This window comes from Apodemus sylvaticus, chromosome 12, assembly GCF_947179515.1.
Source record: "Apodemus sylvaticus chromosome 12, mApoSyl1.1, whole genome shotgun sequence".
NCBI lineage: Eukaryota > Metazoa > Chordata > Mammalia > Rodentia > Muridae > Apodemus > Apodemus sylvaticus.
The window spans coordinates 66,506,372-66,650,550 of NC_067483.1; the positions used below are offsets into that span (position 1 = coordinate 66,506,372).

Here is a 144,179-nt window from a genome sequence, read left to right on the forward strand (position 1 = left end):
TAGCCCACCCTGTTCTAGTTCCAAAGTTTAACTATACAGTGCCCCAAGGACGTTTGCTCCAGATAATCTCTAATCTTCCTTACTTCTTTATTCTGTACTTCCCCATTCCATGCATGTTTTGTCCTCCACCCCTTGCCTTGTGAATTGTGTCCTCCAACCCTTGTCTTGTGATTTTTTCCCCTTTAAATACCCCTGACTTCAGTTGCATGGGGTCCTCAGTCCTCTAGCCCTGCGCGGTGTACGGCTGTGGAACCCAGAATTCTGGAATAAAGAAATCCTCATGCTATTGCATCGAGACCGTTTCTTGTGAGTGATTTGGGTGTCACCTTCCGAGGCGTGGGGTGCTGGGGCACCCTCGGTTTTTGGGGTCTTACACTACTGGTGAAGCCTAGTTGCAGTGGAAGACTCGAGTGTATTGGAGATGCCAGTACCATTGGATGATTACTAAGAACACCATCAGCAGTGGAGTGGATCAACCTGAGCTTAGAGTGCTACAGAGGGCAGAGCTGGAGAAGTGATGCCAGCCCTTTGGAGGAGCCCAGAAGAACCTATATTGATCCCAGACATTGAAACAAGAAGTTGTAACATTGAAGTTGCTTTGGAGACCCTCAGTTGTTTGAGGTGTCAGAACCATGGGCTATCTGTTGAGGAAAGCTGCTAACAGGGAGTAGAACCAACCTAGAAGAAAGACGTTTGTTGTAGTCAACAAAGATGAAAAGGAGTTGGAGATCTGGAACCCGCTTCTACATCAGATATGGAGATGAGGAGTTTGGAGTGTGCCCATCTGGTTTCCTGTCTTGCTTTGGGGATTATAATTAAGGGATTGGATGAATCTCAAAAGAAACTTTGAACTTTAACATTGTTGAGACTTCTATAGACTATGAGGACATGAATTTGGACCAAATGTATTTTGCATTATGGTATGTTTAGGTATGGCCCCCATAGACTGAAATGTTTGAACAAGCTTATGGGAGCTAGGGAGAGGAATGTATATATTTGGAGTGTATATATGTATATATATATATATATATATATATATATATGGAGAGGTTTATGTATATATATAGGGAGAGGTTTGTATATATTTGGCCCAGGGAGTGGCACTATTGAAAGCCTTGGTCTTGTTGGAGTGGGTGTGTCACTGTGGGTGTGAGCTTTGAGACCCTATGCTAGCTTCCTGGAAGTCAGTTTTCTGTTAGCAGTCTTCTGATCAAAATGCTCTCAGCTCCTCCTGCACCATGCCTTCTTGGATGCTGCCATGTTCCTACCTTGATGATAATGGACGGAAACTCTCTGAACCTATCAACCAGCCCCACAAAAATGTTGTTCTTATAAGAGTTGCCTTGGTTGCAGGGTGGTGGTGACACATGACTGTAATCCCAGCACTCTGGGAGGCAGAGGCAGTCAGATTTCTGAGTTTGAGGCCAGCCTAGTCTACAGAGTGAGTCCCAGGACAGTCAGGGCTACACAGAGAAACCCTGTCTCGAAAAAAACCAAATCCAAAAATCCAAAAAGCAAACAAACAACAACAACAACAAAGAATTGCCTTGGTCGTGGTGTCTGTTCACAGCAGTAAATCCCTAAGACAGCTTCTTTGTATCAAACTATTGCCTTCTGGGTTTTTGGCCAAATTGTGACAGCATCAATTTGACCTTCACTGGAGGTGCAGCAGATATGGCTACCCAATCTTGGAATTTTAACCTCTCAAACTATAAGCAAACCTCTTTGACTCATAGTCCACATTGGATATTTACTAGAATAATATGAAGTACATTTCATCAAATATTAGGTCCTTAAGAACTACTTATGATTGGTGTATCATCCTTTTACTCATTTCCAAAAAATTTCTCTCATGTGTTGCCCTATCTCTTGTAACATAGACTGCATTTTCAATCATTTCCTGGTTATGCCTTCTTGAATATTTTCTTACCCTACATTCAACACACCCAACATTAAATTATCCATTGCGTGTCTCTAACTCTGGCATCATGACATTGTGATCTAGGAGTTATCCCTGGAGTCATTCCCTACACTTTGTGCCCCATCAGTTTTACTATGTATATTGGCTACTAAGTCGGGCCCTGGAAAAGACACACTTGGGTCTGCATACTGAATTCTATTGTGATCCTGGTTGAGGAAGATGAGCCCCATGGAGAGCCTTCTAATTGAGGAAGACAAGCCCTTTCTCACAAGTCCACATTGGAAGCCCGCTCCAGGCTTGGGAAGAAAATTCCAACAGGAAATTCTTCCCCAGTCTCCCACAATAAGTTGAGAGACTAATAGTTGAGACCCTGTATTCTGGTTCTGTCTCTCATGAGAGATGTGCTTTCTATATTGCTTGAGTGAATGGCCAGCCAAGTGTGTGAATGATTGAATGCATGAGGGGAAGTTTGGCTCAGGAAGTTAGCTGCTTTTTTGATTTTGTTGTTGATGTAATGTCTCATCTCCTTGAAGTGGGGCTGTGCTGTATTCACTCTGCTTAATTGGATGGATTAAAAATTCTGCCAGTTTCTCAGGACTCTACCAGTAGGTGACTCCTTCATATGTTGTTAGTGGTTTTTGTCTTTTTGTCTGTCAAAAACTGTCTTTCTTTCATTTTCAGTTATACCAATCCACTACTGAGGCAACACACCCTGGTCCCTTACTCAATTCCTATCCTTCCTAGGGCTCTGCAGTGAGAGGCTGTTCCTGGAAATGGTGAATTCCCAGATTGGGTTTGCTTCACATGGTAGGGTCCCTGGGACCTTACCCGGCACCCTAGGGCAGGCACTGGCTGGTCTGTTTCACCAGTGATCTCATTGACTCTGGTTTTTCTTCTGGGTCTTTCTGGGCAGGGGTAACAACTTAGTGGAATCCAATTCTTTGTGACTGGAAGACCCAGGCCCATATCTTTCTGATAAGCTCCAAGCCCTAACTGCCCTCTTGGAATGTGTCCTTTACCTGTGGATGACTGTCAGCAACTCCTTCTGACTTTTTACTTCGAATGTAAGGGAAGAACTTATGAGGACAGAGGCACGGAAGGCCTTTCTGGCCTTGATTTTAAGGCAGCTTTCCCGTCCAAGCTCCCTGATTCAGACCCCAGTATGTACACAGGTTCCCAGGCTTTGGACACCTTTCACCTCTAGCTCATGACTGGTGTCTGGGTGCACATCAAAACCCAGCCACTTGACCAAGGTGTCTTAAGACTGCTGAGGTTCTTCAGAGCCCCAAAAGTCACTTGGGTTATTTTTTTTGAGCAATTATTCTCCCCACCCTTCAAAGTTTCAGAACTAACAGCCACTTTTGATCCATTTACTCCAGAAAAAGTTAGGGCATTAAATTTGACTTTTGTCACTCAATCATCTTTGGACATTCACAAAAATACTTCAAAAGCTAGAGGGCTTTACAGGGATGAACACCTCTCAAGTTATCAAGATGGCCGAAAAGACACAACAACTGAGACACTGAAAGGCAGAGGCAAGATGCCATGGTGGCTGACTGAGCCACAGGCAAGCGGCCAGGTTGTGCTGGCTGCTTTCCCGTCAGTCCGGCTCCCCGCTGCTTACTTCTCATGTCCAATGGAGAGATCCTCAGAAATGAAGACTGGGGCTGGTTACCAATAAAAAGATGTCAGGAAAGGAGCCATTGGCATAATTAAGGACTATCACCTCACAACTAAATAACCAACCAAGCAACCAAGTAACCAAGCAAATAAGCAAAGGCTTTGGGCCAGAAATCGGTGATTCATGATTCACTCCTTCCTGGTGGTCTCCAGTTCCCCTCTCCCTCTCATCTTTAGATCTTTAGATCTTTGTAGAAATCTTTGAAAATTAGGCACCATCATCACCTTTCTCCTCAAGAAACTTAAATTTCCTTTATATCTCCCTATCAACTTAGCTTAACTGCCTCTTTGTCTAAAGAATATCTTCTAGCTCTACCAGACTCCACAATGCAAATAAATCCAAACACAGAGAGTGGGGAGGCGGGGCTGCTCCAGGACTTGCAACACTGTTTCCTAAGGTATAAACTGAGACCAATCCTCCTGTCTTGACAGCTGACCACCCACCAAGCAATGGAGGGTAATGGATAAGTGTCTACTGATATCCCATGGACCAAAAAGCTAGACTGGGAATTGCTCCTCATATCAAGAGGCTATTAGGAGTTAATAACATCCTCACCCCATGCCAGTTGGTTTAGAATGTGCCTTTCCTACTTATCCATGAACCAGGGACCTCAGATTATCAGCCAGTACAAGATCTCTGGATGTAAATATATGGGTTGAAATCATCCATCCTACTGTTCCAAATCTGTACACTTGGCTCAGTCTCCTCCCACCAGATCACCAGCTCTATATGTCCTGGACCTTAAAGAAATTTTCTTTTCCATTCCTCTGGTACCAGTTTGCCTGCCCGCCTGTATTTGCCGTTGAATAGACAAATCCAATGTCCAATGAGAGTAGGCAGCAAACCTGAACCTAACTACTCTAAGAGTTCAAAAATAAGTTAAATAATTGATGCTTTACCTAAAATAATTATTATGCTGTCAGAAAATAAACCTTTCAAAGTTACTTTGACGCTCATCTAACTTGGATATAAATTATGGTCTTTGTGGGTTTTTCTTTAAAACCTCTGTACTCAACTAGAGCACCAAGAGACTTTTCAAAGGTATGAGACAGCACTGGGTCTGGCCATCAATAAAATGGACTTAAAACTTTTAATATGCTTAATTGGTACGATTATCAATAACTATCTTTCGTGGATTATTTCACGAGTCCAGAGTTTCTAACAACTGTTCCAAATTTACAGCGATTTAATTCCCAACATTTGGTAATGTGTAGATTAATCCAGTTTTTTTTTAAAGATTTATTATTATATCTAATTACACTGTAGCTGTCTTCAGACACACCAGAAGAGGACATTAATCTCATTATGGGTGGTTGTTAGCCACCACTTGGGACCTTCAGAAGAGTAGTCAGTGCTCTTTATCAATGAGCCATCTCTCCAGCCCCAATAATCCAGTTTTATATACGTACTCCAAGTTTATACTTATTCAGCACCCTAAGGTGCCCATCTTCTATTCCCCATTGGGCTGCCCCTCTCTGTAGTCCAGTGGCAGAAGGAATAAGGATTGTAGCCTTGAGTACTACAGCCCTAATCAGAGGAGAAATGAGCCTACAACAGACACATCATCAGACAGAAGCAGACATTAGACACCTTGAATTCTATGTGCTCCATGTCCAGACGAAGGTTCCTAAACTGGCCAGGTTTAGACTTAGTTTTCATTTTCCAGGAAGGGCTTTGTATGAAACTAGGCGAGTACTGTGGCTTCTATGCCAACAAACAGGGAGTTATCAATGAGATTTTACAAAAGGTTGGAGATAAATTAGATAAGTGACAACAGGAACAAGAATCTAATAATTTTTGGTACTATAAAATGTTTGAAACCTAGGGCTCGAAACCCTTTACACTGCCATGGCCCCTTATAGGACTTCAGAATCTAAACAAACAAACAAACAAACAAAAAAACTAAACAAATTACATTCCTGCCACACAATTGGGAAAAACCGCGAAGCCGCAGGAGACCTAGACAAACGAGCTTAATAGTTCCCAGCCCATATCCGCATGCGCGCTGGCTCAGACGCATGCGCGATAGCACTGCTCCGCTCTGCCGCAGGTTTAGCTGGGCAGTCCGCCAGCGTCCACCCGGTTCACGCATAAGCAGTTGCTATTCGAGCGTTCCCGGTCCTCTAGACCAGATCCCTGTCCTTTCCCCTTCCATCCTTTGGTTCCATGAAAACGGACATCCCTCTACTACTTTAGGAACGAAATCAGCTTTCCACTCGGGACACCTACACGCTGAAACTCGAGGTAGCTCGGCGCCGGCGGCTGCGCGCGCAGCTGCTCCGCTGCCCCGCCCCTTCCGCCTCTCGTGCGCAAGCACGGCCGCCTCGGCGCGCCCGGGTTGGCTGCCCCGGCGGCCTCCACGGCAGTAATGGCTTCTCTGATGTGATAGTTTCCCCCGCCCCCTCGCGTAGGACGCGGCGGTGGGGCGGCGGTGGAAAGCCTAACTTTATTGTTCCCCCGGCCCACCTCCCGGCGCGTCCTCAGGATGCTCGGGAGCTGAGCGCCGGGGGGCGGCGGAGGGTCGCGGTCCGTCCGGGCCCTCGCCTCAGAGCGCAGGGCCAAGGGAGGGAGTCACGATGTCAGGTAGCCGCCAGGCCGGCTCGGGTTCTGCTGGGACGAGCCCCGGCTCCTCGGCCGCCTCCTCGGTGACTTCCGCCTCCTCGTCCTTATCCTCGTCTCCGTCGCCGCCGACCGTGGCGGCCTCGGCGGCGACGCTGGTGTCTGGCGGTGTGGCTCCGGCCGCGGGCTCCGGCGGCCTCGGCGGCCCCGGGCGGCCTGTGCTAGTGGCGGCCGCGGTGTCTGGCAGCGCGAGCACCGGCGGGGCGGTGTCCGCGGGCCAGTCCCGGCTCAGCTGCGCGGCCAGGCCCAGCGCCGGCATTGGAGGGAGCAGCTCCAGCCTCGGCAGCAGCAGCAGTAGGAAGCGACCTCTGCTCGTCCCTCTTTGCAACGGTCTCCTCAACTCCTACGAGGACAAAAGCAACGACTTCGTCTGGTGGGTTTGCATAGCAGCCCCTTCATGCTTGACCACGAGTTTCTGCTGCTGAACCTGGCGGGGTCCCGTGTAGGGAGGCCTGTTGGAGGTGCTGGGATTCGAACCTAGAGAGTTGCGTGTTTGCAGAGTTAAGGTTCCTTCCTGATTGTGGGAGATGGAGATGAACTGGGATCCTTAGGCAAAGTGGTGAGATGGACTTGCACAGAAGTGGATGCTGGTGTCCAGGCGTTTAACGGAGTACTTAAGGATAGAGACGGAGGTCCAGTAAGTGGTTATTAGAAGGGAAGTATTCGGGCTAGGAGGTTAAATCCCGACTTTTTTATTTATTTATTTATTTTGCCATCTAGTGGACGAAGTATCAGTCTGGAGTAGTTCATGATTTTCGGAGGTACAAGACCAGTGCCTGAGATTCTGAGGAGTGGGATTGCTGGCCAATATTAGATTTTAAATAGTAGATGGTACTTGAAATGGTTGGTGATGATCTTTGCCCATCTTGCGTAGGAATGTGTAAATGTCTCCCATTCGAATGGATAGGACACTTGTGATTCTGTTCATAATTTTGTAGTCAAAGTTTGTTCACAACCAATTCCAGGTTTCAACTGTTGGAAAAAAGGGAAACATTTAGTGTTTCAGTGTTGTACGTAACTATCGCAGCGCTGTGCATACACTGGAATTTCTGTCTTGAGAAACGCTTTTATAGTCATTGCATCACAGCTCCCTTCTTGGATGACAGTAGAATTCATGCATTTGGCATCTAAGAGGGACTTTAAGCAAAAGATAAGTCTGATTGTCTTGAATGTTTTGAATTTTAACTGGGTTTTGATACTAGTGGTAGGATTAGGAGAACTTAATTAAGATTTCCTGCTCAAAAACTGGTAGAATTCTGGGCCTTTCCTGAGAAGGAACTTGTTGATTGACTTGATGCTAATGAGGTAGGAAGTTGGCTTGAACAGTCATTCTTGGGGAAGTTGGTTCAGATCACAGTGGAAGATGGTCTTAGACAGTATTATTAAAGATGATAAGGTTAGAGATTGTAACCATTGAGAAAGGTATTGGCTACACTTTCTTGTTCACTAATATAATTTGTAGTTTTGCTTTTGTTTAGATTCAGAAAAAACATTTGTGTGTGTGTATGTTGAAATAGAATTATAGCTGTGGTTATTTGTAATTTAAGTAGTTTATGGTTGGGTCTAAGAGGTGCTTGCATTCCTTTTTTTTTTTTTTTTTTTTTTTTTGAGACAGGATTTCTTTGTGTAGCCCAGAACTAGCTCTATAGACCGGGCTGGCCCTGAGCACAGAGATCAGGATTAAAGGTGTGTGTCATTATTGCCTGGGTGAGGTGTTAGTATTTTTGTTGAATCTATAGTGTCACATGATAAGGTGGAAGCTAGTAAAACAGTCAGCTTTTTCTTTTTAGCCACTATTTTCAGTTCAAACAAAGATGCCAGCATCCTTAGGTCATTTAAATATTGTAAAAGGTGTGACAAATCAGTTTTAAGTTATTAAATAGAGAACTTTGGCACTGATGGTTGAACCATCTGTTTGACAGTAGTCTATAGTGTAGCCTGTATTACTGGAGGTGAGTGAGGCCCAGCTGGCATTTGGTATTATTAGGCGTGACCTATTTTCATTTCTGTTTCTGTGACCAGTGCCTTGACTATAAGCAACTTAGTGAAGAAAAAGATTTGGCTCGAAGTTTCAGTTACAGTTCATTATTGTGGGGAGATCAATGCAGGAGCTTAAAAGAGTCATATCCAAAGTCAAGCAGAGAGGAGCGCTCCATGTGCCTGCCTGCCTGTCTGCCGGCGACTCAGCTGCCTTTCTCCACTCCAGTCAAGGCTCCATAGCCTGATGGTGCTGCTCACAATGGGCTGGGTCTTCTTACTACAGTTAACAATTAAAACAATCTCCTACAGATATGCCAATAGGCCCACCTGATCTAGACGGTTCCTCGTTTGAAACTCTTTCCATGTGGTTCTAGATTGTTGTTAAGTTGACAGGTTTTAACTGTTAGTTTTTATAACTAGCTCAGGAGTAAGACTAAATTAATAGTTTGTCACCTTGTTGTTTAAAATAAATAGAGCCTAGGGCTTGTGAGAAGATTTCAGTGGATAGGAGCACTTGTTGCTCTTGCAGAAGATGAGTTTGATTCCCAGCACCCATATGGCAGCTAATAACTGTATGTAACTCCATTTCCAGGGGATTAAATCCCTCTTCCAGGCTCCATAGGCACCAGGCACACAAGTGGTACACAGACATACTTGTAGGCAAAGCACTCATATACATAAAATAAAAATAAGTAATTACTCTCTTACACTATATATTGTATAGATGTTTTATTATATTCTGTTATGAAAACATCCAGTGAATATATGTAGTTAAAATGCTGACTATTTTACTGTGTAAGAATCTCAATTCATGCCTGGAGGTGGTGGCACACGCCTTTAATCCTAGCACTTGGGAGGCTGAGGCAGGTGGATTTCTGAGTTCGAGGCCAGCCTGGTCTACAGAGTGAGTTCCAGGGCAGCCAGGGCTACACAGAGAAACCCTGTCTCGAAAAATACCCCCCCCCCCCCAAAAAAAAAAGAATCTCAATTCATCATTTCTCTGGTGAGGTTGTCTATTCAGAAGAATTAATTAGTGAGTGCATTTTTCCTTAAACTAGGTTTAATTTTGATCGAACTCTTGGAGTAGGATATGTATTAAGCAATATCTTAACAATCCTTTTTTATTCCTAATTGGCCTCAGTGTGCTTTTGTCTTTTCTGTACTTCAGTGTAGGACTGTGAGCCAATTCAAGCTACTGTAATCTTTTGTATCTAAATGAGGTTTATGTTTAAATAATGTTAATTCTTTACTCATTGATAACACCTTAAAGATACATTATCTTTCACAAGGAGTAGTTTTAAGGAGTGGTGTTATTTACTGTAGCACAAGTGTAATTATTTTCTCTATTTTAGGTAGGAGATAGCTAAGGGATAAAATGAGAAGTCAGATTTTGAGTCTCAGTTTAGCACTTTCCTTTGTGTGGTTAGAAAGCTTGAGCTCTGTGAGTTTAGCATATTACACTGGTTCTTAAATGGGCTTGATTGGAGGTAAGCAGATGCTGACTCATGTGTTTCTCCTTAGCCGTTTGTTCCCTTGGTGCCCCTAATCTGAGACAAATTGTAATGGGAGGCTGGAGTGGCAGGTAGTAAGGCCATGCCTCTTCTCCAACTCCTTGAGAACAGTTAAGTAAAGCCCATACCTAATTTCAGGAACGCTCTTAGCTTTATCATGTTTAAACATAGATTTATGTTTAACTATAGGGTTGATTGACATTTTAGATATTTATGCTTGTAGTCTTATATTTCTTACAAATCACAGTATTACGTTGTGGGTAATTTTCACAGGATAGAAAGGCAGAGAAAATTAAGGTGATATGAGAAGTCTTGTCCACCCCAGAACTAGTATGCCTTCTTTGTTGAAGAAGAGCCAAGAAACTTTTAACAATTTATAATATCAAATTGCCGACAGAGATAGTGTTTTCCTAGAGACAGCAAACAAGATTGTTAAAACAATAAATGAACTTCCTTTACTTGGAGCCTTGGGTTTTACCATATCAGCTCTCATCCCTAAATTTGAGTGATCTTATCAATCAAAAGAGAGTTCTTGCAGGGTGTGGTGGCGCATGCCTGTAATCCTGGCACCTGGGAGGCAGAGGCAGGCGGATTTCTAAGTTTGATGCTAGCCTGGTCTACAGAGTAAGTTCTAGGACAGCCAGGGCTACATAGAGAAATCCTGTCTCGAAAAACTAAAAGAGAGAGAGAGAGAGAGAGAGAGAGAGAGAGAGAGAGAGAGAGAGAGAGAGATCTTTAGAATAGGAAATATATAAACTAGTTCATAATTCTTTTCTTAAGTTTAAATCTTACCTAACCTTTTATATTTGTAAATTATATCCTTTGAAGAATGTAACTTAGAAAGCCCCGGGGACTATATATTTATCTGGAGATGCCTGCACCGTGATGTGTGATTCTATATTGTCCTTTTCCTGTATTTATGGCTCCCTAAGCAATTATTTAGTAAGCTCAATCTCTGGCTCACCTTGAAGTGTCTGGAGTATTTCTGTAGCTGCATAGCCAAGGGCCAGCTGAGTGGAATGTGAGCTTCTAGTGGCCATGGTATGCTATGGTAATTTGCTACTGGCAATTTTAGTAATACTCGTTAAGACATGCCTTTGTAATCAGCCTGTCTTCTTTATTGACTGTTTTTCCTCTTGTTCATAGGTTATATTTTCATTTGGATGCCTAACATGAGTGAGGCCATTGGTTCATTTTCTAGCATGCATGCATGCATGCATGCATATATGCATGCATATATGCATACATGCATATATATGTATATGTGTGTGTGTGTTAGACATTGTTAACTTAAGGTCTGTTTGCTCTTTCTGATTCTTTTTTTTTAATAGACTTATTTATTTTATGTATGTGAGTATGCTGTTGCTGTCTTCAGACAAACTAGAAGAGGACATTGAATCCCATTACAGATGGTTATTAGCCATCATGTGGTTGCTGGAATTGAACTCAGGACCTGTGGAAGAGCAGTCAGTGCTCTTTTTTTTTTTTTTTTTTTTTTTATGGATTTGGTTTTTCGAGACAGGGTTTCTCTGTGTAGCCCTGGCTATCCTGGAACTCACTCTGTAGACCAGGTTGGCCTCGAACTCAGAAATCCACCTGCCTCTGCCTCCCAGAGTGCTGGGATTAAAGGCGTGCACCATCGCCCCCGCCCAGCTCAGTCAGTGCTCTTAACCACTGAATCATCTCTCCAGTCCTTCTGATTATTTTTTTATTTTTAACTAAAATTAAGCAGCACATTGAAAGCAAGGTTTGGTTTCAAGAACTAAAATTCTTAGAGGCTCTTCTTCTACAAACCCTTTAAGGATCTCTGTTGGATGTGCCTTGGGTTTGAACAATAGCTCCTTCTCCATTTATCCCTGAACTTGGGGGGTTGAATGGGGGTACAGTCACAATTAGTAACAAAGAAGGGAAACTGATATGACTGTTCCAGAGCCCATCTTCCTTGTCTTCTTCCCTAACAATCTATCTCCCTTTTGTGCTTCTTCAACTGCTCAGTTAGTGATGTTTGTGATCGGCTGTGCTGTGACTGCCTACAAAATGCTTTCAGATGGAAGAGTGAGTCCACAGTAAAGTCAGTCCAATAAATATGAGAATATGTTCATTTGTTTTCCTTCCTTCAAGGATGTTAGTGTTCAGAAAGGTGTTTCCCCCCAGTTTTTCTGAGTAATACGATCAAAGGAAAGTTCTTCCCAGTTAGATGTTGATCTCAAATGCAAATGGACTATATTTCATTATATTTCTCTGAATATAAATTTAACTATTTCACTTGCTTTATCCTTTAACATTTTAAAAAATTGACTTATATGTTATAGTTGTTGGTACCATAACAGTGTTATTCATGGTTGGATGTAGCTATCATTTCATGCAAGTTTGTATATATAAAAGATACCTGCCTCCAGGCATGAATATAGTTTTTGGCAGAATGAAAGAAAATCTCTCCGAGATAAGTTTGAAATAATTGTTTTTATTCTTTATGAGCTAATTGTTGGAATGAGGGACAGATGATTCTGAGATGTAGAAAATTAGACATGTTCAGTAAAATTCTCACAGTTGAAGACAGTTGTATATAGCTAAGTTTAAAGCTGGTATAAGATCTTAGTGACAGTTTGGTTCTATTATGGAGTCTTTGTAATACATTTGCCATCACTAAAGTACTGGATATTATTGTGTGAAAAAATGTAGCGAACAATTGACAAAGTTAGGAGCCTGTGAAATGGCACAGTAGATAAAATGGCACAGTTGCTGTACAAGCCTGATAATCTGATCTCTGGTCTGGAACCTCAGCAAAGGTAGAGAACCAGCCTCAGAAGTTCTCCACCTCCACAGGCACTGCACGGCACGGCAACGACACACATAGAAGAAATGAATTTTAGCTGGGTGCATATCTTTTAATCCTAGCACTTAGGAGGTAGGGGCAGGTATCTCTGAAGTTCCATATTGAGTCCCAGGCCAGCATGTGCTACATAAAGACCCTATCATTTCCCCTCTTGCCTCCCCCTCAAAAAAGAAAGAAAAGTTCATTCAGAGTGGGGAATAGTTCAGTAGGTAAAGTGCTTGCTGCATGTGCATATGGACTTGAGTTCAGGTCCTCATAAAAAGTTGGGCTTGGCAATATGCACACCTATAACTCCAGGCCTGAGGGTTGGAGACATGAATTTGGAGAGTCACTGGGCTGCCAGTGTAGCAGAAATAGTGAACTCAAAAGTAAAGTGAGAGACCTGCTCTCCCACCCGGAAAGGTGAAGCTGTTGAAGAAGGCATCCACATTCACTTCTCACCTCCACACTCGCTCTCATGGATTAGCATATCCATGTAATCACGTGCATACATGCATATATTACATACTACCTAGAAAAAGTTAAATCAGCAAAGTTATATACTAAAATATAAGCATGTGTTAGAGCCCCTGATGTATTTTTATGTATAATTCACCTGAATGATGTAAGACTAAATTTTTATAAGTATAAAGAGAAGTATAAAATTCTGTTTTGGTGGGGGACATAGATAATGTGAGTGCCTAGTGTGTATAAGGCCACATCTAAAACCAGTTTGGGTGGACACGTGTACACAATAAAGGATGATAACAGTTGACAAAATAGTTTCCCCAGAAACCACTCTAAAGTTAGGGGGGTGTGTATGTGCACTTTGGGTGTCATCTTTAGGGTTGTTCACTTTATTTGATTCAGTCTCATTGCCTGGGAGCTCACCAATTAGACTAGACCAGCCATCCCGAGATCACCACGAGTTCTGTGTGCCCGCTTGGCACTGGATTACAAATCACACACATTTCTGTCCATCTGGATGACTCAGGTTCTCTTGCTTGTAAAGTAAATACTTTGCCAACCAAGCCCATCCTAAAGCCCTGTATTTCTTATTTTAGTTGACACGGTTAATTTTGCATAGTTAGATTGCAGCTTTTCAGTACATGTGTATAATATGTAATGATTTGATCAGGACAATCTGAAATATCTGTTATCTTGGACATTTATTATTTGTGTGTGTGTGTGTGTGTGTGTAAAGAACATGAAAATACCCTACCATAGTTATTTAAAAATGTTTAGTTTCTTTTTGTGAACTATAATTATCATACTATGATTTAGCTATTCAAGTTACTTGTTGCAGCTATAATCCCATACCCATTAATCATATTTCTTATGGCCAATCTTAGTTACAAGGAATGCGGGGATTTTGAGTATTCTTTTGATCTATAGAAAAATAAGGAAGAGAACACTTAGAATTTAAATTTTAACTCAAAATATCATAATATCATAATACTATGTATGATAGTGGTTAGGAATATAGACCTGAATTTGATTGTGGCTTTGTTATATCCTACCCATGTGACTTACAACTCAGTGTCTCAGTTTCCTCATTTATAAAATGGGTCTATGTTTAGGTCCTGCTGTGTGCCTTTTCCTGGGGAGACACAAATGTTTGTTTACCCTACAAAGGAAAGCAGTGGCAGACTTAATCGGTTCCATCCACCTCTAGCTTGGTGAACTGATGAATTTTGGGGATAGTGACTCAAAGGCAGCTGAATCACTAAAAGCCCAACCCAGCTGGGGCCTGGCCGGGCATGTGCTCAGGCTATGTGCAGGAGCTGCACACAAATTGAAGGCAGTTCCACTGAAGAAAGTCTCCTTTTCTCCAAAGTTGTTACTTGTTTTAAAAAACAATCCTTGAGGGGTCTTGTGAATTTTGTATTCTGAGCTTCTTAAGCTTCATATGCTTTCTTAGTGTCTGGAGTCTTATGGCTTCCTTTCCCCTGGACCCCAGGAAGGAATGTTTCAGTTTGGAGGAAAGAGCAGTACAACTGAACCTCTCACTGTGTTGTAGACAGGATTAAACAACTTAATACATAATATAGTTTAATATATATTATTTGGTCTATTTTATATATTAGCTTTTACTGACATTATCAGAAGCATTATTGAAACTACATTTCTAAATTTATCACTCAAAAATTTAGTTTTCTTTGGGATAAGACAAAATGAGGGCTGTTCCCTCCCTCCCTCTACCCTCCCCAGGTTGGGGATGGAGTCTAGGGCTGTCCAATACTCAACAGTTGTCTTATCATGTGTCAAGAAAAGAACACTTAATTAGCTGGTCTAGTGTTTCTGATTGTAGGAATACTGGGTAGAACTTTGTTGAGGCCTCTGCTAACAAGGTTCCACTATAAGGTTACCCATCTATGGGATGGGTAAATATTTGAGTAAGTGTATTCATTGCACTTAATTTCAAAATTCATTGCTCTTTGGATCAGCTTGAGCGTGGTACTTTTATAAACAGTCCTGTAAATTTTTGTTAAGAAAGTTAGAATTCTTAACTCTTAGCTATATATTAAATTTGGCTTGATTGACTTTGTTACAAGCCCTCTCCAATGTGTGACATTCTGCCTTAAACATTTTATTGATGGTTTCTCTCTCTCTCTCTCTCTCTCTCTCTTTTTTTTTGTAGTCCCATCTGCTTTGATATGATTGAGGAGGCATACATGACAAAATGTGGCCACAGCTTTTGGTAAGACCATTTTCATTCAGTGTAACTGTGACTAACCAGAAGTTACTCTCTATAAACTAATTTTATATTGTTTCTTCGACTGATAGGACTTTATAGGTTTGACAGTTCATGTTACAAAATGTGTTTGACACCTGACTTCTGTGAAATACTCTAGTATACCATAGGCTTTTAAGATACATTTTAAAATCTGTGTTTAGTACCTGTTAGCAGAAATGGTGTTTTAGAAAATCAAGGTGGGTAATCAACAGTCATTAAGCATGAGATACCAGTTGGGAATAAGGTGGGAGGACCCCAAAAACATAGGGAAAGAATGGAGCTGACGAAAAAAGCCTGCACTGTCTTTAACTGCACTGAGAATCATTAGATTACGGTTGTTATATTGATGTACTTAAAAATTCACATTGTAAGCCGGGCGGTGGTAGTGCACGCATGTAATCCCAGCACTCTGGGTGGCAGAGGCAGGCGGATTTCTGAGTTCGAGGCCATCTTGGTCTACAGATTGAGTTCCAGGACAGCCAGGGCTACTATACAGAGAAACCCTGTCTCAAACAAACCAAATACAAAAAAACAAAAAAACAAAACAAAAAAAATTCAAATTGTAAATTAACATAGAATTTACAGTCTTATAATATACATCTTGATGTATACAGTTATGTTGTGCTCTGTTTATTTGTTGGGCAGTCTCCAGGTCTTGTTCTTTTGGCAAAATTGAAACTGTATACCTGTAAAAACAATGCTTTACTTTCCATCTCTGCAGTCCCTGAAAGCCACCAGTCTCCTTTCTATTTGTATGGATCCGTCAGTTCTAGACAACCTCATATCTGTGTACTTAGATCGTGCCTTTCTTCCTGTGAGGACTTATTTCACATAAGGCCCTTTGCATTCTTCTGTGTTCTTTTCTGGCACAATTATCTTTTTAAGTTTGAATAGTATTCTGCTTAAGGACAGGTGATATTTTGTTTATCCATTCGGTCATCTATGAAGGTTAGGTTGATTCAACCTCCTGGCTCCTATGAATAATGCTGCCATGAATGTGTGTATTAATTACTTTCCTGTTGTTGTGATCAGACACCATGACTAGAAACAGCTTTAGAAAGAACAGTCTTGAGTTTCCCAGTCCAACAATATGGCAGTACGTTGTGGTGGTGAGGCATGGCAGCAAGCAGCAGGCATGGTGGGAAGATCAGGAACCCGGGAGCGCGCATCTTCAAAGCAGGTTCAAAGCAGAGAGAGCAAACAGCAAGTGGAGAAACACTGTAGACACTAAAAGGCTCCACCATTAATAAACTTCTCTGTCAAGGATGGACCTCTCAAAAGTTTGACAGCCTCCCCAAACAATGCCAGAAATGTGAGCCTGTGAAGTGAACTCTCATTCACACTACAGTATGCATATAGAAATACTTCTGCAGAACTCTGCTTTCAGTTCTTCTTGGTATTTATCTCTTTTTGGTCGTTGTCTCACATTTGCTGATTTACTACAAAGGAGACCTTAAAGGCCAGAAGTAAAGAACCAGGTGTAGATGTACAACACATAAGATAAGCAGGAAGGACCTGAGCTGCCGACTCTCCAGACATGCATGCCACTCTTCCAGGACCTCCACAGGTCAGCACATGCACGTCTCTGCTCCACACATCACTCTGGGTCCTTGCAGAGGCTTCATTAAGTTGCAGGGACTGATTAAATCAATGGCATTGGCCAGTAACTCACCCTTCAGTTCTCTCCCCTTTGATGAAGGTGGACTGGAAGTTACCAGAGCAGTTGTGTCCTGAGATCTGAGAAGCTCCCAGGCTGCTCACACACCTCATTTTACTTGCTAATCACTGGAAGGGCATTCTACTTGGAACTAGTCCTCAGCATGGATTATTTATATATTTTATTGGCATGTAAGATTAGTCTTAGCATTTATTTAGTATTGGAAGTTGTGCCTCTGATTTTATGTTTACAATGGTAGCCATGACATTTGGTAGGTAGATATCCTTTAGTTACCAGTGGGTGAAGCCTATGACCCGGAATCTGAATCAGGGTTAGTTAGATTTGGACTAAACCAGCATACTTAATTCATATTATTCATGTTCTCCATTAAAATAAAAATATGGCATTGTATATTTTTGGTTTAGAAGAGCAACTTTTATTGTGTAGAACCATGTACTGTGAAATGTCAGAGTCTCAGTCATCCTTTTCTCTGTTGTTAGATATTTTCACTGTTGGGATTATTACATCTTTTCAGAATTCTTTTGCCATCTTTTTTTTTTCTTTTTTTAACCTTTGAAATCTTATCCTTTCAAAATTCATGCATATATAATATCCTTTAGGCAAAATAACCTCCCCATTGTCGAACCCCCCCCCCCCCCCCCGGTCTTTTTTTCCAGACAGGGTTTCTCTGTGTATCCCTGGCTGTCCTGGAACTCACTCTGTAGACCAGGCTGGCCTCAACTCAGAAATCCACCTGCCTCAGCCTCCCAGAGTACTCCATTGTCCACTCTTACCTCCTTTGCTTCCACCATATCTCTCCCACCAAAACGTCCCCTTCCTACTCATGCTTTGTTTTTCTCTTTTGTTATTTTGGATATTTGAAAATTTCATACATGTATATATTGTGAATACACTCCTTTTTTATCCCTTCTGTCCCTGCCAACCCTCTGCTTTCCTCCTAGTCTTCCCCAGGCTCATGTCTTTGTCTGTTAGTTTGTTTTGTGGCCCCACTGCATGAACACAGGCAGCCGTTATTTACTTGAACAAGAGCTGCAATACAGGATTATGATCTGTATAATCAGTAATTGCCTATAGGACCTGAAAAAAAGTTAGGAACTTATGAGTCACTCTTCCATTTGTGATGGTTTATTGATGAACCCAGTCTTTTGAAGGTTTGTGTAGGTAGCTACTCTTACTGTATAAAAGTTAGATCATGTCTAATGCAAAGCATTTCACAGTACTCTTCCCCATCTCTGTTCTTTCTTTTTCCTTGTTCCCTAAGTTTGGAGAGGAAGGGATTAAAGATGTTCTTTTGTGGCTGACTATTCAAAACGTACTTACTTTTTTAGTGCTTCGACTAGATAAACTTTTTGTTAACATCTAAAATATTCTCCTTTTGTCTGTCAATCCCTTTACATCTTTGTATCTATCTACCAGGTTCCTCCTTCATAACTGGTTTTAGTTGATGTTTTAGTAAATACCAAACTCTTCTCATGTTTTATTTCCTGGTAACAGTCATTCATTTCCTTTTTTTCTAAGACCTTTCCACATTGATTCCTTTGTCTATTGTATTTGTATATCTCACTATGGTTCTTTCTTAGTAAAAATGAAAGTGAAAATGCTTAATATTATTTTCTATATTGATATTTCCATGTAGGAAGTATCTAGTCGGATTTGGAGCATATCTTGTGGAACTATGGTAATCATAGTCTTGCTGTTGGTGCAAGAGTAATGATAGTTTTTCTGCAGCACTGTTCACATCATTTGTTTAGATACTGGAGTCTGGGATTCATTATGGACAATTACTCCAACTTTAGGTCCCTGTGCTTTACCAAATACTATAGTTGCTGATTTTGCTTGTCTTGAAAGTAACAAATGTGAAATGAAGGTAGTAGAGAAGTAGAACAGTAAAACCTGATGGATGGATGGTAGCAAGATAAAAATCAGCATCTATTTATAAAGGTGAAGTAAATACGTAATAATCTGGAAGGAAGAAAAGGTATGTTTTCTTTTTAAAAATGATTTTTAAAAGTACCTTTCTAATTTCTTAGAAATTACTTTTTTCTGATTGTTAGAGTAATATATACACTTAATATAAAAACAAGTTAAAAATCTACAAAGAAATGTCACTTATAGACAGAAATAATGTTAACACTATAAATCTGTTTTTGAAATTATTTAAAATATACATATATATTAATGAGACAATGATTTTTTTTTTCTCATGTCAATTTGATATTTTTCTGATAAGGTTAAACAATAGTTAAGAGTATGCATTTATTTATTTAGGCAAGGTAACATACAGTTATACAAGGTCTATTATTGTAAAGAAGCTTGCTATACAAACATCAAACTGTGTTTTGATCTCTAGAAGCTATGTAAGCGCTGAAGAACCTACTTCACAAAGTTGTCCTTTGATCCATAACATGCTTCTCACTATCACACACATATAGTGCTGATGAAATAAGCAATTGTTAAAAAGTAGTACACCAGAAAAATATAAGAAAGGGCATTTCCTGTAATATATATGAAATATATATTATATGTAAACAATATTTTTATAATTTATATATAAATAATACATAATATATACACATGTAAAATGTGATTTTTATTGCCAGTATACCATTGCATTGAATTAATAATTGCAGATTTGGTCAGTTTGTATGAATAATTTAGGTTGCTTCTCTTTTTTTTTTTTTTTCTTTCTTTCTTTCTTTTTTTTCTTTTCTTTTTTGTTTTTGTTTTTGTTTTTTCGAGACAGGGTTTCTCTCTGTAGCCCTGGCTGTCCTGGAATTCACTTTGTAGACCAGGGTGACCTTGAACTCAGAAATCTGCCTGCCTCTGCCTCCCAAGTGCTGGGATTAAAGGCGTGCACTACCACTGCTCAGCAGGCTGCTTCTCTTATAGATTGCTATTGTGATGGTTAGGTAACTCTGCATTGGATAGCTTATATAATTCCTGATGATATCTTTATAAGTAAAAGTTGCTATATTAAAGGGAATATAAGAACTTAAGGTTTTATCTGCATTTACCTTTTACAAAAGTTATATTGGTTGCATTTTCTTCAGCTATGTAAGATTATGTCTTCTGGAGTTTAACACTAATTTACTTTTCTATTTTTAGTAAACATTAGCATATAATTTTGAATCACTTTTTTGTTACTAATGAAGATGGCTTTTTCATGCTTGACTAGATTGTCATCTTTGCTTGACTATCTAGATAGAATAGTATCTTTTAGCTTGTTTGAACTCTCGTGTGATCTAAGGATATCAGTACTCTAAGAATATGAGTAGCTTGCTTTTAACTATACTGTAAGCAATTGCTTTCCTCCTGGATAATATAAATTACATAACCTAAAACTTAATCCCATTCACATTTTATATTACATATACAACTTTATAAATTGTTCAGTCAAGAGATGCTTTATATATTTTCTTTGTTTTACAAAGATAAAAGTGGAAATAAATGTTACTAGTTTTGCTGCAAGTGAGAGCACTAATAGACAGTATTTTGTGACAGGTTTGTTAATTTGTCATTTTAATTAAGTTTGTGTTTTTTCCCCCCATGCTAATAGCTACAAGTGTATTCATCAGAGTTTGGAGGACAATAATAGATGTCCCAAGTGTAATTATGTTGTGGACAATATTGACCATCTCTATCCTAATTTCTTGGGTGAGTCTTTGAAATTATTTTTATTATACTCTTTCCACAAAATAGATGCTAACAATAGCTTATTCAGAAATCCCAACTCAGAAGTAAGCAAGTTTTTCTCTGTTACTCACCAGGGTGCTTTCATCTTCTTGGGCTATGGCATAGACACTATACATGGTCAGTACCATTTCTTGTTATATTTCAGTTCCATCAAAGCAAACCCAACACGCCCTTAGAATTTTGTACACATGTTTGCACAGAATGTAAGGTTTCAAGGAGTTGTCAGAGGTTTAGGTCAGGTGTATGTCTCTGCATGTAGAATTGCATGTTTCTGTGTTTCTACTGACAGTGTAACAGTGAGAGGTAACAAATGAAATGTTTAATGGGAGGGAGAACATGTTCTTGGTCAGTGTTTTCTGGTAGAAGTGGAAGATCGAGTATAGAGATCCCTAGATGAGGCTGATGTAGAGTGTATGAACTGGAAAGGCTCCCAATAGGAAGAGGAGGATATAAACACAAGATTTTGATATGGAAATGTAAAAATTGGAGTATAACTTTAAGTATAAATGGTAGAAACTTGGAACTAATGTGGTCAGGTGCTAGTTGTAAGTTTAACAATTAATGTTTTACGTTGGATCTAATGGCATGTGTTCATAACCAGCAGTGGTTAGGTTAATGCAAAAGATCCAGTGTGTGGTCCAGTCTCAAATAAGTTATTAGTTTTTATATACTGATGTCTGTCTTAACATTACAGACCCAACTTCAGTACAAATTAAGGAGTAATGAGTATTAAAGCACAACAGAAATACTAAGACTAATCTTACGTGCCAATAAAATATATAAATAATCCATGCTGAGGACTAGTTCCAAGTAGAATGCCCTTCCAGTGATTAGCAAGTAAAATGAGGTGTGTGAGCAGCCTGGGAGCTTCTCAGGTCTCAGGACACAACTGCTCTGGTAACTTCCAGTCCATCTTCATCAAAGGGGAGAGAACTGAAGGGTGAGTTACTGGCCAATGCCATTGATTTAATCAGTCCCTGCAACTTAATGAAGCCTCTGCAAGGACCCAGAGTGATGTGTGGAGCAGAGACGTGCATGTGCTGACCTGTGGAGGTCCTGGAAGAGTGGCATGCATGTCTGGAGAGTCGGCAGCTCAGGTCCTTCCTGCTTATCTTATGTGTTGTACATCTACACCTGGTTCTTTACTTCTGGCCTTTAAGGTCTCCTTTGTAGTAAATCAGCAAATGTAAGACAACGACCAAAAGAATATGAAAAAGGGAACTCAAAATACACAGATTATATACTCATTATAGTGACTGCTAGGAAAGATTGCAGAGATGTGTGTATAGTATTCGTAGCAGAAAGCAGTATGGTGTTTTCTGAAAACAAACCAAAGTTTTCATGATTCAGTAATTTCATGTAAGTAGACACCAGGAAGAACTCTGCAGAAGTATTTGTATATATACATTCCCAGTATAATTCACAGGAGCCAGGAGAGCAGCTGTGGAAGGCTAAGTGGATAAAATACACTATAGAATATTGCTCAGGCTTGAAAAGGGAGGGAATTCTGACAAAACCTAAACTTCCTCATTATACTCAGAGTTCCTTTTTTCTTCTCCAGGTCTTCTAAGACTATCTCATTTTCAGGGCCTAGTTTTTAGATTTTCCCCACTTTCCACCCCCAACCTATTTGTGTGTGTTTCATTTGTAATTCACGTTTTCTTAGGTTTGTTGTGAACCATCCTCTTATTTTCAGACTTTAGTATCTATATTTAGACCTGGCATGGCAGTGAACACCAGTAATCTGCCAGCACTTCAGAGGATGATATGGGGAGGGGGTTGTTTGGTTGGTTTGTTTCATTTTTTTCGAGACAGGGGTTCTCTGTGTAGCCCTGGCTGACCTGGAACTCACTCTGTAGACCAGGCTGGTCTCGAACTCAGAAATGCGCCTGCCTCTGCCTCCCAAGTTCTCGGATTAAAGGCATTTGCCACCACCACCCGGCCTAGGGGGATTTTTTAACTCAGTTTAGTCCTGGGCTGCTTCTGCTCTATACTCATTTTAAAGTGTAAAACCAAGTCTTTGAACTTGCAGTCTTACCATGTCAGCTTTTCAAATGTTGGGCTATAAATCTGCCTTCCTCTGCCTCCCAAGTGCTAGGATTAAAGGCCTGCGCCACCACTGCCAGGCTCTATTACTATTTTGTAATTTGCAACCTTTAAAACTTGATGTAATAGTGATGGAAAGAATCAGACAAAAACAATGGCATGTGAGACTTTAAATGTAACTTTAAATATTGTAACTATTTAAATTGCAATTCTTATTTACATGCTAATAACTTAATATAATGGAAACATTGAACTCTGTCTTACTCTTTTAAAAAGATTGGTTTATTTTTATTAGACGTATATAACTGTTGTGTTTTTATATATTTATGTGTACTAATGTGTGCCAGGTGCCTAGAAGGCTAGACAAAACCATTGGCGGGTGTGAGTTGCTGTGTGGGTGCTGGGGACTGAAGCTGGTCTTCCATCAGGGGAACAAGTCTCCTAACAACTTATCTGCCCTGGTACCCACACTGTGGTTTAGTTTTACTTATTCATTCTTCATGTGTTATTCCAAATTCTCTCTCTTTTGTAGATTATAATAATTTTGGTAGGCATTTGTTTTCTACTTTTAGAATCAGACTGATGTGTTAATCTACTCTTAACATTTAACCCTGATAATCTTCACAAAACTATCCTCTTATATTCGTGAGTTGGTCACACATATGCACAATATACACTTTATATGTATTCTTTTTCATTCATCCTTTTATTTAATAAAACATAGCTATATTTTTGTTCCATTCTTTCTTGGCCTTCATATGGCCTTTGTATTTTTGGTTTGTTTCAGTGATAGTATCGTTTATTCCATTATATTACAACTACTATATCATATATATTTCTTATGCTAATTTGAGTTATTTGAGGATGTGGATAATTTTATTAATTTTCAAAGCATCAAACCTAAGGTTTCTTTGGTATCAATCTTGATTTATGTGTAGACTAGATGATATTTGGTATTTCATCTTGAATACCATCTCTGTCTTGTTCCACTTGTCACCCAAGTAAGTTCTGTATCTTAATAGAGATTTCTAGCACATTGTATTAGCTTTTTGGTATCAGTTGGATGTAAGAAGAAACAACAAAGCAAAACATCCAAAAGCAAAAAATCCAAAAGCAAAAAATACAAGTAAAGTGCCTTAAACATTATTTAAGTTGTATTCATTTTCAGGAGAATTTCTAGAGCTAATTCAGCACTTCATTGATAATGTTAAAATTCTTTCTCTTATGAGCAATCACCTTTGTCTTTTGTATAGTTACCCTAGAACTTCAAAATGGCTTTAGGAAAGTTCAGAAATCATCTTATTCTGGAGACAGGGAGATAATTTTTTACCTACATCTGAAAGACAGCACATCTCTTTGGTTAAGATTGTTTCAGGGCTCTATATGACATTTCTATAATCTAAAGAGGCAGGAGCATCAGGAGTACAAGTCAGACTTGGCACATAGTAAGACCTTGTTGCAAACTGGAAACAAACCATGTGACTTCTTTGGCTTCACATAAATTACTAGCAAAGAACAGACTGGCTAGTTTGGCTTAGATTACTCTCACCATGTTTGAGAAGAGATTTGGCATCTCTGAAAGTTATATATGACGTCTGAGATTTGGAAAAATAATCATATTACTAAGAAGGATGAGATGGATTTGTGTAATTATCAGCATCCTTCAGGGTATTTATAGAAAAGTTACAACAAAGCAAATGTCTTCAAATCTTCTCTTTCAAAAGGCACTTAAGTGTTTTCACATGGTGAAAAATGATCTTTATTGAGTAACCTATAAAAGAGGCTTCTATATTATAAAGAATCTCCTGTAGTAATAGAAACTATCGTAGTGAATATAAAAAAATGATTCCTAACTCAAAATAGAGAAAGCTATTAATTTCTCCTGTACATTTTTTAAAATTTGGGACTCTGTAAAGTTAAGACAAAAATATCTGAGCAGAAAAATTAAATTTAAGAAAAATACAAATTTTGTGTGCTTTTTACTTTTGTTTTCAGTGAATGAACTCATACTCAAGCAGAAGCAAAGATTTGAGGAAAAGAGGTTCAAATTGGACCACTCAGTGAGTAGCACCGTATGTTTCAGCTCTTATTACTATTTCTGTTTTTGTTTGTTTGTTTTACAATGCTGTAGATTGATCCAAGGGCTTCATTTATATAGTAGAGAAGAAACCTATAAAATAAGCAATATTTTTAGCCCTTCTTATTCCTATTTCTACTAGATTAATGTTTTTATTTCAACAATAGTTAGATATTAATATCTAGTAAAGAATGGACTTTCTGTAAAGGGAGTTTATTTAAGAGTATTTTACTCAAATAAATAAATACTAACTTAAGTGCATTGTCTGTAATAGTTTATCAGACTAACCATCATTAGAGTCTGATGGTGTCACCATAGATAGTTTACTTACATCTGACATTTGAAGGGTCACATGTCAAGGTATTGTGAATAAACTGCTCAAAGTTTCTTAATTAAAAAGATTAGCCCCAAACTATTAAGACATGTGAGCTTAAATTAATATTTTACCAACTGCAAGGCTGAAAATACTGGTGTTTTTATTGATAATACTTAGAATTGTCAAGTTAATATTTATCGTCTGTATACCTTTTATACTTGTTAGCTAAATTTAGTCAAAGTAGTGATAGTATTTAAATTGTACCTCCAGTAATTGGGGAGAAATAAGTTAGAATGTGAATGCAATTTTACTTTTGGTGTATTAGAAAATATTTCTTAAATTTTTGTTTTAGAATCTAAAGCTGTCTTGTTAAGTTGCCATGTTTCTTTTTAATTTTAGAATGGACATAGGTGGCAAATATTTCAAGATCTGCTAGGAACTGATCAAGATAATCTTGATTTGGCCAATGTCAACCTCATGTTGGAATTATTAGTGCAGAAGAAGAAACAACTGGAAGCAGTAAGTGGTCCCTAAACGTAAAAGAGATTTTATTTTAAGTGATGATCTAGTTATTTTATAATGAAAAATACCTAGAAAGGTTTGGAAATAAATGGCCATTGTCAATAACCGATTATTAGACCAAATACATATGAAAAGGCATTTCTCCAGCCCTCAAGCAAATGAATAAAGGATAATAGATTTTCAAATTTGATAAAGCTGTGCACTGGGCCAACAGTGATGTAAATTTTAAGTTATGAATTTTAAGTTATGTTGTGGAGAAGAGGCTCTGGGATTGGGCGTATCGGGTGTCAAGTTTAGTGCAGGCTGGGGAAAGGATTGATAGATGTTTATGAAGTAGGTGGAGCATTGGCAAGATAACTCAGAGGGTAAAAGTCTATGTCATGCAAACCTAATGACCTTCATTCTGTCCCTGGATTCCAGTGGAAGGACATAACTGACACTAAAAACTTGTCCTCTGACTTCCACAGGAGAACACACTCACACACACACTGTGATTAAGATTAACACAGGAAAACACACACACTGTGATTAAGATTAAGAAGCAAGTGCAATCAATGCTCCCTTCCTACTTAGCTGAAACTTCCTTCTCTGCCTCAGGAGAAAATTAGATTTCACTTCTCCCTCCTGTCGCACAAACTCATTTTTTATAATCTAGTACCTTCTTTTTGTTTTTGTTTTGTTTTGGTCTTTTTAAAACAATATGTTGGGCTGGAGAGATGGCTCAGCAGGTAAGAGCACTGACTGCTCTTCCAAAGGTCATAAGTTCAAATCCCAGCACCCACATGGTGGCTTACAACTATCCCTAACTAGAGACCTGATGCCCTCTTCTGGTGTCTGAAAACAGCTCCAGTGTAAATCTTAAAAAATATGTAATTTTCTACATATATACATATATGTATAATATACTTTAATCATTTTCTACCCCAATATCCTCTTTACCTCTTTTCCCCCACCTGCCAAACCCCACCTTCCTAATAAATCCCCTCTTGCTTTAATGTCTTTGTGTGTGTGAGAGAGGGATCAACAGCATTTAAATAGCACAGAGGTGAGAGAGTATTTACTTGAGTAAGGAAATTTACTGTGCCAACAGTCTCCCTCAACAACCTCTATCTCCCTAGAGGACTGCTGAGTGCTGATTAGCTCAGTCTTTTGGGAGGTCTTATACAAGTAGCCACTGCTGATGTGAGTTTGTGGCATAGCAGCTACGTCTTGTCCAGAAGGCAGTGTTTCACAGTGAGCCTTCTTTTCTGGGAACTTTTGTAAAATAGTAATATCAAAAATTTTAGAACTGACCAAGTGTCCTTTTTAATAGTGCTTCAGATAATTCTGTTGCATAATGAGATAAATGAAAGTTTTGTTAATCTTTATTTTCCCTTTCAAATGTTTAAGATGTTAGAATTGTATTTATAAACTGTCTCATTATTCTGCTTTTGTCCTGACATGAATTTTATTCATCTGCAATTTATTCATTATATGGATTTGAGGATATCCCAAATGTCATGGTCATATTGATCATATATCAATAAAATCATTTCATGTTTAGAGACCATGTTTAGGTCTATTGTGATTTTTGTCTTGATTTTATTGAGTTTGTTTGGGGAAAAGAAGGCATTGCCTAAAATGGGTTGTTTTTTTTTTTTTTTTTTAAATATGCAGAGCACTAATTTCTTCTGTTATTCTTTATGGAAAATAAGTTAAATTTTTTTTTTTTTTGAAATTGCAACTAGCAGATGGGAAAACATATAGAAGTAGTACAATAACATAAATGAATTTATCTGTAATACAGGCTATACAGTTGTTAATGAAAAATTTGAACTTGTTAAGGAAAATTAAAATTTTCTATTCTAGGAATCACATGCAGCTCAGCTACAGATCCTTATGGAATTCCTCAAGGTTGCAAGGAGAAATAAGAGAGAGGTATGTTATGTCATGTTTATGTTCAGTTTCTGTTATTTCTTGTATCTATTGTATGTAAGCATTTCAGGCTAAAACGTGTTTAAGTATTTTAATTTAAAAGCATTTAATTTGGGTGTTGTTTTCTTAAGCTTTGTTATTTTAAAAACCTTTAATTTCTTTTGTTCTTTTGTTGTGGTTTTTTTGTTTGTTTGTTTGTTTGTTTGTTTGTTTTGGGTTTTAGGCTAAGTCTTACTGTGAAGCCCTGGCATGCCTGAAGCTGTAGCTCAGGCTGGCCTTGGCTCTATAGAGTTCTGCTTGTCTTAGTGTCCTGAGTGCTGGAATTAAGGGTGTATGCCACCATGCCCATCTCAGTTTAATATTTTCAAAATACTGTTTGGAGCTAGGTCTCAGCTTACCATAATGATTCATCTCAAAGCAATAAAAGTGGAAAATAGAACCATCGTGAATTTTTCTCAAAACCAGGAAATTTAAATAAAACTTAAGACGTTGCAGCTTTTCCTGTGGGGAGAAAATGCATATGAAAAGAATAGTTAAAACCTATTTGCCATGTCTTAAGTCATGCAGGATACCTAAAAGACAATTTTGTATTCACTAATATGTAACCAGAATGCTCCAATTTAATACACATATTTCTTCAGCTCTTTCACACACATAGATAATATGTGAAGATAATTCTGTGCTCTTGGCAACATATAGAAAGTAACACTGAAGTCTGAATTTTTCAAATCTCTTTAGGAGCTGCTTAAAAGGTGCTTTTAGTTATCAATTTTTATTTGTTTATTCAATTAAATTATTAAATATTAAAATATGTAATCTACTGTATACTATGTTCTAGACTGCTAACTTAAAAATAAAATTGAGTAATGTTTTTATAAGATTTTCTTCTTTTAGTCATCTTACTAGCCTTTTTGTCAAGATTTGGAATATGCTAGTGTGAATGCTTAAATACTCTTTGTATGGTTTGTGACTTTACTTCCCTGTCCTAATTCTTGTGAAATTTTATTTTATATGCTTATTGATAGAAACACTATCTTTATTACATACTTAGATTCACTTGTCTCTTGGTGGTTTTGGTGGGAGAGCAGATAATGGTCAGTTATTTATTTGCTTAAATTATTCTATGGAGTAGTGCTTTTTTAAAGTTAAAACTCATTTTTATTTTATGTGTATGCATGTTTGCCTGCATATATGTAAATGTACATACCACAAGTGCACCTGGTGCCAGAGGAGGTCATAGAGGGGCCTGATCTCATTGGAACTGAATGTACAGTTGGTTGTGAGCCACCATGTGGGTGCTAGAAACTAAATCCAGGTCCCCTGCAAGAGGGGCAATTCTCCCTGCTGTCTCTCCAGCCCACACAGTACTTAAGCTATGATTGAGCTCATGGATCTATGATTGACCTTAGGATCTAGCTAAAAGTAGTAGTTGTTTTTTTGTTTTTGTTTTGTTTGTTTTTATTTAAGGGAGTCTTGGACCCCAACTGTATGCATTTCTAGCAAGTCCTAGATGATGTAGAGGCCCTTGGTCCTTGGATTATATGGAGTAACAAAACTGAAAATAAATCATGCTTGGATTTTTCTTTAATTGTAGTGTGTACACTGGGAGCCTTCTGTCGCTTGTTGTAGTCATTTTACGTGTTTCTTTTTTTTTACTTAGATTTACTTATAACTTATTGTAAATGTTATTTGGTTCATTTCAAGTCCTTGATAATGAATGAGTAAATGCATCAATAAAATAAATAGGCCTGCCATATTAGGATATATGGGTGCTAAGTGAAATATCTGGTAATTTTCTACATATGGAAATAATGTACTTTTCATTAGTTACTGAGTTTTTTTCTCCCCAGTGTCCTTTAAGTATTAACAGAAGTTTTATAGTGATAAAAAACTGAAAGGGTTGATAATTTTACCTCACTCTTAGCCCCACCTTGTTTTATTGATGCTGGCCAAAGTCCTGAGTCTCCTGGGTTGAGACTAAAGACTTGATTATCATGAACTGTCTGGCTGCAACAGTTTCCTCATTGCCTGAATGTGCCTTCCAGGGCAGGGTGGAGATGGGTCCGCTTAGTCTGGGACATCCAATGGATTTGTGCTACAGTGAGGGATCTTAGGCTCCAGAGATCTAAATCTGGCTAGTCTTTGTTCTGTAGAGAGATACTGTTTTTATTAGTCAGAAAATGAGTCTGTCTTTTTCCTCTGAGCAGGTCTATTTAGTCTATGAATATTTGTGTACAAATAATTTTGAGCAAAAACTGTCTTGAAGTATAAATCTTGGAGTGGTGAGTTGAAAGGAGAATTGTCTCCCTACAGTAACACTTCCGTGTGGTTTGCTTAGGTCTTTTCTCTGGTTGCCGATATTTTGTAGTAACATTCCTGTGGTAGGCACTTCATTGACTCACAGAGCAGTGTACTGCTTTTCTCTTTTGCCATTCAGCTTCTTGGGGATTATACTGGGGCTCTTTCAGCTTGACTTTAATTGAGTCTTAATAGCCTTCTGACTGGTTTCCTCTTGTGCTATACATTTTGTGTAGATAGTTTAATTTAAAAAAAACTATTAATTTAAAGTATATCTGGATATTAGAGCCTATAGTGAGAGGTACATAAATATTTGCTAGAACGTTTGATTAGTGTGTCCATGAATGATTGAGTTTGATTATTTTAGTTTTAATTATTGCAAGTAACCAAGGAGCTAATTTATTTAAGTATAAAAAGCTAATATATTTACTTTGTGGGGTTAGGTTAGGAAGAGGTGGCATATACACAGGTCAGAAGGCAACTTGAGAAACTATGTTCTGTGCTACCATGTGTGTCCCAAAGGTCGACTCAGATCACTAGACTGGATGTCTGTCCCTTTACCTCTGGAGCTGCCTCACAGGTCTGACAGACACCTCTTCTTTACATTGAACACTTCAGCCATTACTTCTTTTTGGTTTTTTAGATTTGTTTTTTTTCGAGACTGGGTTTCTCTGTGTAGCCCTGGCTGTCCTAGAACTCACTCTGTAGACCAGGCTGGCCTCGAACTCAGAAATCCCTCTGCCTCTGCCTCCCAGAGTGCTGGGATTACAGGCGTGTGCCACCACTGCCCAGCTCCATTTACTTCTTTATGGTTTCAAAAACCATAGCCCCTTCCTAAACTTGATAAGGCATTCCACAAAGATTGGACTACTAAGCTCTTTAGTGGCTAAATTAGAGTCAATAGCATTTAATAACCGTATTTAGATGAATGTTTTAGTTTTTCTTCATAGTTAGAATGGTAGAAATTTGAGTTCTAGGTAAAAGCAGTTGTGTCCATTCAGTCTATACCAGTATTTGAATTATTGTTTAGTATTTTACTTGAATTATTTTTGAAATAGACTTTCTGGCAAACCTTGGAACTTCTTTATTAGTTTGTTTCAGTTGGAATTTGAGTGAGTTGAATTTTAGCAATTTTATGTGAAATAAAAGATGGAAGATTGTATCAGTTAAGGTTATGCTTTAAAATAGAATAACATGTGCATAACTTTTTTGATTCCCGGGCAGAATATTACTGGGATTCCAGAATTACCTGCTTACACTCTTTCAGATTTCTTTCTTACTTGCCTGCTGGCTAACATTCTGCTATTTATGGTTGTCACTTCCCTCGACGTTCTTGAATGTGTTGCTGCAAAACTATTTGTAGATCTCCAGCTTAGAGCTTTATATAATGGTACTTGTACAGTTTGTAATCAGCTCCTGCTTTCTGTGGCTCAGTGTTAAGCCTGAATGGACATACATGACTAGTTGTCTATCTTAATTAGTTTCTACTCCTGTGATTAAAAAAACACGATGACTAAAAGCAACTAGGGGAGGTAAGGGTTTATTTCATCTATCAAGTGTCGAGTTGCCTTACAGCACCCAGGAAAGTCCTGGCCGGAAGTGAAGCAGATGCCGTGGAGGAGTGTGCTTAGTGACTTGCTCCTCAGGCTTTGCTCAGACTGGCTTTTTGTTTGCTTTTTGGGGTTTTTTTTTTGTTTTTTTTGTTTGTTTTTTTTGTTTGTTTGTTTTTTGTTTTTTATTTTGTTACTACAACTCAGGAACACTTGCCCAGGGGTAGCATCATCTGCTGTGAGCTGGGCCCTGCCACGTCAATCATTAATCAAGAAAATGCCCCACAGGCCAGTCTTGTGGGGAAGTTTTCTCAGTTGAGAATCCCTCTTTCCCAATGATTCAAGCTTGTGTCAGGTTGACAAAAAACTAAGGGGGGGGGGGAGGCGGGGCTGGAGAGATGGCTAAGCGGTTAAGATCACTGACTGCTCTACCAGAGGTCATGTATTCAAATTCCAGCAACCACATTGTGTCTCACAACCATCTATAAAGAGATCTGATGCCCTCTGTTGGTTTGTCTGAAGACAGCTACAGTGTTCTATATATAATAATAATAAATCTTAAAAAAAACTAAGTAGGACATTAACTGATTCTATTTCAGTGGTTGTTGAAATAAGTGAATACTATTTCCATAAACATAGTTGTTGGTGGACATTCAAGTTGTTCTTATTTTTATGGTTTTTTTTCGAGTTTTACTGTATATAAACAATGTCGATATTGTCCATATGTGTGTATTAGAAAATGTACTTTTGTGATATATATGTGCGAATGAAATCAGCAAGTTATAGGGTATGTATATCTTCATATTACAAGCAGAATACTGTAATGTTTTACTGAGCAGTACTCCTTGGATTACACAGTCCTTCTGCAGACTTATATGAGTGTTTGTATTGTATTTTATTCTTGCCAGAAATTGTTGATGACATTGCCTAGTTGAGAAACTAGAAACATTTCCTTCAAGTATGCATTTCTGTCTCTTTGGAGTTTGACTTTGGGCATTTCCTTGATGGCTAGCGGATTGAGAGCTTTGATATTATGTACACTAGCTCTGTTGATTATCTTGTGTGTGTGTGTCTGAAGTACTGATTACATAAGACATTGGAGCATTTCCATTTTTCGTGTCTTAAGTTGTTTTGATATAAATACTTTGTCATATTAATCTGTCTTTCATAAAGATCATGTTTTCTGCTATTTGGAATACTATTTTTTGTTGGTCTTATTTGTGCTCTTTGATAGAAGTTTCTAACTTAAAGGTATTCAAATTATTTTTCTTTCAGTGTCTTTTGTGCTAGGTAAAGAATCCTTACCTGTGGTCATGAAATTTTCCCTGTACTGTCTTGTCCTTTGAAGCGTTGCTTTGTTATCTTTCACATTTGGGATTCTGCTTCAATTGGAGGTTTTTATATATGACGTGACATTTATAGATCTTCTGACATGGATCCCCAGCCATCCAAACATTCCTTATTGAAGTCCATCTTTCCCTCATTACTCTGGAGTTTTCCACTGTCATTCATTATGCATCCATTATACATCTACATGCCCCTGGGCTCTCTCTTCTGCTCACATGCTCTGTCTATCCTCTGGGAAGGACCATATTATACATTAGAACCTAGAGTGACTGCTTTACTTCAAGGAGCTTTTGGCTTTTAGTGGCTCTTTACATTTTCTTACACATGTTTGAATCAGCTAATACATTTCCATGTTAAGCCTGCTGAGATTATCATTGGGATTGCATTGACTTCAATAGAAAATTGGGAATATATCTTTATAGCATTGTGCTTTGAACTCATAAACATGGTATTTCTGCATACTTTTATATCTTACAAACTATTTTTTATAATTTTTTATGCTTTCAAAAGCTATCAGTCTTCCACATCCTGTTTAGATTTTATGATTTCAATGCTAATGTAGATGATATCTATGTCTTTAATTTTATTTTCTTATTGTTGCTGATACATTGAAATTCATCTGATTTACGTACTTTTTAATCACCAGCAACCTTGTTAGATTTTCATTAATTCTAATTTGTAGATTCTTTTTTGTTTTCAATGTACACATCATAATCTGCAATAACAATTCAATGTCTTTCTCTATGATCCTTATATCTTTTATTTATTTTTCTTGTCTTACTCTGCTGGCTAGGACATCCGGTACAGTGATGAATAGAAGTGGTGATAGCTGGGCATCCTAGTCTTGGTGCTGATCTCAAAGTGAAATCATTCGACGTGTCACCATTAGGTATGGAGTTTTCTGTAGGGTTTTGTTGTTGTTGTTTTTGTTTTTTAGGATTTTTGTTTTGTTTTTAATCATTCAAGGAAATACATTTCTGTTCCCCTTGAGTAAGTGGATTTTCTTTTCTTCAGTTATGAGTGGGATTGAGTGCTTTAGGAGTTTTGTATATCTGAGGTAGTCATAGAATTTATCCTTTTCATTCTGTTAATATGGGTAAATAACTTAGATTTAACATCAGAAAGTCAGTAGCTGTAGTGACCAGCCATCAAGATTGTCCCAGAGTTGTCTTTTCTAGAATGTTTTTTATTCTATGAGATCTCCCAGGGTAGTTTATCTCTTTACTTGAAGTCAGCCCTTTGTGTAAAGCACACCAAGTAATTGTGTGGCTTTGATTGTTAGTGCTTCATTTAAAATTTTTTTCTTTTTCTTTTTTTCTTTTTCTTTTTCTTTTTCTTTTTCTTTTTCTTTTTCTTTTTTCTATTTGAGACAGAGTTTCTCTGGCTGCCCTGGAACTTGCTTTGTAGATCAGCTGGTGTCAAACTCACAGAGATCTGCTTGGCTTTGCCTTCCAAGTGTTAGTAGTAAAGGTGTGGACCACCATGCTTGGCTTGTTAAAATATTTTTATGTCTATACTCATGGGTGAAAGTGAAGTTGTGTTTTTCTTATACAGATCTTGTGCAGTGCTGTAAAGACTGTTAACTTTGACAGATGACTTGGGAAATGTACACTCTTCTGGTTTTCTTTTGTGGGTCAGAATTCATGCATCTATGTTGCATGCCTTTTTTGAATATTTAGAAATCTAGCTAGAGAAACTGTATATTGTGATTTGTTTTCAGAAGATTTTAGATTATTGATCCTGTTAAATAGTTACACAATGGTTCAGGTTTTATAGACTGGCATACAGGGGGTTATGGTTGTACTTCTTTTTGTTTTAGCTACAGCAAATGGTTTTGAACTGTACTTTATATGGAACTGTTTTAAACAGAGGACTACTTAGGTAAAAACATTATTTGAATATGAAGATTTTCATAATGAAACACTGTGACTTTTTTCCCCCCAAGACAGGGTTTCCCTGTGTAGCCCTGGCTGTCCTGGAACTCAACTCTGTAGACCAGGCTGGCCTTGAACTCAGAAATCCTCCTGTCTCTGCCTCCCAAGTGCTGAGATTAAAGGCGTGCGCCACCACTGCCTGGCTCTAGCTTATTCTTTTAGGTCAGGATTGCATTAGCTATTTGGAATTTTAGGGGTTTTGTTTTTTATTTCTGTGGAAGTACCATTAGAATTTTGTTAGAGATTACATTGAATCTGTGAATTTTGTTTAGTGACACCATTTTTACAAAAATAATTTTGCTGATCCTTGAACGTGAGAGATGTTTATACCTCTAGTATCTCATTCAATTTTCTTCAGTGTTTCATAGCTTTTCATTATAGTTTTCTCTCTTTTTTTTTTTTTTTTTTTTTTGCCTTTTCTAGGTTATATTCCTTGAAAATGATTTAATTTCTTTACATAAATATTTACCATCTGGTAGATAGTAAGTATAGTGCAGTGTAAACTTGGAAATATGTATTTTACTTCTTTACTTAGTCTTTGTGATCCTGCTATATTGATTCCTGAAGTATTGTGTCTGAGGTGGTTTTATCACTGACTGTGTGTGTGTGTGTGTGTATCACACTGCTTTTGTGTGCATGCAGGTGCACATTTGTGCCTCTGTCTAGAAGTCGGATGACAACCGCATGTATTGCTGGCCTAGAACTTGTCAACTAGGCTAAGCAGGTTAGCTAGACTGCCTCAGCTTCCCCAGTGATGGGACAATTATAACCATGGGCCACCACAGCTAGCATGTGATTTTATAAATACACTTTGTCTCTCTTGTGCTTAGACCTAAGGTAGATCTACTAAAAATACCAGGTATATAAACCTGTTACTTGTTGTTTTGTGTTAATCCTTTTTTGATTTTTTTTGTTATTATTGATTTAAAAAACAAACAAACATTTTTTTCTATTGCACTTGTGTGTTGGAGGGTATCACCTGAGTGCTTTCATGGGTGTGAAGTTCAGAGAACGACTTCCAGAAGTGTTTCTCTCCTTCCACTGTGGGTCCAGAGATAGAGCTAAGCTCTTTTGTTATGTGTGTTTCCTGACTGAACCATCTCATTGTCCTTAATACATTTTTCTCTCTATGATTTTTTGATCAGGCTTTCAAAATTCCTCTTTTGATTTATTTGAACTTTTTTTGTGGGGAGAAATAAGTTGTTTTTAAGCTGTAGATTTTTACCTTGTTCACACTGGCCTTCAGTCAGCCAACGATGAGCATAGCCTCCTGGTTCTCTAGCTTCTATGTTCCAGGTATTGGGATTACTGGCCTGGGCTTGGCTATATGGATTTGTTTCTTTTTTTCCCCAAGTGATTGCACTAAATTTATAGTGTCTTTCTTTTTGAATATACATGTACACACTATTATGCTATTATGTGACTCTGTGTGTGTGTGTGTGTGTGTGTGGTGTGTGTGTGTTTATACATATTAGGTGTCAGATGATGGTGCCAGGTGTCTTCTTCAGTTGCTCTCAATGTTATATTTTGGGGTAGGGTCTCTGACATGAAACTGAGGTCACAAAATCAGTTTCTCTAGCCAACTTGCTCAGGGGACTCCCTGGATCTACCTCCTACATGCTGGGATTGTAAGGAACCTCCCTTGCTTGCCCTTCATTTAAGTAGGTTCTAGGAATCTGAACACATGGCAGTCAACCACTGAGTGTCCTTTCTGGCCCCTAACAATTTGTATCTTACTGTAGTGTATATTGCTATTGCCATTCATCGACATTTGCTTTTAAATAAGCTGTCTTGTTTTCCCTATTTGTTCATTTACTTCTTTATTAATTCTTGTGTTTGTTTGTTTGTTTGTTTTTTAAATAACTCCTCTGGGAATGCTGAATGATTGTCTTAATATCAAGCCTATCATTAGATACTAAGTATGGGTCTTAATTTTATGGAACAGTAAGGGTTTCCTTATACTTTGGTTAAATGTTTTGCTCTTGGTAGTTTCTCTTCTAGAATTAGTATACATTGAGCTGTGCTATTTTTTTTTGATTATCAGCTTTTTCTGAGTCCAATAGATTATTCTTTTATTTTCGATGACATGTATATTTTTATTCTAAGTGATATTGCTATAAAGTTGAATTCACATAATAAGCTTATTAGTCACATATATTCACATTATCAAACCTGTAGCAGAAATTCAAGGAAGTGAGCATAAACTATTCTCACCTGTTACAGAAACTGTCAGTGGTAGAGAAGTCTTCAATTTCAAACTCTTTGTTTTTATGATTCTGAGTCTTTAAAAAAGGATCTAAATATATTTCTTTGATTCTTTTGTTAACACTGTTCAGAAAGTGCTTGCTACTGATGTCATAGAAATATGTTCTGAAGTATCATTGTCATTTATTTAATTACTCAATTAATTTTAGTAGTTTCAAATTACACAATTGTATTCAGTCAAATTTGAATGAATTTTATCACTCAAGTTTGTCTGGCTTTTACTTGCATGATAGCAGTTCACCTTCAGGGTCTTACTTATTTCTGAAGCAGTTTTTGTACTTCCTTTGTGGTTTATGATGCCTATAGGCTAAGTTTAGCACAGTTCTTTCAAGTATTTGTTTTTTGTCATCTGTTTACTAGTACTAAACTATCTTGAAATGGAAATGCTTGAATCTAATATGCAATTTCTAATAGTTTCTTTTCTTCAGATTTCTTTTTATCTTAATTTCATGGCTGATACCCAAGATAACTTTTAATATCTTTTTTATATTCATTAGGATAGCACTTGTACCTTGGTTAATTGTTTCATTTAAAATAGATTCATAAGAAATTCTTGATTTTGTTTTCTTTTTAAAAGTTATTTGAATTCATCTTACGTGCATGGATGTTTTGATTGCATGGATGTCTGTGTGTCACATATGTGACTGGTACCTATAGAGGCTAGCTGGAAAGGGTATCAGAGCCCCTCTAAAGGGAGTTAACCGGTTGGGTGTGAGCTGCTAGAAATCAAGCCCATATTCTGAAGAACAGCCAAGCCATCATTCTATAGCCTTAAAATCTTGGTTTTTAAAGTATAAATTATTTGATATTGGCCAGGTTTTTTTTTTTTTTGTTTGTTTGTTTTTTGTTTTTTTTGTAATACATCTTAAATGCATAGCAGCCTTAGGCTGGTGAGATGACTCAGCAATTAAGAATAGTTAAGTGAGTGTGTGTGTGTGTGTGTGTGTGTGTGTATGTATCAGCCTCTTTATATTAAAATAGGTATATTGGGACAACTAGAAAGATGAGACAGAAATAAGAATTGACTGTTGTGACATTTCAGGTGACATCAGAATACCCTCTCATACTTTAAGTTCTAATATTTTATAAAAATTACTGATTTGTTCCTGGTTATATTATTGACCAAATGTGATGTGTGTTATCTATGTTGATGTAGGTTTCTATGTTGGTACAGGTTTTATTTTAACTGTTCTTAGCATTCATATTAAAGAACCCTTAGAATGAAACAGTTTTTAAATAAAATTATTTAGCAGTGATGCATTTCAGAATAATAAAAATATTTAAGAGGTGAGCATGAGAGCACTTTGTTCATTTAGAAGTCAAAACCAGTGGAATTTTAAATGTCTATGAAACAAGATTTCTTTAAGGCAGGATTGAGGACTAATAGGACGTTGTAGCTGGCTCACATGTTGTGGCGTGACACTTAGGTTTAAACTTTTTAACATTGAGCAAAGTTATCTTAAAGTAGACACAATGTTGAGTTGAAAGCATGGGTAATACTAATCACTTTTTTGTAATCATTGATTTCTCTGATAAATATGTCTTCTTCCTTGATTAGGTGGCTAAATTTGGCTTTTTTCCTCCTTCCAGTTAACACGTGTCTAACTTCTCCTGCCTCTGTAATGTTAGCTTTCTCTCATGCCCACTCTGGTTCATTGTTTCTGATTAAATTGATGTTGGGTGTTGCATCCATTACCATGGATTCCTTTCACTACTTCTTTCCTCATAGCCATAGAGTTTGTCTTTATTGTCTTTACCTATTGTAAAATTTTGTAAGCCCTTTAAGACTCCATCTTTGACTTAAGATCTGACTTCACTTAGATTCTGTGTTTGAACAAACGCTGCTTCCATTGTACTGTTCTCCATGCTTAGCAAAGTGATGAGGTGATAAATATTTGGATTAATAAGTTTGTCAGTTAGATAGCCTTCACTGTGCTTATTTTGCTGTAGTAGACAATACCATTGCTAACAAACCTTGAAATGCTCTCTTTTACCCGGCGTTAGAGGATTAAATCATAAGGTCCTATTTCTTGAGATAGTGTTGCAGTGGTTCATTGGTTGTTTTAGTGCAAGAAGGCTGCTTTGGCTCTCATTCCAGTTTTTCTGTACACCAATTGAAAGGTCTTGAACAAAATACCTAGCCTTTCTGTGCCTCATTTTCTTAATAGACACAGGATTTGCTTCAAATCTGGCAGTCAGTATTAATACAATTATTTACTACTGTTTTACATTTTAAAATTGTTTAGTATATATTTGGGTTAAAGTAAAACAGCCAGTTTATGGTTGCTCAGGGTAGTACAGAGTTTCTGGAAAGCAGCTTAGTGTATAATGAAAATTTTATAGCTATTTCTGTTGAATAATTTCTATTTTAATCTGTAAATGGTATTTTCAAATGTTATTTAATAACTCTATTAGTTGTTATGATCTGTTTAGTTCCCCAATAATCGAAGCAGAATCCTGTGGATTTTTTTAATCAGGTTTAGCACAATTACCAGTTGAGTTAATGTACTTTCTGTCTGCTAGACTGGTTAATTCCCCACCCCCCACCCCCTCAGATCCCCAAATACTTGCTGTTTGAGTCTTGCCTGGGTTATTTCTGCTCCAGCAGTTTGTCTTGGAGGGTGGGAGGCATTTCTCTCAGACAAGTGTTCTTGGTCCATTGTGTCTGTCTAATGGAGATCTCCTGTTCCGTCATTTTTCTCCTTCTCTTTTCTTATTTCCCCTTCTTCCTCTTTGTCACCTCATGGTCCCTATGGGACTCTCAGCGTGGTAGCTGAATACCTGCCTCCTTATGTTCACCTCAGTAATCGGCTTTATCCACTTTTATTTGACCAATAGCTTTAAATTGGGGTGCAAGATTTATACAACAGAGGCTGGTGTACATGAGAATCTGCAACCAGACCGTGGAACTCAGAACAGCATTTCTATACACAGCAACAGACCAATCCCCAACAGTACTCACCTCTTAATAAAGTAACCTTATAATACAAGGAAAATGATAATATTTGAGATACTTGTCCTAATCCTACACTTATGATAGTTGTTAACATCTTAAATCTCTGTTAAGAAATGTTTCAATTTATAATTGAATATTATCCTATGATTGAAATGCTTATATATTTTTTTAAGTTTCAAGCAATTTATTTAAAATAGAGAAGTAAAATAAATAAATTGTGTACATAATGGGAGTTTTAAAAGGTAAAATCATTAATTAGATTTTTGTTCTTTTTATGGTCCTGAAAACAGAACCCAAGGCATTGCATGCTAGAAAAGCACATTATTCCTGAGTTACTGCTGTCAGGATGTTCTTTTGTTTTTTTTTTAATTCTTTTTTTTTTTTAATTCAATATATTTTTTATTTACATTTCAAATGATTTCTCCTTTTCTGGTCCCCCACTCCCCGAAAGTCACATAAGCCCCTTTCCCTCCCCCTGTTCTCCCACCCACCCCTTCCCACTTCCCTGTTCTGGTTTTGCCTTATGCTGCTACACCGAGTCTTTCCAGAACCAGGGGCCACTCCTCCATTCTTCTTGTACCTCATTTGATGTGTGGATTATGTTTTGGGTATTCCGGTTTTCCAGGCTAATATCCACTTATTAGTGAGTGGAATGCTTATATTTTATTGACATGAAAATGGCTGTGATGCAATGGGAACATTATGAAAAGCAAAATACTTAAATGTTTTTAAAAATCATGATAAGTAACTATTACAGTGTCTAATTCATAGTTGCTTTGGAGTTGATTTAACCACTCTCAGACTAATGAAGTGGGTTAGATTGTGTGCCCCTTTTTTAAATTAAATGAGATGTGAAAGCTTTTTGTATATCTTATATTTTTAAGTCACTTTATTAGCATGGTTCATTATTTTTATTTCATTATAAAATCAGTCTGTTGTAATAAATATAATATTATGTTCCCATAAAAAGTATTATCTATATTTGAATGTCAACATTCGAATTCTTTGATTTTCTTTCAGTCTCCTTTTTCCCTTAATGATCAGTTTAGTAGGCCTTTTATTTTTTTCTTTAAACCAAATGTAAGGTTAATTTTTTCCATTGTGTTGACAATGTGGTTTAGATTAGAATTTTTTGTTTTCTCCCTTTCTTTAATCTACAGCAATTGGAACAGATCCAGAAGGAACTAAGTGTTTTGGAAGAGGATATTAAAAGAGTGGAAGTAAGAAATCAAGAAATTCTCACCTTTCTCATAGTTTCACTTTATTTTTAATTAACAATTCAGCTGTGCAGGGAGACAAAGTCTGAATACTTTTTTTCTAGATAAATTGTAATCTAAATTTGTATTGAGATTTATTGCAGTAATTTTTGATTAAATGGAACAAAATTTGGCCTAATTTTCTTTTTGCAATCCAGTTAATTAAATAATTTACTCCTAATCCTTCAATATTTCCTTAAAATGATTCATCATTTCATCTTTTATTGAATTTATTTTTACATTCTACTGCATCTATTAATGTATACTAATATAATTAAAAATTATATGAAGACATTGGCACTATTGTTGGAATTCATATTAAAATCCAGATTAACTATAGAAATTCATTGGGAGATTCATAGGCTATTGTGAATTAAGGTCACTGCATATGGCTAAATTTAAATTTAGTGTGCTTAGTATTTACACATGTGCTTTTCTTTTTCTGACATAAAAACAATCCAAAGGATAATAAATGGTGTTATTTAATGGGAATTCAGTATCCCTTATAATATTACTAATTTATTATCTGTTTAGCTATTTTGGGCTAAGGCAGATGTAATTTTACCTGATTATGTGTCTATCTTTACCTGATTATGTTTTTTGCATCTTCGAATTTGCTATTTTTATATTAATGAGAACATTCTACATAAAAAGGCCAGTCATTAGGTTCAGAGACATAATTTATTTATATGATCATCTTTGATTAGCCCCCTTAGGTTAATGATCAAAAATTAGAATTTATGTCATTGTTAAAGTCAGTATTTTATTCAAGAATGCTATTCTTATTTATTACTTATAGATAACTTGTAGAGAGTGACAGACATAGTCTTAGTCTTCGTCAATTAATTTTGATATTTGACTGTTGTAATCCAGTCACCATATTGCCTTATTTATTGTATTGTCCACTAATAGATCATCACTTGTATAAATAGTTCACTGTGTCAGAAAGACACCGTGTCCTCTAATTTACTTCCTTTTGACTTTTTCTTCATTTGATGCTTTCTTTAGTTAGAACAGTATTTATTAGGAATTCTAGTTCTTTAACACTAGGCAAGACTTGCTTCTTAATTGCAGATTAACTTCATTTTGTACTCTATGGAAAGAAATCCTTGAGAAGTTTACCTTTGAAGACAAAAAGGGACTGATAGAAAGCTGGGTCTAGAACAGAATATAATGCCATATGATTGTTTGATACATCTGCTGTTTGGAGTATGTACAGTAACTCATATAATTACAATTTCAGGAAATGAGTGGTTTGTACTCTCCCGTCAGTGAAGATAGCACAGTGCCTCAATTTGAAGCTCCTTCTCCATCACACAGGTACAAAGCTTTACATTAGTAATTGCTTGGGGTTTTATATTAGGTGTTCATGGCACTGTAGTTCTCAGGAGCCTTGTTAATGAAGACTGTGATGCAACACCACTGAAAAATAGCATGCAGAGAGCCAACCTTTTTTTTTTTTTTTTTTTTTGATCCTTTGGGTTAACTTAGTGGGTAGATGTTGCAGTTTAAATTTACACATGGATTAAAAGTTTGAATTTTTTGATGTCTTTTAAATTAATGTCAGACCTTAAATCAAAATATGGAAACATAAAATGGTAGTATTAAGAAAAATAAGATTAAAAACCTTGGTCTTGGCACATGTCTCTAAAATCTTAATACTCAGGAGGCAAATACAAGATCTCTGTGAGTTTGAGACCAGTCTGTCTACATACAAGTTCCAGGTTAGATAGGAACACAAAGACCTTGTTTTTTTGTTTTTTTGTTTTGGTTTTTTCAAAGCAGGGTTTCTCTGTGTAGCCCTGGCTGTCCTGGAACTCTGTAGACCAGGCTGGCCTCCAACTCAGAAATCCTCCTGCCTCTGTCTCCCAAGTGCTGGGATTAAAGGTGTGCACCACCACCGCCAGCAAAGACCCTGTTTTGTAATGATAATGAAATAAAAATTTAGATCCTTTTTATTCCAGTTCGCTATAATTATGGTGGTTGGTACTTTTCCCAGCTTTAATAATGAAAGAATTAGAAAGACATGTTAGTTTAAGTCTTCCCAGGTTTTTGTCTGTCTGTCTGTCTGTCTGTCTGTCTGTCTGTCTGTCTGTCTATCATTATCTGTCCTGGGCTGGCCTTGAACTTAGAATCTTTCTGCTATAGCTCAACTTGCTTCCCAAGTGATAGAGTACTAGTTTTACACAGTGTGTAGTTCTACAGCTGGTATAGCCTTTGGCTTGTTGGTGTGGGAGAGTGTACTGGTGCATAGAGGAAGCTAAGGACTTCTTAAGTAGCCCAGACTAGTTTCAGACTCACAGTCCTTTCATCTCAGCATTCAAAGTAGGTGGGATTTTGTACACAACCTATCATGCCTGTCCTTGTGTTCTTCCTAGCTTGGGAGATGGAAGCTTGAAGTTCAGAATCACCCTTGGTTACACAGCCAGTTCAAGGCCAACCTAAGTTACATGAGACCTTGCTTCCAAAAGTCAAAAATAATTAATTTTATCCAATAAATTATTAAATTCTACCACCACTACAGCGGGGCTAATGTTACGTGTAAAATGATTATATATCTCTTACCCTATGTCCTTAGATTTTAGAAATAGCTTCATTTGACTATAGAATACAAGAAACAAAAAGATACCTTTAGTTGTCAAATATATTTCATTAAATAAATGCTATCTATGTTGGACTTTGATGTTTTATGCTTAAAATGTTCAAATATGAGCAACAGCCAGCTAAGCTAGTAATTCATCTATTTCTTTATTTAACAAAACAAACAAAACAAACAAACAAAACCCCTAAGGATGATATCTGTTATTTTTTAAGCCTATAATTTACTTTCTGATGTTTGGTGTCCTTGACAACCGTACTGTTTTTTTTTTTCCATTGGGGTATTTGTTTGTTTGTTTGTGACTGAATACAGGGAAATTGTACAGTATCACAAACATTTCAGTAATAAACTGGTAATCCATTTCCATTTTCATGTCACTCAGTTTAACAGAAAGCATTGTTTAGCTGGCCTTTGGTGGCACATGCCTTTAATTGGTGTATGAGATTTTATGAGTCTTGAAAATTACATTTATTTATTTGTTGAATGCCTCTTATTAGAGATTAGGCAGTTTTGTGTGTGTGTGTGTGCTGAATCTTGACGACAAAGCTTGTACCTTTTGGAGAGATCCTACTTGTCTAACAGTCACAGGAGTACATAAATCTGGAGGCTTCAGAAGAACAGATTAGCAGGCTGGATGCTCACAAGAATACTCTGTTTTAGGTAGTTGAGCTTTTCCAAAGAGATAGCAACTAGTGGAACGAAGCTGAAACGTGCTGGAAAAACCATTGGATCTGATTTGGATTTTAAAATGTTTTCAATTTTCTTGTGGAAGAGAGAGAAGATATGTCATTTCTAACTTCATACCTTAGGAAGCAGGGAGAAAAGTTAGAAAACTTATGAAAGAAGAGTTAGAGCTTGTTATGATTTTGTTAGTGATAGTGGGGAGGTAGTTATTAGCATAAACTGGGCGTGGTGACACACACCTTTATTCCCACTGCTGAAGAGCCAGAGGCAGATGGATCTTTGTGCTCAAGACCAGCTATGGAGGTCTGTATGGTAAGACCCTGTGTCTCACTAAACAAAATGTCCAAAACAAAGCAACAGGTTGCTGGGCAGTGGTGGTGCACACCTTTAATCCCTGCACTTGGGAGGCAGAGGCAGGCAGATGTCTGAGTTGGAGGACAGCCTGGTCTACAGAGAGAGTTCCAGGACAGCCAGGGCTATACAGAGAAACCCAGTCTTGAAAAAAACAAAACAAAAAAAAAACAAACAAACAAAAAAACAAAACAAAAAAAAAAGGCAATAAGTACCAGAATGAAGGGGCAGACTATGAACAAGAATCTTGGAGTGGGCTTGGGATTCACACATTCACTTACACATTGGGCTTACACATTCATTTGCTGTATGTTAATCTTGTTTACTGATTACTTGGAGTAGAGATTAAAGACTAACCAGGTCCTTTTCATAGTGAGTACTAGAGATGAATAACTTTACCTTCTGCCTTAGAGAGAGGTTGAATTGATGTAGTAGCAGGCATGAGAAGACACTGAATTATAAATGACTGTAGAGAATACTTTTTTATTACCTGCTTATTACTTATCATTAATAACACTGATAGGTAATAAAAGTACAAGTTATTAAAATTGTTTTTAAAACTTTAATTTTCTTTCTTTAGAATATTTGAAGAGTTTACTTTAAGTAATTTATCCCTAATTTGGGTTGTACCAGCTAGGCATAAAACACAGTGAAGACACTGATACAGTTGTGAATATGGCAAACCTCCAGACCCTATTCCCATGATTTTACTGTCTTGCGATGGTTAATAATTTTAGTAAATTAATCATTTTGCTTAAAGTACAGAATGAGTAAAATTTTTGACGCCAAGAATTTTAATGTATCAACACTCATTTTCCTCTGAAGTGATAATGAGTGTATTTTATTTATAGTTATTTCAGAATTTTTATAAAATGTGTGTGTGTATATGTGTGTGTGTGTGTGAGTGTGTGATGTAGATATATTTGCACAGATGAGAATGCCATGCATGGAGCTAAGAGCAGGATATCAGGTGCTGTCTTAGTTAGGTTTTTACTGCTGTATACAGACACCATGACCAAGGCGACTCTTATAAGGTCAACACTTAATTGGGGCTGGTTTGTACGTTGAGTCCATTATCATCAAGGTGGGAGTATGACCAGTGTCCAGGCAGACATGGTACAGGAGTTACTGAGAGTTTTACATTCTTATCTAAAGGCTGCTAGGAAAAGTCTGACTTCTAGGCAGCTAGGTTGAAGGTATTAAAGCCCACTCCCACAGTGACACACCTCTTTCAACAAGGCCACACCTCTTAAATGTGCCACTCCTTGGGCCAAGCATCTACAAACCATCACAAGTGTCATTCTCAAATCACTTTCAACCTAATTCTCTTGAGTCAAAATCTTTCACTGAGTCTAGAGTGTGCCATCATTTTCCTGTGTCTTTCTAGTTACTGGGAATATAGGTGCATTTGGCCACACATTGCTTTTTATGTGGATTCTGGCCTTATAAAATGCTTTTTGATTCTTGCTCTGAACATTGTCCTGGTCTATTAAAATTCTGAGATCTGGCATTGTAAAGAGTCATTATTTCAATTCTTATTGGTTGAGAGGCAAGACCCCTGTTTGAAAAACAGGAATTTTGAATCCTTATTATCTAGTATGATACATCTTATATGATAGAGCTCCCAAAGACTGAAAAACAGTCTGGGGGTGGGATGGTAGGGATAATACTTTAGGAAATATAAGCATTATTTATAATATGTAATATCTGGATTATATATTAATACATAATACAGTAGTACATTCAGTGTTAAAGTTTTTAAAGTGTGTTTAGATATTTTATTATTGTTAGGAGTGGGTAAAGGTGTCTAAATATTTTTTTTCTTTATACAGATGAAAAGTTGCATATTATTTTTCACAATAGAAAATGCATATATCATTTATTACATGCACTTAAATATCAATACAAATTAATGTCAGTCACCTTTTGAGGACAACTTTAAGAAATGTCTACCAAAGATCCCTGTATCGAGCAAGTGACACCAAATTTTAGGAGCAGTACTAGGTGATGATTATAAGGATGAAATAATTGCATAAGTGGCCTAGTCGTATTCTGTTACATTTCTTCCAATTTTTAACCATTTTAGGATGTTCAGTACAAGTAGATACTTCTTAAGCATCCATCCAAAGTGTTAAATCTTACTCCACTATCATAGTTTTAACATAAACCGTCACATTTGCTTTGAAAGGGACTGTGGCTTAAAGGTTTTATTGTCTATCTGAATTGTTTATTTTAAAGGTTTATCTGAAGGCTAGATGGTACTGTCTAACTTAGGGTAACCTTCTTCTCCCAGCAAGTCTCCTGTCTCAGTTTCCTAAGTGTTGGAATTCCATGCTTGTTCTATCATATATGGCCTTTTGTCCCGTTCTTTAAAGTCAGTTACAGCAGGTTTTCCTTGTAATTCTGTTTCTAATTATAAATTCCTTTAGACTTGGATATTGATCTTGGCTATTTAAGTAAAAACTAGATAAAAGCAGAATGTGGCAAATAGTTTTAGAATGCCTTCAGGTTCAGTACTGCATACAGATTTGTTTTGTCATATTTGCATCTTATATTCTCTAAGGGAACTTATATTCTCTAAAACATAACTACTTTTTGTTTACATGAGGATAATGTGAATATAATTTAATGTCCTTTAGTCCTGTCTACTAGTTCAAGAACCTGAAAGTGTATTTTTCTTATCTTCCTGAATCTTTTTGTCAGCATAAAAATTTAATGTTAATCTGAATTAAGGTATTAAGTAGAGTATAATGTACTGACATATGTATATCTGTATACTATACTACTAGACCTAAATCTAGTCTCCTGATGGACTCTGATCATGTAAAGTTTGATTATGGTGAATCAAGGTCTGATGGGTAGGTAGATAAGAACTAGGAAAGTTCCTAAAGTTACTAAAAACACAATATGGCTTGGGAAACAGTGCTTATGGACCAAATTTAGACGGATTGGCTGGAGAGATGGCTCAGTGGTTAAGAACTCTTGACTGCTCTTCCAGAGGTCTTGAGTTCCCAACAACCACATGGTGGCTCACAACCATCTGTAATGAGTCTAATGCCCTTTTCTGGTGTGTGTGAAGACTGCTATTGTGTACTTAGCTACATAAAATAGAATGCTTTGATATTATAGAAAGCTAACTTTTTTGGTAAGTTCTACGTGTTTGAAGAATAGAAAGAAGGGATCAATCTTAGTCTTAGTGGGTGTTCTATTGCTGTGAAGGAACACTGACCACGGCAACTCTTAGGAAGGAAAGCATTTAATTGAAGGCTTGCTTACAGTTTCAGAGGCTTAGTCTGTTGTCATGGCAAGGAGCATGGCAGCAGTCACATGCTGGCAAACATGGTGCTTGAGAAGTGACTGAGAGCCCTGTTTTTAAAATAAATAAGTAAATAAATAAATAAATAAATAAATAAATAAAAACGTTTCCTTGATTCTTTGTAAATTTTACATCCTATACCAGAATCCAACTCATCTCCCTGGCCATCCACGCTTGCAATTTTTCCCCTCAAAAGAAAGAAAAATTTTGTCGTGGAAGCTGCAGTGTGTCCCACTGTGTATACCTTTGTCCATAGCATCTTTACTTGCAAATGTTAATTGCAACAAGTCATTGATTTGGTGATTCGTAGCCCCTGGCTTCTGTCACACTTTCAATACTGGATTCTTACTAGCTCTCAGATATCCTGTTGTTGTCCTGTATCATGGAGATCCTACAGCTTTAGTTTTGCAGTATTGGCCCCTTCATGCAAGTCAGTAGTTCATAGATGATGGGGTGGGCCAGCTCAAAGTCCTGGATCTAGTCTAGGTAATAGCTGAGTTGGCCAGCCTGCCAGCTTCCTGCACAAGCACCCACACCACCAGTGCAAGCTCTCTAGCACTGCCCTAGCTCACCCAGTGCTGCAGCTGGCAAGGGCCAGGGCCTGCGCTGCTGCTCTCATGCCTTCCCGTCCAGCTCACTGGCACTCTGCCACTCGGGTCTGCTCGGCTGTGCTGCCTTAGTGAGGTACAGGTCCCACTCTCCCAAGCTCTTGGGGTGGGAGGGTAGGGCAGCATCTCTCACACCCATGTAAGAGCTAGGCTTACCAATTAGAGAAGGAGACAGACAGACTGAGCCGGGTTCATGCTTTTTCACCCACCAAAGCCTACTCACAGTGGCTTATTTCTTTAATAAGGCCATGCCATATATATATATATAATTTCTTCTAATCCTATTAAAGAATTTTGTTCTTCGGTGACTAAGTATTCAACTTTATGATCCTATATGGGCCATTTTTAATCAAACCAGCACAGGGTCATAGTTGTTATGTTTTGAAGAAACCCTGTTTCTACCCAGCCTTGAAAATGAGAGTGATTCCAGGGAACTGTGGAACAATTAAGAGAGGATCCCTAAAGATTAAAATATGACCCAGGATATACTGTTACCCCCTATTAATGGAGTAGAACAGATAAATAATTGCATTCCCAAAAATGCCTATAGAGGAAATTTAGCATTTGCCTATGATTTTTTCCCCGAACATGAACAGATATTGAAGTTGCCTGTAATATTTGTGAGTGCTACAGTCATAGTGAAAACTATAAAGTATAAGAAAGGACCAACACTGTCCCTCTTTTAGGCATATTAATACTATACTCTCATACAAAGAGAAAGAGTATATCAGGGACATCTTGTCTTTTCTCAAGTTTCCTGTACTTAATCTATGAATTCCTGTGACTGTCTACTAGACACTTAAAGGCCAGAAAGTAAACTCTTCCTTCTATTTTATACCATGCATTATATGCATTAGGTTTACCACCTGTACTAAAAATGGCAGTCAGCAGTGCTAATGCACTGTTTTATTCTAAAGGTAAAATGTCATAGGAAGATAAATGCTCATTTCCTACTGCCACCAGCCCACTTGACTTGTCTGTGTTTTCTGTCTTTGGAGGTGGCCAAAGTGTGCTAGGAGTGTAAAGGAAACTGGATTTTTCAACTAAAACCCCAGTATAATAGGAAAGATACGTTTAATAAATGTTAGTATGACAAAATCAAATATACTCAAGTGATTTAGCTTATAGGTACTTTTACCAAGAGTTCAAGAAAAGTTATATGATTTTCAAAATTAATGTAACAAGATACTATCTACATGTATAAATATAAATGTACATGTATACATTTTTGGTTTTTTTTAAAGCCTAGTGGGCCTAAATGAGATAGTGAAAATCTGAGAGCACCAAATTCTATCTAATGCCATGCAAATCATCATCATGGCGTCAGGAGATGTGCCAGCCTATTTGGAACTAAAACTGTTTATAGACTTGATATTTTAAGTTTTGGTGTTTTAATATATTAAATCTTTTGCTCAGCCATAATTTTCTTTTGATATATAAGTATAATATTTTTTGATGCTTAGCCTAAAAGAGTAAAATGAAAACCTCCTTTTATAAATATAGTAAAATTTTAAGTGTTTTTATAATAATTAGGTAAACTAAGATAATCTTAAAAGTGTAGTCCATTCCTTAAACATCTAACTAAGAATACATTTTAGTCAATGCCTGACAAAAATGTACTGGTAGGTGTTGAACTGTTGACGTTACAAATTATTTTATAGTTTATTAATGTTGTTTACTTGTTTCAAATATCAAGTGCCTAGGCTCTAGAGAGCTACGAAAGTCTCTTCAGAAGTAACAAATCGGTGGTTGTGAATTGAAAATGGAATACTGTAGTGTCTATATTATGATCAGAGAAGATCATGATAGCTTCTTGCCCTTTCAGAGTAGAGAGAGTTATACAAGGCACGTCTCTTCTTTGATTAGTGAAGATTTTGATCCCAGTCAGTGTCACAGTTATAAAACCACACACAGTGAAACTGGTTCAAGAAAGAACATTTCTCTTGCTGTTTTCATCTCTATTTCTACAGTTTTGTCTCTTTCTCAAGTATCATCATTTTCTTTATTTTCATTAATCACCCTATTTTTGAGTCTTTCCTTATTGCTTGGGAATGCTTTTTCTAATGATTTATAACTGATTTTTATAACCTTAAAGTTTATAGCAAATATATCATCTAATAAGATTGTCTTCTGTGAATTAAAAATAAATAGTAGTCTCCAACTCTTTGGAAGGGGACTGTAGATATAAAGTAGTCAAGTACAGCTCTATTTGTGAGGAACTGAAACATTGACTACTTCTGTTGATTAGTTGTACCTGAGGCTAATCCTTAGCCATATGCCTTTGACTGTATTCTTTTCTGTCCCTGTTTCTTTTGATGCATCATCTTCTTCTGTTTGTTTCTTTAAATGTATCCTTTTCAGTTTTTTCAATTCTACCAAGCAAAATAATTTACTTTAGAAGGAAGTAAAGTGGTACACTGAGACCTGTTCAATCTGTCAGAAAAATTTCAGCTTGTAGCTTTTTACAGCTATCTACCAGCCTTGAATTTCTCTGGAAGGAAACTACTCTAAAAAACGTTTCCTTTTTCAGCTTCAGGATTATTGTGGAATAACAGATTATTTAAAAGAGTATAAATACTAGGTTCCCTGCTCAGCCTATGTGCTATAGAAATAAACACTTCCTTACCTTGTGTAAGTTAGTACAGGAAGGCGCTAAATAATTTTTTATAATATTTTAAATATAATTTGTATTAAGCCATTTTCTCACATATTCTGCATTGTTTTTATTTATATTTTTATCTAATTTTCTCATTCTTTATCAGCAGTAACATTAGGAATCACCATCTTACTTTCCTCAGTTTAATTTTGCATAATTTTCTTTTAATTACCACTCTGAAAATTTCTCTGTGCCATTTTGCTGCCCTTACTAATTTTTTTAACTCTTATAGTTATTGGTACCTATGTAAAAATACTTGATAATTCTGTATCATTTTAGGTGGCTATTTTTTTTTTCATTTTTGTCCCTAAAATTCATCCATGAAATGGACAGACTAATAAAGGATTTCTCTCACACTTCATTTATAAAACATAAAGTATTTAGGAATATGGCACATTGTCCTAACTTTTTTTCTAAGTGATAATGTCTGTATGTAGGTACCTGCTGTTTGTGAAGGGACACGGGGTTGTGGTTAGGTGTGGTGTATGTGTGTAATGGCAGGTACTTTGCACACTGACTCATCTCAACCACACACCTGTGTAATTTTACTAATACTGTACGAATGGTAGGAATAGTTTCATTAGTAAGGAAACATTTTAATGCAGACTTTGCCTTGTTTCTCAGCTGTTAGGACTACATGAAGAAACTAGCCCTCCCCAACAAATGTACAGCTCCAGGGAATGCACACTATAATTGTGTATCAACAGAAGAAATTACTTCAAGACTTCAAACGTTTATTTAAATTTGTTTTATCTTAATTAAACTATAATTACATAATTTCTCTTTTAAATGTCCAACCTCCAACTCCCAACATGTACTCTTCCTCCAGCCCCTCCCACAATCTCCCTCTCTTTCAAATTCAGGGCCTCTTTTAATTATTATTATTTTTTCCTTTTGGTTTTTTTTTTTTACACTCAAGATTTTATTCCCCTCCCAGTCCACCCTTTGGCTGTTCTACATCCCATACCTTCTTCCCTGCCCCACGAGGATGTCCTCACCCCCCAAATTCATGGTGTTTTAAAGAAATTACAGTTACTCCTGTGTGTCTGTAACTACAGTCTGTTGAGTTTGTTTAGTGTTGACTGGATTATGTGATTGCTTATGCACTACCAAGGGTCCAGAGAGTTCTTTATAATGTCAGTGGAAGTTTGGCTATGTGATGGAACACATAGAACCTTTCATGATATATATGTGTGAGGAGTTGGGAGGAGTGTTTTATGGTCCTTTGATGTCTGATTGGTATTAGATGCTTACTGTATTTTAGCTTTGTATATAATGTTACATTTCATTTTCATTTCTCTGTACCATGTCATCTTTTCATAAACTGCTACTCAGATAGGAACCACCTGTTCAGAGTCAATTTATTTTCTGCTTAATTAAAAATCATACCCTAAAAATACCTCTTTTAACCTATTTCAGTGCTAGAGTAATTTATAGCTTTTGTGTTGGGAACCATTTAATTAATATCCTCAATGGCTTGATTTTATTAGGGTAGAAAATAATATGAACATGCTTATTGTGGAGATAGAAGCAGAGTGTGAATAACTGTTACATTGAAATATATTTTACAGTTTTTAATAGTTGTATTTCTTTTTGTGGATTTTTAAATTTTTATTATTTCATTGTTGCTGTTGTTTAAAGAAATGCCTCTTAGGCCGCTCTGGCCTCGTACACATAGTGAATCTGCTACAGCTTCGACTGTGCTGGGGACTAAAGGCATTTATAAGCTGTACTCAGTGCTCTACTTCCAATTGTTGGTAGTTTTTTAAGCTAATTTTGTTTTTAAGATAGAAGAGAGGCAATAGTGATGAAATACAGAAAATAAGAAGCTAGCTTGTGTTTCTAAAGGTTGTCTTAGAGTTTAGTAGAAGTTGTGAAACAGTGCATGAAGCAGACTAGGTGGGTTCTAGGGCAGAGGAAACTGCTATATCAAGGGTATGGATTTGAGGAGTTTTACATTCATTTTATTCCTTGTTAGTTTCTTGTACCAGGTTTTATAACAACATTTGGGGCTAGAAACTTAGAGATAGATAGTCCTCATTCACTTCATTTGGTAAAGGGGAAACTGAGTGATTGTAAGGTCCAAGAGCACATGGCTAAAATACTGAAATTGTATTCTTCATTTTGCAGTAGCATTATTGATTCTACAGAATACAGCCAACCTCCAGGTTTCAGTGGGACTTCTCAGGTAAGGGAAATATTTCACAGTATGTATCAGTGGGTGCTATGAGAGTAATCATCTGCATTGTAAAGTAATAGGTTAGGTTACTAAAATATTCTTTGATAATGACACAAACCTTTTTTAGTAGGACTTGTTTCTTGTACACAACACAATTAGTTGTTTATTTGCTTTTCAATGGTAGGAATTTTTAAAAGGTTTTTACCCTTGATGATTAATATCAGACCTTAAGAGGAAGAAAATATTGTCAGAAATTGTTTGTCTCAGAGATATGAGAATAATTATTGATTAATTATACATCATTATATTAAAGCATTAATCATTTCTTATAGTTTCATGGACTCGAGACTTAAATAAACACTAGCCTCACTTCTTCCATTTTATTCTATGATTCTCTTCACTTTTACTCTTTCCAGCTTGTCGGGGGGAGGGGGTTGATGATATTTGCTAACCTTGTTTTTTAAGGTGGGGGGGGGAACCACTGAATACTAAAAACAAACAAGTAAGCAAAAAATTCCCCAAACCAACATATAATTATTTTCAGATTCACAGAAAAGTAGTAAAATTGCTCTGTGAATTTCTTTATGTAATTCAAATAATATGTCCAACTACTAAAATTTGTATTACATTCTTAAGTCATTTCCCCGTTTACCTGTACATACTAATTTTTATTTTTAAAGTAATAAATTTTATTCCAGTTGTATTTTTATATAATTTTTCCTCCTAGGTGTTTAAGGTATAGACATATTTTTTACCCATTGTCATTCAGTATATGTTTCTTTGGAAATAAATGTGCTATTTTTTGTAATCATAATTTTAAAATTCAGGAAGTATTAATATTAAATATTTAATATTAGTATTTAAACTTAGTATATGTAGAGAAAAATACTAAATGGTATTTTTATTGGTCATTTCTTTATATAGTCTTTAGTAAATGCAAAGCTCTCGAAACATATAGCTTTTAGGATTTATTATCTTGAGTTCTTGGACAATAATTTATTTTGTAGTTTTGAAACTACTTTGTACATATTATATATGAATTTGCATGCCTTCACCGGCCTGTTTTGTTAAACCTTTTGTTATTGTTGTTTTTGTTGTTGTTGTTGTTTTGTACTGCTGAATCCAGTAGTACAAATTTTTTAAAATAAAAATATTTATTTGTTATTTTCAAATTTGGATCTTGAATCCAGACTGTGTCTGGTAGGCAGGTGTTCTACTGCTAAACTTGTCTAACACATTAAGCTTTAAAAAACAACTATTATAGGAATTACACTTTGGTTATCAAAATTTATAGAGTGGCTTGTATCTCTTTATAAGATAGTAAGTAGAACATGATTTGAGTATTTTTTGCAATAATAGGATATGTTAGGAAAAATTTTAAAGCCTCAAAGTCTATATATAATAACTTGAGCAAGAAAGGCCAATTCTGAATCTGGAAACTAGCTCGTATAGTATTTTACAGCATGGCCTTGACACTTTCCTTTGAAGATAATTTCACAGAATAACTATCAGACAGGGCTTCTCCATGGCTTTGATAAAGTCAGACAAAAAACTCATTATTCAATAATTTTTTAAACACATAAGTAACCATAGTTGCTTTGCAGACCATACAAAATAACAAGCACATCATATCCTACACAATATGAATGACTGCTGTTTTGCATACTATCCAAAGTAGTAGGAATAGCTTCTGCCTCTTCTACAGCTTAATTCACTATATACTTCTTTGTTCCCTTTCTAGCTTTTTTTAAAAAATATTTATTTATTTAATGGATATGAGTATATATTGTTGCTGACTTCAGACCCACCAGAAGAGTGCATCTGATCCCATTACAGATGTTTGTGAGCCACCAAGTGGTTGTTGGGAATTGAATTCAGGGCCTCTGGAAGAACAGCCAGTGCTCTTAACCACTGAGCCATATCTCTTCAGCCTCCTTTCTAGCTTTTTGTATGCTTGGCTTTTGTGGTGCTAGAGATTGAGTCCAGAGCATATCTTACATGCTAGTTTAAGCAAGCACTTCACCTCTTAGTTATTATATTATACTCCAGGTCTACTTCTGATATATTTAAAATTTATTGTAAGAGAATTTATCCCACATGACAGTTGTGCTCTGATTTAGAGTAAAACTCAATATTCTTGAATGCTGCTACATTATATGAGCCTTACTCTTCTTATAGATAGTTTTTGACACTCTTACTAAGCCAAATCTTCCTTTTGGTTGTGTAATTATACATATCTTGGTCCATGATTAGAGGTATGTGGAAAGTTTATATGGAAGAAAGCTTTTCACTATACCTTTATGTAGCATTCGGATTTTCTGTTAAATTCCCAAAACAAGGTTAAAGATTGAGAGTCTGGTGAAAGAAGAAAATGAGCAAAAGTAGCTGTTCTCTACTTTTGATAGTTGCCATTTTTAAATCTGTGTGATGGTATAAATTGAAACCATACTTCGAATCTTGAGCTGTGATGTTTTCAAGACTAGCTATATGTGTTGTACATCAAGTCTGTGATGTGGGGCAACAACAGCAGACCATAGTTCCCTTTCAGGCAGTCAGTTGGCAGCAGGTACTCTAGTGGATTGTTTTTCTGTATATTAGGCTAGAATTTTTTTTGTTTTTTTTTTTACAGTATTTTGAATTTATAATTAGGATGTAACCCCTTTATAAGTTGAGAATTTTTATGATTTTTGTCATTTTATGTATCATTTACTGGTGTATAGTCAAAGAGACTTTCTGGTTCCCTGAGGCATGTATTAGTATTATCCCAACTCTCATCCACAGAAGTCCTGTTGATAATACTGCTTTTAGGTTTACTTTACTATGAAAAATTTTTTAAAAAGTATGACTAAAAAGCAACGTGAGAACAGGATTTATTTTAGCTTACAGTTCCATGCAGGATAAAGTTCATCCGGGTGGAGATAGCTTGCCAGTTAGTAAGCATAGAGATTATTTTTTATCTGTCCTGAGGAAGTGAGCCCAAGCTATAAACAGCAAAGCCACAGCCTTTAATTGTTCCAAACATTCTGAAACAGAACCACCAAGTGGGGACACAGGTGTTCATATATCTAAAGTTTATATGATATAGGGGATATTTCTCATCCAAATCACCACATTCCACCTCTCCCCATAGTCTTTAACGTCTCAGTCTGAAATCTCTTTTGAGACTAGAGTCAGTCTCTTCAAATCTGGTTCCTTATAGAATTAAAACAAGAGCAAAACCCCACATATGTGCTTTTTATATACAGTGGCACAGAATGCACGTTTCCATCGCAGTAGCGAACAGTGAGCCATAGTGAGGAAGGTGAACAAAGCAGGATCGACTGCAGCAGCTCACACACCAGTCTCAGAGCTCCACGTTAGTGTCTGGAGCTTTGCTGCCGTCAGTACTGTTTCTACAGACAATTAATGAGAAAATTCCAAAATAACTGACTTATTTCTGAATTGCTGTGGGTAGAGTAAAATGCAGGCTCAACTTTGTACACTTCCTAGGAGGGCAGATATTGAGGAGTAAATTCTATTAGAGATTTATACACTAGAATGAATGAATTCTCACCTTTCACTCTACTGTTCCTGTTGTTTGATGCATGATTTTTCTTGGATCCCACACTGTTTTCACACTTGAAGAAAAGGATAGATTTTCATAAAAGGACCCATATAAGACAAATTGATGTTATCAAAATTCAAGTTAGTGAAGATTAACATTAATAAATGTAGCAGTCTTAAATATAAATTTTAAAAATGAATATAATGTTGAAATAACCAAACTAATTGTAGAACAATCTAGATAGATTAATGCCCTTAATTATTAATTTAACTGGTTCCTATTAAAATCTCCCCATAGTAATTTTTTAAGTGGACAGATATGTACCAATTGAATTTGAAATTCTTTGATAAATTGAATGATTCAGAGGTTAATATGAGGAGCGTACTCAACTACTCAACATAAAAGCGTGCTGTTACCAAAGGAGCAAAATAACAATCTCATTAAAATATCATTGATAACCTGCACGAAAGGAGTGTCTTACGGTTTGACTGCTGTGAACAGACACCATGACCAATGCAAGTTTTATAAAAGACAACATTTAATTGGGGCAGGCTTATAGGCTCAGAGGTTCAGCCCATTGTCATCAATGCAGAAACATGGCAGCATCCAGGCAGATACGGTGCATGAGGAGCTGAGAGTTCTACATCTTCATCTGAAGGCTGCTAGTAGAAGACTGACCTCCAGGCAACTAGGGTGAGGGTCTTAAGCCCACACCCACAGTGAGACACCTACTCCAACAAGGCCACGCCTCCTAATAGGGTCACTCCCTGGGCCAATCATATACAAACCGTCACAAGGAGTTTGTAAAGTAGTGCAAAAAAAAAAAAAAGATTTAAGTACACGTAATAACTAGAAACATTTGATAGAAAAGTGTCTGGTATTTACTACTTCCTGAAAGAGTAATTGTTTAAATACAAATGATAAAATAAGTCAACATACAATAAAAGACCAGAAACAAAATCTTATCCTGTGTTGTGAAGCATCTTGAGTATGGTATATAAAAATCTTATTTGCTGTAAGATGTTAAAGAAAAAAAAACAGCTGTGGTACTGATAACTTTTTTAATTCAAACTCTAGATAGGGTTAAAAAGTTTGCTAAAAATCCTGGTTAAAAAGATAAAAATGCTCATCTTCATGTCATGTGACATGATTCTGAAGTTCCTAAATAAGAGAAAATTTGAAATAATGCATGATGCCAAAGAATTCCTCTAATAGTATTTACTGAGATAAAGAGCGTTCGAATGAGAAACTTACATGAATGATTTACAAATGAGGACACATTCCGAAGTCACATCATTGACTATTTGTGTATAAACATCATAGAGTGTATTTACACAACTCTCAATGTTGTAGGTCAGTCACTGCACTTGTGCTGATGCAGCTAAGCACCAATATAAAACAATATGCCTGCTGCTTTCCAGCATACCATCTTATAGTAAGCTTATTGTATATATAATAATGCATTCCAAAGTAACAAAAGTGTGTGGTAGACAAAGTACATAACCCAAGAGCAGAGTTGCTTAATGCTGTCAGCATTAAACAAGTGTTTGTTGGTTGGTTGGTTGGTTGGTTGGTTGGTCGGTCGGTTAGTTTTGCTCTGATTGGTGTGGAATTCACAAAGACCAGGCAGCCTCAAACCCACAGACCCACTTGCCTTTGCCTTCTAGGTGCTTGGATTAAAGGCATGAGCCACCACACCAATTATGAGACGATTCTTTGGGGGGGGGGATATTTTATTTATTTACATTTCAAATGTTATCCCCTTTCCTCTCCAGAAACCCCCCATCCTATTTTCCCTCCCCCTGTTTCTAGTAACTCATAGAAGCATTTGATTTGAAAATTACACACATAGGAATTCTTTCTAAGAAATCATTTGCAATACTACATAAAGGTGAAATATTAGGACCATAGAGAAAGGTCAGCAATTAGGAAAACTTACTGCTCTTCCAGAGGGCCTGATTTCAGTTCCCAGCACTCGTGGCTCACAGCTGCTTATCTGTCCAGTTGTAGGGGTTCTAGTGCCCTTTTCTGGCCTCAGTAGATAGCAGTAAATACTCTTGTAGACACATACATTGTAAGAAAAGTAAATATTTTTAAAAAGGGGTTGTATTCTAGTAAATTCTGGAACATAAACATGCAGAGCCATAGTTAAATAATTTAGAATGTTATCCTACAGTTAAAAGTGAATTGTTGTACTGTTCAAAAAACAATCTAATAAGTAAAGTAAAAATTGAAAATGCTAACATGCTTAAGAAAAGCTAGAAATGTATGGCCTATTATATAGTATAGGTATATTATACTTCTACAGTTTGTTTTGCTTTATAAATTATGAGTTTCTGTATAATGATCAAAAAATTAAAAACCAGAGGAACTTATATTTTAACACTTAAATTTCATCAGTCATTCTCTCTCTCTCTCTCTTTCTCTCTCTCTCTCTCTCTCTCTCTCTCTCTCTGTGTGTGTGTGTGTGTGTGTGTGTGTGTGTGCGTGCGTGTGTGTCTGTCTGTCTGTCTGTCTGTATCTGTATCTGTATCTATCTGTGTCTGTCTGTCTTAGAACTGTTATTCAGGCTGCCGTGAAATTCACTGTTAGAATTCAGTCTGGCTTCAGGTTCAGAGCAGTTCTAACTTCAGCTTCCTAACTGCTAAGATTACAAGCCCCAGTTTCTGGTAATAAATAGGAAAAGAACACAAAAGAAAACCAAAAAACTAGCTAGTGGTCCAGGACTGGCTCAAATATTTGTTGTATATTTTTCTCTTTTCCTGTCAACTGTTCTTTTCTTAAAAGATTGGACTTTTGAAGGGTGTAATTTATTTGTTAGGATATCTTAATTCTCATAGGGCTCCACCTCTAGCTCCCTTGTGGTTCTTCGTTGTCGTACTCTTTGTTCTTTAGTGTTTGGTAAAGTTTTCCAATTTGTTTTATCCTTTGAGCTTTAGTATTATCCTATTTAGATCCATAAAGACATCCTGGGGTGGGGAGAGTCAGGCATATTGTTTCATGTTAATTCCCATGCCTGAGGCCCTGGCTTTGCTCCTTGGCTGCAACCCGTCCCCACTCCATTCCAGTTCCCCTCCTCTAAAATTGTAGCAGTCTCATGCCTCTGATTTCAGCACCTCGGAAGCTAAAGCTGAGAACTGTGTGTATGAAGCCACCCATGTTTACTTATCAAGACCCTATCTGCTGCCCACCCGCTGCCCTCAGAATGGGAGAATCTACCTCCTGATCCTTCTGATATTTTTATTGGAACTGCCCTTACTTTAAAAACTATTCTAGGGAGAGTTCATATTTTTATGATATGATAGACTTTACTCATGTTTTTGCATGTTTATTGCTAAGAGGTCTTTAAAATTTGACTTAATTTGAGATTACCTGTAGTTATAAGATGTAGTTATAAAAAAACCACAATATATTGTGTCTCTAATAGAGAGGTTTTACATAACTTGCTAAATTACCTTTTATATTTTGTCATTTTGATAGGTTCTCCTACTCTAATAGTTGCATATGCATCCTAGGGATTTTTCTTTTAAATGAATAAAGACATGTTCTGATTGGTTTTTGTTAACAAAGATGAGTTATACTTTAGAAAAGAGCATTGCATACCATAGTAAATTATGGGCAAATAAGGGAAGATAGGAAGTTTTACAGGTAAAGCAAGATGGGTTACTTAATTTGTTCTGAAATTATTGTCTTTGACTCAAGTCCAAATAATAAGAATGTCATTAACCCAAGGCTGGACAGGCAGCTGCTAAGGCAGTATCCTCCTCCTCTTCCATAAATAATATTCATTGTGTAATTTGGTGGGCTTTATTCAAGTTGTAATAGTTTGATGTCAGACAGCTGTGAAGGAAAACCTGAATGGTCTCCCTGGTGGTCTCTTTTTGCGGGGTTGATAAAGTGGTGACTTTTATTCCAACAATTATCATAGCTTTTAAAGTCTATGTTCTCCCTGGATTTTTTTCTCCTATCTGCTTTTTCTTTATCATTTGTCTCTTCTCCTTTTCCTTTCCTTCCTTTTCCTTTCCTTTTCCTTTTTCCTTTTTCCTTTCCTTTACCTTTTTCCTTTTTCCTTTCCTCCTTTTCTCTTTCCTCCTTTTCTCTTCTCTTCTCCTCTCCTCTCCTCCTCTCCTCTTCTCCCCTCTCCTCCCCTTTCCTCCCCTCCCCTCTCCTCCCCTTTCCTCCCCTCTCCTCCCCTCTCCTCCCCTCCCCTCCCTTCTCCTCTTCTTTGTTTTTTAAGACAGGGTTTCTATGTAGCCCTGGCTGTCCTGGATCTCGCTCTGTAGACCAGGCTGGCCTATGCCTCCCAAATACGGAGATTAAAGGTGTGCACCACCACTACCTGGCCCCCTTTTTCTTTTTATTATGTGCTTTTTTCCTTTGTTTTCTCTCTTCCCTCCTAAACTTCCCCAGGATAATGTAGGACTTTATTTCTACAGATGCCCTCAATCATGTTGAAGATGTTTTCTTCTATTTTAATAAAGTTTTAAATTAAAATATAATTCCATAATTTTCTTTTTTCCTTCTTCTAACTCCTCCTGTGATCATTCTTGCTTTCTGAAATCCATGGCCTCTTTTTCTATATTCATTCTTAAATGTATAAATATAGCTTCTTCAGTCTGCATAATGTTACTCGTATGCATAGAATCACAGGACTGACCTCTTGCTGCTAGATAACCAATTTTGGAGGCTTTTTCTGCATCTAATGAGAGAGAACATTGTCAAATGTGATATTATTTTTTGTTTGTTTTGTCAAAGTAGCTAATGAAGCAAACCTAGGAAAGAAGAGTTGTTTTCTCCCATTACATTTTGAATTTAAGTCTATCCTGCCATGAAGGGCATAGTGGCAAAAGGCGTGAAGTCCGACCCTCTAACTTTTTTGCTTGTTTTGTTTTGAGGCCAGCTCTGTCAGTGGCCTGGAGCTCAGTGACTAGGTTAGTCTGGCTAGCCAGTGAAGCCCAATCCACCCCTTTCTCCCTGGTCAGTTGGATAACAAGTGTGTTCCACTATGCCCAGCTTTTTAAAGTAAAATTTAGGGTTCAAGCATGAATCACCACGTTTGCCTGGTATGCACTAACCAACTCAGCGCTTGTCCTTGGGGGCGAAGGTTATGTTTACCACTTTTCCTCTTCATTGCTTCAGGGCTTTAAGTACATGTACGTGTAAAGTGCTTCATTTGTACTTCTTATCACAGTGTATGTGCTAGGATTCAGTCAATAGTAAAGATTAATTTCTATGATATATTGAGGACTAGAGAGATGAATCCAGAAAAACTTCGGTGTAGAGGAGTAGTTCATAGAAGAAGTAATTATTTCTCGATGTGGTCGTTGTGGTGCCTATAGAATCACTATAGGGTTTTGAATTGAATGTTTCTAAAGTACATTGAGGGGTAGAAAGTTACATTTATATATTTACTATATATTATAGCTTGTTTAGCTGTTCGTTATTTTTGTCTTTTATTGCATAGCTTTTTTTTTAAACTTGTAGCTCTTGTGGTTGTTGGATTTTTTTTTTTTTTTGACTCATAACTTTTAAGACACAAGGTCTCCTGTAGCCCAGGATGGCCCCCTAAACTTGCTGTATAGCCAAGGTTGACTAGGAATAGCTGAACTCCTGCCTCTGCCTTCTCTGAGTACTGAGTTTACAGGTCTCTGTCACCACTGCCATTTTTTTGTGGTACTGAGGATCGAACCCAGGGCTTTATGCATGCTAGGCAAGCACTTCAGAAAGTCTGCATGGCCTTTACATCATTATTTTCAGAAGATTTTCCCCGGTTTTACTTGAAAAGGAAAATTGGAAAGTATGATCTAAGAATTGTAGTTTTTCACCATTTGTAATCATTTTAACATAATTTTTCATTTTAAAGTACGTAAGTAAGCATTTGGCTCTAATGTATGAGAGTGTGAATTGTGCTGAGTTAAGTGTCTTTTCTTATTATCTTAGACGAAGAAACAGCCTTGGTATAACAGCACATTAGCATCAAGAAGAAAGCGACTCACTGCTCATTTTGAAGACTTAGAGCAGTGTTATTTTTCTACAAGGATGTCTCGTATCTCAGGTACATGTTCAGGATTCCTCTTAAAATGTCTGAAAATCATCCTTCAGCTGTATTTCCAGGATCATGTGCTAGTTTATGGAAAGTTCTAATTGCAAAGTGTGTTTTTGGAAACTATCAGTAGACATCTTGTAGACATCAGTAGGCTTGTAGACATCTTGTAGACATCAGTAGACTTGTAGACATCTTGTAGACATCAGTAGGCTTGTAGACATCTTAAAGAATGCTGTTTTCTACTACTATCTATTCCTCATTCCAGAATGTTTTTATCTTTCTAGAGAAAGCTATATAAAGTATGAAAAATAGCCATGAATATGTAAGCTCCATTCAGTTAGCTCCCATTCAACATTAATAAGTTTTAAGAACCGTTCTTTGTGCTGAAGATAAAAAGATGGAAAAATTAATTTTTAACTATCATAAAGGGGATGTTATAAATTTTCAGGCAAAAGCAACGGGTAGCTAATAATTCCACGTGATTTATAAATATGCAGTTGATAAAACTGAGTGTGAAAAATCTAGGCCAAAGTGAAAATGAATGTATCAGTGAGTGTTCTGGGTGTGTACTTAGAGAGATTGTATTTAAGCCAGCCTAGTATAAATTAACTTTAAAAAAACAATTAGAAATATTCAAAATAGAACTAATACCATAGGATCACATGGGCATGATAGGACATTTTGAATTTTAGAGAAGTAATGAAACTTTTCTTAACCATTCTCAACATCGTTACTCATTTGTGAAGGTTGAATACTAGTAGCAAACCTGCATGTGTTCAGCGAATTATAGCTGAAGTTATGAAGACGGTGTAGAGTACCTGCTGTTCTTCCTGAGGACCCATGCTCACATATGTAGACTGTGTGTGACTCTAGCACCACAGGGTGTGACTCCTTCTTCTGGCCTCTGTTGGGCACCTGCACATACATTGTCTCTCTCTCTCTCTCTCTCTCTCTCTCTCTCTCTCTCTCACACACACACACACACACACACACACACACAAACACACAAATGTTTAATAGTTATAGGCGAAGTGTATAGAATGCAGTATTTCTATATTTCATTAGTAGTGTGTATGTTGTAAATGAAAATGATCAAGGGGAAATTTGGTAGTATATTGCTTATTAAAAATTCCTGCCAAATGGATAAAAATAATTGTATGAACTGTGTGTGTGTTTGTGTGTGTTTGTGTGTTTGCTCCATTTACATCTTTTTTGATAAATTTGCCTCATAATTGGTGGTGGAAAATATTTGTGTAGGCTGAGTTTGTGTCTCAATTAGTGTGCTTTGCCTATCAGTAGAATTTAATCCCCTGTAGTCTATTAAAAAGGGAAACTAAGCATGACATGCTTGCCTGGAATGCTAGTTTGAGAGTAGAGGCAATAAGATCAGAAGTTATCAATCCTTGACTACACTGTAAGTTGGTAGCCAGCCTAGACACACACATTTAAGATTAAGCTAAAATTTGTCTTAAGCATATTTGATTTGAGGTTAAAGATGATCTTTTTTTATGGATGAAAATGTTGCATTCATTGCCAAGGGTTTAAATCCTTTATCAAATGTCTGTAATAGTTTATGAATATAGACTACTATAAGAAGTAGTTAAATAAATAGTTTATCCCTCATTTTAATGGGTAGGGAATTTCTGTTGATTCCTCTTAAGTATTACTTCCTGTTTTGATGCTGAGAAAACTATAGGGTAGATACTGAGTAATTTCTTTAGAGATGACAAAGAGCTTGACATAGAACTATCTTTATGTCACCGGCAACGAAGATATGCCTGATGTGAATAGTAAGAGGGAATATTGGATAATTTGCTCTGTAAGATGCAGATTTACAGGAGCAGGAGACTAGTAAGCCCAGACCAGATGGCAAATTAGAATTTTATTAATGTCTATGTTGTGCTTAAAAGCTTGTTGCCTCTGCTTTTTAGAAATCTTAAGTTGTGCTGGATTTACATATCGGCTTCCCATAACTGTACTACTAAATATTCTTTTGAAAGGAGGAAACCTTATCTAGTGAAATTCATATAGTGTTTGTTGATTGTGCCTCTGCCTGGCTTTGCAGTTTTAAAAATGACAGATGATTATTAGAAAATTAATGTCTTGACTTATTAATTATAATTTTGAAAGGTAATGAAAAATCATTAAGAAAAAGAAAAGCTATTAAAAACACTTCTCTAAGCCAGATGGTGGTGGCGCACTCCTGTAATCCCAGCACTTGGGAGGCAGAGGCAGGCGGATTTCTGAGTTCAAGGCCAGCCTGGTCTACAGAGTGAGTTCCAGGACAGCCAGGGCTATACAGAGAAACCTTGTCTCGAAAAAAAACCAGAGAGAGAGAGAGAGAGACAAAAGAGAGAGAGAGAGACAAAAGAGAGAGAGACAAAAGAGAGAGAGACAAAAGAGAGAGAACACTTCTCTAAACTAACCTATAATTAAGATGGAAAGGCGTTATACCAACAGAAGTGTGTGGGTGTTGATCATAGTGCAGCTGAACTGACAACGTCCAAGCCTTCTTTACAACCAGATGTAGGAATGACAACCGGTATTCATTTAGATGCTGAAATAACTACTTATTTTGTAGGCTTATTTGTTTTATTTTACATGTATGAATGTTTTGGTACATGCATCTGTGTACTACAGGTATGCCCTGCCCTGTGTCTGGAGGTCAGAAGAAAAGGCCAGATCCTCTGTAACTGGAATTATACATGGTTGCAAACCACCATGTGGATGCTGGGAACAGAACCCAAGTCATCTATAGCCAGTGCATTTTATATCTGAGCCATCTCCAGCTTCAGTGATAGCTAGGAGTACATTTATACTAGAAACAAATGGTCTTCAGCAGTCTTAAATTAAATTTTTTCAGAACAAGTAAAGGATTTGTCATGCCAGGACTTAATATCTTAAATAACTCATAGTAAGACAATTACAATTGAAGATATGCAGTTATCATATCCACAACACTGTAGTAGTTGTAATAGTTTGGTGGCTGCCTGCCCCTGTAGCCCACGTTTTATTTATATTCTATTGAATTTTCTCAGAGTAATTTTTGTGGAATAAGAATTTTTTTTTTGGGGGGGGGTGGTTTCGAGACAGGGTTTCTCTATATAGCCCTGGCTGTCCTGGGACTCACTCTGTAGACCAGGCTGCCTTTGAACTCAGAAATCAGCCTGCCTCTGCCTCCCAGAGCGCTGGGATTACAGGCATGCGCCACCACCGCCCTGCATGGATTAGGACCTTATCATCGTTGTGATACTATATGCTGTTTTGACCATTCTTGTACTGTTTTTAAGAATACAAACACTACTAACTCGGACCCCTTTAATCCAGGTTGCTAGATGAATTTTGACTTCCTAAATCTGATCACTTATAAAGTAGCTAAATTTATTTTCTTCATCACACGAAGTAAGTTTTCAGATATTTTAAAAAAAAAATGATTTGTGCCATCTAGTACTTGGCTTTTTTGTTTTGCTTTTTTTTTTGTTTGTTTGTTTGTTTGTTTTTTGAGACAGGGTTTCTCTGTGTAGCCCTGGCTGTCCTGGAACTCACTCTGTAGACCAGGCTGGCCTGGAACTCAGAAATCCACCTGCCTCTGCCTCCCAAGTGCTGAGATTAAAGTCCGGTGTACTTTTGCAGTTTAGTTTCATTATGCTTATTGTTTCTTCACATAATATGTTTAAGTAGAATCACGAAAAGTTGTTGAAGATGTAGTATGCACAAGGATAAGAAAAAAGGAAATTATAGAAAATACATTAAAGTAAATAATTTTAAATTTTAATCTCTTAGGGTGCTAATGTGAATAATCGTATGTTGTTTTTTGTTTTGTGTTTTTAGTTCTTTGGGAAAAGTTTAAAGCGCAGATTTCCACCTGCCTTGAAAAGTAGTACTTTAATTGTGCTTTACTGCAAGTGCCCCTCTGTATGAAAGCATAGATACGTTGACAGCTACTCGGTGCATTAGTGTTATGGTTTAAATCTCAGATGGTTTAAGTACTTAAAGGGACCTTGTGTGATGTCATTACTGTTGTCTTTGAGAATCACTAATTTATACATTACAGTTTTGTACTTAAGACTGAGAATAGGACTTAAAATAATTCAATTTTTTACTTAATATGTGTTATAATTTTGCTTTGATCATAAACGTGGAATAAGTATACATCCTTATGAAAAAATTTTGTTAAACTAACAAATACCTAACCACTTGTAGATCTTTCTCCAGCAGTTACTGTCAATGTAGACTCTGATCTTAGCGAATGGATTATGTTCATTAGAAGGTTTCTTATTGTTTTATTTTCCTCTGAAATCAGTGCTAAAACTAGAGATTACCTTTATGTTTTATTGAATAGACGTTTCCGTGAATTCCGAGACCATTTTTAATTAAAGCTAAAAGACCACCTAATTAATTTGAACAAACTGCTTTTTTTTAAATCTTCAAACAATATTTTTTACTTAAAAATAATCTTTTAATATGGGGATATTGTTCTTTGCTTCCTTTATATTGTCATTCATTTAATTTCCCTTTTTCTGATACAGATGACAGTAGAACTGCAAGCCAGTTAGATGAATTTCAAGAATGCTTGTCCAAATTTACTCGATACAACTCAGTAAGGCCGTTGGCCACATTGTCTTATGCTAGTGATCTCTATAATGGTTCCAGCATAGTTTCTAGGTAAGTGTTTGGCACTGTTCTTACTGTGTTGTTTTATTAAAGTATAAGGAAACTTATTAAATTTGAGAAGTAGTTATAAAATGTCTTTGAGACTTTGGGATTTGCAAGCTACATTGCCTTCCAGTTACTAGGAGCTAGCAAATTGGAATGCTCGATAGTATCCATTTGACAAAGGTTGCAGTTCTCTTTATGTGATATATCTGTGTCTGGGTGTAATAATGGAAGGTGTTCTTTACATCCTTCAGTTTTGCAAGTCTGAATAGAACTGGTATATTTCTATTATTATGAATATTAATGTTTGATTCTCCAGTAAAGCTTTCCATGAAATATAAGAGTATGATCAAAGTTCACTGAATAGTTTGTATAATTAATATATACTAATAGAAACTTAATTTGAGAGATAGCTGTAGGTATCTAAATAAAATATACAAAGCGGAAACTGACAGTGTAGTTTTGAAATATATTCTGGGGCTCATGCTATAAAACAGCTAATGATTGCTTGCCTTAAAAGCAGGAGAGCCCGAGTTTAATACCCAGAACCCATGTGAAGTAAAGGCCAGGTATAGTAGTGCTTGCTTGTTATGCTGGTGCTCTTGAGTTTCCTGCCTTGTTGGCAAGTTGTAGGCCTATAGGAGAACCTGTTTCAAAAGAAAGGTAAACAGTACTTGAAGAATGGCATCCAAAGTTGTCCTCTGACTTTTGCATGCAGATATGTTCATGTGTGGGAACATGACCACAAATTTCCCACTATATATAATTTTGCATTTCTTTCTCTTCTCTTCTCTTCTCTTCTCTTCTCTTCTCTTCTCTTCTCTTCTCTTCTCTTCTTTTCTTTTCTTTTCTTTTCTTTCTGTTTTTCGAGGCAGAGTTTCTCTGTGTAGTCCTGGCTGTCCTGGAACTCACTCTATAGACCAGGCTGGCCTTGAACTCAGAAATCCTCCTGCCTCTGCCTCCCAGGTGCTGGGATTAAAGGCACGCGCCACCACTGCCTGGCCTTTTCCATTTCTTAAAATAATGAACTTTGTAAAACTACCAAGCTGTATCACATTTAGCCTAATTTCAGTAGACATTCAAAGTGAGATGGGTTATATTTAAATATTTTAAATTAAAATTTTACAATGAGATGTATTTAATTGGTATGCTTAGCCTTTTTTATTTTCTCCAAATTATATTGAATTAACATTTCTTAATAAAATATTAACAAATTTTTAAGTTTGATAAACCAGCAGAACAAATGAAGACTAATAGGTAGCAAGAAAGGAAGGAAGGAGCTTTGAAACTTTTCATAATTTTGGTGACTCCTTTTTACACTTTGAAGGATTTTGGTTGGTAATTCATTCTAAGTTTTGATTTCTTGTAATGAAATGGGCTTAAACAACACTAAAACAATGTTGTCTAGAACAAATTATTAATTTTACCATAAAATTATATATGTGTCCATTACCTTGTTGCAGTAAAACTAGATTTTCTGAGAGGAAAAAATACTAAACCAAATAAATCTCCCTTTTTCTTTGCTTGTGTGGATTTAATACCAGATGCATTAGTCCACAAGGTGGCAGCATTTGCTTGTACGATCTCTACCGTTATATAGTTGGCAAGGTTAGAATCGAATGGCTTGTCCATATTCATTCTCCTAGTTATTATATGGTCTTAAATTAATAATATATTATGGAAAAATACTTTCTACTTTTTCCTTAAATGTAGTTGTTACACCACATTTTATATGTTGTTTTTTGTTCCACCAGAGAGGATTAACTTGAAATTGCATCTTAGCCAGGCAGTGGTGGTACATGCCTTTAATCACAGCACTTAGGAGGCAGAGTCAGGTGGATTTCTGAGTTCCGACACCAGCCTGATCTACATAGTGAGTTCCAGGACAGCCAGGGCTATACAGAGAAACCCTGTCTTCCAAAAACCAAAAAAAAAAAAGTAAAGAAAAAAATAAACTTTAAACTAACTTAGTGTATAGTAGTGATACTTGCTTCATGAATTTCTGATTTGAACTTTACATCCCTATCTGTAGTACAGTGGTCGTTAACCTTCCTAATATCATGACCCTTTAATACACTTCCTCATGTTGTGGTGAATTCAACCATATAATTATTATTATTTTTTTACTATTTCATATCTGTAATTTAGCTATTTTTATGAATCTTAATGTAAATGTCTGTGTTTTCTGATGGTCTTAGGTGACCTCTGTAAAAGGGAGATGCAGAGTTTGGAATTGGCCCAACTCATTTTTTGGTCTTATTTTTGGTCCAGTATTTCCTCACTATGACATTTTGGAATGTTTGAAGTATGTTCTCTTCTCCTTGATTTTGCTTTTATACGAAATTATACTTAGTGATTGGATGACTCCAGAAGAGACTTTGGACTTTGTTGAAACTGCTATAGACTATATGAGGACTTTTGAAGTTGAATGAAATTTATTTTGCATTATGCTATTGGCTAGGTATGGCCCCTGTAACTTACATGTTTGAACAGGCCTCTGGGGGCCAGGGAGTAGAGTGTGATGGTTTGAATATGCTTGGCTCCCTGGGAAGTAGCACTATTAGGAGGTGTGGCTTTGTTTGGAAGTAGACATGGCCTTGTTGGATGAAGCTCATTACTGTAAAGGTGAGCTTGGAGGCCTGTACTAGAGAGACCACTCCTAGCTGCATTTGGGTCCAGATGTTGAACTCTCAGCTCCTTCTCTAGCACCATGTCTGCCTGCATGCTGTCATGCTTCCTGCCATGATGATTCTTACAAGAGTTGCCTTGGTTGTGGTGTCTCTATAGATCTTCAGGAAATCTTTAACCTGATTTCTGAAGAAATGAGAAATGAGATAAATGGTTATCCAGAAGATAAGATCTCCTTCAAGAATCTTTCCGAGAGCCAGTGTTCCAAAGCAGTATATTAACACAATTTTAGGCTGAAAACTTTTTATCAGGAAGGGTTCTTATCTGTCTGATTTCCCGCTATACCTACTATGTCTGGCACATAGTAGGTATTCAGTGGCAAATATTTGCTAAGTGAATGTATGACTGCAGAAAAAGCACTGTTTTATAGTAGAGCTCTTCTGGTTATTGTTAGTTTACTGCTTCCTTCTGTGCCTTTTAAGTTTTCTTCAGAAGGAAGGCTTTCGTTGTCTACTGTGAGTTCAGCCTGGATCTAGAGTTAGATGGTTAAAATTAGAAAAAAGAAACAAAATAATCAAAAAATTCCCACTAAGTCAGAAAGTAATTTTTTGGGAAAATTTGCAATGTTGTAAAAATTGTTGTTGAATACTGGTATATTTATACATAATAAGTTTAAAGGGAGGACAAATTTTAATTTTGCCCTTTCTGGATAAAAACATAGAGGAATAAAATAATATATTTATTTATACATATTCCATTGTGCATATGAGAGAGTTTTTATAAATGCTTATAGAGTGTAACTTCTAATCTGAAGTGGGGATGAAGAAAACCAGTTTGAATGAGAACCTCTCATATCATTGATTTTTTTTTTCTTAAAGGTAATTTTGTTTCTCCGATTTGTCTAGCCTAACTAGAAACAAAATCAGTTAATCTTACTAGAGATAAAATAAGATATTGAAATTATTGTAGCATTTTTGTCTCTTAAACACTAGGTTGCTAAGTGTCTGTTAACAGTATTCTTTTCAGGGTAAATACAGCCTTTATTACAGTGATTGATCTGCTACTGGGCATATAAAAACCCTTTGCTAGGCCTATTTTCAGAGTGGTTACTTATTCCACAGCATAATTCATTACTATATAAACATGGGCATTTTATAATGATGGTTGATCTCCAAGCCCGGGTCCTTAAGAAGAAACTGTTTCTATTCTTCTATAAGACGCACTGTGGGGTGAGCCCTTGAGTTTTATCTTTAGCACCACCAAAATAAAATAAAATAAAAGTTTTAAAATAAATTGACTTAACTCATAATTTTGAGCATTTATTGTTTCTTAGACATCTTCTTAGCTCTTCTGTTACATAAGCTTGGGCATACCATTCTTAATAATCTGTTCCGAGAAAGACGTTCTATCCTTGGATAATCATCATAGAGTATACTTATGAAAGCTAAAAAGACTACTTCCATAGTGTATATAATCAAAGGGTACCACAGTCCATTATTGACCCAGAGATTTTATGGGTCCATGACTGCTCATGTAGGCCAGAATGCTCTGTCTTCAGTACTGTGATTTAGATAGTGAAACATGAAATCAGATAATGGAAGTCTTACATATTTCTATCACTTTTTCCCTGGTGCTGTGAATAGAATCTAAGACATAGCATCTGACAGTCAATTACTCTGCCACTTAGCTTCATCCCCACCCTCTGTCTTTCCAAGTTATATTGGATTTTCATTTAAAACTTTCCTTGCTTTGTTATGTAAGTTTTAGAATAAGAGATATTTTCATTTAAATTCCTCCCCATTGATTTTGCAACGGGATGTAGTTGACAAGTTTTCCTTCCTTCCTTCCTTCCTTCCTTCCTTCCTTCCTTCCTTCCTTCCTTCCTTCCTTCCTTCCTTCCTTCCTTCCTCTGCTTTATTTGCTTCTCTGGGAAATTTGAGATATTAGATGGGTTTTTCTCATCTTGTTTTTCTTTGGTGCATATCTGGGTATGTGTGCATGTACGAGTTATGTGCACGCGTACGTGTGCTGGGGCTTAATGCATGCACATAAGCACTTCATAGCTATATCATTAGAACCACGTATAGAAGAGGTGAGTTTTCTATCGAATTGATTTAAACCAGTGGATCTCAACCTTCCTAATCTTGCAACCCTTTACTACATAGTTACTCATGCTGTGGTGAATCCCAACCAAAAATTATTTTCATTGCTACTTCATAATTTTAATTTTGCTACTGTTATGAATCATAACATAAATATCTGTGGTTTCGGTGGTCTTAGACAACCCCTGTGAAACAGTTGTTTGACTACCAAAGGGGTCTCGACTAACAGGTTGAGAACTATTGATTTAAATAAGTATAGTTTATAGTTCCATTTAAGTTTTACATCAAGATTTTGAGGGTTTAAAGATGTAGCTTGAGTTTTAATTGCCCCAAGGAAAAAGATAATTTGCCACACTAAGCTCTTGACATTCATAGTAGTGTTGCATTATAGTCTGTCAGGATATGTATTTGGTCTAGATTTTGTTAATTGCCAGAGTGAATGGCAGAGTAAATGTTATAGAAGGTAGTTTTTGAACGCAAGATTTTGTGGATTTATGGGATTAAAGTGACAGAACTGATAGAATAAACAGATACAAATATATAGAGACTTTTAAAAAAATGTAGCTTCAATTTAGTACCTCTCCCACTTAATGCACGTGTCCATTAAGTCAGACTAATGATCAACAAACACCTGCTAGACAATTCCAACCCCTTCTTTGTCTGATTTTAGGTAGTCTACAAGCTAGAACAGTTTCTACATTTAAAAAATGTTACAAACAAGATGAGTACTATTTTGAGGTATGAGATTTATATGAAATTCCAATTTTTGTTTCCATAAATAAGTTCATGGCGCTTTTTATTGAGATAAGTTATATCTAGGCTGCCCTTGAACTTGCTGAGTGGCCAAGATGACCTTTTGACTTCTAACACTCATACCTCCATTTTGAGCCCTGTGATTACAGCAGTCACCCCATTATTGTGTATTGCTGGAAATCTTGCATGCTAGGAAAGCATTGTGTTAACTGAGTTATATACCCAGGTCCTCATAAAATTTTATCTGAACATTAACACTCCTGAAATAAATGAATACATATTACTTCCCCTACTCCAGCATACTTAATAGCAATTCAGTGACTTTATTTAGATATATATAGTCACATGGCTTATTGCCACATAAAAGAAAAATTAGTTTTCCCATGTTTGTAATACTTTAAAGAGCTAGAATCTATGAGATGAATGTTGTGGGAATGCACTTCAAAGAAGTGAAACATATGACCATACAGTGAATGGCTTTCAAAATTGTAAAAATCTAGTTTTTCCATAAAAGTGGGAGGAGGCCTCTGCGAAAAGTAAAGTTTGCCTCAAGAATAAAGCCAAATTTTAAAACTGACTTGGTCAAAACAGCCTAGACCCAAGACTACATGGGAAGCTTCCTTAAACTCAAAGGCAAGGGTCTTTAGTAAATTAGGCTTCAAAGTTCCAAATGCTTTGGTAGCTGTTGTTTTTTTATAGAACCGGTTGAATGCTACCATAGCTTAGACTCTTGCTGTCTATGTCTATCATATTAGACAATCATATCATATACATTTGAATTCCAGTAACTGAAGTCACTAAAAGTCATATCTGGGGTCTGATAAGGCATGGTGTCATGGTCCTGAGAAGAGGGAAGTTAGCTCTAAGTTCTAACATGTAAGGCCTGTTATTTGTCACATTTTAAAATGAAGTAAATTAAAGCTGAAGTTTTTAAATATTAAAAACAATAGGTCCTTTACTCAGCAAATATGTATTTAGAATAATTTCTTAGTTTTATAACAGGTACATGAATGTTCGGTAAAATAATAAGAGTAATTAGATCTTTACATCTATGATGAGTAGACTTAAAATGTTCTGTATTGGAAATGCAAAGTAGTTTGTCTCTCAGTGTCAAGTTTATTCTTTGTACAAATCATTGTTTATAGCTTTTCACTGGCACAAGATTGAAAGAACTATGAATGTGTATGGTGTAATGAAGTACAGTAGTTTGATCAGTAGTTGCCAAAGAGGAAAGTTTGGAGATAAAACTAACAGTTCCATGCTCAGAATAAAGACTTGATACACAAAGTCATAAAAAAATTTTTGGTTACTAGAGAGAAATGTTGTAATGCTCACTTATGAGAATAATGAAAGAAATGAGGTGCTGAAAGATTTTATTTCTTAAATGTAGTTGAAACAGTTTGTATCACAAAATGACAACTATAAAAGAAAGCAAGTGTGATTGATAATTATAAGTAGACGAAACCTTTCAAAAGTAAAATATTTTCATAGTACATCAAAACATAAATTTGTATGTGGCTTTTTAAAGCTTACATACTGAAAGCTGAAAATGAAATCTTATTTTAACGTAGAAAACATGAGATTTCAATTCCCCATGTTGCCTACCCACCTCGATTGTGCTTTTGCCTTACCACATGGTAAGTGTGGTGGTTTGAATGTTATATCCCTGGTAGTCTTGGGCGGGTGAATGCTGGTCCCCAGTTGGTGGTACTGTTTGAGGAGACTGAGGGGGCATAGCCTTGATGGAGGAAAGGTGTCACTGGAGGCAGGCTTTGAGGTTTCAAAACTTTGTGCCATTCGCAGTTCATTCTCCTCTGCCTCCTATAGGAAGCTCAGAATGACATGAGCTTCAACTTCTACGTAGAGCACCATGTTTGTTTGCTGCACTGCTTACCCACCATGACCAGACCCCATTCTTCTGCAGCTGTGTCCTGAACACACCCTTCCTTCTCTGAGTTACCTCGATTGTGTTTTTGTTGTTGTTTTTAATCATAGCAGTAGAAGACTAACTAATAGAATTGGGTTTTAGTTATAAATATTTTTATTCATGAAAACTGTAAGAGAAAATAAGTAACTTTTCGAGATACAGAATCAGATCAGTGACTAGTCTGTGCCAATGTTCAACAGAATTAAAGCTATAGAAGACCTAAATAGCATAATTGGTATACTAGAACACATATTCAAACATTGACAAACAATACACATTCTTTTATAAACTTAGCCATGGAAAATAGAAAATGTTTAGAATCTAGATAGACTTTAAAATTATAGAAAATAAAGACCAGAGACAGTATTCTTGGATCATAGTAGAATGATAAGATTTGATGTTTATAACAAACTTAGAAAACCAAAAAGCTATCACCAGGTAATCGTGAAAATTTTTGGGAGCTTACGGTCAAAATGGAAGTCAAGCTACTATGATGAAAGATCTGTATATCATATATGGCTGAAAGGGTCAAGAATCCATTTCTTACTGTAAATAATTAGTAATGAAGGAACGATAAAAAGAAATACTCAACTGAAAAGGCACACCAGCACCTTCAATAAATTAAAGAGCAGAGAAATTGGTAGGAGTAATTGTGAAGAAACAAGATTTGACAAGAATGAACAATTTATGGTCAGGGAGTAAGTAGGTGAGGGGAATGTCTTATGAAGATGGGTAAGAATGGTGCCTACTTTCAGGATATTAGATAGTAGCTATGGTAGGTTGGTTGTTGCTGTTTTGCTTCTTTTCTGTAACATGTGGTACATGTTTTTTCTCAGCCAAATCAAGTGTGGAGTGAAAACTAAGAAATTAAATATGAGGGAAGTAAATTGTCCATGTAATTGTGGTAGATAATGTAGAAAGTGCATTCATAATCTAACAGCAAATGAAAGCCCTGAAAGGTTGTTGGAAACCTGCAATCACCTTAAAAAGGAGATAGGTGTCTAGAAGTATGACAAGGTTAAAGCTCTAGGTGGCAGGGGCAAGAGTGACATTATTAGAACTGAAAGTGCCAATAGTTTTATGAGATGGAACTTGGAAGAATGAGAGATCTTTGACTATATTATTAGAATAATCATCTTTACAGATGTAATAGCCAAGAATTTTGACAGAAATAGATTGCAGAAAACTGAAAATATTCTAAGAATGTATGGCTTGGTAAAAGAGTACTACATGTTACAAGTGATACTGAGATGGGAGAATTCAGAGGGAAATTCACTAGAAGAAATTATTTATAGTACAAAAGACACTGAGTCCATCTATTCTGTTGGAATAATGGATCAAACAAATAAGAAAAAGTGGTTATAATGTAAATGGAGAGTGGTTTGACTTTTACTTCATTAAAATATGCAAAATTTCTGATCTAGAATTTAATATTTGAAGATAGTCTCAAATACATGAGGAATGACAAATGTAAAAGAGTATTATATTGTTGAGGCATTAACAACTAGACATCAGCTGGGTACTTCAGAGCATACAGTTAACCCCAGCATTCTGGAAGCAGCAACATGAGGATCTCTGTGTGTTTGACTCTAGTCTAGTTAGAGCCTGTCTCACAAATACAAATTAAACAAAAAAAGAAACCAGTATTAGGGCCAGATGTGGTGATACATGCTTCTTATCTTAGCATTGGGAAGACTAGAATTCCAGGTGACCCTCACTTAGGCTAGACAGTGCTACATGAGACCCTGTCTCAAACCATGACAAAAGAATAACAGTAACAAAAGTCAGAATCAAATGTTTTTTAGTGATACAATATATGTTATGTTAAAATACACCCCTACATCTATTTAGTTTCAAAGAGAGTACACCTTCTTATATATTTATGTTTAGGAAATCTCTATTGGATGGACAGGTTGAACCCCTACCCGTTGCTTCTACGTAGGGCATTTGATTATATATTTGGCAAGATTAAAATGGAAACTTGCTTAATTTTTCTTTATATGTTTGAGTAGAATATTTTTTAAAAATAAATTTTAAGAGCGCATTCAAGCTACATTGTAGTGGGGCCTCATAGTATTAAAATTGGGGCTTTGTACAACACTAAGTGATTATGTCACCTAATCTTACTGAGTTTATTTCCCCCTCCCCTCTCTTTCTCTTTGAGAAATTTAATCTAATTCCTTCTTTAAAATGGATTACAGTGACCAAAGACATGGTTCAGCTGTTAAGAACACTTGCTACTTTTGTAGAGATGGTGGGTTCAGCTTCCATCACCTATATCTGATGGTGCATAGCCACTTGTAACTCATTCCAGAGACTCAGTGCTTTCCTTGGATAACTACATGCATGTGGTACACATATAATGCATGCGTGCATGCATACACGTGCACACACTACATAAATAAAAGGTCAGAAATAAATACATTGGAGTAGAAAAGAAGAAGATAGGACTAGATTTGGTAAGGGACTCCTACAGAAGCCTGAGTTTGCATTAGTGCACATTCAGTACTTATTTCTGTAGTGTTCTGAAACATTGTGTCTAGATTTTCTATCAGCTAGCAGCAGCAAACAGTGCATTTAGATGTTTGATAGCTGAATAATCATGCTTCATTCTGTTGCTTTGTCGAAACTGACTTTCCATTGACTTCTAATTGCTGTGTCTATTTGTGTTGTATTTCTCATTAATGTATACTATCTGATCTTTCATATTGAAAACCCTGTAAGCCTAGCTCATTCTTTTTCCCCGTTTAATTTGTTTTCCAGGTTTTTATATATATATATATATATATATATATATATATATATATATATATATATATATATATATATATATATATATATATAGGATATTTTTTCATTCTGTGTATTTTCTTGCCTGTGGATATGGTTTTGAAGTACAGCCCATTTATTCTCATTAAAATGGTAGTTTTAAGTAATGACTGAGAGCACAGACTGAAATAGGACACCTTGAATTTTTAGTCCTTAGCATAACCTCACCAAATGAATTAACATCTACATGGTAGAGATTTGGAATTTAACTTATGTATAGTGTTTAAAATAATGCTTAATCCTCAATGTAATATGTATTATAGGAGCTTTACTTATTAATATTAGCACTTACTGCTTTAAGATAAAGGCCCTGAATGGTACCTGTTTTAATTGATACTACCCTTGTTTGCACTCTCTAAAGATCTGGCAGTGTCCCTTTCATTTTAATATCACTTTCTAAGTCTGTGATCTGTTTCTTTGAAATTATTGCTCCCTGTGACTCTTGAGGCACATATTCTGGTAAATGAGATTTTAACAGCTGTTTTTACTATGTTATCTCTTGATAAATTCAGTTCTAGTGCTGGGGGATATTAATTTACCTTGTTTGTTATTAAATATCTTATAACTGCATAAGGATATAACAGAGTGTGAGACTAGTGACAGAATTAAATGCTTGGGCACATAAAACTTTGTCTTGCGTGTGCCACATTGTACTGGAAAGATGTGTTAATCAGCTGTGCTTTATGGTCTATTGCCTTGCTGCTTAATCACTTGACTTATGGCCCCTTTGACAAAGAATGTGTCAGTTTCTAATACTGTAATTATGTTTTACAACTGCTGAAATGGATCATGTTCTTAAACAATTGAAAACTGCAAAATGTGAAAGAAAAATTCAATTTTCATGTTGTATATCTCCTATAATATTATTTTTTAAAGTTAAAAATTGTGTTTTGAAATAAACAATAAATCCTATGAAACTGAATTGTTTATTAATGATGGTTTCATTCATGCATATAATTTGTTTTATCATATCTACCTTTCATCTTTTCCACCTGCAATTCTTCCCCTGTTACTCTCCCCCACTTTCCCCTTCCAACTTTGAGTTTTTATTTTACTTTGAAAAACAAACCCACAGAATCCACTCAGTGGCACCTTCTATGTACATGGTTGTAGAGCTAACCACTGAAGCATGGGTAGCTTCTGAAAGGTTATAAACCTGAAGAAAACCAATTATCCTTCCCAGGAGCTGGCTTGATCTTGTGCAGATATCATGCATTCAGTCATCACAGCTGTATGTGTGTGCATTTCACTGCTGTCTGGCAGATACTGTTTTGTTATAGATGTCCTCTGGCTCTTACAGTGTTTCTGTCCCCTCTTACATGGTGCTGTCTGATCCCCACTGAGGAGGAAGTCTGATAATGGGTATTCCATTTCGAGTAGAACACTTTACAATGTCTTATGTTCTGCAGGTTGATCAATTGTGAGTCTCTGTACTTACTGCCATCTACTGGAGGGCAGGGGCACAGGACAAACTTTGATGATGGTTGACAGACTAAACTATGGATATAAAGATAAGAACTTAGTTTTGGGGTTTCCCCTCAGGTCAGTGACCTAGCCAATTGCACCTTTTGGGATTTTAAAACTGCTGAGAATGTCATTGGCTGCTCATAATATTCATAGTACAATTGCACCAGTGAGGTTATTACTGGTCATGCCAGTCGTCATTGAAGCTTAAAGTTCACTTGGTGGGTAAGATTGTTGATCTCCTCCAGTAGTATGCATAAAACCTCCCGCTACTATTGTCTTAGGGTTTTATTGCTGTGATGTCAGCATGATAATGGCAACTCTTACAAAGGAAAACATTTAATTGGGCTGGCTTATACTTTTAGAGGTTTTGTCCATTATTGTCACGGCAGGAAACATTGTGGCATGCAAGCAGACATGGTGGTGTTGGACAAGAACCCAAGAGTTCTACATCTTGATCAAAGGCAGCAGAAGGAGACACTAGACATCTATGCTTGAGCCTATGAGACCTTAAAGGCCACACTTCTTAATAGTGGCTCTTCCTATGGGCCAAGCATTTTAACACATAAGTCTATGGGACCCGTTCTTATTCAGACCTCTGTGACTAAGCTAGCCAGTAGGGGTGAAGCCTCTATGTCAGTCCTGCTTTACTTTCTTCATGTCCATTAACTCCATTGGTGGTATCCGTATTTACCAGTAGAATTTTCAAGTTCTGGAACCAAAAGCAGTTGAAATATCTTGCAGTGTTTCAGGGTTATGGGGGCAGTTCTGTAGCATCCCAGTGAACAACTACTTGAGAAGAGTTAATCTGTATTTGTACTGGGCTTGTTATTTGAGTCTATGGAACAGCATTTTTCCTACCTCCTCTTGTAATTTCAATTAAATTTTTTTTTAATATATGTGTATATGTAGGTTTCCACATGGCATCGTCAACTGTCTTTTGATTGATGTTAGTCATAATATTTTAGGAACTTCTTGTTTTGCTATGACAAAACACTATAACCAAGGTAACTTACAAAAAGAAGAGTTTATTTTGGCTTACACTTCTAGAATGATAAAATTTATCATGATTGGAGAGATATGGCAACAGGTGCAGTAAACTAAGAGTGCTTATTTTCAGCTACAAGCATAAAGCACAGAGAGCGAAGTGGAAGTAGGGAATTGCTATGGAAATTCAAAACCTGTTCCTAGTGATGGATTTCCTCCAGCAAGGTGCCATTCCCTAAATTTTTCTCAGTAGCGCCACGCTATACTTGAAGCACCATTCCTCATTAAACAACCAGTGTTGTTGCTTTCACACGCTGTCCTCTCCCCTGCTCTCTTATCCCTGTATCATTTAACCTTGTCTGTTTCATTAATTTTTGCCCTGTTCATACCACCTTCAGTCTATTCCCATTCTCTTGACTCCTCCTCTTTACTAGTTTCTTTTTATCTCTGGTTATTCTGATTTAAATATATGTATCTTAAGGTTCAATGCTAGCATCTACATGAGAGAGAGACAATGTGACTTTTGTCTTTCTGGGTTTGAATTACTTCATTCAAAATGATTGTTTCCTGATGCTTCTGTTAGTTGAGTATGAAGTGACTCTCTCTCTCTTCTGACTAATTTTGGCTTGAAATCTATTTTATCAGATATAATGAAGTTAATACCTACTTGTTTCTTAGTTCATTTACTTGGTGTATTAGTTTCCTTTCTATTACTGTGATAAGCGCCACAACCAATAGCAATATGGGGAGAAAATGGTTTTCAAATAAGTCAAAGTTAATATTCCAGTCTTTCATTGAGGAAAGCCAAGGACCTTAACTAGAATATGAGGTGAAGTAGGACTGTGGAGGAATGCTGCCTACTTGCTTTCTCAGCCTGTTTTCTTACTTAACTGTGGCACTGCCTACAGTGCTCTGATAACCACACTCAACCAGACACATCAAGAAGATGCTTCACAAACTTGTCTATACACCAGTCAGATGAAGCCATTGTGCAGATTGAGGTTTCTTCTTCCCGGATGACGACCCTACCTGGGTCAGGACTTACTAAAGGATGTATACCAGTGTTTGTTGTTTGGTTTGTTTTAATTATCATTATTACAATGTTAGGGCTTTGATATTCCCAGTATAACTTGTCTTCTGCTGACATGGTTTGGGTTTGTTTTGTTGTGAGAGTCTGACTGTGTCTCCCAGGGCAGCCTCAAAATTAGAGGCTAAGATTGTTGAACCGCCACCCTCCCCCCCCGACCATAGCTGCCTTTTCCCAGTACTGTGTTAGTCATGCTTTCTCTTTTGTGATAAACAACCATGACCAAAAGCAACTTGGTGAGCAAAGGGTTTATTTCCATTTGTAGTTTCACAACACAGTCAATTACTATGGGGAAGTCAAGACAGTATCTCAAATATTGCAGGAACCTGGAGGCCAGAACTGATGCAGAGGCCTTGGAGAGATGCTGTTGACAGTCTTGTTCTCTTGCTTGCTCAGCCTTCTTTCTCACTGCACTGAGAACCACGACGGGTTGAGCTCTCTCGCATCAATCAGTAATTAAGACAATGCATTTCAGACTTGACTACAGGCCAATCTCGTGAGGCCATTTTGTCAGTTGAGATTCTCTTTGTCAAAGTAACTGCTTGGCATAAAACTAACCAGCCCAAGTACCATTTCTTCATCAGGTGTTTGTGTGTGTTAATTGCTAGCATCATCTGAAGCCAGATTACCTGATAATTAAAAATCATTTCAAACCACTTACCAGCTACCTTTGAGTAGATCATTTCACTGTAACCCTCATTATACTATAATGTTGATAATAGTAATATCTTTCTCATATGGTAGTTAGGAGGAATAGTAATTTTAGATGAGTGAGAATTTCTCTAAGAAGAATAGTTAATTTATATTGAGAAGTACTAAATATGGAGGTTCATTTCAACTTTCACCTGCATTGGGCAATTTAGATTTCTGGCCTGTGTGATTAAGCATGGATGCTGTAGATAACATTCTACAAAAGTGAGTAAGATCTTGTATTTTACACTGAAGTCGCTTATTTTGAAATTTTTGTTTCAGAGAAGTTACAAGAGCCTAGTAGATTCCCTAAGTCCTGTAAAAGGAGCAGAGGGTTTTTTTTTTTAAATATATTGTTCTGTTTGTGCAATAAGGAATATTCATTGACATTCTATAATTCAGAGAGATAGTGTTTGTTTGGGGAATTAGTAATAGACTTGAGGTGAAGTAATAATAACACAGTTCTTCTTTTTCTGTCCCTTTGTCACCACCAATTGTTTCAGTAATTCTTGTACACTGATTTATTTATTAAAATAACACTAAGTGCCTTGAAAGAGTAAGGAAAAGGATTTATGAAAAAATTATTAGTAATTTTCTTTTGACACTTGTAATATTTCAGACTGTTAAAGGTTTCCACACTAGGATGCAATATGGTTATTAAAGCTAAACTGAGAAACAGGCCAGTTGTCTAGGAACTTCACATTGACAGTTACAGATCTATACAGTTCCCTGACTCTTATAATTCAGTGTCTTGATGACTTAATTCTGAACATGTGGCCTAGTGAGACTTGAAAATATTTGAAGAAGCTGTCTTATCTGTAGAAATAGATAGAAACTCTTTAAAGAGAGAAAATGTCAGCTGGGGACACAGCTCAGGGGTTTCATGCTTGTCTAGTATTCACATGTGCCCTAACTTCAATCCTTAGCACTGAAGAAACAGAAAAAAAAAAAAAGTAAAATCCTGAAAATCTGCTATAATATCACAGGGCTGGACACAGACTCAGAGATGATGTGTGTGCTCTCCCTCCCCTTTAGTATTGAATTTGACCGGGATTGTGACTACTTTGCAATTGCTGGAGTTACAAAGAAGATTAAAGTCTATGAATATGGCACCGTCATCCAGGATGCAGTGGATATTCATTACCCTGAGAATGAAATGACCTGCAATTCCAAAATCAGGTAGTTGTCTTTTTTTCTTGGCACAAAGTAGTACATATGTAGCTATTCATATTAATGAGAGGTACAGCATTATTGTTTTTTTTTTCCCCATGAGACTCTTACTCATTCAGAGAGCATGCCTTGCTTGTATATAGAGAGGATAGTTTGTGTGAAACAGTTTGCATACATTTAGCCAGCAGACTTGGTGCTCTAACTCTTTTGGATTCAGAGTATTCTTGGTATTAAGTTGAATCTGAGGTATATGTGTTTATATGTGTGTTCTAATAGTGATAAACTAGTGTCATGTTCTTTTTTATTTCCTATTTCATAAACAGCAGTTTGAGAGCCCACCCAACTTACAGTGGCATCATACTTGAGAAATATTATATTCCTAAATAGAGAATATATTGCAAAAATGAATTTATTAAATGCTTATGTGTTAGACACTAAGTGCTTTAAGAGTTTTCTGACATGGTTATAAGTATTACCCACACTTACAGTTGGATTGCACTAAAACCAAAAGTAAATAGCTTTCCTGGGATGATCTAGCTAATATGTAGAGAGGTGCAGAGTAAGAGAGTTTATTTCTAGAGTCTGTGCTCTTAATCCCTTTGTACTTATTTATTAGCATATAACCATTTCAGTAAGATTGGTTGTATAACATTGAACTTTAAAACGTTACAGTAATAAACTAAACAGAATACTTGGTTCATTTTAGTATTCATAGTCATTGTCACTGTAAAGGAAAATGTAATAAATTTAAGTGTGCTACTGCCTGCTCTATCATGGCACATGTGCAAATAAATAGTGCTTTTATGGTGCATTCCAGTAAATGCATGAAATTGCTCAAGGCCAAAACCTACAGGGCTGAACAGTCCAATACCTAAGCACAACTTACAGAGTTGTCCAGATTGTTTTCACCACTTACGAAAAACGCGAAGTTAACCACAGCTGTAGCTGTTAAATGACAGATCTGAAATAGAGTACAGGTTTGTCTGAATCCATAGTGGACAACTGAGTTTATTTTAAAATGAAGATGATCCCCTCCCAATCCCTAAAATTTTCCATAAATAAAATGGAGAGTAAATACATTCTTGGATGTTAACTGCTTTTCTTAGTGCTTTTTATTCAGTAATCCACACATTTTACTGTGCATGATTTTACTGTATATGTCTCAACAAAAGCTTATTGCTTTAGATGCAGACTTTTAGAGAATAGCTAAAATTATAAATGTTAAAGCTTTAAATCTATGGCATGCTTTTAACTGAAATTTCAGTCATACATTGCATTGATCAAGACCTTTTGAAATCCAATTCAAACTCATTAGTTTAGCTTCATGACTTGGCACAGCTGAATATCAGGGCTCAACAGTCTTTCTCATCTGCCATTCTGTTGTACCATTCTTTGAGCCATCGTTGTCATTAACAGTTACCCTTTCACATGTAACAGAGATGATCAGTAGCAACTCTCAGCTCTGTCATACGTCATGATCTGAGTAAAAAGTGGTAAACTTTAGTATTTGATGGTTTACTATCAGAAAATCTAGATATTACTAACATCTCTTTCTGAGTTATTGTGAACTGATAGGAACCATTTTGAAGAATGTTCATCTTCCTGAAGACATTGGAATTCATTTTGCCCCAATGTTACTCATTTACATCTTAAAGTTTTAGTGTTTTCTTTTGTTCAGCTGTATCAGTTGGAGTAGTTACCATAAGAACCTGCTAGCCAGCAGTGATTATGAAGGCACTGTTATACTGTGGGATGGATTCACAGGACAGAGGTCAAAGGTCTATCAGGTAAATAAGGATAATCACTATATATTTAAAAATCATATTTTTTTGTTTTCTTAATAGTTTAAGATATTTATATGCTTCATAATTAAAACGTTTCAACCACTATTTAGTATTTTTATACTTAAGATAACTGGTTGTACCAAGTGCATTTCTAAAGAATTTCTCATACATTTCTTTTAGAATGTATCTAATACATTTATACAAGCATTAAGTTTAGTAAATAGGAGGTTTTCCTCCAGTTTCTTTGCTTTTTATTTGATTGCAGTTTGTTTCACCACCTCATGTCAATAAATTGTCCCTCCCTATCCGCCCCCCCTTATTTCTTTCACATCAAGGAGCATGAAAAGCGATGTTGGAGTGTTGACTTTAATCTGATGGACCCTAAACTTCTGGCTTCAGGTTCTGACGATGCTAAAGGTACTATTCACTCCTCTTTTCCCATAGCAGACCCCACTCCTGTAAACTCTAGTGTAGCTGTGCGAGTTGTTTATTGAAACTCATGTGAGTTCTTTGTGAATCAAACAGGAATTTGAGCAAGAAATGTGTTTTTCCCTTTGAGTAAAGGAAAAATGAACGCACAGCATTTTCACAATAATGTTTTTTGTATCTGTGCCACACACTGCCAACTGAATTGCTGGCAACTTCCTAAAAATACTTAATTTCTTTTTGTGTGTTTTTGAGCATGTATGTGTCTGTGTGCCTCTATGCCTCTGGTGAGTACATATATGCATGTGTATCTAAAGAAGCCGGAAGACGGTGTCAGATCCCTCAGTTGAAGTTACACTAGCCTGGTACTGAGGTCAGAACTCTACTCCTCATAATTATACATAGTGTAAAGGTAACTACTGTTAATACTGTTTACTACTGAGTCATGTGTCCAACCCCTGCTGTCATCTTTTAATCAGAGTTTTTAGATATATCTTCTAGTAAACTTTATTCCCTCAAGCATTTAGTAATTTCTACACCCAAAATTATATTGAATATTTAATAAATTCTAAAGCTTCATAGTATTGTCATATTTCCAAGTTTGTGTGTGTGTGTGTGTGTGTGTGTGTGTGTGTGTGTGTGTGTGTGTTTGAAGTGACACAGGAACATGGTCTCTGAAGAGATAGCTTACTGGTTTATAATTGCTTCTTAGAATATTGAGTTGATTTTGATTTTTTTTTCATTTTATCCGTTTTAGTTTCAAAGGCTGCCATAAGAAAGTATACCACAAACTGACTTGCTTAAAACAACAGAAAATTTTCCTCATTAGACTGGAGACCACAGATCTAGAGTAAAGATATTGAATGGGCCATGTTCCTTCTGAAGGCTCTAGGAAGAACAATGTATTGCTGACTTTGTAGCCTAGTCGTTTACTTTGGGTTTCTTATAGCTATAGTGCTTCATTCTTGCTTTCTACTGTAGCCTTCCTCTCTGTATCTCTGTCTACTAGTCTACTTGTGTACACGGGGACATCATATGTCACTATGGCTTAATCTTGACTACAGTCCTAATTGTCATTTGTTTGTTTGTTTGTTTTTTGCATTTGGTTTTTTGAGTCAGGGTTTCTCTGTGTAGTCCTGGCTGGCCTCAAACTCAGAAATTCGCCTGCCTTTACCTCCCAGAGTGCTGGGATTACAGCTGTGCACCACCACTGCCCGGCTAATTGTCATATTTCTAAAGACAGCAAGCACCACTCACAAGTATATTAGGAGCTTATGTATCTTTTAGAGAAGGACAGTTGGCATACCTGTTCACTTAATAGTCATCATGAAAATATTTTGTAGTTCTTATTTTTCTAAGTTGTAACTATAGTCAAGTTGATGCTTGAGATTTTACTTTCAAAGTCTTTTATTTACTTTTATTTTATGTCTGTTGGTGTTTTGCCTGCATGAAAGTGTACTTTATGCATATAATACCCTCAGAGGTCCAAAGAAGGTGTAATATCCTCTGTAACTGGAGTTACAGGCTCTTATGAGCTGCTGCAGACTGGGTGCTGAGGATTGAACCTGGATCCTATGGAAGAGTGCCCAGGTACTCTTTACCTCTGAGCCATTTCGTCAGCCTTAAGTTGATCTTTACAATATTTTTAAGTTTAGTTATCTTTATGGTTTGGCAGCTACTGTTTTTTAATAATCTCACATAATGAAAATTTTACTCATGGTGTTTATTACTGTGACTCGCCTGAGTAATGTTACTAATTACATATAAAATTATATATAATAGCAATGTTAGTAATTATGATTGCACTTTAAAACCAGGTGTACTTTTAATTTGACTATCATTCCGTTAGTTCATGGTTAGTTCTATGCATCCTTCTATTTGATACTAGCTGTGATATATAACAGTTGTTTGTATAACACTTATTTATAAGAAATTTTCAAGACAACTAGTTTGATTGTGGAATTACAATAATTTTTCTGCATTTTTCTTGGTATGCTAGAGTATAACTCCACGTAAGTCCACTTTTAGTGTAATCTGCAAATGTGGTGCTTTAAGTGATCCATAAAGGCATATAATACACACACACATACATACATACGGTACCATTTGATGTTTTAAAATGTACATATAGTGTAATATTTAACTCAGGATGCCCTATCACATCTCCTCATACATTTATTATTTCATTGTTATAAAAATATTCAGAATCTCTTCTAGTCTTTGAAATAAACAATACAAAATTATTAGTTTTTTCACTATAACTTAATATCCACTGATAAATGCTTTCCATTTTCTTATTCTACCTGCCCAATGCTAACTATCATTTTATTCTCAACTTCCATAGGATTAACTTTTTGATTTTAATACACAGCACTTGGCTTCTTATGCCTAGCTTCTCTCATTTAAGAACGTCTGGGAATATATTTATGCACTCACATATATATCTTATAATTCCACTTATTCATCACTTGACCAACACATAGTGTATCTCTATATCTTGGCCATCATAAATAGTGTTGCAATAAATATACGAGTGCAGACATCTCCGTAAACATATTTTACCTGTTTTTTGGATATATGCCTTGTGATAGGATTACTGGTTCATGGAGGCCCCTTTCTCCACAGCCCAGCCAACATTAATCATTCTTATTGGAGTAAGATGATTACAAGTTATTGTTTCCATTGCTCTGATCAGCAATGTTAAGCCTTTTTCTATGTATCTCTTTTTTATTTGTATTTGTTCTCTTGAGAAATGTCTTTACATTAATTGCTTATTTTAAAAATTAATATTTTTTTCTTCTGTTGAATCAAACCCTGGTTCTCTACAAGAACAGCAGGCGCTGAGCAAGTTCTCTGCCCTATAATAAAGGAATTTTGTGAAGTTGCAGGTTATGAAATGAGTATACAGACATCAGTAGCATGGTTATATTGATAGCAAGTTGTCTGAAATAGGTAGCAATGAACTAATGGCATAATAACTATAAAAAGTTTACATGTGTTAACTGAGTGAATATTTGTCTTCTTATTAGAAAAGACATAAACCAAACCAAATTGTTCTGTTTAAAATTGCTACCCAGATGAGTGTTTCTAGCTTACTTATTTTGGTAACAAATAATTTTTACTCAGAGTTTTCAGGTATAAATTATGAAATCTGATTTCCTGGAAGTCCTCTTTGTTGAGACTCTTTGTAGTTACTCCTAGTGGGAGTTAACTTTGTCAGTAATCCTTAAATGCCCTAAAGTTTTCTGTGGTTTCAACCCCAAATATATGTTTGGGTCACTTGGGAAGTTTTAATTAAAAATGAAAGTATCATTATGTGTGTACGATCTGAGAACTGTTCTTGAATTAGACTTTGAAACATTTTAAAAATCAATGAAATCCCTTCATACTTGTAATACTTTTTATTTATTCTGTTCATCTCATCTGTGCCATAATTTTGTAAAGTTTAATCTGATATAGGTTTTGGGCAGGTAGCTACATGATGTGATACCATGCCATGTCCAGACTCAGCATTTCACAGCACTTCTTCCCATCCTTTGGCTCTTACATTTTTCACTCTTTTAAGATGATCCCTAAGATGTTCCTTACTGTGGTGTGGGTGTCCGGGGGATTAATATCCATGTTCCAGTTGGTGCTGAGCACTGATTCTTATTCTCAGTGTTTGACAAGTTATGCATCTCTCCATTGACTGATTTCCAACATAAAGAAGTTGCTTTAGTGACAGACTTGGGGAGCAGCCCAGATCTATCCACAATTGGAGTTTTGAAGTGTTTTAAGAGATGATTTTTTATCTTAACATATCTCAAACATGTGAAATGTATGTTTTTTATCAGAATGTGTGCTCTTAACATTTTCTATAGAATATTGAGATTAATAATACATGTATAATGGACCCACCCTCTAGTTCCAGAATGCTGTTTTGTACCTTTGTATTTTGAGTCATTGATATCTCTTTGTGAAATCACTGTTTATATCTGTTGATTTTTAACATTGAAAGTAAGCTCTCAGATTTCATAAGCTGTTCTGTCACAGCATCATTCAGCTTAATTTTTTTTTGTCCCAATGAAATGCTTCAGATTGACACAAAAAGACACTTGAGTAGCGCTTGTTACTTACAGAAACATTTGCTTAGTGTGTTGATTTTTTTTTTTTGTTTTTTTGTTTTTTTGAATCACCATTTCCTTAGTGAAGCTGTGGTCTACCAACTTAGACAACTCTGTGGCAAGCATTGAGGCAAAGGCTAATGTGTGCTGTGTGAAGTTCAGCCCCTCCTCCAGGTACCATCTGGCTTTTGGCTGTGCAGGTAAGAAATAAAAGTAAATTTATCTCCTTTTGATTTTTGTTTTAGCACACCTAAAAGTGCATTTGAAAAAGAATTGGCTACTTCTGTAATCCTAAGTGTTCTCTTAATTGTTAAGTTATGATGAACTCAGAGGTGCATCATTCTTACCTACTGCTATTGCTAATTGTGACATTCTGTGACCTGCCTTTAACACAGAGAGACGGGCTTGGGGATTTTTGTTGAGTAGTTGCTAAATGCTAATGTGCAGTTTTTTTTTTAAGAGACTAACAGAATAGCGTTTATTAAACAGCTGTACTGAAAGGATTGGGATTTTTTGTTTGTTTGTTTTTTCAAGACAAGGTTTCTCTGTATAGCCCTGGCTGTCCTGGAACTCACTCTGTAGACCAGGCTGTCCTCGAACTCAGAAATCCGCCTGCCTCTGTCTCCCAAGAGCTGGAATTAAAGGAGTGTGCCACCACTGCCTGGCTGATTGGGAATTTTTTAAGAAGCCTACTAATTTCTTTAACTTTTTTATTTCCTGTTATGCATAAAGCACCGAAGGGGAATAAACATGCCAATCGTTTATCACAGAGTATATGCTAGTGCGGTATATTTAAAGATAGATGTTCTAGTCATAACAATGAGTTACTTGAAGCATTTTTGCAATTCTGTTTTACACTTGTACACAGAGTGGTGGTTTTCATTGTGCAAGAGCCATGAGTTTCAGAATAAGTCACATTCTTGCCCCACATTTTTGTGTTTTTATTTTTTTATCACTTTAGTACTTACGTTAAGAGTAAATTCCTATAATTTAATATGATAGTTTTTTGACATTTTTTTCTTAATTTTTTTTTCTAAAAAGCTAATACCATGTATAAAGCATATGAACAATGTTTGAAAAGGACACGTGTTCAAGCCTTATCCTCTTAGTGCTCCTGTTCATGTCTCTCATGCCCTGCTGATTTACTCTCTCTTCACATTACTCTGACGTGTTGTCTTGAACAAGGTGGTTCTTTTTTTTTTTTTTAATTTTTTTTATTCGATATAATTTATTTACATTTCAAATGATTTCCTCTTTTCTAGCCCCCCCCCCCCACTCCCCGAAAGTCCCGTAAGCCCCCTTCTCTTCCCCTGTCCTCCCTCCCACCCCTTCCCAGTTCCCCGTTCTGGTTTTGCCGAATACTGTTTCACTGAGTCTTTCCAGAACCAGGGACCACTCCTCCTTTCTTCTTGTATCTCATTTGATGTATGGATTATGTTTTGGGTATTCCAGTTTTCTAGGTTAATAACCACTTATTAGTGAGTGCATACCATGATTCACCTTTTGAGTCTGGGTTACCTCACTTAGTATGATGTTCTCTAGCTCCATCCATTTGCCTAAGAATTTCATGAATTCATTGTTTCTAATGGCTGAATAGTACTCCATTGTGTAGATATACCACATTTTTTGCATCCACTCTTCTGTTGAGGGATACCTGGGTTCTTTCCAGCATCTGGCAATTATAAATAGGGCTGCTATGAACATAGTAGAGCATGTATCCTTATTACATGGTGGGGAATCCTCTGGGTATATGCCCAGGAGTGGTATAGCAGGATCTTCTGGAAGTGAGGTGCCCAGTTTTCGGAGGAACCGCCAGACTGCTTTCCAGAGTGGTTGTACCAATTTGCAACCCCACCAGCAGTGGAGGAGTGTTCCTCTTTCTCCACACCCTCTCCAACACCTGCTGTCTCCTGAATTTTTAATCTTAGCCATTCTGACTGGTGTAAGATGAAATCTTAGGGTTGTTTTGATTTGCATTTCCCTAATGACTAATGAAGTTGAGCATTTTTTAAGATGCTTCTCCGCCATCCGAAGTTCTTCAGGTGAGAATTCTTTGTTTAACTCTGTACCCCATTTTTTAATAGGGTTGTTCGGTTGAACAAGGTGGTTCTTACTTACCAGTCAATTCTCATGTTGATGTGTATTGTATACATGCTAGATATACATATCTTGAAATATTTTCCCTGGTATAAATTCTGATTTTTTTTAACCTAATCTTCTTTACTTTTCCATTTAAGCCTTAATGTTCATATTTTCCAGATCAGCAAAATTATTTTTATAAAAATAATTAACAGTAATTAGTTAGAATTACAAATATTTAATAGTTCTGGGAGCGTTATTATTGATTTTGTATGTTTCCCCATATAATTTCATTCAATATATTTCTTTTAATTTGTATTGTTTTCATAAGTGAAATTTTATAGTTTGTTTCCTGTAGGTCCTGGAATTTCTCTGGTTAGTTTCTTTTTTCTATATGTAATTTTAAGCAAAATAATAGTTCCATTCTCTATTGTGCTACTTTTTTTTCTGATTCATGCTCCCTTTATTTTATTACCTACCACCATTCCTCATCCAGGCAACAACACACAAAATGGCAACCAACACAACCCAGTTGTACAACGATCTTACAGTACATTTAAGGCTTTTAAATGGGGGGGGGGGGGGGGATGGAGAACTAAAATAGTACAGTCAACCCCACACCAAATCCCGCAACCAGTACAAGTAGTGTAGTGATTTTCTTTTCTGATACTGTGCAACTTTTTAAAAATATGGATAGAAACTGTTGCTGTTTGCCTTTCCAATAGACATTTATTTTCATAGTAAATTTAGTAGCTTTTTATAGTTTTTGAGTTTACACCAGCAAAAAAAAAGATGTTAGTTGTGCTTCTTTTGCAGTCATTTATTGCATTTCCTAGCTCAGTACAAAACCAGAGGCAGAGCTGTGTGTACTAGTTTTTATGTTCCATGTCCATTTCATTTAGTTGATTTGGCTTTTCTTGGTCTGTTACTAGAACATTTTCATAAACTAGCCTATTGAAATCAGATAATTTAATTTATTGCTTTTTGCTTCAATACACATTTAATACTTTATCTAGTACCTTTCAGAATCATTTCACTATGTCTAGGTTTATTCTGTTGATGTCTTGATGCATATTCATGTTGTCAGTCAAAATTGTGTTTGTCTTTCTTGAATAACCCTGATTTGAACAGTAGGTAGACACTCTACCAACTGAGGGTGCCACTAGGCTCCTATTCCTGATAAGTATCCTGGATTATAGGCAGTCACCTGGAACTGAGCCTCTGCAGAGCCTGTGTAAAATAATCTGTTAAACTAATTGGTGAAGAGACCCATCATGACTATGGAAAACTATTCCTGAGGAGTTTTTTCTTACTCTTGTCTTTCTATTGTTGTCTTTTGTATTTTATAGTCTGCTTGCTTCTGTTGGGCTAAAACAAGATACTATGATCTCTCTCCTGGATTTCTTATCTCATCTGAGGGTAGTTTTCCTAAACAATGCTTCAAAATAATGTTTCGATGTCACGATGATCTCCCTCACTCAGCCAGCCCCTTGCTCTGATGAAAACAGCATATCTAGTTAAATTGTTTTGTCTCCCTTTTCTTCATTTGCTACATTTATCTCTTAATTTTATTTTAGATCACTGTGTCCACTACTATGATCTTCGTAACACTAAACAGCCTATAATGGTATTCAAGGGACACCGGAAAGCAGTGTCTTATGCCAAGTTTGTGAGTGGTGAAGAAATTGTTTCTGCGTGAGTATTCTCCTTGGAGGGTGAGCTTGATTCAGAGGTCTCTTCATTGATGTTGTAGGTTTATGCAAAGAAGAACCTTAAGAGTACTTTCTCAAATAACAACAGATTGGCATGTCTTCCATTAAAATACATGTATCTTCTCTGCTTTGTTCATTTTTATATTAGTTGTGAATATTACTTTTTGTTAGGCCCTCTTATGCTTGTAATTTAATAACATTTGAACTTCAAATCTGATTTCTGTTACTACTTCTGAAGAGGTAACCCATGTTTGGTGCAATAGAAGAAAAATAATTCATTGAATTAAAGTAAACCACCTTCAATGTAGTAGTAGAATGATTATTGGTTTTAAATGACTAATTGATTTTTATAATAACTAAATAAGTTTTTCAGTAAAACCTAATTTAAAGAGAACTTTTTGAGTGTGTGTGCTTATACTCCGCAAATGTCCCTTATAAAACCTTTAAGTTGCTTTTTTTTTTTTAAGTAATAAAATGTCAGTGATATAAACTAACTTGTCAAACTACAGAACTTTTCTACAATATGGGTTCCATATTTTGGTTATCCATCTCATAATCTAGTAAAACTATGTGTAATTTCTTTCTATAGCCTTTCTTATTTTTTTTAAACTTGGTTCCTTATCTCTCTTAGAAGAGTGTTTATACCAGTGCCTTGTTGATCTAAATAAGAATTGGATGATTTGGCAAGACAAAAAATGACAAAAAATATTCATGACTGAGCTTTCCAAGGGAATTATATGGGTAATTAATTAATGAGCTTAAATTAAGCTAAAGTGTATTCTCTCTTTAGAATAACAATAATAGGCAATAAATAACCTAAATTGAGGAACATTGTAAGTGGAAATAAAAGAACATTCATTGCAACACTGGGATGAAATAGATTAAAACACATTTCTCTTAAGTTTTTCTTAAAGTTTTATTTATTTAGTTTATGTATATGAGTATACTTCCTTCATGCATGCCAGAAAAGGGCATCCGATCCCATTACAGATGGTTGTGAGCCACCAGGTGGTTGCTGGGAATTGAACTCAGGACCTCTGGAAGATCAGCCAGTGCTCTTCACCTCTGATGGTCCAACCCCAAAAGCACCTCAAAATGCTCAAATCAATTCATTTGGATCTTGGAAGTACTAGTTGCAACCTTCTGAACCTCAGTTTTCTCATTTCCAAAATGGGGCTAATAATAGCAATCTTTAATATAATAAAGTAGGTACAACTTGTATCTTAGTGTCCTGTTCAATGACAGTGTAATTAAAAAGATGCATAGTCCCTTAACAAAAGTATAAGAAAGCAAATCACTGTAGGAAAGCAGTTTGCAAAATAGTAACAGTCCTAAAATTGCCTTTGCCTATTAGAATTACCAGTGAGTTTTATGCAAAAGTTGTTTCAGGTAAGCAACTAGATTTATATATTCTTTTAGCAAAATAAACTGCATCATGTAGTTTTCAACAATACCTCTCAACTGTAGAGGATAGCATGAAAATAACTTATGCCTACTGTACCAGTAACTCACCAGTTCAAAGATAAATCACAATGAGAATAATGAGGGTCTCCCTGAAATGAAACACATCTCTCAGGGCAAAGTCTCCTTATTTATTGATGGTGGTACAGAGGTATTGGTTGTTACAGACCATATGTCTGTCTCGGGATATCCAGGATTCCTTGGTCCAGGAAGGCACGGGTCCAGTTGAAATGACAGAACAAACCACATACACACACAGAGAGAGGCGGCTTGAATCTGAATGTATTTTCGGGTATCTCCCAAAGTCCAGTCAAGTTAACATCTTGAATTAAGCATCATATACATCTGTAAAAGGTTATCTAGGCTTTCTCGGGCAATACAGGGTGTTTACCCAAAGTCCAGGGCCCATGCGGCTAAACTGCTTCTTCATCTTGTCCTTGATGTCATGCCGGCCCGGGAGCTGAAGAAGGATGGTTCTTGTGCCTAGCCTCCTGGCGAAAATGGCGGCATTGTAGAGCTTGGGAAGCGGCCTGGCTCGTGCTGTCTTTCAAGAGCATTTCTGCCTAGTCTGTCGGTTGTATTCTTCTCTGTGCCATGCCTGGGGCCATTGTAGGCCACCCTAGGACCCAGCGATTAGCTGGATCCTCTCCAGCCTCTAGCTCTTAGCTTGATGAATTAACTCATTCCTCCTCTGAGTCTCTAAGTAGAGAGAATATATTGCCCCCCCTCCTCTAAGTAGAGAGAACATATTGCCCCTTCTCTCTCTCTCTCTCTCTCTCTCTCTCTCTCTCTCTCTCCCTCCCTCCCTCCCTCCCTCCCTCCCTCCCTCCCTCCCTCTCTCTCTCTCTCTCTCTCTCTCTCTCTCTCTCTCTCTCTGACCAATACTCATCTGTATGGCAGGGACCTCATAAGATTTTTTAGATGTAAATACCCTTAGTCTGGGCTATTGTTTGGAATACACCTGCCCTGAAAAGGCAGTGACTGGAATTTCTGGAATGCCTTTTCTACCATAATAACATAAGTGGTTGGAGCAAAGCAAAGCAGAATTTTTTGGCTATAAGATGAATTCTTATATGTCTATATTTGATTGGTTAAGCCATGTCTCAGCTTTAAGGAAATAGAGTTTAAGAAATTGCAAAGTGAGATATATCTGCTTCTAAATATACGGGGAGGTCCATTATTCCCAGGAAACATTTTTTCTTTCGCCTCTGTCTGTAAAATATCATTTTTACAGATTTCACTGGGCCACCGCAGCAATTGGTGCCATTAATGCTTACTTTCTGTATACCCAGGTATTATTGAAAGCATGTTAAATGAGTTTGGTGTTTACAGTGTTGGGTTGATTTAATGATATAAAATAGATCATCATAGCTCATATTTCACTGTTAAAATTTAACCACAAAATGCTTTTTTAATTACTAGTGGTGATAGTTTCATACCATCTAAAATTCACTCCTCTTTGTGTTTATCTCAGCTCAACAGATAGCCAACTAAAACTGTGGAATGTGGGGAAACCATACTGTCTACGTTCCTTCAAGGGTCATATTAATGAAAAAAACTTCGTAGGCCTTGCTTCCAATGGGGATTATATAGCTTGTGGTAAGTGAACTTTATTTTAAACAAACTTTGCAGAGCCTTGTCATGGCAGTTTTCAGTGCAGTCTGTGCATTGGGAAAGAAGGCAGCATCGCAGCCTTGATGCCTAGGACTGCATCTTTCCTTTGCCAGACGTGCTGGGCAGCATTCTTTTTCTGCATGACCTCGTATTCGTAGTGTTGCCAAAGATGTTTCACTGCTCTCATCATTCTAAATATGCCACAATTTCTGCAGGTATTTATAAACTATAGAAACTATTAATTTCTGCTAGTAGTATTTCAAGAAGACATCTTTTCGGAAGCATGACACTCATTTTACCCTATCTAATATCCATTTAATTTAGTGGTCTATTTGGCTTGCATGAATCTAATTCATGAGTTTTTATTATATAGAATTTGTGCAAATTTAAATCAGGAGTGGAAAAATTCAGTTTGCTATTGGTCAAATGTTCTGATAGAGTAAATGAACTTTTGTCTACACTTTCAAATGATATTGCCCTTATTCTATACATTGTATTTTCTCCTAATATATGATCTTAAATACCACCAAAGTAGATACGCATCACAAATCCTCAGAGGCTCCTGAAATGTGTCAGTTTAACTTCTCATCTGATAGGGTAATGTTCTGTGTGGAATGGAGAGTCAGTTTGGGCTATTCAAATTGGCCTTTTAAGAACTACAACCATCATTTTCCTCTCTTCAGAGTAATATTTTCAAATGTAGTTTATGATTCTTGTTTCAGTAGCAACTTTCTAATGCACAGAGCTCTGCTATGAATGATTTTTTTATATATATAATTTTTTTTCAGTTTTAGACTTATCAACACTTTAACATTTAACAGTGCTTATTTCTTTAGACTAGTAAACAATAGTTTTTGTACCCTTTCTCCTGTAGTTCCCAATTAATTGGTCTTGTGATCTTGTCTTTCTATATTCTAAATTTGAATATAAAAGATAATTGGTCTCTTTAGTAAAACTTAGATTAATAATTATTGTCTAAATATCGTGTGTGGGAACTGGGGCTAGAAATGAAGTTCACTGTAACTAAAGGTCTTAGCTTCAGCTCCAGCACAGAGTGGAAGCTGATAGGATGGGATTCTAGCTGGCCATAATGGCCATACACCTATGATCCCAGCATCTGAAAGACAGAGGGAAACAATTGTGAGTTTAAGAACAATCTGTGCTACATAGCAAGACTCTCAAATAAATATTTATGTATTCTAATTCTTGGTTTTTCCGTTCTAAAACAGTTACTTTTTCTTTTTAGGAAGTGAGAACAACTCCCTCTACCTATACTATAAAGGACTTTCTAAGACTTTGCTAACTTTTAAGTTTGATACAGTTAAGAGTGTATTAGACAAAGACCGGAAAGAAGATGACACGAATGAATTTGTCAGTGCTGTCTGTTGGCGGGCACTATCAGATGGGGTAAGTTTTCATATATACATTTTAAGCGTAGCATTTTATATAATGTTTATGAGTACATGTAATAGATTGTTTTATTGTTTTTGTTTTAGATTTTAATGTATAGCTGGGTAAATGGGCAGTGTTTTTTACTGTTAGTATAACATAAGTATACAGTGTCTATAAATTTGACAGTAGTAATATAGCCCTTAACAGTCACTACAATACACTTACGCAAAGTAGCTTTCAGTCCTGGAGGTTCTCTAAGTGTCATTGCCAGGTATAAATATACCATGCTATACATCTTCTGTGCCATATTTTAGCATAGCATTTTATGTCTGTATTTATATAACCAAATACGTAATTCCAAGAATAACATTAGCCTCCTTAGTACTTAGTATTAATACAGTAACATATACTATAGATTGTAGTTTAGGAGCAACATATTTTATACATATCCTGGGACAGAGTTGGGCTGGACCATGGGGCTTTATTACGTAAGTATATGATGTGATGTTTCCACAACAACAGAATTAATGAACAGGTCATTTCTTAGCATGGCCACACTTGGCCTTGAGACATGACAGAATTTCCAGAAAAGGAGCGAGCTGTACTCCGAGTAACTTCTTATGGGCAGAGAAATTGGAGTCTAGTGTTCTTAAGCTACACTGTATGTGGGACTTTAAGTGGAGAAAGGTGATCTAGGGTAAAACAGTGGAAAGTAAACTGTCACACTGAAAATCAACTTTAGAGCCTATGAATCCCTGAAATTGACTGAGGGATCCTGGACTGCTGGTGCCCACGAAACACAGACTTCAATTATCTCTAAAAGAAAATTAACATACTTACTTTTCTCATTTCTTTTTCTTTATAAAATGCAGTAAGCAGGCCACAGTAGCAGCTAAAAAGGCATAGGAAAATATTAGACAAAACTAGAAATTCAGCATAGCAACACACAACAGAAACAGAATGATAGTAGCTCTGGATTACAGTTAACTCACCCGTCTTATAGTAACCATGCTTATAAAATGAAAGACAGGATTAAACATTTCATTTGGGAATTGGAAACAAGTTTTAAAATGAAAACACACAATGAATTCTGTGGATGAATTAAATGGAAGATGAGAAAGAGGAGGAGCCACTGCCAGTGGCTAGCTAAGTTAAGAGCAAGTATATAAAGGAAAGCACAGAGGCTTTGTTTCAGTTGGTTCAAGGATGAGGACCTACCTGAGTTAGATTCCTAGTAACTACATAAGAAAGGCTAAGCACACTGGCCCACACTGATAATGCTATGGAGGCAGACATAGGGGGATCCCTGGAGTATTCTGTCCAGTGAGACTCAGAAGAATCAGGTGGAATGTGACTGAGGAATCACTGGTGTCAACCTTCATCCTCTTTTCACTCCCTAAAAGGACAGTGCTGCATATATGATGGGCAAATGAAGAATTGGAGTAAAGGATCCAGAATATCATTTACTATATTCAAGAAGAGTCTTTAAAATGTGAAAGGACAAATAATTTTTTATGAACAAAAGTTAGAAGGGACCATTTTTCAGAGCTGCATTAAGTTGATAAAAGACATCAAGGTAGTGATTAGTTGAGCCTTGAAACTTAAGGGAATGGAGATGTGGAGTGCACAGCACCTGCAGATGTAACACCATAGGACCTGCCTTAGGTTGTCTTCTCACAGCACTGTTTCATTGACATACATACATTAAGACTAATATAAAACTCTGCTTCCTAGTTTCAGATTAATCCCTGCCTGTGAGGGTTTAAATCCTTGGTCTACTGAATTTAAAGATTTGTTATTCCCTATGTTATTTTCTTCTATATGGCTTGATAATTTTTTGCTAGATAAAAACCAGTTGTCTTCTGACCCTTGATAATTTTTTTTTTTTTTTGGATTTGGTTTTTTTGAGACAGGGTTTCTCTGTGTAGCCCTGGCTGTCCTGGAACTTACTCTGTAGACCAGGCTGGCCTTGAACTCAGAAATCCACCTGCCTCTGCCTCCCAGAGTGCTGGGATTACAGACGTGCGCCACCACCGCCCGGCTCTGACTCTTGTTAATTTTGTCTTTACTATTTAAGAGGATAGAATGAATGAATGAGTGACTCAGTAAAATGTAAAGGATTCCACTCTCATTAAACTATGTATCTTCCTTTAACTGTTTATTAATTCATTGAGAATTTTACACAACCTTGTATTAATGAAGTATTATTTATATTTATGAGAGAAAATGTGATGTTTTTAAGATAGATATACTGTGTCTGTAAATCAAAATGATTAAGTTTAAGCCAGTTAACAAACCCATCATCAAAGGTTTGAGTTTGAGGTTGAATGGGGACACTCAGACATCTGGATAGCAGATTGATTACAAGAGTTATTAATGCCAAAGCATACAGATAGTACAGCAGGGCTCTGAGAAGAGTTCAGAATCACATGTCCAAGTAGTGGTTCCCTTATAGGTTTAGAGCACAGGCAGGGCTCTGTGCCTCATGATTGATTAATAGCTCACATACTCTTGGACTCCTGGACAGCAGGAGAATATGTGATCTTGAGAATAGAGAAAGGAGAGCTCCATTTTACTGATGTGTGTGCCATAAGGGATATACAACGGTAGAATCTGATAGCTTGGTGTTCGTTGATCTCAGCTGTGACAAAGGAGAGAGAGAGATAAATGTAGATGGGTATGACCTAAGTTCTGATTAGAGTGATACATCCTAATATCTTTTGAGTTATGTATGTATATATTACTAAACAGTCATTATGGTATGCAAATAGACCTAAAATGTATATACCTCTTGTCTAATAGAAACTTTGTACTCTCTCTCCAACATTTTTCCTTTGCTTTTTATTCCTAGCCTCTGGTAACCATTATTTTACCTTCTACTTTTTGTTGACCTTTTTATATCATATACACAAAAACATGTCATTTTTGTTCTTCTGTGTGTGACTTATTTCATTTGCCCAAGTGCACTCCAGTTTCATTGTAAATAGATAGCATCTTGCCATTTTGTACCAGGTAGAGGTAGATGTAGGTGTGTGTGTGTGTACGCGTGCGTGCGCGCGCGTGTACACGCATGCCTGTGTCTACGCCTGTGTGCATACACACAAACATACAATTTGAATGTCTGTGTCTGCCTGTCTGATGCCTTCTTTATTCATTCATTTGTTGGTGGATATATAGGTTATTCTGTACCTTGATTCTTATAATTTGCAATGCAGCCCACATGGAAGTACAATTGCCTTGGAATGCTAATTTCTGGATTTTTAAACTCGTAGTATTCCTTAGGATTCCTAAATCATATAATTGTTAGACATTTAGGTTTTTAAGGAATATCTTCATATTGCTTTTCACAATGCCTATACAAGTTACATTCCCACCAATATCATGAACAGGATTTATCTTTTTGATGCCATAAATTCTAACAGATATATAATACTATCTCATTGTGGCTTTGTGCATCTATGATTTGTAAATTGAACATTCTTCATATTCCAGTCGCTTCTGTTCACTTGTTCATTCCCAACCCCAAGCTATTTATTTATTGCTGAGTTGTTCTTAGAATCCCTTAACATGAACATTTTATCATGTGTTATAGACATCTTCATGGAATTCATTGATTATCTCATAATTCAGTTTTCTTTATTTTAGTTTAAAAAATCTCATCTGTAGTCAATGCTTTTAAGATCATATCCAAAATAGATCATTTCATGTTTCAATATACTGATACTTTTCCATTATGAGTTTTTTGTTTTGTTTTTGTATTTTTATAGTTTCAAGCCTAAAATATAGTCTTATAGAATAGTCAGGTATCATTCTTCTACATATGAATATTCCATTTTGCCAACAACTTCAATAAAATTTCAGTATAAAATACTTCAAAACCAGATACAAGCATACATCAAAGGATTTCCCATCATGATTCAGTAAATTTATTTTGGGGAGGAATTGATGGTTCAGCACATGCAAGTCAATAAACATAATAAATCATATAAATAGTCCCAAATACAGAGAAACATATTTCAGTAGATATATAACAAGCTTTTTTTTTTGGTTTGGTTTGGTTTGGTTTGGTTTGGTTTGGTTTGGTTTGGTTTTTTGGATTTTGTTTTTTCAAGACAGGGTTTCTTTGTATAGCCCTGGCTGTCCTGGAACTCACTCTGTAGACCAGGCTGGCCTTGGAACTCAGAAATCCGCCTGCCTCTGCCTCCCAAGTGCTGGGATTACAGGCATGCACCACTACCATTCACCCGGCTATAACAAACTTTTAACAAAATAAAAAATGTGTTTGTACTGGCTGTTTTTGTGTGTCAACTTGACACAGGCTGGAGTTATCACAGAGAAAAGGGCTTCAGGTGGGGAAATGCTCACATGAGATCCAGCTGTGGGGCATTTTCTCAATTAGTGATCAAGTGGGGAGGGCCCCTTGTGGGTGGTGCCATTCCTGGGCTGGTAATCTTGGGTTCTGTAAGAGAACTGATTGAGCAAGCCAGTAAGGAACATCCCTCCATGGCCTCTGCATCAGCTTCTGCTTCCTGACCTGCTTGAGTTCCAGTCCTGACTTCCTTTGGTGATCAATAGCAATGTGTAAAGTGTAAGCTGAATAAACCCTTTACTCCCCAACTTGCTTCTTGGTCATAATGTTTGTGCAGGAATAGAAACCCTGACTAAGACAGCGTTCATGATAAAGTCCTAGAGAGATTAGAACGGGAAAGAACAAAGAATAACATATTATATATGAGAAACTCACAACCAATATTACCTGCCATAAATGGGAAAATGTCAAAGCAATCCTATTAAAAGCAGGAATGAGAGGGCCGCCCACTGTTTCCCCTCCCTTTCAGTACAGTGCTCAAATTCGTGAGTCAGGAGAAGGAAACTAAAGAATATAAGTAGGAAAAGAAGTCAAATTATCCCAGTTTGCAAATGAGAGTGTTACACATAAGAGATTCAAAAAATTCCATAGAAAAACCTCTGGAAGCACTCAATATTTTTGACAAAGTAGCAAGATACAATAACCTTTTTATACACCATCAATAATCATGCTAAATAAAACAAGTAGTCCTAAAGTAAATGTCTAGGGGTAAACTTAGCTAAGGATGTGACGGACTTCTACAATGAAAACTAGAAATACCTGAAATGTGAAATTATGGAAGACTCTAAAATATGAAACAACTTCATGTACTCATGGATTGGCAAAATTAAATTGTCAAAATGATTACTCTATCAAAGCATTTTACAGATTAAATACAATCTTGAACAGAATCTCTCAGAAATAGAAAATACATTACAGAAATAGAAAATAAAAATTTAAAAGACCCCAGGCAATCTGAGTAAAAAAGAACAGTGCTGGAAGGATCACCATTGCAGATTCCCAGAGATAGTACTGAGCTGCAGTAATGCAGACAGTTCTCACATAAACAGATGTACACAGAGCCAACATGACTATATATTACAGCAGCCATCTGTTGGTGACAAAGAGGAAGGCAACATCTTCAACAACTGCTGCTAGCAAGACTGGTTGCATGTGTGTAGGATGAAATTAGATCCATCTCTCTCACCATGTACAAAAATTAACCCCAAATGGATCAGTATGTTCAATGTGATACATTGGAATTGCTTGAGTAAATCATAGATAATATCCTATAAGAAACAGTTGTGGGAAAGGACTTTCTGAATAGCACTCTGTTATCTAAGAATTAACATAAAACTAAAAATCTGCTAAACAGCTAAGGAAATGATAGGTCTAGTGGAGAGTAAGCTTACCAAGTGATAAAATTATGCATTTGACAGAGGATTAACATCCAGAATATGTAAAGAACTCAAAACACAGAGCCAAGAAGCCAAGTGACCCAGTTCAAAAGTGGGCTTTGGATTTAATGGAGAGTTTTCAACACAAGAAATAAAAATGACTAAATGGCAGCCCTGGGGTGGCTGGAAAATGAGAGATATGCAAGCTTCTGCTCTGGCCCTGATGTGGCAGTATTTGATAGATGGGAAAGAGGAAGTGAGCAGTGGAGAGCCAGGAGAGAACTCAAAGCCTAGTGATTCATGCTCTGGGGGGAGAGGTAGGACTGGAGACACAACCTGCAAAGAGCCAGCCACTTGCGATGATGGTGATGTCATTGCTCAGGCTGTCACCACGCACTATGTCTGCATCCATGGCTCTGTCACAGCTGAAGCCTGTGCTGATGGCTATGGCGTATCTGCCATAAGATTGTGTCTTCTAAATAGAACAGGGACGCTGTCTCTATCCATGACATCTCAAAAATATGCCAGCCTAAAGTAGACCCAAACAGTGACAGCACCAAGTGGTAGATGAATGCAGATGGAGGAAATGTCATGGCCTTCCCCTGGGTGAAGAGCTAGTCATGGTAGACAGAGATGGGGGTTGGGGAGTTAGACTTAAATTACCAATACCAAGTAGTCAGCCCTAAAAGCATATACATATACAAGAAACGTGAAATAGTCTCAGTAATTGTATGTATATATTTATTCATGTGTGTGTATAAAACTATAAAGAAGGTCATGACAGTAAGCAGGGAGTGGGGGACATGGGAAGGCTAATTAAAGTAAAATAAAAATTTGAATATTATTGTTAAGGTAGAGCAAAAACAGATCTCAGATACAAGGGATACATCTCATTGTTTTCTTTTGCTTATTGACAAAGGTTCTTACTAGATAAAGCTGGCCTCAAGACGGGCAGTTTTCCTGGCTCCTATTCTAATCTATTGTCAATCCTCCACAACACCCAAGTGACATATCATTTTTGGTGTTATCATTGTTCTTTGTAAAGACTGGAATCAGATGGAATCAGATATTGAAAACTACATGTTTTATATCTATACATTCCTTTCTAATACATTTTTTGTTTGAACCTTTTAGAAAGATATCTAAGTTTCAGGTAGAGGTATCTATTTCAAAGTGATAGCTTCTGTGTAAAGAGACTTACTTTGGGGGGTTGGGCTGGTACATACTTCCATGTTTGTATTGTCTTCTCTCAATCAAACCATCATCCATTTTATCTCCTTACTAATCCAAAATAGACAGTTGACTAAAAGAAGTTCCTGTAATATAACCTTAAGATACCTTTCTCTTCCATAATAACCCAGATAAAAAACTCCTCAGGAAAAGTATTAATGACAGAGAGGTGAAGTAAGATTGAGATATTTATCAGAAATCATCTTTAAGGTTTTGGTAGCTATGGAATAAGGCTAGTCAGGGTAATAACTTTCCTTGAGACCAAGTATAGAAAAACAGTACTTGAAAACTTGTCATCTATGTTATATCATTCAATCTATGTGAAGTTATGTCTGTCTTCCCTTTCCTTTCCCCTTCCACCTTCCCCTTCCCCCTTCCCCCTTCCCCCTTTCCCCTTCCCTTCTTTCCTTCCCTTCCCTTCTTTCCTTCTTTCCTTCTTTTTTTTTTTTTTTCTTTTTCCCAAGACAGGGTTTCTCTGTATAGCCCCGACTGTCCTGGAACTCACTTTGTAGACTAGGCTGGCCTTGAACTCAGAAATCATCCTGCCTCTGAAGTTAGGTCTTTAAGACCTTTATTTTTACTCATATATTCCTATTATTTCTAGTCGAGACTTTTATTATATAACTAACTAAACTGTCTGAGATTTTTGTTGTTGTTGTGTCTTTGTCTTTTGTGTTTCCCAAACAGTTTCTCTGTACAGCCCTGGATGTCCTGGAACTCACATTGTAGAACAGGCTGGGCTCAAACTCAGAGTCATCTGCCTCTGCCTTCTCCTCTGTAATGAGGTACTGGGTGGAGGGTAGTGCATGCTTGCTTGTGTGTGTGTGTGTGTGTGTGTGTGTGTTCGTGTACTGTTATTTGAGTCTCCTCAACCTTTAGACTTCTTGACAAATGGCTTGTGATGTTTTGAGTAAGATCATAGATTTTAGAACCATGTTTTACAAGTTCAAATCTCCTCAAAGTCGTAGATATTTTCTGAGATCTTATGTATGGTTAGGACTTTCTCTACCAGTGTATTCATTATAAAGTGCTGGTAATAGAGGCAACCAACCCAGTGTCTTTGAGGATTGTTAGAATTTTAAAATAAGGAAATGTGCATGGTGTGCTTATGAGTGTCAGACAAGCAGTCAGATCTATGTCGTCATTTGGTGTTGCAGTAGCCCTCACATATCTTTTCTTGTTTTATATATGCACTTTAAGAGGCAGGCTTGTTTTGTACAAAGCACCACATCATTATCATATTGAAGCACATTAAGAAACCTTGTAGTACTGCTATAAGCCAGTCTGCTTTCATTAAACTGCAAATCAGGCTATGATAAAGCTTGATACCAGTGTTTCTCAGTTATGAATGATTATTGAAATTATTAAATTATTAATTATTAAGGGATCTCTCAAAATCATTAACAACGCAGTTCCAGTTTTAAAATCTGAATAGAAAAAAGGTAGAGATCTATATTCTGCAAACTTCCCTCAGTCTTCAGGGGAAAAGGTTGCAAACCACAGATCATACTAAAATATACTATGTTACACATACCAAGAGACCTGAATAATTTTCAAGCACTTGTTAGGGGGAACCATTTTGATCATGGATATCTACTGTCTATTAGATGTGTCTACTCCTGCATTCTCTTTAGAGAGAAGCAAAACAGATATGTGCTTTTTTTTTCTTCAATTAAAAATAAATACCATCATTGAAATATATTAACTAGGCTTGGTAGCCCACATCTTTAACCCCAGCACTCAGAAGGCTGAGGGTGGAGTATTACAAGACTTCAAGGCTAGGATGCACAGACAATGCCTGTGTATCTATAAATCTTATTTATGTGTTTGTACAATTACGTTTAACAAGACTTCACAGTCTTACTGCATGTTGCTGTTCCAAATTCTTCAGTGCATATATACAGAGTAGAGGAGCTTCTCTCTCCCACTTTCTTCAGCTGTTTCTCTTTGTCCTTTTATCTTTCCTTTCTTCTTTCCTCTAGCTGGATGGTTATAACACTTTAGAACATTGTGCTGCCTGGCAGGAAGAGGGCCAGTGTGAAAGAACCCTCTTTCTCTGTGTCTGAGAGTGCAAGGAAAGAAGATTGTGCGCTTGGACTCTGACTTCCAGGAAGACTGTTCCTTCCCTCTCCTTTTAACCTTTTCTTCCGTAGTATCCAGAATATAGAAAGGCAGGAACATTAAAAAGAGAGACAGAAAACTAAGGCAATGAATACTGTTGTTGTTTCTCTGAGTAAATTGTTTGATATTTAGATTTTCCTTAGTTTACTGACCAGTACTATACAAACTCAGCAAAAGTATTTGCTGCTGTAGATTTTGTAGTGAAGGTGGTAAGGAAATCAAAAAATAAGCTTTATGGAGTCTACTGCTTGCCACTTAAAATATTTAATTTTTAACAGTTTTATGTTTACTGTAATAGAATTTGACAGAATCAAATAACTCAAATGTTTTCTTATAAATCCTTTTTTAAAGTAATTTTGTGTTATATATGCCAGTTTTAACCAGTAGAATAAACATGGATCTTTAACTGTTTGTTTTGTTATTTTCAATTCTATCTTTTCTTAAGAAAAAATAAACATTAACTTTGAGGCATTATTAATAACCTAGACCTAACATGAATGTTTATTCTTTTAGAATATCATACATTTAATATATTTTGATCACACCTCCCTCCCCCTCCGCCTGATTGTTCCCAGTCCTATCCTCTGCCATCCCATTATTTCTCAATTTGATATTCTTTAAAAAAAAGTACTCTTCCACTCTAGCTTGTGTTGGCTCATGAACATGGGCTCATCCACTAGAGAGTTATCCTGCCAGAGGCCACACTTAAAGAACACTAACTCTCCCTCCTCCAAAAGCCATCAGCTTTCCACAGCTTCTCAGCTACCTCCCCACATCACATCCTCCCCATCCTGGATGCTGACTGGCTCGATCTTCTGTAGATCTTGTGGAGTTTAACAAATGATGTAACCATTTGTTGACCCACAATGCTTTAAAGTGTCTAAAATACTCTGAGGTAGAAAGAGGTATGAATTTAGATTATAAATGTTTATCTGTCATATGAATTTACCTTATTACTAGTGAAAGGAAAATAAATTATGGATATCACTTTCTTTTACTTAAAAGTTTAATGAATGTTACTTACAGATACTGAAATGTACATAATGGGAAAACACATTTTCTAGTTGAATAAAAATGCATTTAGTAAATATATAATATAGATCTAGCCAAGCTCCCCACCCCCCAAAATTGCTTACAATATGCATAACAAAAAGACTTTCCTGCTCATTTAAATCTATATTCTATTTAAGGAAAATAATGGAATTTTCCTTTAACAGCCTCACAATAACCTCTGTACTCCTGACTCTGCTGCTATATTGTTGTGATGTCAACGTGAGAAGCTATGAGTAAATTTTTCCATCAAATTTAAATAAATCCTTAGGAAGCCATCTCCATCATCCTTTTAGTACGTTGTTTCTTATTGATAGTCTTCAAAATAAACATGAAATTTTGAGTGGCTATATTAATATTTACATTTTAATTATGGAGTTTCCTGTTTTTATGCCTGTTTAGTTGTATGTTATATATTAGAAAAGTGAAAAAATAGTGACAAGCTTTCTTCTCATCCTATTGCATTTTATAAAGCTGACTAGCCAAGAAGAAATTTATATTTAATATTTGGGCACTATAAATGCAGCTAACTTACTCAAGAGATTATCACATGTCCCTGCATCATTTGTGCTTTGGCATATTCATTTTTCTTCTAGCAATAGAGAACTTTCAGTAAATAAAGAATAAAGAAAGTTATGTGTAATTCTATCACTTGAACAGAACAGTTTAATTTTGGGGATTTGTCCTCGTAGTGTTCATCCTACATTAAGAAGAAAACAGTATTGGGGCATAGGTAGTTTCTACCTGTCTTTTCACATTTCACTGTGGAAAGATTTCACTCCATAATATAAATATCAAGCATAAATATATGATGGCTTTTCTGACAGTCTTAAACTGCAGCATGATACAAAAGCTATGTCATCCATTTTTTGGCTAGTGTCTTTTAGCTTGGTAGGTTTTTCTCAGTGTATTAAAATGTTTGACTGATGTTAAATCTTTCCTTTGTTCTGCTTTCCCCAAAGACTTTGTTCTCTGACACAGTCCTTCCCTATATCCTCTTTTAATCTAAGTCAAGTTCTATGAGCCTAGATATTGGGGTTATTAATATTACAGAGACAGGCCTGATTTTTTTTGACACACAATATAGTTAATACCTAAATGTGCTATGTGTTTATTCAGGTGGCAACCAAGCATGAAGAGATGGGGATGTTCCAGTCTCAAATCTACTGAGGATGGCAGGGTTAAGGTAGAAAGGAACAGGTGACTTGAGGAAAGGTGATTTGGAGGCTGCTCTTGGTGGGTTGGTTAGATTTTTTTAAGTGAGGTAATTCGTGATCTATAGATAGTTAAATGGCCTGCCTTTAAAGAGGCACACATTTCAGGAAATGACTTTGTTAGCACGATCTGAATTTTCAACCTTCTGGTGTCAAAATGTCTTCCATTAGACATTTGCATAGACCCAAGTGAAGGAGAAATAGTATTACTCAGTTTGTAAGAGACAAGTGGCCTCTATGTTAAATAAATTTATTAAATAAATATTAAAGAAATAAGTAAATAGATAGGTAAGAAAGAAAAAAAGGTGAAACTTAGGTGAGTATGAAGTATGGGTCTCCCATTTTCAAAAGTGGTCCCTGTAGCAGAGCTACTGAGTATCTGTCTTAACTATATGAACTCAAACTGTGACAGAAGCACAACTAAGCAGATAAAGCTATTGGGCTTGATGTGCTCAGACTTCAGTTTCCTGCAGCTCTTAACTCTTTCTTCCAAATATGCTGCAGAGCCAAGCATGTTTGAATGCCATGAAGCCAAAGTAAGTTGCAGAATGTTTGCATCAGTGCCTTCAGATGCAGTTTCTCCACTCTGCCACGGGTATCTCTACAGAGTCCTCTTTCTAGTCTACAGGAGAACTGAGGGAACACTGCTTCTTGGCATGCCAGCAGTGTTTGCCTTCCCCCAAACAACAGCACATAAAAAGAAAGGTCTATCATGCTTCTCCCCATTGTCTCCTTTATGTAGCCATCATAGAAGAAAGCATATAAGAGAACGTAGCTCTCACTTTAAGGCCTTTTCTAAAGGTATTCATAGTCAAGCTGCCCATATGCTACCATTAGTAATTCCTTAAACATACCGGCATATTCAACTCCTTCCATGCTGGAAACAAATGCTCAGGAACTGTTTGTCCTCACACATGCCCAGCACTCCAGTTTTGACTATGAATTCTGTTCTCTAAAATGCTTACAGAATGTCATGAGTTTGCAGTTATCTATAGCTTTTGGTTGGGTATAAATTAGCAGAGCCTTCTGATTTTTAACATTTTCTAAAGATGGACCATAAGAGTTTTAAATCAATTTTATATTATTTATCATAAAATAAATAGCAGAAAAGCTAAAGATGTTCCTTATGTTTCCACCTGTTTACATGCTTGATGCCACTTGCCTAGGGTTGCTGTTTGTATTCTACCCCCACCTTCATTCCATGTGCAGCATTTAATGAAAAGTATCATTCACAAAGGATTAGCTTTTTAATTCATAGTAGTAATTAAATCATCTATTTAGTTTCATATAAAATTGAGTTTCTTGTGAAAGTTTCAATACAAGCTTAGCCAGAGGCAGGGATTTTGAAAAGTATGGGGAGAATATTTAGGCAATCCAGTGCCATGATATTTATATGTGGTAAATAGTTCTCTAATAACTCCACTAACATATATGAAGAAACACCTAAGCCAACATGACCTCCCACTTATGAAACGATGTTGCTACAAACAAACGGTATATATTATTATAATAGTTTTTTACTATTTGAAAAAGCCTGGTATTTTAATTTGGTTAGGCACAATCTTATTTGATAGTTGAATTTAAAAATCAATGTAATTAAAGACTGAGTTAGTTCAATTTAAAATCAATGTAATTAAAGACTGAGGTAAAACTATTAGAAACTAGGGTCTTAGAAAGGTACACACACACACACACACACACACACACCCCGTGCGCTAATTTGATCCTTTTAAGTACCTTAAATATGTACCTCTTCAAACCTTCTACCATTAGTTGAGGCAGTTAACATCCCTTGACCCATGCCCTTATCGAAAATCTTATTTCAGTTATCTTGCATGTTTAAAACTTACCATTGATGCCTCCAGTGATTATAAAATAATATGCAACTTTTATGTAATATCTGATAACCTTCAGAAGCAGAAAATGCGAATTATTGTTCCAAGTTCAGTATCATGTTCAGTAACAAGTTCAGTCCATGTCAAGGCAGACTTCAGCAACCTGACAGCCTTCTAGTGTCACTACTAAAACCTCACCATGCCCACCCATTAGAGCTACGTGAGGGACCAAAGTTTCCACAGTGCCCCTCCCAGGGGCATTTAGAGCAAACTGTGGTACTTTATATAGGAATGTAAACTAACAAACAACAAGAAGGGTCAAGTAAAAATATTTTTATCCAGGTGCAGGATCTATTTAGTATCAGGCACACTGGATCATCTAAACTAAACTGGTTTGACAGAAAGAAAACAGACTTGTGCTTACAAGTTACATACTGACACCAATGAGCATTTTTGTAAATTATGTGATGGTATTGTAGTGTCCTGGAAAAGAGGGGAAAACTGGTCACTGCTATCTTGTAAACCTGCAAAGTTTTATTGCAGGTTAGATTCCAGGAAATTGTTTTATTTGGTCATTTATATTCAATTTCTGATATACTCTTATTTGATTGCTGTACAGTGTCAATCAAAATTTTAAGACCTAGAAAAGAGTTTGTGCTCTCTTTTTTAATAATCTATGGCCACATTGAATTTTGTTATCAGAAACCATGTATTTAGTGGGTGCTCTGTCACAGTAGCACAGTGTCTGAGATAATCAGCGTAAAAGGAGAAGAAATGTGTTCTGGCTCACAGACTGAGAGGTTGCGGCCAAAGGTTGGTCTGATGGATTCTTTCATAACTCCTGTAGGCGTACCACATGGCAGTGCTCTCTTTAAAGGCTAGGAAGCAAGACAGGCAGAAGGAGGACAAAAAGCTACTGTTCTGAGAAAATAGCCCCATGACCTAGCACTGCGCCCTAAGCCCAGAGATCTGCTTGCCAAATACTCTGTTTCACAGAAATGTCACCAGTAGACGAAACCTCTCAACACATGGGCCTTCAGGTGACAGCCACAATCCAAACTAATGCAATAAAGTGCGATAGAACGTCAGTTTTATACTTTCTTGACTTGTGTCTGTTTAATAGATATTTATCTTAATAATTTAAAATCTAGTTTGTTAAAGTTTTCATTTACCTTATTTCAGTGTATTAAGGTGCATCTAAGTGAGAATTCGAAGCAGTTAGAAGTTGCTTTAAGTTTTAAATAATATAAAAATACAAAAGAAAATTGCAATATAAAAAGACTATAACAAATGTTATATTAATGATAGATCACACTAAAAATGGAAGCTGCGGAGTCAACCATGTAGACAAATTGGAAACTATCTTTTGTCTGCAGAAGGCAGCAATCCTACATAAACATGGAGGTCTCTGTCTGACTTAGGATAGCTGGCTAAGTCTGATCGTTCCCCTCCATACACCTTATTGAATTCCACTTTAAATACCGTTTTCTTTATCAGTTGTACAAAATCTGCTGGTTAAATATACTAGTTTATAGAAGCAATCAAAAAAGAAAATCAAGTTTTCTATAAGCCTTTTGGAGTATTTTATGGATTTTGTTTGTGGTTTTCCCTTTCTTAATGCTCTTGTAAAAACAAGGTCTCATGTCACCTACACTTCTGCCTGTACTATTCAGATACAGGCTGGTTGGTAATTTTTGAAAGTAGATATTACTATTGGCTTATTTATTTGAAAAAAATCTGTAATTGGCATGTGTACTATATGTAGAATTGCTGGTTTTTTAGGGGGTGGGTTAATCTTGGGCTATCAACATTTTATATACAAAAGAACTATCGAAAGCTTTCATGAAGTTCTTTGTATTAAAATTTGATTTCTAGCTATACACTATGACTCAGACCTTTGTAATTTCCTTCTTTGAGAAGCTGAGGCAGGATAATTGCCTTTAATCCAAGACTAGCCTAGGCTAAAATGAGTCCCTATGTTGAATAAAAATGCAAAATACAGTTGTGTGTTCTTTTAAGTCTATAGCCAAAGTTTGGAAATGGCTATTTCCAAAGAAAGATTTTGCTTCTTAGTATAAAATTTGAAGTCTTTGAGTCTTAAGTTTTGGTGGGAAGGGTAGGAGAAAAGGAGGTCTTGTAAGAACTGAGTGGCTCCCAGTATACTGTGAGCAACCCCAGCTAGTCCTATTAATTATGGAATGATTCTTATTTGTAGTCCTGAATCCCCCATGTTTCTTTGTCGTGCAAATCCTATATGAAACGGTAGTTGAAACAGTAATGAGAGTTGAGGTAGGCTTTGTATCTGATAAAAGCTTTTCTAAGATCCCTTTCTCCTAGGTACATGGCAAGATTACTAGTTTAATAAGATAGAAACCAACATTGATATATTAGTCTTCATGAGTTTGTCCTTGGTTTTCCTTAGACTATCATATAATAGAAACAACAGAATATTTATGGTCCTTGTGGTTTGTTGTTTTTGAATTTGTTTACATTTATAGTTTTATGATGGTGTTATTTTTCTAAGTAATGGTTCTTTTTCTAATTATAGCAAAAGTTTTTTGTGTGTTCACTCATTTTGGATATAAAGCCTATTCTAGGTTTTGAACTGTTTAAATAACAAGCAAATATTTATATGGTTTAGTAGTCTTTCTTTTACACACATATTTACAGGGTAGAATTGCTCCATCATAAGAGAGGTATGCAGTTAACTTTGTATTACCTTTTCCCAAAAGTACTGGATTATTTTTCATTCTACTCAGCAAACTGTGATCACCTACTTGCTCTGTATCCTTGTCCATATCTGACATTATTAGCTTATTTATTCCAATAACTAAGTTATATTTAATTTTGTTGATGCTTATCAGCATTTTTCTCAGGATGGTCATAAACTCCATAGTTTAATGTTTTTTTAAACCCAATGCATGCATTTTTTCTATTAGTTGTTTGAGAATTTCATACAATCTGTTTTGATAATACTCACCCCTGTTCCAATTCCTCCCAGTTACCCCGCCCTCATTCTCTAGCCATCCAACTTTAGTGCCTCCTTTTAATTTGTTTAGCCTATCAAGTCTGGTTCTTACTTTTCTTCATCTTACTATTGTTTGTGCATATAGCCCCGCATGTATGGACTTCCACTGGAGTATATTCCACTTACTGGGGACTACAGTCTTAAATTATTTTTTTTAAGGGAGGTATTTTTTGCATTCTAAGAATATTTAGTTTCCAACTCAAACATTGTATTCTTCTGGGGTTTTTTTAATCCTAGAATTTTTTTTTTTTACATTTATATATTTGAACTATTTAGAATTCATTTTTAAGATGATACAATGTAAAGATTGAATTTTCTTTTCATATGTATATAAGCAGACATACAATACTTTTCATAAATATTGTTTGTCAAAACACAGTCCAGGTGTGTGAAGGGAATTCTGAATACTTATGAAAGAATTCAAAGAAAACAAGACAAGAGTCTTGTGGCCTGTGTTTTATTAAAAACAAGGAACTGTTCTTGGAATGTGCTTTTTGTGTCCATCCCAAATTATGGAAATAGTGAGCTTACTTTTGATTATTCATTACATCTGGCTATTGTTAATTTGTTTATATATGCCAACCATGTTCTATTTATCGGTATAATTGGATACTATATATGACTCTTAAGCCTCAGAGTATAAAATGTCTGGTGCACTGAATAAATTGACTATTGTGTGAAACTTTAGTCTGTGTCGTTTTTAGGCTTCTCTCTCCCACGTTGACCCCACCAATTAAAGCATATGCCCCATCCCATAGCAGTGGACGGTTCCTGGGGCTCCAGCACCTTTGTGGTGCCATTCCCTAGCCGTAGCTTTCTCAGAAACTGTGGCATCTTCTCCTTTCTTAATTAATATCTAGTTGACTAGAGCTTTTTTTTTTTCCTTTATCTGTTGTTACTTTTTTGCAGGGTACTCTAGGGGAGGGGGTTGGCAATACAGCTTTTGTTTGACCATTTTCCTGTTTTCTGAGGCAGGTATAGAGTTCTGCCTCTTCCAACCATTCTCTAAACTCACATCAATGAAGGAATGGATAAATCACAAATCTGCTTCTTGATCCATTGACTTCAAATGCTCTGTGAGAAAGCATTGAAACTGTGTGTATAGTCACCCAAAGAAAATGTCTGAACAAACCTAAGTGAATTCTGCATTCGTCATCTTATTATTGAAAGAAAAATCCCCAGCTAGCAAAAGAGTAGCAGTGCCCATGCTCAGGTCTCATTACTCTTGATACAAGTATGACCTTGGATGCTACCTCCTCTGTTTACAGTGAAGGTATTCTAATGCCTCTGAAAATTCTGTGATAATAGAACAAAATACTTATTTGCTCACATATCAGTAGTAGCAAAATGAGTAGTTTTCAAACAGGCTTTACTTAAAAATCAGAGGGAAATCTTAAAAAAGAAATTCATATTTGTAAAACACAAATGTCTTAATGTCATTTCAAAGAAGCTAAAGTTCATAACTCACCTTGGCTGATATGACATTTCTATCATACAGATTAAAAGTTTGTTTTTGTTTTTTCCTACTTCATACTTTGGTCCTGAAGCCTTAAGTAAAGGATATTCAGGCAGATCCCAGTCTTCATTACTACATAGTCATTTTATCTTTTTCTTAGCTGTCATTTAGATTTTATCTTTCTAGTAGCTATAGAGTTTGTATGGCAGTCTTAAGTCTGTATACCTCTCAGGTGTCTGTCCCTGTGAACAAGGCTTCAGTGTGTCTCCAAGTTGAACTCCACTAGCTCTCTGAATACAAGTCTGAATCCTGAAATTATTTTGAATTAACACATTCTTGTCCAGTCTCTTCTCCTATCCTTTCCTGCCTTCAAAAAAAAAGATGTTTTCCCCTTAAAACATTAAAGATACTTTGTGACATAAAGTCTCATTGAAGTCATTACAAGGCTGTTAATAGCACACACGCTGAATAGTGAAATACCTTGCTGGAAAACAATAAAGCCAGTTTTCCTTGTGTAAAAAGAAATATCCCTGTGCCCTTGTAGTCCTGGTTGTCCATGGAGATGTGTACTGAAGATGTTGACCAAGTGTCAATTTGTAGAAGAGAATGTTCTGGGGAGCAGATGCTCGCCTTTTCTTGTTGCTGTTACATATGCTAAAAGTTGTCCTTCCACTTTAGATTCCCTTGGTGTCTTAGGGTGAAGTAAAGGAAGAAGGATGAAAAGAAATTGTTCTCTTCAACTGCCCACCAGGAAATCCTGTTCCTAAAGCTCTTGTTTCTTTCTAGGAGTCCAATGTGCTGATTGCTGCTAACAGCCAGGGTACAATTAAGGTAAGCTATTCATACAGCTCCTATTAAATTCAGATCCATTTTTTTTTAATTATAACAGGCTCTTAGAAATATTCAGTTGTTCTTTGCTGTCACAGTCATAGGTTTCTGTCCTCAAAAAATGACTTAACTGAAGTTGGAAGAAATAGGTAACTCAGTTATGGAGACAACCATGCTTGTTGGAGTTGTAGGCAAGATGGATTAATAAATGGTCAGAAACAGTACAGTACATCTGGACCAGTATAGCCACATCATAAGGGACTTCCTTAGTAGACAGTCTGGTAGGGCATAATCATGTCTTTGTTACCTTCGTCTATAGTTTTTGTTCTTCTCATATGTAGTAAGGAGGGTTTGGTTTTTAAATCCTTGCTAAGGTGGGAGTCAGGATAGAGGGGAAATTGTAGTGTTTTAATCTGAAACTTTGTATGACCCCTGGAGCATACTCACGACTCATATGCTTTTCCACATGCTCTCTTCTTAGTTAATATTCCAAGGAAATGCAGTGTTAGTTGATTATAGCATTTAGTATTTATCCTTTGGTCATAATGCATTATTTATGTAAATAAATCAAGCTATGCAGTGAAAATTTTATAAACAAAACTTTGGATAGAGATACTTAAGTACATAAGTTTGGCTAACGCATATTCTAAAAGAATGAGATCCTTCTCTATATTTTTATAGAAAGTTCAGAAAGCATTTATTTTTTTATCATGTGTCTGTCTTGTCTACCAGTGGACATTTATTTTTGCTACAACTTTCTTTAATTTTTAAGTGCCCAAGCCACAAAGGGAGCGATAGAAACTAACCACAGGCTGTGAGGTAAAGCATACAATCTCAAAGCAGAAGTGCTTTGTTAGCTAGTCACACGGATTCATATGGCAGTCACCTTTCTCAGGCAGATACTATGTTTGGTAAAAGTCACAACTTACATGAAAACTAGGCCTTGGCATGGATCAATATCAGTTCTTTTCTGGAGGCCTCAAGTAAGACATTAGGTCTTAGAATTGAATGGAAGTAGCTAGGTTCTCTCAATTTCACCTTCTCTTGGCAAGGCATAGATTGAAATAGATACCTAGATAAACAATCTGAAACAACTGCAATGGACATCCTATAGTAATTGTAAAGCTATGATGGAATCCCATAGATTCTCAGAAGGAAACCTGAGATTTTTTTTTTTTCTAGCATTGACCTGTCATGTCAAGGGGCTTTTATAATGTAAAAGCATTGTAACACGCAGGCACAGGTGAAGGTTGGCACCATTCAAGTCTTTCTGACCTAAAATTATAGTTCTATGAAAAAATACTTGAAAGTTTCACAGTCACCTTTATGTTCTCTGACCCTACTTAGTCATTTCCATCTTTGTTTTTCACTTTTAATTTGAAAACCATCACAGTTTATTTTTATGGCATGATAATAACACTAAAATCCAACCAAATATTGTGACACCACATGGCTAGCATTGAAGTTGAAAGAAACACAAGAAAAGGTCACACTGATGTCTTCTAAAACCTGGGTCACTAGTGTTAGTGCTGTTGACATAGTACTTAAGAGAAGAAAGAGATACTAAAATTCTTAACTATTTTTCATTAAGAATGAATTAAGGTATCAACTGACACTCCGAAAATATTGTGTGTGTACTTCACCTCATCCCTGTCTCCATCAGTTTCATGTAGTTTACCTGAAAGGCTCTCTAATTGGTTTAATAACTAATTTGTAATTTTTCATACAGTGCTTTAATTGAAAGAAGGAATGAACATCTGGTTTCTTCCAGTTCTTTGGCATTGTACCAGTTAGTGGGTATTTCTGTGTGGTTTTCCAGTAGTACGTACAGTACAGCACCACTAAACTCTGTGTTTTAAAGCTACTCTGTGCCTTTGGTTTCCCCATTAGGTGCTAGAATTGGTATAAGGAGTTTCCTGAAGTCAAATTGTGTCTGTCCTCCCAAAAGCCATCTGCAGCTGATGATGAGAAGAAGAAACGGCATGTGAGATCTCTCCCAACGTCATTTGGATTTGTTCTGAGTACTTTTTCCCTCCTTTATGCCTTTGGGACACTGGGAATATCCAGAGAATTCTCCACCATCAGTGTAACTATGAACTTTGCTGTTGGCAGTGTGGCTTCTAATTTTTGTGATAGGGAAACAAATTCTTTTAAATAAAAATAAATAACAACAAAAATAAAAGTTTATTGAGCCACAGCTGAACTGGGAACACCTTTTTGTCAGGTGGGGTGAGAGTCTTTTGAAGAAGTTGTACTTGTGGGCTGTACAGAATGTTCTGGCTGGGGCTGGAGAGAGGCTCAGTAAATAAGAGCACTGGCTGCTCTGACAGAGACTCTGGGTTCAGTCCCCAGCACCTACGTAGCAGCTCACTGCCACTTATGTAGGAGATCTGACGTCCTCTTCTGGGCTCCTTGAGCACCAGGCATGCATGTGGTGCACATATAAACATCCCGATGAAACGCTCACACAAAAAATGAAAATAAATCTTATTTTAAAACAAAATGTACTGGTGAGTAATTTTAACGTTGTGTTTGCCATCTCTTTTGGAATTATACATATCATCATGAACCAAAGATAAAATGTGTGGATTCCTTCCAGTGAACTTAATGTTTACAATTAAAAAATAAATAATTTCTTTCTATACACCCTGATGAGATTATCACCATTAAATCTCTTAGGTCCTTCCAGATCTGGTCATAGATCTAAGAGCTTGAATTACTGAGATCAAGTAAACAGGAAGGATTGTCCTTACAACTGCTGGCTTTCCTTTACACCAGTTATCCTGACCAAGACTGATCACTGACCTGGAGCAAGGTCAGCTGACCTTTTCTATAAAGGAACATACAGGAAATACTTTGCTTTGCTGGCCATATGGTCTCTGTTACAACTGTTAGAGGACGGTTAGCTCTGGCAGTGCCGCCAGGAAGTAGCTACAGACAGCTTGTGGACAAATGGGTGTGGCGAGAAAATAGGTGGGATTTCAAACTCTCCGGCTCATTATCTGCAGTGTCCTGATTTAAACTTGGATGCTCTGGCACCTACCTCAATTTTTCACACATTTCATAAAACATTTTCAGAAAGGTTTTTTAGATAAAGATATGCATGATCCACTATCCAGTAGGGCCCTTCAGCTAGATATGGCACACTTCTGTCATCTCAGTGCTTGGGGGACGGATTCAGGTCATGGATTCAGGGTCATTCTCAGCATCAGAGCACTAGGCCAACTGCACTACCTGAAATGAAACATGGAGCCGGGCTACAACTTTTAGAAAGATTTCTCTATTACTATTAGTAGGCAAAGAAAAAAGAACCCAGGGTGAGTTTGAACAAAGGCACCCAATGCAGTGGCACTTTTAGCACATGATTAAGAATTTGGATTTTGTTATAAAGCAGTTAAAGAGAATGGTGGGATCTGATTCGTGGCAAATGAACCAGTGGAAGAAGCAGCTCAGGAAAATAGTGGGAAGTTAATAGGAGCTTGAGTCAAAGACAAAATTGGCCACTCCAAATCCTGCATCATCTATTGGTGTTCTCCCAGCGAGTTTACTTCTTTTTATGGTTTTTTAATTTATTTTCTATATTCTTTGTTTACATTCTAGAAGCCTTCCCCTTTCCCAGTCCCCCTTCCCATATGTCCCATAAGTTCTCTTCTCTCCATCCATTCTCCTATCTTTCCCCCTCCCTATTCTCTGTCCTGGTACACCCCTACAATGTTGGATCAAGCCTTTCCAGGATTAGGGCCCTCTTCTTCCTTCTTCATGGGAATCATTTGATATGCTAATTGTATCTTCAGTATTCAGAGCTTCAGGGCTAATTAATATCCACTTATCAATTATTGCATTCCATGTGTATTCTTTTGTTACCTCGCTTAGGATGATATTTTCCAGGTCCATCCATTTGCCTAAAAAATTCATGAATTCATTGTTTTTAATTGCTGAATAGTACTCCATTGTGTATATATACCACATTTTCTGTATCCATTCCTCCATTAAGGGATATCTGGGTTCTTTCCAGCTTCTGGCTATTATAAATAAGGCTGCTGTGAACATAGTGAAGCATGTGTCCTTATTGCATGCTGGGGAATCCTTTGGGTATATGCCCAGGAGAGGTATAGCAGGGTCTTCCGGAAGTGTCATGCCCAGTTTTCTTAGGAGCCACCAGACTGATTTCCATAGTGGTTGTACCATCTTACAACCCCACCAGCAGTGAAGGAGTGTTCCTCTTTCTCCACATCCTCGCCAACACCTGCTGCCTCCTGAGTTTTTGACCTTAGCCATTCTGACTGGTGTGAGGTGAAATCTCAGGGTTGTTTTGATTTGCATTTCCCTAAATGCTAATTATGTTGAGCATTTCTTAAGGTGATTCTCGGCCATCTGAATTTCTTCAGGTGAAAATCCTATGTTTAGGTCTGTACCCCATTCTTTAATAGGGTTATTTGGTTCCCTGGGGTCTAACTTCTTGAGTTCTTTGTATATATTGGATATTAGCCCTCTATCGGATGTAGGGTTGGTGAAGATCATTTCCCAATTTGTTGGTTGCCGTTTTGTCCTTTTGACGGTGTCCTTTGCCTTACAGAAACTTTGTAATTTTATGAGATCCCATTTTTCAATTCTTGATCTTAGAGCATAACCTACTAAGCTCAACTCCAAGTGGATCAAGGACCTCCACATAAAACCAGACACACTGAAACTAATAAAAAAGAAACTGGGGAAAACCCTTGAGGACATGGGCACAGGGGAAAAGTTCCTGAACAGAACACCAATAGCGAGTTTATTTCTTAAGCAATTGTATAATCCTCAGCCAGTAGTAAGTTACTTGAAAACATGATGAACCTGTAGCTAAGCAAATCTAGACGACATCTAGCCCTAGTTCTAAGCATAAGGGTAATGGGTCATTGCCCTTAATGCACTTAGGCAAATGCAGCTAGTATTGGCTACTTCCCCAGAGCCCATTGTGATAGTTGTGCCTTGCTCTTCCTCACTGAGCAGCCAGCTTCACATCTTATATGATGCAGCTTTTATTAATGGGTTAGAGAATTGTGGACTCCTCAGTTTTGGAAATATTTGTTGAGCTGCTGCTTTTCATGAGAATTATGTCCTACATCATACAACAATTATAACTATTCTCATTATAATAGCTTTTTGTCTACTGAAAGACATTGACAGGTAGGTACCCAGGCAGAAATATGGTAAACCTGAGTTTTTTGTGTTCACTGGGAAAACATACAACCTTACATGATCGGAGATGAAAGGTTGCGGGTAGAGGTAGTTGTCAGGAAATTTTATCTTACAAGAGATAAAAATCTCAGCTGAAGGGGCTGGAGAGATGGTTCAGTGGTTAAGAGCACCAACTGCTCTCGCAGACATCATGGGTTAAATTCCCAGCAACCACACGGTGGCTCAGAAACCATCTGTAATGGGATCTGATGTACTCTTCTGGTGTGTCTGAAGACAGCTACAGTGTACTCATATATGTTAAATAAACTAAACTAGTTTTAAAAAGTCAAATGAATTTAAGTGCAACAGATTTTAAGAAAATGTTTGGCTTCTTTGACCAAAACTGGAATATGTGAGCAACAGGATAAACATAAACCTTGGGATGCAGTCAAAACGGAACGATTGTGAATGCATGCTGCTGTAAGTAAATACCTGGGTAGAGAAGATGCAGAATTCCAGTTTGTGGCTATACCTCACCTTCAAGATACCTTTTGGGGCATACATACCTCCACTTTGAGTATGGTATGTACATAGTGATTTTCTCCCCCAAAGGTATATTGCGGTTAAGGAGATAAAAGTTACTACAATAGAGAATCTTACAGAACTACTTTAATTATCTAATCATGACCAACATCAAAGATGACTTCATGTTGATATTATATACTGTTGATAGGATATAAAGGAAATGGTGTTTTTACTCTGTAGTCATGATGTAAATGAGAAAGACATCAGATAAACACTCCCTGAGTTATCAGGGTACTAAATAACTGATTAGCCATTCCAAACTGTCAGAACCATCAAAAACAAAGCCAGGGAAACTGTCACAGGCACAAGGAGAATAGAGACTGAGAAAATGGTCTGTACTGTCCTGGATGATATTCTGAAACCGAAAGGGACAGTGCACAAAATAGAGAAAAATCAGGTGTGGCTTTCTCTGATAATAATGGGTCTACACTGGTATTAAACTTTTTTGGAAGTTTATTTTAGTCAGAGTTTATGGTTTTAGATTAGGAAATTGGCTTATTAGTATGAAGACCAAAGTTTCAATATGCAGAGACTGCCAATAGCTGAGTGGGTAAGGCATGTAGCCTATGACTCAAAATTGATAGACATGGAGATTCTCAGGGAAACCTGGCTAGGTATTGGCAGGCTCTGGGGTTGGCTAAAATTCTACTGATTTAAAAAAAAAAAAATCAAGGAAGGTGCACAGAATCTTCTGACTTACACAGATCCACATACCTGCATACCTGTACACACATCCACATGCATGTATACCTATACACATGTGTACAAATTCATACCATCTCCAAAATGGAACAGAATTTAGAGAATTTTTGTAAGTATGGAAATGAAGATAAAAAGCAGGATGCAACAGGACAAAGGGAATTAAAGCTAACTGCATAAATGATTTACACATCAAATCAGAGCAACTGTCCAGCCGAGCCTTAAACAGCACAAGTCATGGAGCTTAAACTAGCATTGTAGGTTTGTTTGTTTGCTTTGGTTTGATTTGGTTTGGGGTTTTTTGGTGGTTTTTTTTTTTTTTTTTCTAGACAGGGTTTCTTTTTATAGTCCTGGCTGTCCTAGAACTCACTCTGTAGACCAGGCAGGCCTCGAAGTCAGAGGCCCGCTTGCCTCTGCCTCCCAAGTGCTAGGATTAAAGGCATGCACCACCACCGCCCAGCCCATTGTAGTCTTTATCATTAATAAAGTGTATTTCCTCTGCCTCCCAAGTGCTGGCATTAAAGGCGTGCGCCACCACTGCCCTGCCCATTATAGTCTTTATCACTAATAAAGTGTATTTTTGCAAAAGATGGAAAATATCTTTACCTGCAGTTTCTACTTCCTGGGAGTGAAACTTGCAACAACAAAAAACAAAGCAACATCTTAGCAAGATTGCAGTATACAAAGTTCATAGTCATCCTTGGAGTTTAAACATTCATACAGGAGTGAAAATATTCTACATGCACTCATTTCATCCTCAGTAAGAGAACCAAGAGGTCCTTCCATTTCTGTATGCCTTCAGCTTGTCACTTCTCGGTGTCATTTGTCCATGGTCAGTTTTAAGGGCAAACCTCATATTGCCTCAAACCTGAAAGGACTGGAGTTAGAGTAAGGAAGAAGGTCAAATGGAATCAAAGTTTGGGCTCCCAAATTTAACAAGATAGATTCACGGGATTTCTCCATATGACCAGGCCTTTGCTCTAGTTGTCAATGCTATTCTATGACCACAGGTTTAGGAGGGTTGTTTGGACACTGGAAACTTCAATATGTATTGTTATTAAAGTTTATGTGTATGGGTGGTTGCCTGCATGTATGTATAACACATGTATGCAGCACCTGTGGACTCCAGAAAAGGTTGTCAGGTCCTCGAACTGGAGTGATAGATAATTGTGAGCTGCCATGTGGATGCTGAGGACTGAACCCAGGTCCTCTAGAAGAGCAACCAGTGCTCTCAACTGCTGAGCAATTGTTCCAGCCTTAATATGTCTGGCCAGTGGCCAATTTACTATGCAGCAAAGTATTTGCTATCTGAGAATCTCAAGGGAAACTTGACATCAATCTCATTTCTCTCCGTAGCTGGTCAGTGGGTCATTAATTTCATATCTCTATAGTTGAAGGATGGGAAAACAGGGTCAGAAAGTTGTGTAGAAACCCAGCCCTTGTGACTTCTGTCTCATTGTATCTCAGAAGGTACAATGCTCAAATGACCAACCTCAAGCTTTCTCCAAAGCCACTGGTGAATTGATGTCAAAATTCTCATGTGGTACAATGATGAGTACTCTTCCAGACTCTATTTTTAACCACTAATAGTCCTTGAGAGCCACTGATTCCTGGGATAGTTTTGAAGAATAGTTATAATTGTTAGGCAGTTTTTTTGTTTTGTTTAGTTTTCCTGTTTTTCCTAGATTAGACTGAAATCTGCCTCTGTTGCATAACTCTTCCTCCTTCCCACTAAGCCTAGAGTCATGATTTCAGGAGAAACTACCCCCCCCCATAAGTATGTGTGTTGAACCTTTTGTCGTGGGATGGTGGCACCATTTGGGGAAACTAGATATTTTGGGAAAAGGGACCTAGCCCGAGAAAGTGGGTTATGTGGGTTTGCCTTTGAAGGTTATGGCTAGTTCTCTGGTCTGCTTCCTGTCTGCTAAGAAGTGAGCTGTCTCCTCCACTCACCCCTACTGCAGAGATACTTGGCTGTATCAGAGGCCTGGAGCCAAGAACTATATACTGAAACCATGAACCAAAAGAAAATGTTCTTGTAGTTTTTCTTAAGCATTTTGTCACAGCAATGCAAGCATAACTAATACACTTGGCTTAGCTCCATTCTAGGCATTGGGTGGGAAATTGTAGAAAATATCAAGAACGTGTGATCCCTTCATGAAGCCTTAGGGAGATAATTTGGATATAATAAAGTCCTATAAAGTAAGCATTATGGTGTTTATAAATGAAAACTGCCAAAATAATGACACATAGTTACAAGATTGTTTAAAAGGCATGTCTACTGAATTATTACGTGGGTTGTATAAAGGATTTGGGATTTCAATGGATTAAATAAGTGGGCCAGTTGCTAATTTATACCCACTAATAAAAAAGTCATGCTTGCTGATCTTGCCAAAAGACTAGAAAATCTCTCTCTCTCTCTCTCTCTCTCTCCCTCCCTCCCTCCCTCCCTCCCTCCCTCCCTCTCTTTTTTTTTTGAGACAGTTTCTCTGTGTAGCTCTGGCTGTCCTGGAACAACTCACTCTGTAGACCAGGCTGGCCTCGAACTCAGAAATCCGCCTGCCTCTGCCTCCCAAGTGCTGGGATTACAGGAGTGTGCCACCACCTCCCAGTTAGAAAATCTCTTATGATTGTTGACAAGTTACTTAGCTGGTGATAACTTCAGATGGTTAAAATAGCAAAAGAATGTCTTCAGAACCTATCGTGTAGTTACAACACTAAAAGGAACTCCAGTAGTTATGGACATTTCCATTCTTGAAGATCATCAGAGATAACTGGTCAACCAAATGTCCAAAATAATTTATGGTCAACTGTCTGAAGTCAGGCCTACATGGATCATTCCTTCATATCCCTTTGAGAACTCAGATTCTGTGCCTGATTCATTCATTCACAGAGAGGAAAACAGGAGGAATGGCTATTTCCTTATTGTAATAGGTAATACAAAGAGTAAGGAGCCTGCTTTTCCTTCATGAAATTAAGTGACTTCTTCCTCCACTCCCACTTTATCCTTCAACTCTTCTTCTGATTTGTTTTGCTTCATCTTTTAAAATGCTTTTAAAGTATAGAAAAGATATATAAGGCCATCTCCTGTCTTGCAATTCATTCGTGTTTTCTAAAGGAACAGGGAGCCTTCTTTTTGAAACAAACCTCAAGATGACATCCCTGCCCCAGGTTCTCTAGGAAGCTGAACACCTACCTTCAATTGGCATCTGTCTCTGATTTTCAAAATGAAAGACATAGGAAAGTTATTTTGCTCTCCCCAGATACTAGACTCAAGATAGGACAACCCAACTAAAAGTGCTATTAGTCCTCTGAGCATCAGTGCTAGAAATAGTGTGTTTCCAAGTTACAACCTACACACAGGGATACAAGCTGGCCATTGAGAGAGTCTACAGCCTACATTTTTTTCACTTGCTTACTACTCAAGATTGTTAGGAACTAGGACACTACAACACCACACCGCCTCCTTTAATACAGAACAACTGAGCACATAGGAGATCCATTTAGAGTAGGTGCTAACAGCAGCCGTTGAGAACTTTTCACCAGCAACTAGTTGGGCTTTCTCAGCATTAGCTGACATGTGTCCTGAGATCATGCTGCAAACTTTCCAACCTTACCTGGTTATCTTACCAACTGCTGAAACCCAGACAGAGGAATGGTAGTTTAGGACTGGAAGGACAGGCTTGGAGTAGCTAAGTTTGGGAATAATCTAGAGAGTGACTAATCTGGAGAATGGCTGGCAACACATTAAGATATGCAGGTGTATTAGAGAGTCAGAGCTCCTTAATAAGAGAAGAAACCCTACCCTGGCCAGACTATGAAGACAGCAAAGGAAGAAAATTATGTGTTGTTACAAATACCAGAACACTGGAGGGAATTCTGTAGAAATTTCGAGACTGGAGGATCTGATTTCAGAAACTAACTGTTAGGAAAGCCCACCAAGAGGGAGCACTCATCTAGAGAACCCTAAGCAAGGGACTCAAAATTGACAGCTTGATTGAGTCATGTTGGAAAGTGGTGAAAAATATTAATGACTTTTGCTCAGCCTTGCCTCACCTTAGCTTTCCTGGTAGACATTGGCATTGCTTATCCTGCAGTTACACAGGAATTGCTCCCTTTCTATCTAGCCAACCATCAGTAGAAGTTGTGTTCCCAGTCAACCCTTTATGTGTTTCTTTTCCTCTGTAATCCCATAGGGGTAAGTGCTATATGGAGCTGAGGGACATGCACTCTGCTTTCCCCTAACCCTCTTATGGCTGTGCTGGGCAAACATTCTGTTCTCCATAGGAACCGTTTCTAGAGTTCCTGAAAGCAGTCCCCTGAAGTAGTTATTGTGTACCTTCCAGAAAAACAGGGTGTCAATCAAACTGAGACAGCAAAGCTTCCGAAAATAAAATTAACTAATTAAAATTTTTTAAATCACTATATTGTTGAGGAGGCTACAAACCGATCACATTTGACAAGAGTCAAGACATAGGACCATAATCACTTCCAAGAAAGACAAGCCATGAGCTCTGTAAAATGATATTTTTGTTAAGAGATCAACTACAAGGAGTAAAGGTAATTATGTAAGAATTAAGAAGACAAGAGATAATGTAGAGAGGGAGATGTAATATTACCTTGCAATATTAAAACACTACTAGTAAAGAAGACATATTTGTATGATATTGGAGAAACAGACATACTTTTTATCCCATCAAGTACTGTAGCCACCAACCCTTTAGCGGTCTAACCAAGGTCCCATCATCTGAGATTCTCTGTAGTCAATCTCCTCCATTTTTCTCCTGTCCTTCTAGCAGTTGAGTCTGAACTTTTGTTTTCTTTTACTTATGAAAGAGCTCAATATGTGTAGCAAAAACCTTGAGAGTTTCCAGATGTGCCTACTACTTTTTTCTAGTCATTTATAGGAAATTTGTTCCACCAGAGGAATGTATGATCATACAATATGAACAACAATTTACTGTGAACTGCAGACACCAAAAAAAGCAAAGCAAAAATTGATGGTCTGGCCTTGTTGCAATTCCTTGTTTTGCTTGGTTGTAAAGCCTCATTAGACAGATTGCAGTATTGCCAAGCTGAGATAAAATATTAGAGCATCTACTGTCGTCTGAAGGCTGTAAAAATGCTGCAATCTATGAGTCAGCTGACTTTTCATATAAAATGGCCAACTGAAAAAACAAAATAAAAAAACTTCCAACTCAGGCAACTGGGGAGTTAGTATGGTATTAGACAGCAAATCTGAACTTTGCAGTGTGCAGAACACTGGGAAGAGATCTCTGACAAGCAACTGTGTGACTTTGCAGACCTTAATTGCTCTGGCCCTTAAGAGCTGATGCAACAATTAAACAGCTTCTCCCTCAGCTTTGGGGATTCTGAAAGCCTTCACGCTTCTTTTGTCAGGTAACTAAAGGTACTGCTATTGGCCTGTTGACTTGAAAGTTGACCTTGGATTACAGACCAGTGGTTGATTGCTGTTGTGCTGTATGCTTGGAGTGCCACCATTCATCCCTGTGGTTTAGAAATGGCATGGTGCATGGCCTAGCTTTCTTATCACACACACTGTCACTTTCAGTCATTTATTGATATGTTCCACATGCAGTACCAGCAGTCTGACAATTACATAACCCACCATTTCTAGGTGCACTATTGAGCTAACTACCAACACACATTGTTATCCAATCTTAATTTCATACTTAGAAGTACAAGTTCCCAGGCCTCATTAAATGGATGATCATGGTTGTACAATGATGATAGAAGATACTGAATTCTTACCTGATGGGTCATGCACCCAAGACAAGAGTGGCCAACTTAAGGCTTCCTCTGCTATGGTGACTCCTGAGACTGTATAGACTTATGCTTTGACTAGGATTGAATTGGAAAAAGCACACTGAATCACTGCTGGTTCCTAGAACTGTGGTTCTTCATATTGGACATTCATTGATTGCAAACTTGGGTTTGGTGTTTGTCATACAACAGAGCATATTTTTCTTTTAAGATTTATTTATTATATAAGTACACTGTAGCTGTCTTCAGACACACCAGAAAGGGGTAATGGATCCCATTACAGAGGCCACTGACAACAATTCCTAAATTAAAAAGGGGGGGGGGTACTCTTAAAGACACTAAATGCTTGTTACAGTTACCAAAAAGATGACAATTATTCAACAGAGAGCAAATGGATTCTATTTGCAGAGTTCACTGCAGGCCACTCCAGGGTCAGGCTGGGAAGCTCTCTCTAACCAACCTATCAGGAACCTGTGGCACTTGATTTCAAAGAAGGAATGGATATAGACAGAGAGCAATGCTGTGACAGTGTGTGTGACATCTGGGTCACCTGGCAGCTTTCCCTTTCAGGAGCAGGGGCTCAGCAACAGGCAGGATTCTCATCCTGTACACTGCCTGCCTGTCAGGCACACTGAATCAAAGGACTTCATTTTATCTCTGCTACTGTCCAGAATTTCTAAAAATATTTGCACACAAACCCAATCTTTTAGACAAGTAGAACAAATGAATCAAAATGAAGAAAGTAAATAATATAAACAAGAGCATAAGTTGGCCAAGAGCTTAGCCAGTATACTTATTAGAAATTAGAATGAGGACTGGGGATGGATGAGGGCTTATCGTGTTTGCTTGGATCCTGGGTTTGATCCTTGGCACTGTAATAAGTAGGTAGGTAGGTAGGTAGATAGGAAGGTGATAGATAGATGATGGATAGATAGATAGATAGATAGATAGATAGATAGATAGATAGATAGATAGAGGGATGGATGGATGGATGGATGGACGGACGGACGGACGGACGGACGGATGGATGGATAGACAGACAGCAGACAGACAGAATAAACCCTGCAAGTGCCTAGGCTTTCCCCTTGGGAACATATATTTGGCAGGCCTATGAATTTGGATGTAACCATAGCTCCTGTCAGATGTAACTAAATCCTCTTATAATTTTGTTCAGTACTTAAAAGGCTCCTTTCAGATAGAAACTCTGAAACTCAAATCCATACTTTATAGGAGTCTGAAAGGACTGCCAGAGGAAGGCGGCCATGCCTGGCCACAGGGAGACTTTGTCTACTTGAAAGCATTCCTGAGAAAAGAAGGCCATCCCCCTGCTGAGTGGGATCCTTTCAAGTGCTGCAGAGAACCTGCAGGGCTATCAGAGACAAAGACAGGTGACTGGAGTCATGCTTCCCATGTGAAGCCAATGCCACAGGAAGACTGGGCTGTGGTTCTCACAAAGGACCCAACCCTTTAAGTTCCCACAGTATCTAATAGGCATCAAACTAACCTGGAAAGAGATATTCTAGAACTGTGGTATTGTACTGGTGGCTGCCTAGCACAGCAGTACTTCTTCCAATTACTTTAAGGATCACGTCGAGGGGGAAGCTGGACTGGTACACTTCTCTTTCTTCCTGTTCCCCCTTCCCTCTGTTGGGGCTGATCGTTCCCACAACCACATAAGCTCTAAATGGCTCTGGCAGTATTGGTTCTATTTGGATCCACAAGGCAACAGTCTGATTTAACAGAGTTCAAATGGGACCTTCTTCACTAATACCTTTAATAACAACAAAGGAAACATAACATGTCTAGGTATTTGAGCTATACATTTTTTTAAAAATAAATTTTATTGAAAATAGATTCTCTCATATAATACATCCCGCCCACAGTTCCCCTTCCTTTCAGCTCTTCTCTCCTCGCTGCTCCCTCAGATTCACACCCCTTCCATTTCCCTTGAGGGAACAGCAGGCCTCTGAGAGACAACCAAACAGGACAAAACAAGATACAGCAAGACAAGGCAAAACCCTTCAAATGGAGGTTAGACAAGGCAACCCAATGTGGGGAACAAGTCTTGAGGGCAGTCAAAAGAGTCAGAGGCACACTTGCTCCCACTGTTAGGAGTCCCACAAAAACACCAAGTTAACAGTCCTAACATACATGCAGAGGACACATTGCAGACTTACGCAGGCTCCAGGCTTGTTGCTTCAGTCTCTGTGAGCCCATAAGGGCCCTGCTTAATTGGTTCACTGCTTAACTGGTTTACAGTTTCAGAGACCTAGTCCATTATCCTTGTGGTGGAGAACATAGTGGCACATAAGCAGACATGGTGCTGAAGAAATAGCTGAGAGCAAGCAAAATCCTGATTCATAGGCAACAGGGAGAGAAACTAAATCTGGCCTCTTGAACTCTTAAAGCCCATCCCCATGACACACTTCCTCCAACAAGTTCACACATCCCTATCCTTCTAATCCTTTCAAAGAGTCTTACTCCCTTGTGGCTAAGCATTCAAATATGGGACTATGGGAGCCATTCATATTCAGCCCACCACAGCATTTTACTGTGGACTTACTGGGTATTTGGGCAATTGCATTTTCTCAGAGAAAAGGAGAAATAACTGCAATAGAAATAATTGTAAGGTTGTAATGATATTTAATAGTGACACAGAGACTATGAGGGCAAATACAAATTAAAAATGAGAGGCTTAACTTCTCTGTGTTGGGAACAAAGGGAAAAAGACTTCCTTTGTTTTTCTTTCATTATTTCTTGGTCTTTCCAAATATATACATATCTTCATAATGATGAAAAAGGCCCTTTGACTATCTTTTAACTTAGCCAAGTTTTTTTCAAGACAACCCATCCCTTGTCTTATTCTATTATTTATCATTTGCTCTTATTTGTGAGATTATAAAATAATTATATCATTTCCCCCTTCCCTTTTCTCCCTACCAACTCTTCCATATATCCCTCCTTGTTCTCTTCCAGATTCATGGCCTCTTTTTTCATTAATTGTTATGGCATGCATATATGTACATGTACATACATATATACTCCTAAACATAAGATGCTCAGTCTCTATAACATTGCTTGTATGTATGTTTTCAGGGTAGATAACAAGATGCTGTGCCCTTCCCTGGGAAAGTTGATATTCTCTCACTCTCAGCTTGTCTTAGTTGTCTATAGTTCTAACTGTAGGGCTGAGGTCTTGGGATCTTTTTCCCCATCTGTTTGGTGTGTCTGTTGTCATTCTTGTTCAGTTCATGAATATTGCCTGCTTTAATCGTGAAATGAAAATATCTTCAGGTCATTTGGAAAGCTAAGATCCTGTTATGGCTTAAATCTGAAATGCATATGTTAGAGAGTTGGTTGTCAGCTAATAGGCTTCTGAGAAGTGATTAGATGCTCATGGTTCTGACCTAATCAATAGATTGATGGATTCACACTGTGATGGCATTATTGGGAAGTAGTAGAAAGGAGGAGGTGAGGTCTAGTTGCCGGAAGTAGTTTCCTGGCATATTTCCCTGAAAGATATCACGTTCAGTTGTTCTCTGCTTTCTTTCTTTGAAATGACCAACCTCTACAACTACACCCTCCTGTTGCTATGATATTCTGCTTTGCCTAGGGTTCAAAGCAAGAGATTCAGACACCTTGGGTTAAAACCACTGAACCTGAGCCAAAGTAAACCTTCGGCCCCCTCCTGCATTCTAAAATATTTATCATAGCACAAAACAAAAACAAAACCTAGTTGACCTTCAGTGGTCACCCAACTCCAACATGTAACACAACTCCTGCCATAAAGATTATAAGAAGCTTCCTCTTCCTCTAGAGAAAGCCAACACATGAGGACCTCACACAAAATCAAGTTAGGATAACTGCTGATAGGTGGCCAAGTGTTCACTATTGAGGACTAGTGCTGGTTTACCTGAGAACATTAATGCATTTGGTTGCATCTGCTTCCCTGCGTGAAGGACAGGATTCTTCTCTGTTCTGGAAATCCCTTAGTAGACTGCCTGAGATGTGTGGCCCAGCTTGGTGTAGTTGTTATTCAACCATCAGCGTTGCGCTTTCTTATTACTTTTGTCAAGAGAATATCTCTGTTGGGGAAGATGTTGTGATTAATTCCACATGGTCAACATTCTTCCAAGGCATCAACAACTCTGCTCTAAAGTGTTACTGTAGCTTACATTTTTCCAGGAAAGCAATGTGAATTCTCTAGACAGCTGATAAGCTGTGGTCAAAACCAATCAACCAAACCTCACTGTGCTTTAACAGACTTTCTACCTCTTGCCCCTACCCTACTAAGTTAGTTTTTCTGTTGCTATGATATGATACCCTGACCTTTCGACATATAGGAGAAAGGGATTATTTTGCAGGCTATGATAGGAAAGGCACAGAGAGCATCAGGAGTTCGAGGTAGCTGGTCACACTGTATCCACAGTCAACAAGCATATAGGGACTAGTTCTATTAGATCATTTTCTCCATATATATTTGATATATATATATGTATATGTATGTGTGTGTATATGCATATGTATATGTAAATTAAATCAGCCCAGGAAACAGTGATACCCGACATGGGTCATCTTGCCATCTCAATTAATCTAATCAAGTTATCCTCCTACAAGCATGCCAAGAGGTCTGTCTCCCAGGTAGTTCCAGATAGTATCTAGTTCACAGCTGGGATTAATTATCATAGCCATCCATACCAGAGGTGACTCAGAAGCACCGTACTAGCCTGAATTTGAGGAATGTGCTAGTTTATGCTTTGTTCTTTCCCCTGCTGTTCATGTTATGCTGAGTTCCTAGAAGAGACTTAGGAGTCCACATAAAGCACTTCATCCTTCTCATGGCAGAACCAGGTTCCCCAGAGTTCTCATAATGGGAAGGCTTGGCTGATGACATGCGTGCCTCCAGGCCTCCTTAGGGAGCTTCTGCAGACCCAGTGTCTTTCCTCATCAGGTTTCATGAGGTTGGGTCTGTGTGGAACTATAATAATTGATTCAGTAATCAAAACCCATGTGTGGTGTCTTTTATTTCCGTTTATTTATCAGGGAAAGGTCCCTTGGGAAAGGGGACATAACCACATGCTCACCTTGCCCTAACACATAGTTGTCTTATCTCTCCCAGTTGGTCAGACACTTGCTTTTTATGGTTTGTCTTTCACAATCCTCATAAAATATGTTCCTTCGCTCCTTGATTCCATTATTGCTGCTCACCCCAGCTTTTGAGCATTTAGCACCCAGTGATGACACACCATGGAGACTCAGATATGTGTTGAGAAAACCCAAATTCCAGCCTAGCATGGTCTCCTATTGATAAGTTTGACCCCAAGTTCAGCACCTTCCCAGGAACACCTTTCATGATAGAAATCTTCAACTATTTATTCCATAACCCCCTTTCCCCTGTGCCACCATCACCACGGTGGAACAGAGCTTTGCCATATTGTCCTCTGGGTTCTGTCATTTGGTTAAACAGATGCCATAGTCAGCATGCATCTATTCCTGCACATCTCCCCACACAGGGAATCTCAGAGCTTCAGAAGGTTTCTGTATGTCTCTACTCAGCAAGCAGCATGCACGTGACTGAACTCAAGTTCTGTCTCCTTCCCTTCAGGCAAGAGAGCAGAACGTATTTGCCCTCATCATCTCCCCTACCTCTTTCTCCTGGCCATGCACAGCCTGTCCTTTTTAGAGGGGAAGTGAGAGATGGTAGCTACACAAAAGCCTAGGACACATAAATATTTATAGGCTGGGCTATTTATAGACTGCAGGAGCTCAACGGCTCTGCTTTTGATACTTGGTGAGTTTCAGCTGTAATACTGTCAAGCTGCTGGAGTGCAGGGAAGTTCTGGGTGGTTCGTGGACTCTACAAACCACTGTGGCCCTGCACGCTTGTGCAGCCACTGATACCTGCCTAGTCTGAATGCTTCTGATGAGGAGTCTGAATGCATGCTGCCTCCTGAAGCTAATAATCAGGTGTTTGCCATGGCCACAGTTTAATCTACTGCAGAGTAAGAGAGCACGGGTGGGCTGGATGTGCTTGCCAGTAGTGGCAGGCTTGAAGAACAAACAGCTACTTGCAGGGACCTTTAAAGAACATTTAATCTGATTCAGGCAAGTAAACACTCCTAGCATCCTGAAACTCAGAGGGATAGCTGGTTGGCCATAAGGTATGGACATCCCCAAGGAGACCTGGGCCCTATGCTCTACATTTCAGACAGAGCCTTAAATTTACATGATTATTAATATCTGCTGAGATTAGCAATATGCCAAGCATATGTTGAATATTTTACGTGTGTTACTTTTATTTAATTCCTCCAAACAGCAGCAACAAAAACTCACTGATGAATTGAAAGTGTTTGATGTGTGAGGCCTAATTAAGTTGCAAAATGTATAACTGGATCATGTTCAGTTCTTTTTGAGTATGTTACACTGTAATTCAAAAGACCCGGTAAAGCATGTATTCTTATTCCTTTAAAAAAGAACTATGTCAGTTTGATCCCTGAGTCCAAACTCATAGCCAGCTTGTACTATGAAGTGTCTTTAAGTATCTTCCCTAAAATAGCTGCCTGGAAGGACTATTAGTACCATAAGTGACCCTTGCCACATAGCATGTGAAATGAGTCCACAACCACTGTGTGCTTAGCACCTAGCACAGGAACAGGCCCTTATGGGATTTCAGAAAATGTGCTAAATATTTAATTTCTTCCAAGGTAACTTTTTCCTCTTGAGAATTTCTTGTTGCCACCTCCCTCAGCATGTGCTAGGCTACCCTGTCTAGCTGCTGGCAGGATTCTCGATCTGTCATGTTTTTCCTTAGTTTTATAGGCCCCCAGACCTTAGGACGATTGACACCATGATAGATATACCATTCAGGCCATGGAACCCAGCATGACAGCAGCACCTGCCAAAACAAGAACAAATCTAATGCATAGTTCTGGGAAAGTCCCTAAATATACTAACCTTGATTTTTGGTGTCTGTAGTTCCACTCTAGTTAACTGTTCTTGCTAACTGAGGTATGCCAACACAAGACATGGGTTTTGTGCTGAAAAGATCACCCTAAGGAAACTTTGAGACTGCGCTTGGGTCCCAAACACCCAATGTAGTCACCAGCTGGCTAATACCAACTTTCTATTGGTTTAAGCCCGTGTCCAAATGATCTTCTCCCGTGGATCCTTCTCAATGTCAGGAGCTCAGAGTTTGGGGAGGTTGAATAGGAATGGCCTCATGTGCTTGTATTCTTGACCCTTAAAGAATGCCACTATCAAAAGGTGTGATCTTGTTAAAGAATGTGCCACTGTAGAGGAAAGGTCACATACATTCAAGTCTGGCCAGTGTGACACAGTCTCCTTCTGCTGCCTGAGGATCATGACATAGAACTCTCTGCTCCTTCTCTAGCACCATGTCTGCGTGCATGCCACCATGTCTCCTACCATGACAATAATGGACGGAACCTCTGAACTGTAAGGCAGCCTTGATTAAATGCTTTCCTTTATAAGCGTTGCTGTGATACTCAGCTATTAAAAGCAATGAATTCTTAGGCACATGGGTGGAACTGGAAAATATCATCCTAAGTGAGGTAACCCATTCACAAAAAAAGCCACACATGGTATGCACTCACTGATAGGTGGATATTAGCCCAGAAGCTCGGAATACCCAAGACACAATTCACATATCAAATGATGCCCAAGAAGAAAGAAGAAGAGGTCCCCGGTCCTCAATGCAGTAGTGTAGGGGAATACCAGGACAGGGAAGTGGGAAAGGGTTGATTGGGGAACAGGGGGAGAGGGCTTATGTGACTTTCGGGGGAACCAGGAAAGGGGAAATCATTTGAAATGTAAATAAAGAATATATCTAATAAAAAAAAAGTTGCTGTAAGCATGGTGTCTTAGCACAAACATAAAACCCTAAGAGTCAAAGTCAGTTTTCACAAAACCAAGTGAAAAGCATTGAAGTGTAATGATGAGAACAGGTAGACATTGTCTAGGCAACCTAGGGTAAAAGATTTCAAAGAAAATAACCAGGTTTTGTTTGTTTTGTTTATTTTTAACTATCTAAAGTCAGAAAATGTCTTTAGGCCTCTTGGCAGCCATGTTCTTACCAGAGGCCAGAGACACTAGAAGTGTTTGGGAGCTATGATCCCTAAACTCAACTCCAAGTGGATCAAGGACCTCTACATAAAACTAGACACATTGAAACTAATAGAAAAGAAACTGGGGAAGACCCTTGAGGACATGGGCACAGGGGAAAATTTCCTGAACAGAACTCCAATCAAGAATTGACAAATGGGACCTCATAAAATTAGAAAGTTTCTGTAAGGCAAAGGACACTGTTAAAAGGACAAAATGGCAACCAACAAATTGGGAAAAGATCTTCACCAATTCTACATCTGACAGAGGGCTAATATCCAATATATACAAAGAACTCAAGAAGTTAGAGCCCAGAGAACCAAATAACCCTATTAAAAATGGGGTACAGAGCTAAACAAAGAATTTTCACCTGAAGATCTTCAGATGGCTGAGAAGCACCTTAAGAAATGTTCAACATCACTAGTCATTAGGGAAATGCAAATCAAAACAACCCTGAGATTTCACCTCACACAGGTCAGAATGGCTAAGATTAAAAATGCAGGAGACAGCAGATGTTGGTGAGGATATGGAGAAAGAGGAACACCCCTCCACTGCTGGTGGGATTGCAAGATGGTACAACCACTCTGGAAATCAGTCTGGGCATGACACTTCTGGAAGACCCTGCTATACCACTCCTAGGCATATACCCAGAGGATTCCCTGGTATGCAATAAGGACACATGCTCCACTATGTTCATAGCAGCCTTATTTATAACAGCCAGAAGCTGGAAAGAACCCAGATGTCCCTCAATGGAGGAATGGATACAGAAAATGTGGTATATTTACACAATGGAATACTACTCAGCAATTAGAAACAATGAATTCATGAAATCCTTAGGCAAATGGTTGGAACTGGAAAATATTCTAAGTGAGGTAACCCATTCACAAAAGAACACACATAGAATGCAGTCACTGATAAGTGGATATTAGCCCAGAAACTCTGAATACCCAAGACACAAGTCACATATCAAATCATTCCCAAAAAGAAAGAAGGAAAGGGCCCTGGTCCTGGAAAGGCTTTGATGCAGCATTGTAGGGGATTTCCAGGACAGAGAAGTGGGAAGGGGTTGATTGGGGAATGGGCAGAGTTAAGAGGGCTTATGGGACTTATGGGGAGGGCAGAACCAGGAAAGAGGAAATTATTTGGAATGTAAACAAAGAATATAGAAAATAATAAAAAAATGATTTATAGTTTTCTCTTCAGAAGATAGAATGTTGACAAAAAAGGCCCATAAAGGAAAAAAAATTATTCAAGATAGTAGAATCTCTGGCTGTGTGTGACTTAATGTCCTTGTGATTATTAAGCAAATTCTTTTGGAATATATAAACATGTTCCTTGTGCTCACCAAACTAGTGACTAAGAATGTCATCAAAGATCATTTGAGATCTATGCATAGCAGAGACTTCTCTACTTAGATATACCCTACCTACCTGATGTTTAAAGTGCCTTGATTTATGATTTCCTTTGTTCTGTTACTGCAAAAACTTCATGAAACTGTTTCCACAATGGAACACGATGTTTGGGATACCAGGAGTCTTTGTCCCTGGGCCATGGTGATGGGATGAGGCTGTGTTTTGCCCTACGTTATTCCATATTGTACGAAACAATGGTTTGTCGGGCTGTGCAGTACCCTGAGAGGCTCAATTTTACAAGCAGCTGTCGACTGTATTTTATATACTAATGTAGAAGAATGGGACAACTCTGCACCTTGGTGGACATGTCTGCAGGGTCTTATGTCTACTACCACCCACGAGGTACCGGCTGAAAAATGAAGCATCCCTAAAAGTAGAAAGGATACTCCCCTATACATCCATCAGAGGAAACTGGGAGTTAAGAAAGGGTGTGGCTCATTTATCCCAGCCTCACAAAAGAGAGTGAGTGTGTCCTGAGCATAGGAGGTCAGAAACATAAAGGAATGCGAGGTTCATGACTTTGTTGGCTGTAGAAATGAAGGCCAGCAACTGGACCCAGAAGGATGAACAGTGGCTAGAGATGAGCCCATGAACAGAGAAGCAACCTGAGCTGATGTTCCTCAGAGTCATGAGTTCTCTCTGCCATTCCCTTGATGTTTACATTGAATGATCACAATTCAGTAGACCAGAAGTCTACACACCATTAGCTATCTTTCCTTTCTGTGAGGTCTGACCCTTGCTGCCACCTTGCAAAGCAGGGCTGTGGAGATGGCTCCCAGTACCTCCAAGGGCCTGTGTGTAGAGCTTTGGAGTGCTGGAGGCATAAGCGATGGGCAATTGTCTAGAATGTGCAAGGCCTTTGGTTTGGTTTGAAGAAAACAAGCCAGATTACAATGGTAGAAAGCATGCTATAGAGTCTGATTTAGTTAATGTTCTGTGATAAACCACCATGACCAAAGGCAACCTGGAGATAAAAGGGATTATTTGGCTTCCACATCCTGATCATAGTCCATCATGGAAGGAAGTCAGTGTAGGAGAAACTGACAGCAGGAACTGAAGCGGAGACCATGAAAGAATGCTTCTTACTGGCTTGCTCCTCATGATTTGCTCAGCCTGCTCTCTTATGCACTCCAGAACCACTTGCCTGGGTACCAGTGCCATCCCCTGAAAGCCCTACAGGAGTCGTTAATTAAAGAATGCCCCACAAGTTTGCCTATGGACCATGTTCTCAATTAAGGTTTCCTCTTCCCATATGACCCAAGCTTGTGTCAAGTTGACCAAAACCTAAGCAGCACAGACACATAAACAAATGAGGATTTATATTTCTCACTTAAGAGGTCTGGAGGTAGGTGACAGCTCCTACTGTTGAGTCAGTGGTTCTTGAAGTCAAGACTAAACACCCCAATACTCTTTTGATTATTTCCTCAGAATTTCAAAATGGATACTGTCCTGGACATCCAGACATAAAATTATTGTTGACTGTTTAAAAAATTGAAAAAGCAGGGTGATGATTATAAACTAAATGAAAGTATCTACAAGGGGCCTCACAACAAAGGTCCATTTGTGTCTTGTTAGATAGTGTGCTAGTCCATGGCCACCCTCAGGGGGGGAAAATGGGTTGGGAATGTGTCTGAATCAGCCAATCTATCTTGGTTGTTATATTGTCCTGTTCTCATTTTTTCTGATAATCTAGCTGAAGGTACTGGGACATGAAAAGTCCATTGATAAAAAACTCTGACAGTTTAAGTGGTCTGGGGAAGTTTAAAGGAAAATAGTATTCTATACTCAATGCTTCTGCTACCAACTGCCATAGTTTTTCCACACTAAGCAGTTTTTGGATGAACATTAGGATAAACATATAAGATGAGGTTCTGCAAGCAGGGGTCTAAAGCAGCCTCTGTACCCACTGGGTTTGGGCATGAGTGCCAACCTCCAGCATCCAAGTGTTCTACTTTCCTCTCCCAGGGGTTCTTCTAGAGACGCCATCTCAATGGCAGGATCGACCACGGTGGGGCTGAAATTTCCAACCCAATAACTGAATGACTAGTTCTTCTAGCCACCAGATCACATCTCCACAAGTCAATCTACAGTATAAACTTGAGGGCTGTAGAAAGAGTTTTTGAATGAATAATATGACAATATGTCTCTTATTCCAATTTGAGAGTTATCTGCCAAGAGCCAAGGAAGAAGACCAAATGATTATATCACAATGCAGAGCCTTTCAAAAATTCAGTTCTTTAAACCATGAAGAACTGAAGCCACAAGGGACAAGAAAGCAGATGAATGATAAGAGAGGTTGACCCAGTCACACCCCCAGATGTGGTGTCGAGTGGTAAGCCAGGCTGCTCTGTGTTTCTAGATGAGATGTCCAGCAAACCCGACAACAAGCAGTGTAAAGAACAGTTCACTTCCCCAGGGGCCCCTCAGCACATCATATATAAGAGCAGAATTGTCGTATGGAAACTCCTGCAATGTTCTCTCCAGCATCAGTCTGAGCCACGTGAGAACAGTGTCAATTCATTCCTCAAAGACAACAGCACACAGTAGAGCCAGGTACTGGGCCACACAAGCTCCAAGATGGCAGGGTGTGGCAGCGGTGGAGGAGCTCAGGAACTTGTTACCAGAGGGCTGAAAAACCACCCTGGTCTTGAATGAGGTGGACCAAGGTAAGGCAAAGCTCCCCTAGAACACAGCATCTTCAGCTGTGGTCAGGTGGCAACCCAGTGAGGTTATAGAAAGACCTGACAACAGTAAATGGTTTCTGAGTGTACAAAGACCAAATTTAAATCAAAGTCAAGTTCATAACGAATCCAAGGTGCTTCTTGTGGCGATCAAGCATGTTTGTGACATAATTTCATGTCAGTTTAGGGCTTTTCATTGTACATGTGCACCATGCAGTTTAACACATCAGGCTGAAACACACTTCAGACCACACATAAGAGCATGGTGTGTTGTGAATCATGGTACTTTTTTTTTTCTATACATATACTTTACACCTCTAATGCAAACATAGTTATTTAATTATTTTTAAAAAGCTGTTTATTTTCTCCTGCCATCATGCCTTACAGTGTCGATGTCAAACTAATATATCTTTAAATTGTACTGTGTTTGAATGGTTGATTTTAAAACTCAAGGAGCTTTCCTATAATCTCAGCACTTGGGAAGCTGAGGCAGGAGGATCACAGTAAATTCAAGATCAGTTTAGGCTACTTAGTGAGTTCCAGAACAGCCAGGACTATGGAGTGAGATGATATCTCAATTAAAAATGCTGACTTTATTTTTATAAAAACTCATTAAATAGTTTTGGCTTGGGACGATGACAAAATTTCCGAAATGGTTATATACCTATTTCCATCATTTTGTGCTAATTATGTATACAAAGCACATTTTCTGCACCAATGACTGATTCTTTATGTCAAAACAAAAACATCCATTTCATCTGTAAAAAATGCTTTATCTTTAATAAAGATGAAAAGACATATATACCAGAGTCTCTTTCTTGCTTATTAAAAATGTTTGGTTTGTGTCTACTTAGACATCTGTAGACCCAAGATCACACCATAATTTCTTGGGTAAAAAGGAGTTACAATGAGAAAAAGCATAAGGAGTCCTTTTCCAAAGAACCTTCCCAAAGATGAAGCCAGACTGCAGGAAAGGCCAGAGAAACTTTGCTCCAGTGGTGCAGACACAGCTGCAGAGGTAAAGCTCCAAACCAGAGAAAAGAAGTGGATGGCCGTGTCTTTGTCCCTGAAGGCTTTATTGAAGTGTGTGTGACAACTGTTCTTCCCAGCATGACATGAGCCTTCAGTGTGAAGCTGGACTCCATACCCTCAGCCCAGCCAGGGAGAAAACATCAACTACCTTTATTCTGTGTGTTTGTCTACTTATACTTTTTCTCTTTTGTACTGGCTGGTTTTGTATCAACTTGACACAGGCTGGAGTTATCACAGAGAAAGGAGCTTCAGATGAGGAAATGCCTCCATGAGATCCAGCTGTGGGGCATTTTCTCAATTAGGGATCAAGGGGGGAGGGCCCCTTGTGGGTGGTACCACCTTTGGCCTGGTATTCTTGGGTTCTATAAGAGAGTAGGCTGAGAAAGCCAGGGGAAGCAAGCCAGTAAGAAACATCCCTCCATGGCCTCTGCATCAGCTCCTGCTTCCTGACCTGCTGGAGTTCCAGTCCTAACTTCCTTTGGTGATGAATAGCAACGTGGAAGTGTAAGCTCAATAAACCCTTTCCTCCCCAACTTGCTTCTTGGTTATGATGTTTGTGCAGGAATAGAAACCCTGACTAAGACATCTTTAAAATTTTTATTCGCACTTCTTACTTGAAAATGCAGGCATGTACATGATGTATCTTGATCACATCTGCCCCATGTTTCCTTCTCCAGCTCCTTCTAGGAGCATATACCATCAGGCCTCTCTCTGAATTTCATGTCCTCCTTATTTATTTTTTAAATATCTTATTTATTTTATGTGTATGAGTGTTTAATCGCACTCATGTTTATGCCCCACATGCATGCCTGCTATCATGGAAGCCAGAAGAAGGCATTGATCCCTTGGAATTAGAGCTGCCCTGTGGGTGCTGAGAATTGAACCCTTGACTTCTATAAGAGCAGCGGGTGCTCTTAACCACTGAGCTATCTCTCCAGTCCCTTATTTACTGTTTGTTTTCAATCTGATAGCATTAGTGGTTCTATTTTCTGAGGGGTGGGGAATTAAACATTGTTTTCTTTCCTAAAGAAAGGTGACTCTCCCTCTACACAGCAGTCATCAATTGACTCAACTAGGAGTGGGGCCTCAGGATCTCCTTCCTTCTTCATGCCGATATATATATATATATATATATATATATATATATATATATATATATATATATATACACACATACACACACACGTGTATATATACACGTGTGTGTGTGTATGATATGTATTTTTATTTATATGTATATGTGTTATCATGCATATCTGTGTACTACTTGCAAGCCTGATGCCAGCAGAAAACAGAAGGCAGAGGGCAGAGGGCAGAGGGCAGAGGGCAGAAGGAGGCACCAGGTTCTCCTGAGACTGGAGTTACAGATGGTTTTGAGTCATCATATGAGTTCTGGGAATTGATCCCTAGTCCTCTGAAGGCTGAGTCATCTTTCCAGTTTCCATGATGGAATTTTAACTGGCTTGGCTCTGTGTAGGTAACAACATCTGCTGAGGTTCGTGTGCACAGACGTCAGGCCCTGAGCAGAGGACTGCATTTCACAGCACTCCTTCTTCTGGCTCTTATATTCTTTCTGCCCCTCTTCCTTGGTGTCCCCTGAGCCTTGGGAGGGGACAGTGCTATAATAACCGCTCTATAGTGCACTCACAGTCACTATTCTATAATAACCGCTCTATAGTGCACTCGCAGTCACTATTCTCAGTATCATAAACACTCTGTATCAACCATTATGCACTTCAGCAAGAAGCTTCTCTGATCAAGGTTCGGAGCAGCACAAATATATGGATATTAGCACAAATACTTAGATGACTATTTCATATTTAATCTAAATATATGGATGTTTAGATATTTAAATAATTAAATATTTAGACATGAATTATAAAAAGTAACATCAATATGTTCTTACCTAGGGTCTATAACTTCCCTGCCCTTGAGTTTTGAGCATGTTTGCAGTTCCAGAAATTATTTCCCTCCTGTGTAACAGGCTTCAGATCCAATTAAGAGAGCAGTTGTTTACCCCATAATCATTTGTCACTATTGTGATGGTGAATACTTCTTGCCCAGTACATCCATATTGTGTATGCAGGGTCCAGTGCTGGGCAAGACCATTGATTCCTCTTCTTCCACAGCAGCCTGTACAGTGCCTTCTAGTACTATGAAAGCTAGCCACCAGGGACAATATTCTGGCCAAATCAAGATTGATTTCTCTGTGTCCTGCAACCGATGTATGATGTCTTC

The 144,179-nt window shown here is 37.3% G+C and overlaps 1 protein-coding gene and 1 non-coding gene across 6 annotated transcripts; both read left to right on the top strand.

Annotated features, from left to right (window-relative positions):
- Positions 1 to 5,916: 5,916 nt before the first annotated feature.
- On the top strand, positions 5,917 to 118,973 carry Cop1 (COP1 E3 ubiquitin ligase). 5 transcript variants are annotated; one of them, XM_052200018.1, is made up of 20 exons: positions 5,917 to 6,594; positions 15,169 to 15,228; positions 20,499 to 20,596; positions 24,677 to 24,753; positions 25,474 to 25,593; positions 27,445 to 27,513; positions 41,021 to 41,080; positions 42,360 to 42,436; positions 53,461 to 53,518; positions 62,994 to 63,108; positions 67,629 to 67,764; positions 83,258 to 83,401; positions 85,071 to 85,179; positions 85,512 to 85,593; positions 89,789 to 89,905; positions 93,362 to 93,479; positions 96,432 to 96,556; positions 97,818 to 97,978; positions 116,429 to 116,473; positions 118,361 to 118,973. In XM_052200018.1, the coding sequence occupies exons 1-20, from the start codon at positions 6,179 to 6,181 to the stop codon at positions 118,376 to 118,378; spliced, it is 2,205 nt and encodes a 734-aa protein (XP_052055978.1). In that variant the 5' UTR covers positions 5,917 to 6,178; the 3' UTR covers positions 118,379 to 118,973. The 5 variants fall into 5 exon arrangements, with proteins under 5 accessions (XP_052055978.1, XP_052055979.1, XP_052055981.1 ...); XM_052200019.1 differs by having other exon boundaries at positions 24,677 to 24,741; XM_052200021.1 differs by lacking the exon at positions 41,021 to 41,080.
- LOC127697982 (small Cajal body-specific RNA 3) lies at positions 112,478 to 112,617 on the top strand. Its single transcript, XR_007980637.1, has one exon. It is a non-coding gene; the product is annotated as a small Cajal body-specific RNA 3 (non-coding RNA).
- Positions 118,974 to 144,179: the final 25,206 nt, after the last annotated feature.

Bases quoted from the DNA above. Each gene is read 5' to 3' on its own strand.
- Cop1 (XM_052200018.1), top strand. From the start codon at position 6,179: ATGTCAGGTAGCCGCCAGGCCGGCTCGGGTTCTGCTGGGACGAGCCCC. The intron at 67,765-83,257 runs GTAAGTGTTTGG...CCTCCCCTTTAG, and splicing joins GGTTCCAGCATAGTTTCTAG to TATTGAATTTGACCGGGATT. The intron at 85,180-85,511 runs GTAAATAAGGAT...TTTCACATCAAG, and splicing joins AGAGGTCAAAGGTCTATCAG to GAGCATGAAAAGCGATGTTG.